A 140479-nucleotide genomic window follows, 5' to 3' on the forward strand; every position below is an offset into this window, starting at 1 on the left:
GGGCCAGGGCCGAGATTCCCGCCGGTGCTGCCTCAGCTGGCGCGATCTCTCGTTCTGAAACCAAATCTGGACCCTGGGCTCCGGAATGCCGATGGCCTGGGCCAGCTCTTCCCTGGTGGCGATGCCCGGGTACGGGTTCCGCTCAAAGCAGGCTCGCAGGGCCTCCCTCTGGCTCGGGGTCCAAACGAGTCTCCTTCGCCGTCCTCGTCCTCGGGCTCCCGCCGGGAGGGCGCCGTCGCCGGGTGTCGGGAGAGCCATCGCGGGGAGACCTGGCCGGAATTTCGCGGACAGACACGGGCAGAGAGAGGCCGGCGGGCTCCAGTGCCCCTCAGTCGGCCTGTGCACGGCGAGCAGGTCCGGCCAGGAGGCCGGCCCAGCCGGCCAGCGGCCCTTATAAAGGCCCACAGGCTCCACCCCTTCAGGAAGGCCGGAGGAGCCCAGGGCAAGCCCGCCCTCGGAAGCCGGGACCCACAGGGCCCAGGTCACTGTGGCCTGGGTATGGGCGGGGCCGGAGAAGCCCCGGAAGTGGGGAGTGGGGTGGGGGGAGTGGTTGATGATGTTTAGGATTGGGTTGGATTTGCGTAGTGGAATCATGGGTGCTTTTGTGGTTGAGGTACAACGATGGTTTTTCGTATCATTGGTTATGGTTGGAGTCCATATGGAAGCAATGACATACGTTTTATTGACATTAAGTGTATTATTGGTTATGGGGTTTGTAGGTTTTTCTCCTAAGCCCTCTCCTATTTATGGGGGTTTAGCGTTAATTGTTAGTGGTGTGATTGGTTGTGTGATTATTTTCAATTGGGGAGGGGTGCTTATATGGGTTTAATGATATTTTTAGTTTATCTGGGGGGTATAATAGTTGTCTTTGGTTATACTACAGCAATGGCCATTGAAGAGTATCCTGAGACATGGGGCTCAGGGCTTGAGGTTCTAGGGGGTCCTTTGGTAGGATTAATGATGGAGGTAGGGCTGGTTTTATGGGTTTTAAGTTTGGATGAAGAAGTGGTGGTGGTTAATTTCAATAATATGGGTAACTGGGTGATTTTTGAGGGGGAGGGGTCGGGGTTAATTCGAGGTGACTGTATTGGTGCGGGTGCCTTGTATGATTACGGGCGTTGGTTAGCGGTGGTTGCTGGTTGAACATTGTTTGTTGGTGTATACATTGTGATTGAGATTACTCGGGGTAATAGGTTATATTATTAGAAGTAGGGTCAGGATAGGGGGGATGAGGAAAGAGAGGAAGTAGAGTTTGATTATGCCTCTCTGGGTGGTTACAGTTGTGGAAGCGGTAATATGTGTTTGTGAGATTATTTCGGGTATAGATTTTTCTAGCCATGTTGAGTCTAATAAGAGGAGGGCTAAGTTTTGACTTATAAGTAGGTTTTGCTAGGGGATCATACGGTGAACCGTGGTGGGGAAGTATCCTAGTATGTTGGAGAATTTGAGTATTTGTGATGGGTTTTTCACTTTTAGTTTGTTGGTTATAAGGGCGAGGTCTAGGGCTGTTAGGAAACCGAGAGCAGTTGCGTCTAGGGCTGAGAGTTTGAGATAGAAGGGTGTTGTTGGCTGGGGGAGTGAGGTAGGGGGGATATTACTGGTGATAAGGAATCCCGTGGTTATACTGCCTATTTAATTGGGTTTAGTAGGGCGGGGTTGTTTTCGTTGATGTTTATTAGGGCTGGGAAGCGGGGTTGTCCTGTTAGGGTAAGGAGAATGGTTCGAGTACTGTAGGCGCTTGTTAGGGAGGTGGCGATGAGAGTGATAAATAGGGCTCAGGCGTTGGTATACGACGTATTTGTGGCTTCGATAATGAGATCTTTGGAGTAGAAGCCTGTGAGGAAAGGCATTCCTGTGAGTGCTAGGTTGCCAATAACTAGGGAAGTTGGGGTGAGGGGCAGTGTTTTAAACAGACCTCCTATTTTTCGAATGTCCTGTTCGTTGTTCAGGTTATGAATAATGGATCCGGAGCACATAAAAAGTATAGCTTTGAAGAAGGCATGGGTGCAGATGTGTAGGAATGCTAGGTATGGTTGGTTAATACCAATGGTGACTATTATTAGGCCTAGTTGACTTGAGGTAGAGAAGGCCACGATTTTTTAAATATCGTTTTGTGCGAGGGCACAGATGGCTGTGAATAGAGTAGTAATGGCTCCCAGGCATAATGTGAGGTTTCGGATTAGTGTATAGTTTTCTATTAAAGGGTGGAAACGGGTGAGTAGGAATACTCCGGCAACAACTATGGTGCTGGAGTGAAGTAGAGCTGAGACTGGAGTTGGGCCTTCTATGGCAGAGGGCAGTCAGGGGTGAAGGCCAGATTGGGCTGATTTTCCTGTTGCTGCTAGGAGAAGGCCTATTAGTGGAAGGAGGTTTGAGTTGGAGTTTAGGGCTAATATCTGTTGGAAGCCTCATGAGTTGTAATGCAGGAGGAATCGTGTCATAGCTAGGATAAGACCAATGTCGCCAATACGGTTGTATAGGACTGCTTGGATGGCTGCTGTGTTGGCGTCCGCTCGAGCGTGTCATCAGCTAATTAGGAGGAAGGACATAATTCCTACGCCTTCCCAACCGATGAAGAGTTGGAAAAGGTTGTTAGCAGTAACTGGAATTAGTATGGCAGCGAGGAAGATAAGGAGATATTTGAAGAGTTGGTTAATGTTTGGATCTGAGCTTATGTACCACAGCGAGGATTCTATAATGGATCAGGTGATGAACAGTGCGATTGGAATAAATATTATGGAAAAGTAATCTAGTTTAAAGCTTAGTGTTAGATCTAATGTCTGGGCTGCTATTCAATGTCAACTTCACATGGTTGTTTCTTGGTTGAAGAAAATGTAGAAAGGTGTTGGAAGAAGGCTAGTAATAAAAGCATATGTTACAGTTGTTTTTACATAATTTGGATATGAGCGTGTTTTGTCAGGGTTGATGAGGGTGGCAAAAATTGGAAGAGTTAGGGAGGCGAGGGTTGTTGTTATAACAGGGGTACACATGATTGTTACTTTTATTTGGAGTTGCACCAATGTTTTTGGCTCCTAAGGCCAATGGATAGCTGTTAGTTATCCTTTAAAAGTTGAGAAAGCCGTAATTTTAAGTACGGAGGCATGGATTAGCAGTCCTTGCAGGTTTTCTCGGTAAATAAGAAGTGATAAGCTTCCATAGTTAGGTTCACAATCTAATGTTTTGATTAAACTATATTTACAGGGAGCAAACCCTAGAATGATATTGGGGTTGAGGGATAGAAGAATGATTGGAGCGAGGTGTATAAATACGAACGTATTTTCTCGTGTGAAGGGGGGTTTTATGTTGATTATATGATGTGTAAGTGTTCCTCGCTGCATTGTGATGAACATGTGGAGAGAGTAGAGGGCTGTAATTAGTATGTTGAGTCCTGTTAGTACAATAGTCATATGGGATCAGGAAAATGAGGCTGCGATTACAAAGAGCTCACCTAGTAGGTTGATAGTGGGGGGTAGGGCAAGATTAGTAAGGTTTGCTGTGAACCATCAAAAGGTTATTAATGGGAGTAGGGTTTGAAGTCCTCGGGACAGTAGTAGGATACGGCTGTGGGTACGTTCATAGTTTGAGTTAGCTAGGCAGAAATAGATGGAGGAGGTGAGTCCATGGGCAATGATAAGGATAAAATTATGATGAATGCATGGGCCGTTACAATAACGTTGTAAATATGGTCGTTACCTAGTAGATTGCCGGGTTGACCTAGTTCAGCTCGAAGAAGAAGGCTTAGAGCTGTACCTATGATTCCAGCTCATGCACCAAATAGTAGGTATAGAGTCCCAATGTCCTTATGGTTTGTTGAAAAGAGTCAACGGTTGATGAGCATAGGTAGAGATAGAGAGAAGGGAAGGGTAAAGTGGCTGAGTAAGCATTAGGCTGTAAACCTAAAGACAGGGGTCTAGTCCTCCTTTGACCAGCCCGGAGGTGATTTTCACATTGAATTGCAAGTTCAAAGGAGCAGCTTTAAAAGTTTCTGCCGGGGCTTCTCCCGCCTTTTTTCCCTGCGGCGGGAGAAGTGGATCAAAGCCAGTTGATTAGGGTATTTAGCTGTTCACTAAATTTTTGTGGGTTCGAGTCCCGTTGATCTAGTGAGGGCTTAGCTTAATTAAAGGAATTGATTTGCGTTCAATTGATGCAGAGTAGGTGTTTGCAGTCCTTATGTACTTCAGAAATTAAGTATTTTTACTTACTAAGGGCTTTGAAGGCTCTTGGTCTTGTTTAACCTAAATTTCTAGTGGATAGCCAAAATTAGGGCGGAGGTTGGTAGTAAAAGGGTAGAGGCAATGACGAGTGGGGGAATAAGGAGTGTAGGTTTTGTGTTTTCGAATTGCCATATTATTTTTGTGTTGTTGGATGTAGGAAATAGTGTTAGGGAGATGGTATAGATTAGGCGTATAGAGAAATACAGGTTAAGCAGAGTTCTGATAATTATGATAGAGGGGATGAGAAAGTGATTGTTTATTGTGAGTTCTTGAACGGTAATTCATGTAGGTAGGAAGCCGGTTAGAGGGGGTAAGCCCCCTAGGGATAGGAGGGTGGATGCTCTTAGTGGTGCTAGACAGGTTGATTTGTTTCAGGTGTGGGATAGTATGAGGGTGGTGGTGTTTGAGTTTAGGTTGAGGGTCAGGAATATGGTAGTTGTTAGGATGATGTCTATGGTGAAGTAAAGAATTGTGATAGTTGGGTTATATACTAGTGTTCTTATTATTCAGCCTATGTGAGTGATTGAAGAATATCCTAGGATTTTGCGTAATTGTGTTTGGTTGAGACCTCCTCAGCTGCCTACTGTGATAGATAGGGTAGAGAGAGTTAGGAGGATATGGGTGTTGATTGATGGGTGAATTTGGTATATGATTGAGATGGGGGCTAGTATTTGCCATGTAAGGAGGAGTAGGCCAGAAGTTAGGGATGTTCCTTGGGTAACTTCCGGGACTCAAAAGTGGAAGGGGGCTATTCCTAGTTTTATGGCAAGGGCAGCCCAGTGCAGAACACGGTGGTGGTGCTTTCGGTGGTGGTGGGGGTGGGGGTGGGGGTGGGGGTGGGGGTGGGGGTGGGGGTGGTGTGTTTGGGTGTGTGGGTGTGTGGTTGTGTGGGTGTCTTGGGGTGTGTGTGCGTGTGCGCGGGCGCGCGCGCGCGCGCGCTGTGTTGGGCAGTGGGGTGGGGGATCAAGCGGGGGTCGGGTGGTGGAAAAGCGTGAGAGCTCTGCCGGGGCTGCTCCCAGAGCCTTGGCCGCTGCCCGCACGGCCGCGCATGCGCAGTAGACGGTCCCCCTCCGGGAACCTGGGCCGGCTCTGGAATCCCCGGGATGGATGCTCAGTTCTCCTCGGTGTGGAGTCTCCGGCCGCCGCCGCCGCGCCCAGACCGGGAAGGCAGGAACGCCAGGCTGGTCAGCCCGGAGGGAAAACAGGCCTCTCCACACCGAGCCAGGTGCTCACCGCGAAAGGGAGGCCACCGCCCCGCCCCCGATCCCGTCCCCAACCCCGCGTCCTAAAGCTCCTCCAGCAGAGCCCGGTACTCCTCGTCGCTGAGGAGTAGCGGTTCCAGCAAAGCGGGCTCTCCCACGTCCTGCAGCTCCGTCGGGGCCTCCGTTTCTAGCAAAGGTTGCCCCTGCTGCAGAAACTCGGGGGTCTCCAGGAGCTCATCCAGCAGGCTGCAGGGGAGTGCAGACGAGCGCCCAGGCTCCTGGAGCGGCGGGGAGGGCGCCCGGATGGCTTGCATCTGCTCCTGCCCCGCGGAGGCCTCCGGGGGCGCGGGCCCCGGAGGTGGAGCTGCCCCGACTTGGGGCTCCCACGCCGCCCCGGCGACCTGGGGCCCCTGGCCCCAGCCCCACCACGGACTCCCCTGGGACGTGGGCGGCGCCAGCACACCCTGGCCCTGCGGCTCAGCTCCAGCGGGCCCAGGCTGTCCCACCGAGCAAGGGCCCGGCAGGCTGTGGTGCTGCGGGTCCCGATCCCCCCGCCATTGGCTCGGGCGCGGAGGCCACCCCCGGGGAGTCTGAGGGTGGGAGAGCGCCCCTTCCGGAGTCGCCAGGGCAGCGTAGGAAAAATCCCAATCCCCGCCTGCCGGGGCGGGATGGGAGATCCCTGCTGCCTGCGCAGCCTGGCTGGGCTGCAGCGGGGCGACGGCCCCTGCTCCCTGGCCCACGAAAGCCCCCGGTGGGAGAGTCCAGGGCGCGCAGGGCACGTGGGGGGCGGGAAGCCCCGTTGCCCACGCCCCGGTGTGGGTGAAGGCGACCGGCGAGGGAGCGGGGGGACACCCGCCGGGGGCCGCGTCGCCCGGGCCGCCTGCGTGCGCCGGTGCCCCGCCACCCTGGCCTGGGTGCCTGGCCCTCCGGTTCTGAAACCAAATCTGAATCCGGGACTCCGGGAGGCCCGTCTCTCTGGCCAGTTCTTCCCGGGTGGCGATGCCTGGAAAGCGATCCTGCTGGAAGGCTCGCAGGAGCAGGGCGGTCTGGGACCGGGTGACGGCGGTCCGCTTTCGCCTGCCTTCTTGCGGGCCGCGTTTCCCGGGCCAGGGCCGAGATTCCCGCCGGTGCTGCCTCAGCTGGCGCGATCTCTCGTTCTGAAACCAAATCTGGACCCTGGGCTCCGGAATGCCGATGGCCTGGGCCAGCTCTTCCCTGGTGGCGATGCCCGGGTACGGGTTCCGCTCAAAGCAGGCTCGCAGGGCCTCCCTCTGGCTCGGGGTCCAAACGAGTCTCCTTCGCCGTCCTCGTCCTCGGGCTCCCGCCGGGAGGGCGCCGTCGCCGGGTGTCGGGAGAGCCATCGCGGGGAGACCTGGCCGGAATTTCGCGGACAGACACGGGCAGAGAGAGGCCGGCGGGCTCCAGTGCCCCTCAGTCGGCCTGTGCACGGCGAGCAGGTCCGGCCAGGAGGCCGGCCCAGCCGGCCAGCGGCCCTTATAAAGGCCCACAGGCTCCACCCCTTCAGGAAGGCCGGAGGAGCCCAGGGCAAGCCCGCCCTCGGAAGCCGGGACCCACAGGGCCCAGGTCACTGTGGCCTGGGTATGGGCGGGGCCGGAGAAGCCCCGGAAGTGGGGAGTGGGGTGGGGGGAGTGGTTGATGATGTTTAGGATTGGGTTGGATTTGCGTAGTGGAATCATGGGTGCTTTTGTGGTTGAGGTACAACGATGGTTTTTCGTATCATTGGTTATGGTTGGAGTCCATATGGAAGCAATGACATACGTTTTATTGACATTAAGTGTATTATTGGTTATGGGGTTTGTAGGTTTTTCTCCTAAGCCCTCTCCTATTTATGGGGGTTTAGCGTTAATTGTTAGTGGTGTGATTGGTTGTGTGATTATTTTCAATTGGGGAGGGGTGCTTATATGGGTTTAATGATATTTTTAGTTTATCTGGGGGGTATAATAGTTGTCTTTGGTTATACTACAGCAATGGCCATTGAAGAGTATCCTGAGACATGGGGCTCAGGGCTTGAGGTTCTAGGGGGTCCTTTGGTAGGATTAATGATGGAGGTAGGGCTGGTTTTATGGGTTTTAAGTTTGGATGAAGAAGTGGTGGTGGTTAATTTCAATAATATGGGTAACTGGGTGATTTTTGAGGGGGAGGGGTCGGGGTTAATTCGAGGTGACTGTATTGGTGCGGGTGCCTTGTATGATTACGGGCGTTGGTTAGCGGTGGTTGCTGGTTGAACATTGTTTGTTGGTGTATACATTGTGATTGAGATTACTCGGGGTAATAGGTTATATTATTAGAAGTAGGGTCAGGATAGGGGGGATGAGGAAAGAGAGGAAGTAGAGTTTGATTATGCCTCTCTGGGTGGTTACAGTTGTGGAAGCGGTAATATGTGTTTGTGAGATTATTTCGGGTATAGATTTTTCTAGCCATGTTGAGTCTAATAAGAGGAGGGCTAAGTTTTGACTTATAAGTAGGTTTTGCTAGGGGATCATACGGTGAACCGTGGTGGGGAAGTATCCTAGTATGTTGGAGAATTTGAGTATTTGTGATGGGTTTTTCACTTTTAGTTTGTTGGTTATAAGGGCGAGGTCTAGGGCTGTTAGGAAACCGAGAGCAGTTGCGTCTAGGGCTGAGAGTTTGAGATAGAAGGGTGTTGTTGGCTGGGGGAGTGAGGTAGGGGGGATATTACTGGTGATAAGGAATCCCGTGGTTATACTGCCTATTTAATTGGGTTTAGTAGGGCGGGGTTGTTTTCGTTGATGTTTATTAGGGCTGGGAAGCGGGGTTGTCCTGTTAGGGTAAGGAGAATGGTTCGAGTACTGTAGGCGCTTGTTAGGGAGGTGGCGATGAGAGTGATAAATAGGGCTCAGGCGTTGGTATACGACGTATTTGTGGCTTCGATAATGAGATCTTTGGAGTAGAAGCCTGTGAGGAAAGGCATTCCTGTGAGTGCTAGGTTGCCAATAACTAGGGAAGTTGGGGTGAGGGGCAGTGTTTTAAACAGACCTCCTATTTTTCGAATGTCCTGTTCGTTGTTCAGGTTATGAATAATGGATCCGGAGCACATAAAAAGTATAGCTTTGAAGAAGGCATGGGTGCAGATGTGTAGGAATGCTAGGTATGGTTGGTTAATACCAATGGTGACTATTATTAGGCCTAGTTGACTTGAGGTAGAGAAGGCCACGATTTTTTAAATATCGTTTTGTGCGAGGGCACAGATGGCTGTGAATAGAGTAGTAATGGCTCCCAGGCATAATGTGAGGTTTCGGATTAGTGTATAGTTTTCTATTAAAGGGTGGAAACGGGTGAGTAGGAATACTCCGGCAACAACTATGGTGCTGGAGTGAAGTAGAGCTGAGACTGGAGTTGGGCCTTCTATGGCAGAGGGCAGTCAGGGGTGAAGGCCAGATTGGGCTGATTTTCCTGTTGCTGCTAGGAGAAGGCCTATTAGTGGAAGGAGGTTTGAGTTGGAGTTTAGGGCTAATATCTGTTGGAAGCCTCATGAGTTGTAATGCAGGAGGAATCGTGTCATAGCTAGGATAAGACCAATGTCGCCAATACGGTTGTATAGGACTGCTTGGATGGCTGCTGTGTTGGCGTCCGCTCGAGCGTGTCATCAGCTAATTAGGAGGAAGGACATAATTCCTACGCCTTCCCAACCGATGAAGAGTTGGAAAAGGTTGTTAGCAGTAACTGGAATTAGTATGGCAGCGAGGAAGATAAGGAGATATTTGAAGAGTTGGTTAATGTTTGGATCTGAGCTTATGTACCACAGCGAGGATTCTATAATGGATCAGGTGATGAACAGTGCGATTGGAATAAATATTATGGAAAAGTAATCTAGTTTAAAGCTTAGTGTTAGATCTAATGTCTGGGCTGCTATTCAATGTCAACTTCACATGGTTGTTTCTTGGTTGAAGAAAATGTAGAAAGGTGTTGGAAGAAGGCTAGTAATAAAAGCATATGTTACAGTTGTTTTTACATAATTTGGATATGAGCGTGTTTTGTCAGGGTTGATGAGGGTGGCAAAAATTGGAAGAGTTAGGGAGGCGAGGGTTGTTGTTATAACAGGGGTACACATGATTGTTACTTTTATTTGGAGTTGCACCAATGTTTTTGGCTCCTAAGGCCAATGGATAGCTGTTAGTTATCCTTTAAAAGTTGAGAAAGCCGTAATTTTAAGTACGGAGGCATGGATTAGCAGTCCTTGCAGGTTTTCTCGGTAAATAAGAAGTGATAAGCTTCCATAGTTAGGTTCACAATCTAATGTTTTGATTAAACTATATTTACAGGGAGCAAACCCTAGAATGATATTGGGGTTGAGGGATAGAAGAATGATTGGAGCGAGGTGTATAAATACGAACGTATTTTCTCGTGTGAAGGGGGGTTTTATGTTGATTATATGATGTGTAAGTGTTCCTCGCTGCATTGTGATGAACATGTGGAGAGAGTAGAGGGCTGTAATTAGTATGTTGAGTCCTGTTAGTACAATAGTCATATGGGATCAGGAAAATGAGGCTGCGATTACAAAGAGCTCACCTAGTAGGTTGATAGTGGGGGGTAGGGCAAGATTAGTAAGGTTTGCTGTGAACCATCAAAAGGTTATTAATGGGAGTAGGGTTTGAAGTCCTCGGGACAGTAGTAGGATACGGCTGTGGGTACGTTCATAGTTTGAGTTAGCTAGGCAGAAATAGATGGAGGAGGTGAGTCCATGGGCAATGATAAGGATAAAATTATGATGAATGCATGGGCCGTTACAATAACGTTGTAAATATGGTCGTTACCTAGTAGATTGCCGGGTTGACCTAGTTCAGCTCGAAGAAGAAGGCTTAGAGCTGTACCTATGATTCCAGCTCATGCACCAAATAGTAGGTATAGAGTCCCAATGTCCTTATGGTTTGTTGAAAAGAGTCAACGGTTGATGAGCATAGGTAGAGATAGAGAGAAGGGAAGGGTAAAGTGGCTGAGTAAGCATTAGGCTGTAAACCTAAAGACAGGGGTCTAGTCCTCCTTTGACCAGCCCGGAGGTGATTTTCACATTGAATTGCAAGTTCAAAGGAGCAGCTTTAAAAGTTTCTGCCGGGGCTTCTCCCGCCTTTTTTCCCTGCGGCGGGAGAAGTGGATCAAAGCCAGTTGATTAGGGTATTTAGCTGTTCACTAAATTTTTGTGGGTTCGAGTCCCGTTGATCTAGTGAGGGCTTAGCTTAATTAAAGGAATTGATTTGCGTTCAATTGATGCAGAGTAGGTGTTTGCAGTCCTTATGTACTTCAGAAATTAAGTATTTTTACTTACTAAGGGCTTTGAAGGCTCTTGGTCTTGTTTAACCTAAATTTCTAGTGGATAGCCAAAATTAGGGCGGAGGTTGGTAGTAAAAGGGTAGAGGCAATGACGAGTGGGGGAATAAGGAGTGTAGGTTTTGTGTTTTCGAATTGCCATATTATTTTTGTGTTGTTGGATGTAGGAAATAGTGTTAGGGAGATGGTATAGATTAGGCGTATAGAGAAATACAGGTTAAGCAGAGTTCTGATAATTATGATAGAGGGGATGAGAAAGTGATTGTTTATTGTGAGTTCTTGAACGGTAATTCATGTAGGTAGGAAGCCGGTTAGAGGGGGTAAGCCCCCTAGGGATAGGAGGGTGGATGCTCTTAGTGGTGCTAGACAGGTTGATTTGTTTCAGGTGTGGGATAGTATGAGGGTGGTGGTGTTTGAGTTTAGGTTGAGGGTCAGGAATATGGTAGTTGTTAGGATGATGTCTATGGTGAAGTAAAGAATTGTGATAGTTGGGTTATATACTAGTGTTCTTATTATTCAGCCTATGTGAGTGATTGAAGAATATCCTAGGATTTTGCGTAATTGTGTTTGGTTGAGACCTCCTCAGCTGCCTACTGTGATAGATAGGGTAGAGAGAGTTAGGAGGATATGGGTGTTGATTGATGGGTGAATTTGGTATATGATTGAGATGGGGGCTAGTATTTGCCATGTAAGGAGGAGTAGGCCAGAAGTTAGGGATGTTCCTTGGGTAACTTCCGGGACTCAAAAGTGGAAGGGGGCTATTCCTAGTTTTATGGCAAGGGCAGCCCAGTGCAGAACACGGTGGTGGTGCTTTCGGTGGTGGTGGGGGTGGGGGTGGGGGTGGGGGTGGGGGTGGGGGTGGGGGTGGTGTGTTTGGGTGTGTGGGTGTGTGGTTGTGTGGGTGTCTTGGGGTGTGTGTGCGTGTGCGCGGGCGCGCGCGCGCGCGCGCTGTGTTGGGCAGTGGGGTGGGGGATCAAGCGGGGGTCGGGTGGTGGAAAAGCGTGAGAGCTCTGCCGGGGCTGCTCCCAGAGCCTTGGCCGCTGCCCGCACGGCCGCGCATGCGCAGTAGACGGTCCCCCTCCGGGAACCTGGGCCGGCTCTGGAATCCCCGGGATGGATGCTCAGTTCTCCTCGGTGTGGAGTCTCCGGCCGCCGCCGCCGCGCCCAGACCGGGAAGGCAGGAACGCCAGGCTGGTCAGCCCGGAGGGAAAACAGGCCTCTCCACACCGAGCCAGGTGCTCACCGCGAAAGGGAGGCCACCGCCCCGCCCCCGATCCCGTCCCCAACCCCGCGTCCTAAAGCTCCTCCAGCAGAGCCCGGTACTCCTCGTCGCTGAGGAGTAGCGGTTCCAGCAAAGCGGGCTCTCCCACGTCCTGCAGCTCCGTCGGGGCCTCCGTTTCTAGCAAAGGTTGCCCCTGCTGCAGAAACTCGGGGGTCTCCAGGAGCTCATCCAGCAGGCTGCAGGGGAGTGCAGACGAGCGCCCAGGCTCCTGGAGCGGCGGGGAGGGCGCCCGGATGGCTTGCATCTGCTCCTGCCCCGCGGAGGCCTCCGGGGGCGCGGGCCCCGGAGGTGGAGCTGCCCCGACTTGGGGCTCCCACGCCGCCCCGGCGACCTGGGGCCCCTGGCCCCAGCCCCACCACGGACTCCCCTGGGACGTGGGCGGCGCCAGCACACCCTGGCCCTGCGGCTCAGCTCCAGCGGGCCCAGGCTGTCCCACCGAGCAAGGGCCCGGCAGGCTGTGGTGCTGCGGGTCCCGATCCCCCCGCCATTGGCTCGGGCGCGGAGGCCACCCCCGGGGAGTCTGAGGGTGGGAGAGCGCCCCTTCCGGAGTCGCCAGGGCAGCGTAGGAAAAATCCCAATCCCCGCCTGCCGGGGCGGGATGGGAGATCCCTGCTGCCTGCGCAGCCTGGCTGGGCTGCAGCGGGGCGACGGCCCCTGCTCCCTGGCCCACGAAAGCCCCCGGTGGGAGAGTCCAGGGCGCGCAGGGCACGTGGGGGGCGGGAAGCCCCGTTGCCCACGCCCCGGTGTGGGTGAAGGCGACCGGCGAGGGAGCGGGGGGACACCCGCCGGGGGCCGCGTCGCCCGGGCCGCCTGCGTGCGCCGGTGCCCCGCCACCCTGGCCTGGGTGCCTGGCCCTCCGGTTCTGAAACCAAATCTGAATCCGGGACTCCGGGAGGCCCGTCTCTCTGGCCAGTTCTTCCCGGGTGGCGATGCCTGGAAAGCGATCCTGCTGGAAGGCTCGCAGGAGCAGGGCGGTCTGGGACCGGGTGACGGCGGTCCGCTTTCGCCTGCCTTCTTGCGGGCCGCGTTTCCCGGGCCAGGGCCGAGATTCCCGCCGGTGCTGCCTCAGCTGGCGCGATCTCTCGTTCTGAAACCAAATCTGGACCCTGGGCTCCGGAATGCCGATGGCCTGGGCCAGCTCTTCCCTGGTGGCGATGCCCGGGTACGGGTTCCGCTCAAAGCAGGCTCGCAGGGCCTCCCTCTGGCTCGGGGTCCAAACGAGTCTCCTTCGCCGTCCTCGTCCTCGGGCTCCCGCCGGGAGGGCGCCGTCGCCGGGTGTCGGGAGAGCCATCGCGGGGAGACCTGGCCGGAATTTCGCGGACAGACACGGGCAGAGAGAGGCCGGCGGGCTCCAGTGCCCCTCAGTCGGCCCGTGCACGGCGAGCAGGTCCGGCCAGGAGGCCGGCCCAGCCGGCCAGCGGCCCTTATAAAGGCCCACAGGCTCCACCCCTTCAGGAAGGCCGGAGGAGCCCAGGGCAAGCCCGCCCTCGGAAGCCGGGACCCACAGGGCCCAGGTCACTGTGGCCTGGGTATGGGCGGGGCCGGAGAAGCCCCGGAAGTGGGGAGTGGGGTGGGGGGAGTGGTTGATGATGTTTAGGATTGGGTTGGATTTGCGTAGTGGAATCATGGGTGCTTTTGTGGTTGAGGTACAACGATGGTTTTTCGTATCATTGGTTATGGTTGGAGTCCATATGGAAGCAATGACATACGTTTTATTGACATTAAGTGTATTATTGGTTATGGGGTTTGTAGGTTTTTCTCCTAAGCCCTCTCCTATTTATGGGGGTTTAGCGTTAATTGTTAGTGGTGTGATTGGTTGTGTGATTATTTTCAATTGGGGAGGGGTGCTTATATGGGTTTAATGATATTTTTAGTTTATCTGGGGGGTATAATAGTTGTCTTTGGTTATACTACAGCAATGGCCATTGAAGAGTATCCTGAGACATGGGGCTCAGGGCTTGAGGTTCTAGGGGGTCCTTTGGTAGGATTAATGATGGAGGTAGGGCTGGTTTTATGGGTTTTAAGTTTGGATGAAGAAGTGGTGGTGGTTAATTTCAATAATATGGGTAACTGGGTGATTTTTGAGGGGGAGGGGTCGGGGTTAATTCGAGGTGACTGTATTGGTGCGGGTGCCTTGTATGATTACGGGCGTTGGTTAGCGGTGGTTGCTGGTTGAACATTGTTTGTTGGTGTATACATTGTGATTGAGATTACTCGGGGTAATAGGTTATATTATTAGAAGTAGGGTCAGGATAGGGGGGATGAGGAAAGAGAGGAAGTAGAGTTTGATTATGCCTCTCTGGGTGGTTACAGTTGTGGAAGCGGTAATATGTGTTTGTGAGATTATTTCGGGTATAGATTTTTCTAGCCATGTTGAGTCTAATAAGAGGAGGGCTAAGTTTTGACTTATAAGTAGGTTTTGCTAGGGGATCATACGGTGAACCGTGGTGGGGAAGTATCCTAGTATGTTGGAGAATTTGAGTATTTGTGATGGGTTTTTCACTTTTAGTTTGTTGGTTATAAGGGCGAGGTCTAGGGCTGTTAGGAAACCGAGAGCAGTTGCGTCTAGGGCTGAGAGTTTGAGATAGAAGGGTGTTGTTGGCTGGGGGAGTGAGGTAGGGGGGATATTACTGGTGATAAGGAATCCCGTGGTTATACTGCCTATTTAATTGGGTTTAGTAGGGCGGGGTTGTTTTCGTTGATGTTTATTAGGGCTGGGAAGCGGGGTTGTCCTGTTAGGGTAAGGAGAATGGTTCGAGTACTGTAGGCGCTTGTTAGGGAGGTGGCGATGAGAGTGATAAATAGGGCTCAGGCGTTGGTATACGACGTATTTGTGGCTTCGATAATGAGATCTTTGGAGTAGAAGCCTGTGAGGAAAGGCATTCCTGTGAGTGCTAGGTTGCCAATAACTAGGGAAGTTGGGGTGAGGGGCAGTGTTTTAAACAGACCTCCTATTTTTCGAATGTCCTGTTCGTTGTTCAGGTTATGAATAATGGATCCGGAGCACATAAAAAGTATAGCTTTGAAGAAGGCATGGGTGCAGATGTGTAGGAATGCTAGGTATGGTTGGTTAATACCAATGGTGACTATTATTAGGCCTAGTTGACTTGAGGTAGAGAAGGCCACGATTTTTTAAATATCGTTTTGTGCGAGGGCACAGATGGCTGTGAATAGAGTAGTAATGGCTCCCAGGCATAATGTGAGGTTTCGGATTAGTGTATAGTTTTCTATTAAAGGGTGGAAACGGGTGAGTAGGAATACTCCGGCAACAACTATGGTGCTGGAGTGAAGTAGAGCTGAGACTGGAGTTGGGCCTTCTATGGCAGAGGGCAGTCAGGGGTGAAGGCCAGATTGGGCTGATTTTCCTGTTGCTGCTAGGAGAAGGCCTATTAGTGGAAGGAGGTTTGAGTTGGAGTTTAGGGCTAATATCTGTTGGAAGCCTCATGAGTTGTAATGCAGGAGGAATCGTGTCATAGCTAGGATAAGACCAATGTCGCCAATACGGTTGTATAGGACTGCTTGGATGGCTGCTGTGTTGGCGTCCGCTCGAGCGTGTCATCAGCTAATTAGGAGGAAGGACATAATTCCTACGCCTTCCCAACCGATGAAGAGTTGGAAAAGGTTGTTAGCAGTAACTGGAATTAGTATGGCAGCGAGGAAGATAAGGAGATATTTGAAGAGTTGGTTAATGTTTGGATCTGAGCTTATGTACCACAGCGAGGATTCTATAATGGATCAGGTGATGAACAGTGCGATTGGAATAAATATTATGGAAAAGTAATCTAGTTTAAAGCTTAGTGTTAGATCTAATGTCTGGGCTGCTATTCAATGTCAACTTCACATGGTTGTTTCTTGGTTGAAGAAAATGTAGAAAGGTGTTGGAAGAAGGCTAGTAATAAAAGCATATGTTACAGTTGTTTTTACATAATTTGGATATGAGCGTGTTTTGTCAGGGTTGATGAGGGTGGCAAAAATTGGAAGAGTTAGGGAGGCGAGGGTTGTTGTTATAACAGGGGTACACATGATTGTTACTTTTATTTGGAGTTGCACCAATGTTTTTGGCTCCTAAGGCCAATGGATAGCTGTTAGTTATCCTTTAAAAGTTGAGAAAGCCGTAATTTTAAGTACGGAGGCATGGATTAGCAGTCCTTGCAGGTTTTCTCGGTAAATAAGAAGTGATAAGCTTCCATAGTTAGGTTCACAATCTAATGTTTTGATTAAACTATATTTACAGGGAGCAAACCCTAGAATGATATTGGGGTTGAGGGATAGAAGAATGATTGGAGCGAGGTGTATAAATACGAACGTATTTTCTCGTGTGAAGGGGGGTTTTATGTTGATTATATGATGTGTAAGTGTTCCTCGCTGCATTGTGATGAACATGTGGAGAGAGTAGAGGGCTGTAATTAGTATGTTGAGTCCTGTTAGTACAATAGTCATATGGGATCAGGAAAATGAGGCTGCGATTACAAAGAGCTCACCTAGTAGGTTGATAGTGGGGGGTAGGGCAAGATTAGTAAGGTTTGCTGTGAACCATCAAAAGGTTATTAATGGGAGTAGGGTTTGAAGTCCTCGGGACAGTAGTAGGATACGGCTGTGGGTACGTTCATAGTTTGAGTTAGCTAGGCAGAAATAGATGGAGGAGGTGAGTCCATGGGCAATGATAAGGATAAAATTATGATGAATGCATGGGCCGTTACAATAACGTTGTAAATATGGTCGTTACCTAGTAGATTGCCGGGTTGACCTAGTTCAGCTCGAAGAAGAAGGCTTAGAGCTGTACCTATGATTCCAGCTCATGCACCAAATAGTAGGTATAGAGTCCCAATGTCCTTATGGTTTGTTGAAAAGAGTCAACGGTTGATGAGCATAGGTAGAGATAGAGAGAAGGGAAGGGTAAAGTGGCTGAGTAAGCATTAGGCTGTAAACCTAAAGACAGGGGTCTAGTCCTCCTTTGACCAGCCCGGAGGTGATTTTCACATTGAATTGCAAGTTCAAAGGAGCAGCTTTAAAAGTTTCTGCCGGGGCTTCTCCCGCCTTTTTTCCCTGCGGCGGGAGAAGTGGATCAAAGCCAGTTGATTAGGGTATTTAGCTGTTCACTAAATTTTTGTGGGTTCGAGTCCCGTTGATCTAGTGAGGGCTTAGCTTAATTAAAGGAATTGATTTGCGTTCAATTGATGCAGAGTAGGTGTTTGCAGTCCTTATGTACTTCAGAAATTAAGTATTTTTACTTACTAAGGGCTTTGAAGGCTCTTGGTCTTGTTTAACCTAAATTTCTAGTGGATAGCCAAAATTAGGGCGGAGGTTGGTAGTAAAAGGGTAGAGGCAATGACGAGTGGGGGAATAAGGAGTGTAGGTTTTGTGTTTTCGAATTGCCATATTATTTTTGTGTTGTTGGATGTAGGAAATAGTGTTAGGGAGATGGTATAGATTAGGCGTATAGAGAAATACAGGTTAAGCAGAGTTCTGATAATTATGATAGAGGGGATGAGAAAGTGATTGTTTATTGTGAGTTCTTGAACGGTAATTCATGTAGGTAGGAAGCCGGTTAGAGGGGGTAAGCCCCCTAGGGATAGGAGGGTGGATGCTCTTAGTGGTGCTAGACAGGTTGATTTGTTTCAGGTGTGGGATAGTATGAGGGTGGTGGTGTTTGAGTTTAGGTTGAGGGTCAGGAATATGGTAGTTGTTAGGATGATGTCTATGGTGAAGTAAAGAATTGTGATAGTTGGGTTATATACTAGTGTTCTTATTATTCAGCCTATGTGAGTGATTGAAGAATATCCTAGGATTTTGCGTAATTGTGTTTGGTTGAGACCTCCTCAGCTGCCTACTGTGATAGATAGGGTAGAGAGAGTTAGGAGGATATGGGTGTTGATTGATGGGTGAATTTGGTATATGATTGAGATGGGGGCTAGTATTTGCCATGTAAGGAGGAGTAGGCCAGAAGTTAGGGATGTTCCTTGGGTAACTTCCGGGACTCAAAAGTGGAAGGGGGCTATTCCTAGTTTTATGGCAAGGGCAGCCCAGTGCAGAACACGGTGGTGGTGCTTTCGGTGGTGGGGGGGGTGGGGGTGGGGGTGGGGGTGGGGGTGGGGGTGGGGGTGGTGTGTTTGGGTGTGTGGGTGTGTGGTTGTGTGGGTGTCTTGGGGTGTGTGTGCGTGTGCGCGGGCGCGCGCGCGCGCGCTGTGTTGGGCAGTGGGGTGGGGGATCAAGCGGGGGTCGGGTGGTGGAAAAGCGTGAGAGCTCTGCCGGGGCTGCTCCCAGAGCCTTGGCCGCTGCCCGCACGGCCGCGCATGCGCAGTAGACGGTCCCCCTCCGGGAACCTGGGCCGGCTCTGGAATCCCCGGGATGGATGCTCAGTTCTCCTCGGTGTGGAGTCTCCGGCCGCCGCCGCCGCGCCCAGACCGGGAAGGCAGGAACGCCAGGCTGGTCAGCCCGGAGGGAAAACAGGCCTCTCCACACCGAGCCAGGTGCTCACCGCGAAAGGGAGGCCACCGCCCCGCCCCCGATCCCGTCCCCAACCCCGCGTCCTAAAGCTCCTCCAGCAGAGCCCGGTACTCCTCGTCGCTGAGGAGTAGCGGTTCCAGCAAAGCGGGCTCTCCCACGTCCTGCAGCTCCGTCGGGGCCTCCGTTTCTAGCAAAGGTTGCCCCTGCTGCAGAAACTCGGGGGTCTCCAGGAGCTCATCCAGCAGGCTGCAGGGGAGTGCAGACGAGCGCCCAGGCTCCTGGAGCGGCGGGGAGGGCGCCCGGATGGCTTGCATCTGCTCCTGCCCCGCGGAGGCCTCCGGGGGCGCGGGCCCCGGAGGTGGAGCTGCCCCGACTTGGGGCTCCCACGCCGCCCCGGCGACCTGGGGCCCCTGGCCCCAGCCCCACCACGGACTCCCCTGGGACGTGGGCGGCGCCAGCACACCCTGGCCCTGCGGCTCAGCTCCAGCGGGCCCAGGCTGTCCCACCGAGCAAGGGCCCGGCAGGCTGTGGTGCTGCGGGTCCCGATCCCCCCGCCATTGGCTCGGGCGCGGAGGCCACCCCCGGGGAGTCTGAGGGTGGGAGAGCGCCCCTTCCGGAGTCGCCAGGGCAGCGTAGGAAAAATCCCAATCCCCGCCTGCCGGGGCGGGATGGGAGATCCCTGCTGCCTGCGCAGCCTGGCTGGGCTGCAGCGGGGCGACGGCCCCTGCTCCCTGGCCCACGAAAGCCCCCGGTGGGAGAGTCCAGGGCGCGCAGGGCACGTGGGGGGCGGGAAGCCCCGTTGCCCACGCCCCGGTGTGGGTGAAGGCGACCGGCGAGGGAGCGGGGGGACACCCGCCGGGGGCCGCGTCGCCCGGGCCGCCTGCGTGCGCCGGTGCCCCGCCACCCTGGCCTGGGTGCCTGGCCCTCCGGTTCTGAAACCAAATCTGAATCCGGGACTCCGGGAGGCCCGTCTCTCTGGCCAGTTCTTCCCGGGTGGCGATGCCTGGAAAGCGATCCTGCTGGAAGGCTCGCAGGAGCAGGGCGGTCTGGGACCGGGTGACGGCGGTCCGCTTTCGCCTGCCTTCTTGCGGGCCGCGTTTCCCGGGCCAGGGCCGAGATTCCCGCCGGTGCTGCCTCAGCTGGCGCGATCTCTCGTTCTGAAACCAAATCTGGACCCTGGGCTCCGGAATGCCGATGGCCTGGGCCAGCTCTTCCCTGGTGGCGATGCCCGGGTACGGGTTCCGCTCAAAGCAGGCTCGCAGGGCCTCCCTCTGGCTCGGGGTCCAAACGAGTCTCCTTCGCCGTCCTCGTCCTCGGGCTCCCGCCGGGAGGGCGCCGTCGCCGGGTGTCGGGAGAGCCATCGCGGGGAGACCTGGCCGGAATTTCGCGGACAGACACGGGCAGAGAGAGGCCGGCGGGCTCCAGTGCCCCTCAGTCGGCCCGTGCACGGCGAGCAGGTCCGGCCAGGAGGCCGGCCCAGCCGGCCAGCGGCCCTTATAAAGGCCCACAGGCTCCACCCCTTCAGGAAGGCCGGAGGAGCCCAGGGCAAGCCCGCCCTCGGAAGCCGGGACCCACAGGGCCCAGGTCACTGTGGCCTGGGTATGGGCGGGGCCGGAGAAGCCCCGGAAGTGGGGAGTGGGGTGGGGGGAGTGGTTGATGATGTTTAGGATTGGGTTGGATTTGCGTAGTGGAATCATGGGTGCTTTTGTGGTTGAGGTACAACGATGGTTTTTCGTATCATTGGTTATGGTTGGAGTCCATATGGAAGCAATGACATACGTTTTATTGACATTAAGTGTATTATTGGTTATGGGGTTTGTAGGTTTTTCTCCTAAGCCCTCTCCTATTTATGGGGGTTTAGCGTTAATTGTTAGTGGTGTGATTGGTTGTGTGATTATTTTCAATTGGGGAGGGGTGCTTATATGGGTTTAATGATATTTTTAGTTTATCTGGGGGGTATAATAGTTGTCTTTGGTTATACTACAGCAATGGCCATTGAAGAGTATCCTGAGACATGGGGCTCAGGGCTTGAGGTTCTAGGGGGTCCTTTGGTAGGATTAATGATGGAGGTAGGGCTGGTTTTATGGGTTTTAAGTTTGGATGAAGAAGTGGTGGTGGTTAATTTCAATAATATGGGTAACTGGGTGATTTTTGAGGGGGAGGGGTCGGGGTTAATTCGAGGTGACTGTATTGGTGCGGGTGCCTTGTATGATTACGGGCGTTGGTTAGCGGTGGTTGCTGGTTGAACATTGTTTGTTGGTGTATACATTGTGATTGAGATTACTCGGGGTAATAGGTTATATTATTAGAAGTAGGGTCAGGATAGGGGGGATGAGGAAAGAGAGGAAGTAGAGTTTGATTATGCCTCTCTGGGTGGTTACAGTTGTGGAAGCGGTAATATGTGTTTGTGAGATTATTTCGGGTATAGATTTTTCTAGCCATGTTGAGTCTAATAAGAGGAGGGCTAAGTTTTGACTTATAAGTAGGTTTTGCTAGGGGATCATACGGTGAACCGTGGTGGGGAAGTATCCTAGTATGTTGGAGAATTTGAGTATTTGTGATGGGTTTTTCACTTTTAGTTTGTTGGTTATAAGGGCGAGGTCTAGGGCTGTTAGGAAACCGAGAGCAGTTGCGTCTAGGGCTGAGAGTTTGAGATAGAAGGGTGTTGTTGGCTGGGGGAGTGAGGTAGGGGGGATATTACTGGTGATAAGGAATCCCGTGGTTATACTGCCTATTTAATTGGGTTTAGTAGGGCGGGGTTGTTTTCGTTGATGTTTATTAGGGCTGGGAAGCGGGGTTGTCCTGTTAGGGTAAGGAGAATGGTTCGAGTACTGTAGGCGCTTGTTAGGGAGGTGGCGATGAGAGTGATAAATAGGGCTCAGGCGTTGGTATACGACGTATTTGTGGCTTCGATAATGAGATCTTTGGAGTAGAAGCCTGTGAGGAAAGGCATTCCTGTGAGTGCTAGGTTGCCAATAACTAGGGAAGTTGGGGTGAGGGGCAGTGTTTTAAACAGACCTCCTATTTTTCGAATGTCCTGTTCGTTGTTCAGGTTATGAATAATGGATCCGGAGCACATAAAAAGTATAGCTTTGAAGAAGGCATGGGTGCAGATGTGTAGGAATGCTAGGTATGGTTGGTTAATACCAATGGTGACTATTATTAGGCCTAGTTGACTTGAGGTAGAGAAGGCCACGATTTTTTAAATATCGTTTTGTGCGAGGGCACAGATGGCTGTGAATAGAGTAGTAATGGCTCCCAGGCATAATGTGAGGTTTCGGATTAGTGTATAGTTTTCTATTAAAGGGTGGAAACGGGTGAGTAGGAATACTCCGGCAACAACTATGGTGCTGGAGTGAAGTAGAGCTGAGACTGGAGTTGGGCCTTCTATGGCAGAGGGCAGTCAGGGGTGAAGGCCAGATTGGGCTGATTTTCCTGTTGCTGCTAGGAGAAGGCCTATTAGTGGAAGGAGGTTTGAGTTGGAGTTTAGGGCTAATATCTGTTGGAAGCCTCATGAGTTGTAATGCAGGAGGAATCGTGTCATAGCTAGGATAAGACCAATGTCGCCAATACGGTTGTATAGGACTGCTTGGATGGCTGCTGTGTTGGCGTCCGCTCGAGCGTGTCATCAGCTAATTAGGAGGAAGGACATAATTCCTACGCCTTCCCAACCGATGAAGAGTTGGAAAAGGTTGTTAGCAGTAACTGGAATTAGTATGGCAGCGAGGAAGATAAGGAGATATTTGAAGAGTTGGTTAATGTTTGGATCTGAGCTTATGTACCACAGCGAGGATTCTATAATGGATCAGGTGATGAACAGTGCGATTGGAATAAATATTATGGAAAAGTAATCTAGTTTAAAGCTTAGTGTTAGATCTAATGTCTGGGCTGCTATTCAATGTCAACTTCACATGGTTGTTTCTTGGTTGAAGAAAATGTAGAAAGGTGTTGGAAGAAGGCTAGTAATAAAAGCATATGTTACAGTTGTTTTTACATAATTTGGATATGAGCGTGTTTTGTCAGGGTTGATGAGGGTGGCAAAAATTGGAAGAGTTAGGGAGGCGAGGGTTGTTGTTATAACAGGGGTACACATGATTGTTACTTTTATTTGGAGTTGCACCAATGTTTTTGGCTCCTAAGGCCAATGGATAGCTGTTAGTTATCCTTTAAAAGTTGAGAAAGCCGTAATTTTAAGTACGGAGGCATGGATTAGCAGTCCTTGCAGGTTTTCTCGGTAAATAAGAAGTGATAAGCTTCCATAGTTAGGTTCACAATCTAATGTTTTGATTAAACTATATTTACAGGGAGCAAACCCTAGAATGATATTGGGGTTGAGGGATAGAAGAATGATTGGAGCGAGGTGTATAAATACGAACGTATTTTCTCGTGTGAAGGGGGGTTTTATGTTGATTATATGATGTGTAAGTGTTCCTCGCTGCATTGTGATGAACATGTGGAGAGAGTAGAGGGCTGTAATTAGTATGTTGAGTCCTGTTAGTACAATAGTCATATGGGATCAGGAAAATGAGGCTGCGATTACAAAGAGCTCACCTAGTAGGTTGATAGTGGGGGGTAGGGCAAGATTAGTAAGGTTTGCTGTGAACCATCAAAAGGTTATTAATGGGAGTAGGGTTTGAAGTCCTCGGGACAGTAGTAGGATACGGCTGTGGGTACGTTCATAGTTTGAGTTAGCTAGGCAGAAATAGATGGAGGAGGTGAGTCCATGGGCAATGATAAGGATAAAATTATGATGAATGCATGGGCCGTTACAATAACGTTGTAAATATGGTCGTTACCTAGTAGATTGCCGGGTTGACCTAGTTCAGCTCGAAGAAGAAGGCTTAGAGCTGTACCTATGATTCCAGCTCATGCACCAAATAGTAGGTATAGAGTCCCAATGTCCTTATGGTTTGTTGAAAAGAGTCAACGGTTGATGAGCATAGGTAGAGATAGAGAGAAGGGAAGGGTAAAGTGGCTGAGTAAGCATTAGGCTGTAAACCTAAAGACAGGGGTCTAGTCCTCCTTTGACCAGCCCGGAGGTGATTTTCACATTGAATTGCAAGTTCAAAGGAGCAGCTTTAAAAGTTTCTGCCGGGGCTTCTCCCGCCTTTTTTCCCTGCGGCGGGAGAAGTGGATCAAAGCCAGTTGATTAGGGTATTTAGCTGTTCACTAAATTTTTGTGGGTTCGAGTCCCGTTGATCTAGTGAGGGCTTAGCTTAATTAAAGGAATTGATTTGCGTTCAATTGATGCAGAGTAGGTGTTTGCAGTCCTTATGTACTTCAGAAATTAAGTATTTTTACTTACTAAGGGCTTTGAAGGCTCTTGGTCTTGTTTAACCTAAATTTCTAGTGGATAGCCAAAATTAGGGCGGAGGTTGGTAGTAAAAGGGTAGAGGCAATGACGAGTGGGGGAATAAGGAGTGTAGGTTTTGTGTTTTCGAATTGCCATATTATTTTTGTGTTGTTGGATGTAGGAAATAGTGTTAGGGAGATGGTATAGATTAGGCGTATAGAGAAATACAGGTTAAGCAGAGTTCTGATAATTATGATAGAGGGGATGAGAAAGTGATTGTTTATTGTGAGTTCTTGAACGGTAATTCATGTAGGTAGGAAGCCGGTTAGAGGGGGTAAGCCCCCTAGGGATAGGAGGGTGGATGCTCTTAGTGGTGCTAGACAGGTTGATTTGTTTCAGGTGTGGGATAGTATGAGGGTGGTGGTGTTTGAGTTTAGGTTGAGGGTCAGGAATATGGTAGTTGTTAGGATGATGTCTATGGTGAAGTAAAGAATTGTGATAGTTGGGTTATATACTAGTGTTCTTATTATTCAGCCTATGTGAGTGATTGAAGAATATCCTAGGATTTTGCGTAATTGTGTTTGGTTGAGACCTCCTCAGCTGCCTACTGTGATAGATAGGGTAGAGAGAGTTAGGAGGATATGGGTGTTGATTGATGGGTGAATTTGGTATATGATTGAGATGGGGGCTAGTATTTGCCATGTAAGGAGGAGTAGGCCAGAAGTTAGGGATGTTCCTTGGGTAACTTCCGGGACTCAAAAGTGGAAGGGGGCTATTCCTAGTTTTATGGCAAGGGCAGCCCAGTGCAGAACACGGTGGTGGTGCTTTCGGTGGTGGTGGGGGTGGGGGTGGGGGTGGGGGTGGGGGTGGGGGTGGGGGTGGTGTGTTTGGGTGTGTGGGTGTGTGGTTGTGTGGGTGTCTTGGGGTGTGTGTGCGTGTGCGCGGGCGCGCGCGCGCGCGCTGTGTTGGGCAGTGGGGTGGGGGATCAAGCGGGGGTCGGGTGGTGGAAAAGCGTGAGAGCTCTGCCGGGGCTGCTCCCAGAGCCTTGGCCGCTGCCCGCACGGCCGCGCATGCGCAGTAGACGGTCCCCCTCCGGGAACCTGGGCCGGCTCTGGAATCCCCGGGATGGATGCTCAGTTCTCCTCGGTGTGGAGTCTCCGGCCGCCGCCGCCGCGCCCAGACCGGGAAGGCAGGAACGCCAGGCTGGTCAGCCCGGAGGGAAAACAGGCCTCTCCACACCGAGCCAGGTGCTCACCGCGAAAGGGAGGCCACCGCCCCGCCCCCGATCCCGTCCCCAACCCCGCGTCCTAAAGCTCCTCCAGCAGAGCCCGGTACTCCTCGTCGCTGAGGAGTAGCGGTTCCAGCAAAGCGGGCTCTCCCACGTCCTGCAGCTCCGTCGGGGCCTCCGTTTCTAGCAAAGGTTGCCCCTGCTGCAGAAACTCGGGGGTCTCCAGGAGCTCATCCAGCAGGCTGCAGGGGAGTGCAGACGAGCGCCCAGGCTCCTGGAGCGGCGGGGAGGGCGCCCGGATGGCTTGCATCTGCTCCTGCCCCGCGGAGGCCTCCGGGGGCGCGGGCCCCGGAGGTGGAGCTGCCCCGACTTGGGGCTCCCACGCCGCCCCGGCGACCTGGGGCCCCTGGCCCCAGCCCCACCACGGACTCCCCTGGGACGTGGGCGGCGCCAGCACACCCTGGCCCTGCGGCTCAGCTCCAGCGGGCCCAGGCTGTCCCACCGAGCAAGGGCCCGGCAGGCTGTGGTGCTGCGGGTCCCGATCCCCCCGCCATTGGCTCGGGCGCGGAGGCCACCCCCGGGGAGTCTGAGGGTGGGAGAGCGCCCCTTCCGGAGTCGCCAGGGCAGCGTAGGAAAAATCCCAATCCCCGCCTGCCGGGGCGGGATGGGAGATCCCTGCTGCCTGCGCAGCCTGGCTGGGCTGCAGCGGGGCGACGGCCCCTGCTCCCTGGCCCACGAAAGCCCCCGGTGGGAGAGTCCAGGGCGCGCAGGGCACGTGGGGGGCGGGAAGCCCCGTTGCCCACGCCCCGGTGTGGGTGAAGGCGACCGGCGAGGGAGCGGGGGGACACCCGCCGGGGGCCGCGTCGCCCGGGCCGCCTGCGTGCGCCGGTGCCCCGCCACCCTGGCCTGGGTGCCTGGCCCTCCGGTTCTGAAACCAAATCTGAATCCGGGACTCCGGGAGGCCCGTCTCTCTGGCCAGTTCTTCCCGGGTGGCGATGCCTGGAAAGCGATCCTGCTGGAAGGCTCGCAGGAGCAGGGCGGTCTGGGACCGGGTGACGGCGGTCCGCTTTCGCCTGCCTTCTTGCGGGCCGCGTTTCCCGGGCCAGGGCCGAGATTCCCGCCGGTGCTGCCTCAGCTGGCGCGATCTCTCGTTCTGAAACCAAATCTGGACCCTGGGCTCCGGAATGCCGATGGCCTGGGCCAGCTCTTCCCTGGTGGCGATGCCCGGGTACGGGTTCCGCTCAAAGCAGGCTCGCAGGGCCTCCCTCTGGCTCGGGGTCCAAACGAGTCTCCTTCGCCGTCCTCGTCCTCGGGCTCCCGCCGGGAGGGCGCCGTCGCCGGGTGTCGGGAGAGCCATCGCGGGGAGACCTGGCCGGAATTTCGCGGACAGACACGGGCAGAGAGAGGCCGGCGGGCTCCAGTGCCCCTCAGTCGGCCTGTGCACGGCGAGCAGGTCCGGCCAGGAGGCCGGCCCAGCCGGCCAGCGGCCCTTATAAAGGCCCACAGGCTCCACCCCTTCAGGAAGGCCGGAGGAGCCCAGGGCAAGCCCGCCCTCGGAAGCCGGGACCCACAGGGCCCAGGTCACTGTGGCCTGGGTATGGGCGGGGCCGGAGAAGCCCCGGAAGTGGGGAGTGGGGTGGGGGGAGTGGTTGATGATGTTTAGGATTGGGTTGGATTTGCGTAGTGGAATCATGGGTGCTTTTGTGGTTGAGGTACAACGATGGTTTTTCGTATCATTGGTTATGGTTGGAGTCCATATGGAAGCAATGACATACGTTTTATTGACATTAAGTGTATTATTGGTTATGGGGTTTGTAGGTTTTTCTCCTAAGCCCTCTCCTATTTATGGGGGTTTAGCGTTAATTGTTAGTGGTGTGATTGGTTGTGTGATTATTTTCAATTGGGGAGGGGTGCTTATATGGGTTTAATGATATTTTTAGTTTATCTGGGGGGTATAATAGTTGTCTTTGGTTATACTACAGCAATGGCCATTGAAGAGTATCCTGAGACATGGGGCTCAGGGCTTGAGGTTCTAGGGGGTCCTTTGGTAGGATTAATGATGGAGGTAGGGCTGGTTTTATGGGTTTTAAGTTTGGATGAAGAAGTGGTGGTGGTTAATTTCAATAATATGGGTAACTGGGTGATTTTTGAGGGGGAGGGGTCGGGGTTAATTCGAGGTGACTGTATTGGTGCGGGTGCCTTGTATGATTACGGGCGTTGGTTAGCGGTGGTTGCTGGTTGAACATTGTTTGTTGGTGTATACATTGTGATTGAGATTACTCGGGGTAATAGGTTATATTATTAGAAGTAGGGTCAGGATAGGGGGGATGAGGAAAGAGAGGAAGTAGAGTTTGATTATGCCTCTCTGGGTGGTTACAGTTGTGGAAGCGGTAATATGTGTTTGTGAGATTATTTCGGGTATAGATTTTTCTAGCCATGTTGAGTCTAATAAGAGGAGGGCTAAGTTTTGACTTATAAGTAGGTTTTGCTAGGGGATCATACGGTGAACCGTGGTGGGGAAGTATCCTAGTATGTTGGAGAATTTGAGTATTTGTGATGGGTTTTTCACTTTTAGTTTGTTGGTTATAAGGGCGAGGTCTAGGGCTGTTAGGAAACCGAGAGCAGTTGCGTCTAGGGCTGAGAGTTTGAGATAGAAGGGTGTTGTTGGCTGGGGGAGTGAGGTAGGGGGGATATTACTGGTGATAAGGAATCCCGTGGTTATACTGCCTATTTAATTGGGTTTAGTAGGGCGGGGTTGTTTTCGTTGATGTTTATTAGGGCTGGGAAGCGGGGTTGTCCTGTTAGGGTAAGGAGAATGGTTCGAGTACTGTAGGCGCTTGTTAGGGAGGTGGCGATGAGAGTGATAAATAGGGCTCAGGCGTTGGTATACGACGTATTTGTGGCTTCGATAATGAGATCTTTGGAGTAGAAGCCTGTGAGGAAAGGCATTCCTGTGAGTGCTAGGTTGCCAATAACTAGGGAAGTTGGGGTGAGGGGCAGTGTTTTAAACAGACCTCCTATTTTTCGAATGTCCTGTTCGTTGTTCAGGTTATGAATAATGGATCCGGAGCACATAAAAAGTATAGCTTTGAAGAAGGCATGGGTGCAGATGTGTAGGAATGCTAGGTATGGTTGGTTAATACCAATGGTGACTATTATTAGGCCTAGTTGACTTGAGGTAGAGAAGGCCACGATTTTTTAAATATCGTTTTGTGCGAGGGCACAGATGGCTGTGAATAGAGTAGTAATGGCTCCCAGGCATAATGTGAGGTTTCGGATTAGTGTATAGTTTTCTATTAAAGGGTGGAAACGGGTGAGTAGGAATACTCCGGCAACAACTATGGTGCTGGAGTGAAGTAGAGCTGAGACTGGAGTTGGGCCTTCTATGGCAGAGGGCAGTCAGGGGTGAAGGCCAGATTGGGCTGATTTTCCTGTTGCTGCTAGGAGAAGGCCTATTAGTGGAAGGAGGTTTGAGTTGGAGTTTAGGGCTAATATCTGTTGGAAGCCTCATGAGTTGTAATGCAGGAGGAATCGTGTCATAGCTAGGATAAGACCAATGTCGCCAATACGGTTGTATAGGACTGCTTGGATGGCTGCTGTGTTGGCGTCCGCTCGAGCGTGTCATCAGCTAATTAGGAGGAAGGACATAATTCCTACGCCTTCCCAACCGATGAAGAGTTGGAAAAGGTTGTTAGCAGTAACTGGAATTAGTATGGCAGCGAGGAAGATAAGGAGATATTTGAAGAGTTGGTTAATGTTTGGATCTGAGCTTATGTACCACAGCGAGGATTCTATAATGGATCAGGTGATGAACAGTGCGATTGGAATAAATATTATGGAAAAGTAATCTAGTTTAAAGCTTAGTGTTAGATCTAATGTCTGGGCTGCTATTCAATGTCAACTTCACATGGTTGTTTCTTGGTTGAAGAAAATGTAGAAAGGTGTTGGAAGAAGGCTAGTAATAAAAGCATATGTTACAGTTGTTTTTACATAATTTGGATATGAGCGTGTTTTGTCAGGGTTGATGAGGGTGGCAAAAATTGGAAGAGTTAGGGAGGCGAGGGTTGTTGTTATAACAGGGGTACACATGATTGTTACTTTTATTTGGAGTTGCACCAATGTTTTTGGCTCCTAAGGCCAATGGATAGCTGTTAGTTATCCTTTAAAAGTTGAGAAAGCCGTAATTTTAAGTACGGAGGCATGGATTAGCAGTCCTTGCAGGTTTTCTCGGTAAATAAGAAGTGATAAGCTTCCATAGTTAGGTTCACAATCTAATGTTTTGATTAAACTATATTTACAGGGAGCAAACCCTAGAATGATATTGGGGTTGAGGGATAGAAGAATGATTGGAGCGAGGTGTATAAATACGAACGTATTTTCTCGTGTGAAGGGGGGTTTTATGTTGATTATATGATGTGTAAGTGTTCCTCGCTGCATTGTGATGAACATGTGGAGAGAGTAGAGGGCTGTAATTAGTATGTTGAGTCCTGTTAGTACAATAGTCATATGGGATCAGGAAAATGAGGCTGCGATTACAAAGAGCTCACCTAGTAGGTTGATAGTGGGGGGTAGGGCAAGATTAGTAAGGTTTGCTGTGAACCATCAAAAGGTTATTAATGGGAGTAGGGTTTGAAGTCCTCGGGACAGTAGTAGGATACGGCTGTGGGTACGTTCATAGTTTGAGTTAGCTAGGCAGAAATAGATGGAGGAGGTGAGTCCATGGGCAATGATAAGGATAAAATTATGATGAATGCATGGGCCGTTACAATAACGTTGTAAATATGGTCGTTACCTAGTAGATTGCCGGGTTGACCTAGTTCAGCTCGAAGAAGAAGGCTTAGAGCTGTACCTATGATTCCAGCTCATGCACCAAATAGTAGGTATAGAGTCCCAATGTCCTTATGGTTTGTTGAAAAGAGTCAACGGTTGATGAGCATAGGTAGAGATAGAGAGAAGGGAAGGGTAAAGTGGCTGAGTAAGCATTAGGCTGTAAACCTAAAGACAGGGGTCTAGTCCTCCTTTGACCAGCCCGGAGGTGATTTTCACATTGAATTGCAAGTTCAAAGGAGCAGCTTTAAAAGTTTCTGCCGGGGCTTCTCCCGCCTTTTTTCCCTGCGGCGGGAGAAGTGGATCAAAGCCAGTTGATTAGGGTATTTAGCTGTTCACTAAATTTTTGTGGGTTCGAGTCCCGTTGATCTAGTGAGGGCTTAGCTTAATTAAAGGAATTGATTTGCGTTCAATTGATGCAGAGTAGGTGTTTGCAGTCCTTATGTACTTCAGAAATTAAGTATTTTTACTTACTAAGGGCTTTGAAGGCTCTTGGTCTTGTTTAACCTAAATTTCTAGTGGATAGCCAAAATTAGGGCGGAGGTTGGTAGTAAAAGGGTAGAGGCAATGACGAGTGGGGGAATAAGGAGTGTAGGTTTTGTGTTTTCGAATTGCCATATTATTTTTGTGTTGTTGGATGTAGGAAATAGTGTTAGGGAGATGGTATAGATTAGGCGTATAGAGAAATACAGGTTAAGCAGAGTTCTGATAATTATGATAGAGGGGATGAGAAAGTGATTGTTTATTGTGAGTTCTTGAACGGTAATTCATGTAGGTAGGAAGCCGGTTAGAGGGGGTAAGCCCCCTAGGGATAGGAGGGTGGATGCTCTTAGTGGTGCTAGACAGGTTGATTTGTTTCAGGTGTGGGATAGTATGAGGGTGGTGGTGTTTGAGTTTAGGTTGAGGGTCAGGAATATGGTAGTTGTTAGGATGATGTCTATGGTGAAGTAAAGAATTGTGATAGTTGGGTTATATACTAGTGTTCTTATTATTCAGCCTATGTGAGTGATTGAAGAATATCCTAGGATTTTGCGTAATTGTGTTTGGTTGAGACCTCCTCAGCTGCCTACTGTGATAGATAGGGTAGAGAGAGTTAGGAGGATATGGGTGTTGATTGATGGGTGAATTTGGTATATGATTGAGATGGGGGCTAGTATTTGCCATGTAAGGAGGAGTAGGCCAGAAGTTAGGGATGTTCCTTGGGTAACTTCCGGGACTCAAAAGTGGAAGGGGGCTATTCCTAGTTTTATGGCAAGGGCAGCCCAGTGCAGAACACGGTGGTGGTGCTTTCGGTGGTGGTGGGGGTGGGGGTGGGGGTGGGGGTGGGGGTGGGGGTGGGGGTGGTGTGTTTGGGTGTGTGGGTGTGTGGTTGTGTGGGTGTCTTGGGGTGTGTGTGCGTGTGCGCGGGCGCGCGCGCGCGCGCGCTGTGTTGGGCAGTGGGGTGGGGGATCAAGCGGGGGTCGGGTGGTGGAAAAGCGTGAGAGCTCTGCCGGGGCTGCTCCCAGAGCCTTGGCCGCTGCCCGCACGGCCGCGCATGCGCAGTAGACGGTCCCCCTCCGGGAACCTGGGCCGGCTCTGGAATCCCCGGGATGGATGCTCAGTTCTCCTCGGTGTGGAGTCTCCGGCCGCCGCCGCCGCGCCCAGACCGGGAAGGCAGGAACGCCAGGCTGGTCAGCCCGGAGGGAAAACAGGCCTCTCCACACCGAGCCAGGTGCTCACCGCGAAAGGGAGGCCACCGCCCCGCCCCCGATCCCGTCCCCAACCCCGCGTCCTAAAGCTCCTCCAGCAGAGCCCGGTACTCCTCGTCGCTGAGGAGTAGCGGTTCCAGCAAAGCGGGCTCTCCCACGTCCTGCAGCTCCGTCGGGGCCTCCGTTTCTAGCAAAGGTTGCCCCTGCTGCAGAAACTCGGGGGTCTCCAGGAGCTCATCCAGCAGGCTGCAGGGGAGTGCAGACGAGCGCCCAGGCTCCTGGAGCGGCGGGGAGGGCGCCCGGATGGCTTGCATCTGCTCCTGCCCCGCGGAGGCCTCCGGGGGCGCGGGCCCCGGAGGTGGAGCTGCCCCGACTTGGGGCTCCCACGCCGCCCCGGCGACCTGGGGCCCCTGGCCCCAGCCCCACCACGGACTCCCCTGGGACGTGGGCGGCGCCAGCACACCCTGGCCCTGCGGCTCAGCTCCAGCGGGCCCAGGCTGTCCCACCGAGCAAGGGCCCGGCAGGCTGTGGTGCTGCGGGTCCCGATCCCCCCGCCATTGGCTCGGGCGCGGAGGCCACCCCCGGGGAGTCTGAGGGTGGGAGAGCGCCCCTTCCGGAGTCGCCAGGGCAGCGTAGGAAAAATCCCAATCCCCGCCTGCCGGGGCGGGATGGGAGATCCCTGCTGCCTGCGCAGCCTGGCTGGGCTGCAGCGGGGCGACGGCCCCTGCTCCCTGGCCCACGAAAGCCCCCGGTGGGAGAGTCCAGGGCGCGCAGGGCACGTGGGGGGCGGGAAGCCCCGTTGCCCACGCCCCGGTGTGGGTGAAGGCGACCGGCGAGGGAGCGGGGGGACACCCGCCGGGGGCCGCGTCGCCCGGGCCGCCTGCGTGCGCCGGTGCCCCGCCACCCTGGCCTGGGTGCCTGGCCCTCCGGTTCTGAAACCAAATCTGAATCCGGGACTCCGGGAGGCCCGTCTCTCTGGCCAGTTCTTCCCGGGTGGCGATGCCTGGAAAGCGATCCTGCTGGAAGGCTCGCAGGAGCAGGGCGGTCTGGGACCGGGTGACGGCGGTCCGCTTTCGCCTGCCTTCTTGCGGGCCGCGTTTCCCGGGCCAGGGCCGAGATTCCCGCCGGTGCTGCCTCAGCTGGCGCGATCTCTCGTTCTGAAACCAAATCTGGACCCTGGGCTCCGGAATGCCGATGGCCTGGGCCAGCTCTTCCCTGGTGGCGATGCCCGGGTACGGGTTCCGCTCAAAGCAGGCTCGCAGGGCCTCCCTCTGGCTCGGGGTCCAAACGAGTCTCCTTCGCCGTCCTCGTCCTCGGGCTCCCGCCGGGAGGGCGCCGTCGCCGGGTGTCGGGAGAGCCATCGCGGGGAGACCTGGCCGGAATTTCGCGGACAGACACGGGCAGAGAGAGGCCGGCGGGCTCCAGTGCCCCTCAGTCGGCCTGTGCACGGCGAGCAGGTCCGGCCAGGAGGCCGGCCCAGCCGGCCAGCGGCCCTTATAAAGGCCCACAGGCTCCACCCCTTCAGGAAGGCCGGAGGAGCCCAGGGCAAGCCCGCCCTCGGAAGCCGGGACCCACAGGGCCCAGGTCACTGTGGCCTGGGTATGGGCGGGGCCGGAGAAGCCCCGGAAGTGGGGAGTGGGGTGGGGGGAGTGGTTGATGATGTTTAGGATTGGGTTGGATTTGCGTAGTGGAATCATGGGTGCTTTTGTGGTTGAGGTACAACGATGGTTTTTCGTATCATTGGTTATGGTTGGAGTCCATATGGAAGCAATGACATACGTTTTATTGACATTAAGTGTATTATTGGTTATGGGGTTTGTAGGTTTTTCTCCTAAGCCCTCTCCTATTTATGGGGGTTTAGCGTTAATTGTTAGTGGTGTGATTGGTTGTGTGATTATTTTCAATTGGGGAGGGGTGCTTATATGGGTTTAATGATATTTTTAGTTTATCTGGGGGGTATAATAGTTGTCTTTGGTTATACTACAGCAATGGCCATTGAAGAGTATCCTGAGACATGGGGCTCAGGGCTTGAGGTTCTAGGGGGTCCTTTGGTAGGATTAATGATGGAGGTAGGGCTGGTTTTATGGGTTTTAAGTTTGGATGAAGAAGTGGTGGTGGTTAATTTCAATAATATGGGTAACTGGGTGATTTTTGAGGGGGAGGGGTCGGGGTTAATTCGAGGTGACTGTATTGGTGCGGGTGCCTTGTATGATTACGGGCGTTGGTTAGCGGTGGTTGCTGGTTGAACATTGTTTGTTGGTGTATACATTGTGATTGAGATTACTCGGGGTAATAGGTTATATTATTAGAAGTAGGGTCAGGATAGGGGGGATGAGGAAAGAGAGGAAGTAGAGTTTGATTATGCCTCTCTGGGTGGTTACAGTTGTGGAAGCGGTAATATGTGTTTGTGAGATTATTTCGGGTATAGATTTTTCTAGCCATGTTGAGTCTAATAAGAGGAGGGCTAAGTTTTGACTTATAAGTAGGTTTTGCTAGGGGATCATACGGTGAACCGTGGTGGGGAAGTATCCTAGTATGTTGGAGAATTTGAGTATTTGTGATGGGTTTTTCACTTTTAGTTTGTTGGTTATAAGGGCGAGGTCTAGGGCTGTTAGGAAACCGAGAGCAGTTGCGTCTAGGGCTGAGAGTTTGAGATAGAAGGGTGTTGTTGGCTGGGGGAGTGAGGTAGGGGGGATATTACTGGTGATAAGGAATCCCGTGGTTATACTGCCTATTTAATTGGGTTTAGTAGGGCGGGGTTGTTTTCGTTGATGTTTATTAGGGCTGGGAAGCGGGGTTGTCCTGTTAGGGTAAGGAGAATGGTTCGAGTACTGTAGGCGCTTGTTAGGGAGGTGGCGATGAGAGTGATAAATAGGGCTCAGGCGTTGGTATACGACGTATTTGTGGCTTCGATAATGAGATCTTTGGAGTAGAAGCCTGTGAGGAAAGGCATTCCTGTGAGTGCTAGGTTGCCAATAACTAGGGAAGTTGGGGTGAGGGGCAGTGTTTTAAACAGACCTCCTATTTTTCGAATGTCCTGTTCGTTGTTCAGGTTATGAATAATGGATCCGGAGCACATAAAAAGTATAGCTTTGAAGAAGGCATGGGTGCAGATGTGTAGGAATGCTAGGTATGGTTGGTTAATACCAATGGTGACTATTATTAGGCCTAGTTGACTTGAGGTAGAGAAGGCCACGATTTTTTAAATATCGTTTTGTGCGAGGGCACAGATGGCTGTGAATAGAGTAGTAATGGCTCCCAGGCATAATGTGAGGTTTCGGATTAGTGTATAGTTTTCTATTAAAGGGTGGAAACGGGTGAGTAGGAATACTCCGGCAACAACTATGGTGCTGGAGTGAAGTAGAGCTGAGACTGGAGTTGGGCCTTCTATGGCAGAGGGCAGTCAGGGGTGAAGGCCAGATTGGGCTGATTTTCCTGTTGCTGCTAGGAGAAGGCCTATTAGTGGAAGGAGGTTTGAGTTGGAGTTTAGGGCTAATATCTGTTGGAAGCCTCATGAGTTGTAATGCAGGAGGAATCGTGTCATAGCTAGGATAAGACCAATGTCGCCAATACGGTTGTATAGGACTGCTTGGATGGCTGCTGTGTTGGCGTCCGCTCGAGCGTGTCATCAGCTAATTAGGAGGAAGGACATAATTCCTACGCCTTCCCAACCGATGAAGAGTTGGAAAAGGTTGTTAGCAGTAACTGGAATTAGTATGGCAGCGAGGAAGATAAGGAGATATTTGAAGAGTTGGTTAATGTTTGGATCTGAGCTTATGTACCACAGCGAGGATTCTATAATGGATCAGGTGATGAACAGTGCGATTGGAATAAATATTATGGAAAAGTAATCTAGTTTAAAGCTTAGTGTTAGATCTAATGTCTGGGCTGCTATTCAATGTCAACTTCACATGGTTGTTTCTTGGTTGAAGAAAATGTAGAAAGGTGTTGGAAGAAGGCTAGTAATAAAAGCATATGTTACAGTTGTTTTTACATAATTTGGATATGAGCGTGTTTTGTCAGGGTTGATGAGGGTGGCAAAAATTGGAAGAGTTAGGGAGGCGAGGGTTGTTGTTATAACAGGGGTACACATGATTGTTACTTTTATTTGGAGTTGCACCAATGTTTTTGGCTCCTAAGGCCAATGGATAGCTGTTAGTTATCCTTTAAAAGTTGAGAAAGCCGTAATTTTAAGTACGGAGGCATGGATTAGCAGTCCTTGCAGGTTTTCTCGGTAAATAAGAAGTGATAAGCTTCCATAGTTAGGTTCACAATCTAATGTTTTGATTAAACTATATTTACAGGGAGCAAACCCTAGAATGATATTGGGGTTGAGGGATAGAAGAATGATTGGAGCGAGGTGTATAAATACGAACGTATTTTCTCGTGTGAAGGGGGGTTTTATGTTGATTATATGATGTGTAAGTGTTCCTCGCTGCATTGTGATGAACATGTGGAGAGAGTAGAGGGCTGTAATTAGTATGTTGAGTCCTGTTAGTACAATAGTCATATGGGATCAGGAAAATGAGGCTGCGATTACAAAGAGCTCACCTAGTAGGTTGATAGTGGGGGGTAGGGCAAGATTAGTAAGGTTTGCTGTGAACCATCAAAAGGTTATTAATGGGAGTAGGGTTTGAAGTCCTCGGGACAGTAGTAGGATACGGCTGTGGGTACGTTCATAGTTTGAGTTAGCTAGGCAGAAATAGATGGAGGAGGTGAGTCCATGGGCAATGATAAGGATAAAATTATGATGAATGCATGGGCCGTTACAATAACGTTGTAAATATGGTCGTTACCTAGTAGATTGCCGGGTTGACCTAGTTCAGCTCGAAGAAGAAGGCTTAGAGCTGTACCTATGATTCCAGCTCATGCACCAAATAGTAGGTATAGAGTCCCAATGTCCTTATGGTTTGTTGAAAAGAGTCAACGGTTGATGAGCATAGGTAGAGATAGAGAGAAGGGAAGGGTAAAGTGGCTGAGTAAGCATTAGGCTGTAAACCTAAAGACAGGGGTCTAGTCCTCCTTTGACCAGCCCGGAGGTGATTTTCACATTGAATTGCAAGTTCAAAGGAGCAGCTTTAAAAGTTTCTGCCGGGGCTTCTCCCGCCTTTTTTCCCTGCGGCGGGAGAAGTGGATCAAAGCCAGTTGATTAGGGTATTTAGCTGTTCACTAAATTTTTGTGGGTTCGAGTCCCGTTGATCTAGTGAGGGCTTAGCTTAATTAAAGGAATTGATTTGCGTTCAATTGATGCAGAGTAGGTGTTTGCAGTCCTTATGTACTTCAGAAATTAAGTATTTTTACTTACTAAGGGCTTTGAAGGCTCTTGGTCTTGTTTAACCTAAATTTCTAGTGGATAGCCAAAATTAGGGCGGAGGTTGGTAGTAAAAGGGTAGAGGCAATGACGAGTGGGGGAATAAGGAGTGTAGGTTTTGTGTTTTCGAATTGCCATATTATTTTTGTGTTGTTGGATGTAGGAAATAGTGTTAGGGAGATGGTATAGATTAGGCGTATAGAGAAATACAGGTTAAGCAGAGTTCTGATAATTATGATAGAGGGGATGAGAAAGTGATTGTTTATTGTGAGTTCTTGAACGGTAATTCATGTAGGTAGGAAGCCGGTTAGAGGGGGTAAGCCCCCTAGGGATAGGAGGGTGGATGCTCTTAGTGGTGCTAGACAGGTTGATTTGTTTCAGGTGTGGGATAGTATGAGGGTGGTGGTGTTTGAGTTTAGGTTGAGGGTCAGGAATATGGTAGTTGTTAGGATGATGTCTATGGTGAAGTAAAGAATTGTGATAGTTGGGTTATATACTAGTGTTCTTATTATTCAGCCTATGTGAGTGATTGAAGAATATCCTAGGATTTTGCGTAATTGTGTTTGGTTGAGACCTCCTCAGCTGCCTACTGTGATAGATAGGGTAGAGAGAGTTAGGAGGATATGGGTGTTGATTGATGGGTGAATTTGGTATATGATTGAGATGGGGGCTAGTATTTGCCATGTAAGGAGGAGTAGGCCAGAAGTTAGGGATGTTCCTTGGGTAACTTCCGGGACTCAAAAGTGGAAGGGGGCTATTCCTAGTTTTATGGCAAGGGCAGCCCAGTGCAGAACACGGTGGTGGTGCTTTCGGTGGTGGTGGGGGTGGGGGTGGGGGTGGGGGTGGGGGTGGTGTGTTTGGGTGTGTGGGTGTGTGGTTGTGTGGGTGTCTTGGGGTGTGTGTGCGTGTGCGCGGGCGCGCGCGCGCGCGCTGTGTTGGGCAGTGGGGTGGGGGATCAAGCGGGGGTCGGGTGGTGGAAAAGCGTGAGAGCTCTGCCGGGGCTGCTCCCAGAGCCTTGGCCGCTGCCCGCACGGCCGCGCATGCGCAGTAGACGGTCCCCCTCCGGGAACCTGGGCCGGCTCTGGAATCCCCGGGATGGATGCTCAGTTCTCCTCGGTGTGGAGTCTCCGGCCGCCGCCGCCGCGCCCAGACCGGGAAGGCAGGAACGCCAGGCTGGTCAGCCCGGAGGGAAAACAGGCCTCTCCACACCGAGCCAGGTGCTCACCGCGAAAGGGAGGCCACCGCCCCGCCCCCGATCCCGTCCCCAACCCCGCGTCCTAAAGCTCCTCCAGCAGAGCCCGGTACTCCTCGTCGCTGAGGAGTAGCGGTTCCAGCAAAGCGGGCTCTCCCACGTCCTGCAGCTCCGTCGGGGCCTCCGTTTCTAGCAAAGGTTGCCCCTGCTGCAGAAACTCGGGGGTCTCCAGGAGCTCATCCAGCAGGCTGCAGGGGAGTGCAGACGAGCGCCCAGGCTCCTGGAGCGGCGGGGAGGGCGCCCGGATGGCTTGCATCTGCTCCTGCCCCGCGGAGGCCTCCGGGGGCGCGGGCCCCGGAGGTGGAGCTGCCCCGACTTGGGGCTCCCACGCCGCCCCGGCGACCTGGGGCCCCTGGCCCCAGCCCCACCACGGACTCCCCTGGGACGTGGGCGGCGCCAGCACACCCTGGCCCTGCGGCTCAGCTCCAGCGGGCCCAGGCTGTCCCACCGAGCAAGGGCCCGGCAGGCTGTGGTGCTGCGGGTCCCGATCCCCCCGCCATTGGCTCGGGCGCGGAGGCCACCCCCGGGGAGTCTGAGGGTGGGAGAGCGCCCCTTCCGGAGTCGCCAGGGCAGCGTAGGAAAAATCCCAATCCCCGCCTGCCGGGGCGGGATGGGAGATCCCTGCTGCCTGCGCAGCCTGGCTGGGCTGCAGCGGGGCGACGGCCCCTGCTCCCTGGCCCACGAAAGCCCCCGGTGGGAGAGTCCAGGGCGCGCAGGGCACGTGGGGGGCGGGAAGCCCCGTTGCCCACGCCCCGGTGTGGGTGAAGGCGACCGGCGAGGGAGCGGGGGGACACCCGCCGGGGGCCGCGTCGCCCGGGCCGCCTGCGTGCGCCGGTGCCCCGCCACCCTGGCCTGGGTGCCTGGCCCTCCGGTTCTGAAACCAAATCTGAATCCGGGACTCCGGGAGGCCCGTCTCTCTGGCCAGTTCTTCCCGGGTGGCGATGCCTGGAAAGCGATCCTGCTGGAAGGCTCGCAGGAGCAGGGCGGTCTGGGACCGGGTGACGGCGGTCCGCTTTCGCCTGCCTTCTTGCGGGCCGCGTTTCCCGGGCCAGGGCCGAGATTCCCGCCGGTGCTGCCTCAGCTGGCGCGATCTCTCGTTCTGAAACCAAATCTGGACCCTGGGCTCCGGAATGCCGATGGCCTGGGCCAGCTCTTCCCTGGTGGCGATGCCCGGGTACGGGTTCCGCTCAAAGCAGGCTCGCAGGGCCTCCCTCTGGCTCGGGGTCCAAACGAGTCTCCTTCGCCGTCCTCGTCCTCGGGCTCCCGCCGGGAGGGCGCCGTCGCCGGGTGTCGGGAGAGCCATCGCGGGGAGACCTGGCCGGAATTTCGCGGACAGACACGGGCAGAGAGAGGCCGGCGGGCTCCAGTGCCCCTCAGTCGGCCCGTGCACGGCGAGCAGGTCCGGCCAGGAGGCCGGCCCAGCCGGCCAGCGGCCCTTATAAAGGCCCACAGGCTCCACCCCTTCAGGAAGGCCGGAGGAGCCCAGGGCAAGCCCGCCCTCGGAAGCCGGGACCCACAGGGCCCAGGTCACTGTGGCCTGGGTATGGGCGGGGCCGGAGAAGCCCCGGAAGTGGGGAGTGGGGTGGGGGGAGTGGTTGATGATGTTTAGGATTGGGTTGGATTTGCGTAGTGGAATCATGGGTGCTTTTGTGGTTGAGGTACAACGATGGTTTTTCGTATCATTGGTTATGGTTGGAGTCCATATGGAAGCAATGACATACGTTTTATTGACATTAAGTGTATTATTGGTTATGGGGTTTGTAGGTTTTTCTCCTAAGCCCTCTCCTATTTATGGGGGTTTAGCGTTAATTGTTAGTGGTGTGATTGGTTGTGTGATTATTTTCAATTGGGGAGGGGTGCTTATATGGGTTTAATGATATTTTTAGTTTATCTGGGGGGTATAATAGTTGTCTTTGGTTATACTACAGCAATGGCCATTGAAGAGTATCCTGAGACATGGGGCTCAGGGCTTGAGGTTCTAGGGGGTCCTTTGGTAGGATTAATGATGGAGGTAGGGCTGGTTTTATGGGTTTTAAGTTTGGATGAAGAAGTGGTGGTGGTTAATTTCAATAATATGGGTAACTGGGTGATTTTTGAGGGGGAGGGGTCGGGGTTAATTCGAGGTGACTGTATTGGTGCGGGTGCCTTGTATGATTACGGGCGTTGGTTAGCGGTGGTTGCTGGTTGAACATTGTTTGTTGGTGTATACATTGTGATTGAGATTACTCGGGGTAATAGGTTATATTATTAGAAGTAGGGTCAGGATAGGGGGGATGAGGAAAGAGAGGAAGTAGAGTTTGATTATGCCTCTCTGGGTGGTTACAGTTGTGGAAGCGGTAATATGTGTTTGTGAGATTATTTCGGGTATAGATTTTTCTAGCCATGTTGAGTCTAATAAGAGGAGGGCTAAGTTTTGACTTATAAGTAGGTTTTGCTAGGGGATCATACGGTGAACCGTGGTGGGGAAGTATCCTAGTATGTTGGAGAATTTGAGTATTTGTGATGGGTTTTTCACTTTTAGTTTGTTGGTTATAAGGGCGAGGTCTAGGGCTGTTAGGAAACCGAGAGCAGTTGCGTCTAGGGCTGAGAGTTTGAGATAGAAGGGTGTTGTTGGCTGGGGGAGTGAGGTAGGGGGGATATTACTGGTGATAAGGAATCCCGTGGTTATACTGCCTATTTAATTGGGTTTAGTAGGGCGGGGTTGTTTTCGTTGATGTTTATTAGGGCTGGGAAGCGGGGTTGTCCTGTTAGGGTAAGGAGAATGGTTCGAGTACTGTAGGCGCTTGTTAGGGAGGTGGCGATGAGAGTGATAAATAGGGCTCAGGCGTTGGTATACGACGTATTTGTGGCTTCGATAATGAGATCTTTGGAGTAGAAGCCTGTGAGGAAAGGCATTCCTGTGAGTGCTAGGTTGCCAATAACTAGGGAAGTTGGGGTGAGGGGCAGTGTTTTAAACAGACCTCCTATTTTTCGAATGTCCTGTTCGTTGTTCAGGTTATGAATAATGGATCCGGAGCACATAAAAAGTATAGCTTTGAAGAAGGCATGGGTGCAGATGTGTAGGAATGCTAGGTATGGTTGGTTAATACCAATGGTGACTATTATTAGGCCTAGTTGACTTGAGGTAGAGAAGGCCACGATTTTTTAAATATCGTTTTGTGCGAGGGCACAGATGGCTGTGAATAGAGTAGTAATGGCTCCCAGGCATAATGTGAGGTTTCGGATTAGTGTATAGTTTTCTATTAAAGGGTGGAAACGGGTGAGTAGGAATACTCCGGCAACAACTATGGTGCTGGAGTGAAGTAGAGCTGAGACTGGAGTTGGGCCTTCTATGGCAGAGGGCAGTCAGGGGTGAAGGCCAGATTGGGCTGATTTTCCTGTTGCTGCTAGGAGAAGGCCTATTAGTGGAAGGAGGTTTGAGTTGGAGTTTAGGGCTAATATCTGTTGGAAGCCTCATGAGTTGTAATGCAGGAGGAATCGTGTCATAGCTAGGATAAGACCAATGTCGCCAATACGGTTGTATAGGACTGCTTGGATGGCTGCTGTGTTGGCGTCCGCTCGAGCGTGTCATCAGCTAATTAGGAGGAAGGACATAATTCCTACGCCTTCCCAACCGATGAAGAGTTGGAAAAGGTTGTTAGCAGTAACTGGAATTAGTATGGCAGCGAGGAAGATAAGGAGATATTTGAAGAGTTGGTTAATGTTTGGATCTGAGCTTATGTACCACAGCGAGGATTCTATAATGGATCAGGTGATGAACAGTGCGATTGGAATAAATATTATGGAAAAGTAATCTAGTTTAAAGCTTAGTGTTAGATCTAATGTCTGGGCTGCTATTCAATGTCAACTTCACATGGTTGTTTCTTGGTTGAAGAAAATGTAGAAAGGTGTTGGAAGAAGGCTAGTAATAAAAGCATATGTTACAGTTGTTTTTACATAATTTGGATATGAGCGTGTTTTGTCAGGGTTGATGAGGGTGGCAAAAATTGGAAGAGTTAGGGAGGCGAGGGTTGTTGTTATAACAGGGGTACACATGATTGTTACTTTTATTTGGAGTTGCACCAATGTTTTTGGCTCCTAAGGCCAATGGATAGCTGTTAGTTATCCTTTAAAAGTTGAGAAAGCCGTAATTTTAAGTACGGAGGCATGGATTAGCAGTCCTTGCAGGTTTTCTCGGTAAATAAGAAGTGATAAGCTTCCATAGTTAGGTTCACAATCTAATGTTTTGATTAAACTATATTTACAGGGAGCAAACCCTAGAATGATATTGGGGTTGAGGGATAGAAGAATGATTGGAGCGAGGTGTATAAATACGAACGTATTTTCTCGTGTGAAGGGGGGTTTTATGTTGATTATATGATGTGTAAGTGTTCCTCGCTGCATTGTGATGAACATGTGGAGAGAGTAGAGGGCTGTAATTAGTATGTTGAGTCCTGTTAGTACAATAGTCATATGGGATCAGGAAAATGAGGCTGCGATTACAAAGAGCTCACCTAGTAGGTTGATAGTGGGGGGTAGGGCAAGATTAGTAAGGTTTGCTGTGAACCATCAAAAGGTTATTAATGGGAGTAGGGTTTGAAGTCCTCGGGACAGTAGTAGGATACGGCTGTGGGTACGTTCATAGTTTGAGTTAGCTAGGCAGAAATAGATGGAGGAGGTGAGTCCATGGGCAATGATAAGGATAAAATTATGATGAATGCATGGGCCGTTACAATAACGTTGTAAATATGGTCGTTACCTAGTAGATTGCCGGGTTGACCTAGTTCAGCTCGAAGAAGAAGGCTTAGAGCTGTACCTATGATTCCAGCTCATGCACCAAATAGTAGGTATAGAGTCCCAATGTCCTTATGGTTTGTTGAAAAGAGTCAACGGTTGATGAGCATAGGTAGAGATAGAGAGAAGGGAAGGGTAAAGTGGCTGAGTAAGCATTAGGCTGTAAACCTAAAGACAGGGGTCTAGTCCTCCTTTGACCAGCCCGGAGGTGATTTTCACATTGAATTGCAAGTTCAAAGGAGCAGCTTTAAAAGTTTCTGCCGGGGCTTCTCCCGCCTTTTTTCCCTGCGGCGGGAGAAGTGGATCAAAGCCAGTTGATTAGGGTATTTAGCTGTTCACTAAATTTTTGTGGGTTCGAGTCCCGTTGATCTAGTGAGGGCTTAGCTTAATTAAAGGAATTGATTTGCGTTCAATTGATGCAGAGTAGGTGTTTGCAGTCCTTATGTACTTCAGAAATTAAGTATTTTTACTTACTAAGGGCTTTGAAGGCTCTTGGTCTTGTTTAACCTAAATTTCTAGTGGATAGCCAAAATTAGGGCGGAGGTTGGTAGTAAAAGGGTAGAGGCAATGACGAGTGGGGGAATAAGGAGTGTAGGTTTTGTGTTTTCGAATTGCCATATTATTTTTGTGTTGTTGGATGTAGGAAATAGTGTTAGGGAGATGGTATAGATTAGGCGTATAGAGAAATACAGGTTAAGCAGAGTTCTGATAATTATGATAGAGGGGATGAGAAAGTGATTGTTTATTGTGAGTTCTTGAACGGTAATTCATGTAGGTAGGAAGCCGGTTAGAGGGGGTAAGCCCCCTAGGGATAGGAGGGTGGATGCTCTTAGTGGTGCTAGACAGGTTGATTTGTTTCAGGTGTGGGATAGTATGAGGGTGGTGGTGTTTGAGTTTAGGTTGAGGGTCAGGAATATGGTAGTTGTTAGGATGATGTCTATGGTGAAGTAAAGAATTGTGATAGTTGGGTTATATACTAGTGTTCTTATTATTCAGCCTATGTGAGTGATTGAAGAATATCCTAGGATTTTGCGTAATTGTGTTTGGTTGAGACCTCCTCAGCTGCCTACTGTGATAGATAGGGTAGAGAGAGTTAGGAGGATATGGGTGTTGATTGATGGGTGAATTTGGTATATGATTGAGATGGGGGCTAGTATTTGCCATGTAAGGAGGAGTAGGCCAGAAGTTAGGGATGTTCCTTGGGTAACTTCCGGGACTCAAAAGTGGAAGGGGGCTATTCCTAGTTTTATGGCAAGGGCAGCCCAGTGCAGAACACGGTGGTGGTGCTTTCGGTGGTGGTGGGGGTGGGGGTGGGGGTGGGGGTGGGGGTGGTGTGTTTGGGTGTGTGGGTGTGTGGTTGTGTGGGTGTCTTGGGGTGTGTGTGCGTGTGCGCGGGCGCGCGCGCGCGCGCTGTGTTGGGCAGTGGGGTGGGGGATCAAGCGGGGGTCGGGTGGTGGAAAAGCGTGAGAGCTCTGCCGGGGCTGCTCCCAGAGCCTTGGCCGCTGCCCGCACGGCCGCGCATGCGCAGTAGACGGTCCCCCTCCGGGAACCTGGGCCGGCTCTGGAATCCCCGGGATGGATGCTCAGTTCTCCTCGGTGTGGAGTCTCCGGCCGCCGCCGCCGCGCCCAGACCGGGAAGGCAGGAACGCCAGGCTGGTCAGCCCGGAGGGAAAACAGGCCTCTCCACACCGAGCCAGGTGCTCACCGCGAAAGGGAGGCCACCGCCCCGCCCCCGATCCCGTCCCCAACCCCGCGTCCTAAAGCTCCTCCAGCAGAGCCCGGTACTCCTCGTCGCTGAGGAGTAGCGGTTCCAGCAAAGCGGGCTCTCCCACGTCCTGCAGCTCCGTCGGGGCCTCCGTTTCTAGCAAAGGTTGCCCCTGCTGCAGAAACTCGGGGGTCTCCAGGAGCTCATCCAGCAGGCTGCAGGGGAGTGCAGACGAGCGCCCAGGCTCCTGGAGCGGCGGGGAGGGCGCCCGGATGGCTTGCATCTGCTCCTGCCCCGCGGAGGCCTCCGGGGGCGCGGGCCCCGGAGGTGGAGCTGCCCCGACTTGGGGCTCCCACGCCGCCCCGGCGACCTGGGGCCCCTGGCCCCAGCCCCACCACGGACTCCCCTGGGACGTGGGCGGCGCCAGCACACCCTGGCCCTGCGGCTCAGCTCCAGCGGGCCCAGGCTGTCCCACCGAGCAAGGGCCCGGCAGGCTGTGGTGCTGCGGGTCCCGATCCCCCCGCCATTGGCTCGGGCGCGGAGGCCACCCCCGGGGAGTCTGAGGGTGGGAGAGCGCCCCTTCCGGAGTCGCCAGGGCAGCGTAGGAAAAATCCCAATCCCCGCCTGCCGGGGCGGGATGGGAGATCCCTGCTGCCTGCGCAGCCTGGCTGGGCTGCAGCGGGGCGACGGCCCCTGCTCCCTGGCCCACGAAAGCCCCCGGTGGGAGAGTCCAGGGCGCGCAGGGCACGTGGGGGGCGGGAAGCCCCGTTGCCCACGCCCCGGTGTGGGTGAAGGCGACCGGCGAGGGAGCGGGGGGACACCCGCCGGGGGCCGCGTCGCCCGGGCCGCCTGCGTGCGCCGGTGCCCCGCCACCCTGGCCTGGGTGCCTGGCCCTCCGGTTCTGAAACCAAATCTGAATCCGGGACTCCGGGAGGCCCGTCTCTCTGGCCAGTTCTTCCCGGGTGGCGATGCCTGGAAAGCGATCCTGCTGGAAGGCTCGCAGGAGCAGGGCGGTCTGGGACCGGGTGACGGCGGTCCGCTTTCGCCTGCCTTCTTGCGGGCCGCGTTTCCCGGGCCAGGGCCGAGATTCCCGCCGGTGCTGCCTCAGCTGGCGCGATCTCTCGTTCTGAAACCAAATCTGGACCCTGGGCTCCGGAATGCCGATGGCCTGGGCCAGCTCTTCCCTGGTGGCGATGCCCGGGTACGGGTTCCGCTCAAAGCAGGCTCGCAGGGCCTCCCTCTGGCTCGGGGTCCAAACGAGTCTCCTTCGCCGTCCTCGTCCTCGGGCTCCCGCCGGGAGGGCGCCGTCGCCGGGTGTCGGGAGAGCCATCGCGGGGAGACCTGGCCGGAATTTCGCGGACAGACACGGGCAGAGAGAGGCCGGCGGGCTCCAGTGCCCCTCAGTCGGCCCGTGCACGGCGAGCAGGTCCGGCCAGGAGGCCGGCCCAGCCGGCCAGCGGCCCTTATAAAGGCCCACAGGCTCCACCCCTTCAGGAAGGCCGGAGGAGCCCAGGGCAAGCCCGCCCTCGGAAGCCGGGACCCACAGGGCCCAGGTCACTGTGGCCTGGGTATGGGCGGGGCCGGAGAAGCCCCGGAAGTGGGGAGTGGGGTGGGGGGAGTGGTTGATGATGTTTAGGATTGGGTTGGATTTGCGTAGTGGAATCATGGGTGCTTTTGTGGTTGAGGTACAACGATGGTTTTTCGTATCATTGGTTATGGTTGGAGTCCATATGGAAGCAATGACATACGTTTTATTGACATTAAGTGTATTATTGGTTATGGGGTTTGTAGGTTTTTCTCCTAAGCCCTCTCCTATTTATGGGGGTTTAGCGTTAATTGTTAGTGGTGTGATTGGTTGTGTGATTATTTTCAATTGGGGAGGGGTGCTTATATGGGTTTAATGATATTTTTAGTTTATCTGGGGGGTATAATAGTTGTCTTTGGTTATACTACAGCAATGGCCATTGAAGAGTATCCTGAGACATGGGGCTCAGGGCTTGAGGTTCTAGGGGGTCCTTTGGTAGGATTAATGATGGAGGTAGGGCTGGTTTTATGGGTTTTAAGTTTGGATGAAGAAGTGGTGGTGGTTAATTTCAATAATATGGGTAACTGGGTGATTTTTGAGGGGGAGGGGTCGGGGTTAATTCGAGGTGACTGTATTGGTGCGGGTGCCTTGTATGATTACGGGCGTTGGTTAGCGGTGGTTGCTGGTTGAACATTGTTTGTTGGTGTATACATTGTGATTGAGATTACTCGGGGTAATAGGTTATATTATTAGAAGTAGGGTCAGGATAGGGGGGATGAGGAAAGAGAGGAAGTAGAGTTTGATTATGCCTCTCTGGGTGGTTACAGTTGTGGAAGCGGTAATATGTGTTTGTGAGATTATTTCGGGTATAGATTTTTCTAGCCATGTTGAGTCTAATAAGAGGAGGGCTAAGTTTTGACTTATAAGTAGGTTTTGCTAGGGGATCATACGGTGAACCGTGGTGGGGAAGTATCCTAGTATGTTGGAGAATTTGAGTATTTGTGATGGGTTTTTCACTTTTAGTTTGTTGGTTATAAGGGCGAGGTCTAGGGCTGTTAGGAAACCGAGAGCAGTTGCGTCTAGGGCTGAGAGTTTGAGATAGAAGGGTGTTGTTGGCTGGGGGAGTGAGGTAGGGGGGATATTACTGGTGATAAGGAATCCCGTGGTTATACTGCCTATTTAATTGGGTTTAGTAGGGCGGGGTTGTTTTCGTTGATGTTTATTAGGGCTGGGAAGCGGGGTTGTCCTGTTAGGGTAAGGAGAATGGTTCGAGTACTGTAGGCGCTTGTTAGGGAGGTGGCGATGAGAGTGATAAATAGGGCTCAGGCGTTGGTATACGACGTATTTGTGGCTTCGATAATGAGATCTTTGGAGTAGAAGCCTGTGAGGAAAGGCATTCCTGTGAGTGCTAGGTTGCCAATAACTAGGGAAGTTGGGGTGAGGGGCAGTGTTTTAAACAGACCTCCTATTTTTCGAATGTCCTGTTCGTTGTTCAGGTTATGAATAATGGATCCGGAGCACATAAAAAGTATAGCTTTGAAGAAGGCATGGGTGCAGATGTGTAGGAATGCTAGGTATGGTTGGTTAATACCAATGGTGACTATTATTAGGCCTAGTTGACTTGAGGTAGAGAAGGCCACGATTTTTTAAATATCGTTTTGTGCGAGGGCACAGATGGCTGTGAATAGAGTAGTAATGGCTCCCAGGCATAATGTGAGGTTTCGGATTAGTGTATAGTTTTCTATTAAAGGGTGGAAACGGGTGAGTAGGAATACTCCGGCAACAACTATGGTGCTGGAGTGAAGTAGAGCTGAGACTGGAGTTGGGCCTTCTATGGCAGAGGGCAGTCAGGGGTGAAGGCCAGATTGGGCTGATTTTCCTGTTGCTGCTAGGAGAAGGCCTATTAGTGGAAGGAGGTTTGAGTTGGAGTTTAGGGCTAATATCTGTTGGAAGCCTCATGAGTTGTAATGCAGGAGGAATCGTGTCATAGCTAGGATAAGACCAATGTCGCCAATACGGTTGTATAGGACTGCTTGGATGGCTGCTGTGTTGGCGTCCGCTCGAGCGTGTCATCAGCTAATTAGGAGGAAGGACATAATTCCTACGCCTTCCCAACCGATGAAGAGTTGGAAAAGGTTGTTAGCAGTAACTGGAATTAGTATGGCAGCGAGGAAGATAAGGAGATATTTGAAGAGTTGGTTAATGTTTGGATCTGAGCTTATGTACCACAGCGAGGATTCTATAATGGATCAGGTGATGAACAGTGCGATTGGAATAAATATTATGGAAAAGTAATCTAGTTTAAAGCTTAGTGTTAGATCTAATGTCTGGGCTGCTATTCAATGTCAACTTCACATGGTTGTTTCTTGGTTGAAGAAAATGTAGAAAGGTGTTGGAAGAAGGCTAGTAATAAAAGCATATGTTACAGTTGTTTTTACATAATTTGGATATGAGCGTGTTTTGTCAGGGTTGATGAGGGTGGCAAAAATTGGAAGAGTTAGGGAGGCGAGGGTTGTTGTTATAACAGGGGTACACATGATTGTTACTTTTATTTGGAGTTGCACCAATGTTTTTGGCTCCTAAGGCCAATGGATAGCTGTTAGTTATCCTTTAAAAGTTGAGAAAGCCGTAATTTTAAGTACGGAGGCATGGATTAGCAGTCCTTGCAGGTTTTCTCGGTAAATAAGAAGTGATAAGCTTCCATAGTTAGGTTCACAATCTAATGTTTTGATTAAACTATATTTACAGGGAGCAAACCCTAGAATGATATTGGGGTTGAGGGATAGAAGAATGATTGGAGCGAGGTGTATAAATACGAACGTATTTTCTCGTGTGAAGGGGGGTTTTATGTTGATTATATGATGTGTAAGTGTTCCTCGCTGCATTGTGATGAACATGTGGAGAGAGTAGAGGGCTGTAATTAGTATGTTGAGTCCTGTTAGTACAATAGTCATATGGGATCAGGAAAATGAGGCTGCGATTACAAAGAGCTCACCTAGTAGGTTGATAGTGGGGGGTAGGGCAAGATTAGTAAGGTTTGCTGTGAACCATCAAAAGGTTATTAATGGGAGTAGGGTTTGAAGTCCTCGGGACAGTAGTAGGATACGGCTGTGGGTACGTTCATAGTTTGAGTTAGCTAGGCAGAAATAGATGGAGGAGGTGAGTCCATGGGCAATGATAAGGATAAAATTATGATGAATGCATGGGCCGTTACAATAACGTTGTAAATATGGTCGTTACCTAGTAGATTGCCGGGTTGACCTAGTTCAGCTCGAAGAAGAAGGCTTAGAGCTGTACCTATGATTCCAGCTCATGCACCAAATAGTAGGTATAGAGTCCCAATGTCCTTATGGTTTGTTGAAAAGAGTCAACGGTTGATGAGCATAGGTAGAGATAGAGAGAAGGGAAGGGTAAAGTGGCTGAGTAAGCATTAGGCTGTAAACCTAAAGACAGGGGTCTAGTCCTCCTTTGACCAGCCCGGAGGTGATTTTCACATTGAATTGCAAGTTCAAAGGAGCAGCTTTAAAAGTTTCTGCCGGGGCTTCTCCCGCCTTTTTTCCCTGCGGCGGGAGAAGTGGATCAAAGCCAGTTGATTAGGGTATTTAGCTGTTCACTAAATTTTTGTGGGTTCGAGTCCCGTTGATCTAGTGAGGGCTTAGCTTAATTAAAGGAATTGATTTGCGTTCAATTGATGCAGAGTAGGTGTTTGCAGTCCTTATGTACTTCAGAAATTAAGTATTTTTACTTACTAAGGGCTTTGAAGGCTCTTGGTCTTGTTTAACCTAAATTTCTAGTGGATAGCCAAAATTAGGGCGGAGGTTGGTAGTAAAAGGGTAGAGGCAATGACGAGTGGGGGAATAAGGAGTGTAGGTTTTGTGTTTTCGAATTGCCATATTATTTTTGTGTTGTTGGATGTAGGAAATAGTGTTAGGGAGATGGTATAGATTAGGCGTATAGAGAAATACAGGTTAAGCAGAGTTCTGATAATTATGATAGAGGGGATGAGAAAGTGATTGTTTATTGTGAGTTCTTGAACGGTAATTCATGTAGGTAGGAAGCCGGTTAGAGGGGGTAAGCCCCCTAGGGATAGGAGGGTGGATGCTCTTAGTGGTGCTAGACAGGTTGATTTGTTTCAGGTGTGGGATAGTATGAGGGTGGTGGTGTTTGAGTTTAGGTTGAGGGTCAGGAATATGGTAGTTGTTAGGATGATGTCTATGGTGAAGTAAAGAATTGTGATAGTTGGGTTATATACTAGTGTTCTTATTATTCAGCCTATGTGAGTGATTGAAGAATATCCTAGGATTTTGCGTAATTGTGTTTGGTTGAGACCTCCTCAGCTGCCTACTGTGATAGATAGGGTAGAGAGAGTTAGGAGGATATGGGTGTTGATTGATGGGTGAATTTGGTATATGATTGAGATGGGGGCTAGTATTTGCCATGTAAGGAGGAGTAGGCCAGAAGTTAGGGATGTTCCTTGGGTAACTTCCGGGACTCAAAAGTGGAAGGGGGCTATTCCTAGTTTTATGGCAAGGGCAGCCCAGTGCAGAACACGGTGGTGGTGCTTTCGGTGGTGGTGGGGGTGGGGGTGGGGGTGGGGGTGGGGGTGGGGGTGGGGGTGGTGTGTTTGGGTGTGTGGGTGTGTGGTTGTGTGGGTGTCTTGGGGTGTGTGTGCGTGTGCGCGGGCGCGCGCGCGCGCGCGCTGTGTTGGGCAGTGGGGTGGGGGATCAAGCGGGGGTCGGGTGGTGGAAAAGCGTGAGAGCTCTGCCGGGGCTGCTCCCAGAGCCTTGGCCGCTGCCCGCACGGCCGCGCATGCGCAGTAGACGGTCCCCCTCCGGGAACCTGGGCCGGCTCTGGAATCCCCGGGATGGATGCTCAGTTCTCCTCGGTGTGGAGTCTCCGGCCGCCGCCGCCGCGCCCAGACCGGGAAGGCAGGAACGCCAGGCTGGTCAGCCCGGAGGGAAAACAGGCCTCTCCACACCGAGCCAGGTGCTCACCGCGAAAGGGAGGCCACCGCCCCGCCCCCGATCCCGTCCCCAACCCCGCGTCCTAAAGCTCCTCCAGCAGAGCCCGGTACTCCTCGTCGCTGAGGAGTAGCGGTTCCAGCAAAGCGGGCTCTCCCACGTCCTGCAGCTCCGTCGGGGCCTCCGTTTCTAGCAAAGGTTGCCCCTGCTGCAGAAACTCGGGGGTCTCCAGGAGCTCATCCAGCAGGCTGCAGGGGAGTGCAGACGAGCGCCCAGGCTCCTGGAGCGGCGGGGAGGGCGCCCGGATGGCTTGCATCTGCTCCTGCCCCGCGGAGGCCTCCGGGGGCGCGGGCCCCGGAGGTGGAGCTGCCCCGACTTGGGGCTCCCACGCCGCCCCGGCGACCTGGGGCCCCTGGCCCCAGCCCCACCACGGACTCCCCTGGGACGTGGGCGGCGCCAGCACACCCTGGCCCTGCGGCTCAGCTCCAGCGGGCCCAGGCTGTCCCACCGAGCAAGGGCCCGGCAGGCTGTGGTGCTGCGGGTCCCGATCCCCCCGCCATTGGCTCGGGCGCGGAGGCCACCCCCGGGGAGTCTGAGGGTGGGAGAGCGCCCCTTCCGGAGTCGCCAGGGCAGCGTAGGAAAAATCCCAATCCCCGCCTGCCGGGGCGGGATGGGAGATCCCTGCTGCCTGCGCAGCCTGGCTGGGCTGCAGCGGGGCGACGGCCCCTGCTCCCTGGCCCACGAAAGCCCCCGGTGGGAGAGTCCAGGGCGCGCAGGGCACGTGGGGGGCGGGAAGCCCCGTTGCCCACGCCCCGGTGTGGGTGAAGGCGACCGGCGAGGGAGCGGGGGGACACCCGCCGGGGGCCGCGTCGCCCGGGCCGCCTGCGTGCGCCGGTGCCCCGCCACCCTGGCCTGGGTGCCTGGCCCTCCGGTTCTGAAACCAAATCTGAATCCGGGACTCCGGGAGGCCCGTCTCTCTGGCCAGTTCTTCCCGGGTGGCGATGCCTGGAAAGCGATCCTGCTGGAAGGCTCGCAGGAGCAGGGCGGTCTGGGACCGGGTGACGGCGGTCCGCTTTCGCCTGCCTTCTTGCGGGCCGCGTTTCCCGGGCCAGGGCCGAGATTCCCGCCGGTGCTGCCTCAGCTGGCGCGATCTCTCGTTCTGAAACCAAATCTGGACCCTGGGCTCCGGAATGCCGATGGCCTGGGCCAGCTCTTCCCTGGTGGCGATGCCCGGGTACGGGTTCCGCTCAAAGCAGGCTCGCAGGGCCTCCCTCTGGCTCGGGGTCCAAACGAGTCTCCTTCGCCGTCCTCGTCCTCGGGCTCCCGCCGGGAGGGCGCCGTCGCCGGGTGTCGGGAGAGCCATCGCGGGGAGACCTGGCCGGAATTTCGCGGACAGACACGGGCAGAGAGAGGCCGGCGGGCTCCAGTGCCCCTCAGTCGGCCCGTGCACGGCGAGCAGGTCCGGCCAGGAGGCCGGCCCAGCCGGCCAGCGGCCCTTATAAAGGCCCACAGGCTCCACCCCTTCAGGAAGGCCGGAGGAGCCCAGGGCAAGCCCGCCCTCGGAAGCCGGGACCCACAGGGCCCAGGTCACTGTGGCCTGGGTATGGGCGGGGCCGGAGAAGCCCCGGAAGTGGGGAGTGGGGTGGGGGGAGTGGTTGATGATGTTTAGGATTGGGTTGGATTTGCGTAGTGGAATCATGGGTGCTTTTGTGGTTGAGGTACAACGATGGTTTTTCGTATCATTGGTTATGGTTGGAGTCCATATGGAAGCAATGACATACGTTTTATTGACATTAAGTGTATTATTGGTTATGGGGTTTGTAGGTTTTTCTCCTAAGCCCTCTCCTATTTATGGGGGTTTAGCGTTAATTGTTAGTGGTGTGATTGGTTGTGTGATTATTTTCAATTGGGGAGGGGTGCTTATATGGGTTTAATGATATTTTTAGTTTATCTGGGGGGTATAATAGTTGTCTTTGGTTATACTACAGCAATGGCCATTGAAGAGTATCCTGAGACATGGGGCTCAGGGCTTGAGGTTCTAGGGGGTCCTTTGGTAGGATTAATGATGGAGGTAGGGCTGGTTTTATGGGTTTTAAGTTTGGATGAAGAAGTGGTGGTGGTTAATTTCAATAATATGGGTAACTGGGTGATTTTTGAGGGGGAGGGGTCGGGGTTAATTCGAGGTGACTGTATTGGTGCGGGTGCCTTGTATGATTACGGGCGTTGGTTAGCGGTGGTTGCTGGTTGAACATTGTTTGTTGGTGTATACATTGTGATTGAGATTACTCGGGGTAATAGGTTATATTATTAGAAGTAGGGTCAGGATAGGGGGGATGAGGAAAGAGAGGAAGTAGAGTTTGATTATGCCTCTCTGGGTGGTTACAGTTGTGGAAGCGGTAATATGTGTTTGTGAGATTATTTCGGGTATAGATTTTTCTAGCCATGTTGAGTCTAATAAGAGGAGGGCTAAGTTTTGACTTATAAGTAGGTTTTGCTAGGGGATCATACGGTGAACCGTGGTGGGGAAGTATCCTAGTATGTTGGAGAATTTGAGTATTTGTGATGGGTTTTTCACTTTTAGTTTGTTGGTTATAAGGGCGAGGTCTAGGGCTGTTAGGAAACCGAGAGCAGTTGCGTCTAGGGCTGAGAGTTTGAGATAGAAGGGTGTTGTTGGCTGGGGGAGTGAGGTAGGGGGGATATTACTGGTGATAAGGAATCCCGTGGTTATACTGCCTATTTAATTGGGTTTAGTAGGGCGGGGTTGTTTTCGTTGATGTTTATTAGGGCTGGGAAGCGGGGTTGTCCTGTTAGGGTAAGGAGAATGGTTCGAGTACTGTAGGCGCTTGTTAGGGAGGTGGCGATGAGAGTGATAAATAGGGCTCAGGCGTTGGTATACGACGTATTTGTGGCTTCGATAATGAGATCTTTGGAGTAGAAGCCTGTGAGGAAAGGCATTCCTGTGAGTGCTAGGTTGCCAATAACTAGGGAAGTTGGGGTGAGGGGCAGTGTTTTAAACAGACCTCCTATTTTTCGAATGTCCTGTTCGTTGTTCAGGTTATGAATAATGGATCCGGAGCACATAAAAAGTATAGCTTTGAAGAAGGCATGGGTGCAGATGTGTAGGAATGCTAGGTATGGTTGGTTAATACCAATGGTGACTATTATTAGGCCTAGTTGACTTGAGGTAGAGAAGGCCACGATTTTTTAAATATCGTTTTGTGCGAGGGCACAGATGGCTGTGAATAGAGTAGTAATGGCTCCCAGGCATAATGTGAGGTTTCGGATTAGTGTATAGTTTTCTATTAAAGGGTGGAAACGGGTGAGTAGGAATACTCCGGCAACAACTATGGTGCTGGAGTGAAGTAGAGCTGAGACTGGAGTTGGGCCTTCTATGGCAGAGGGCAGTCAGGGGTGAAGGCCAGATTGGGCTGATTTTCCTGTTGCTGCTAGGAGAAGGCCTATTAGTGGAAGGAGGTTTGAGTTGGAGTTTAGGGCTAATATCTGTTGGAAGCCTCATGAGTTGTAATGCAGGAGGAATCGTGTCATAGCTAGGATAAGACCAATGTCGCCAATACGGTTGTATAGGACTGCTTGGATGGCTGCTGTGTTGGCGTCCGCTCGAGCGTGTCATCAGCTAATTAGGAGGAAGGACATAATTCCTACGCCTTCCCAACCGATGAAGAGTTGGAAAAGGTTGTTAGCAGTAACTGGAATTAGTATGGCAGCGAGGAAGATAAGGAGATATTTGAAGAGTTGGTTAATGTTTGGATCTGAGCTTATGTACCACAGCGAGGATTCTATAATGGATCAGGTGATGAACAGTGCGATTGGAATAAATATTATGGAAAAGTAATCTAGTTTAAAGCTTAGTGTTAGATCTAATGTCTGGGCTGCTATTCAATGTCAACTTCACATGGTTGTTTCTTGGTTGAAGAAAATGTAGAAAGGTGTTGGAAGAAGGCTAGTAATAAAAGCATATGTTACAGTTGTTTTTACATAATTTGGATATGAGCGTGTTTTGTCAGGGTTGATGAGGGTGGCAAAAATTGGAAGAGTTAGGGAGGCGAGGGTTGTTGTTATAACAGGGGTACACATGATTGTTACTTTTATTTGGAGTTGCACCAATGTTTTTGGCTCCTAAGGCCAATGGATAGCTGTTAGTTATCCTTTAAAAGTTGAGAAAGCCGTAATTTTAAGTACGGAGGCATGGATTAGCAGTCCTTGCAGGTTTTCTCGGTAAATAAGAAGTGATAAGCTTCCATAGTTAGGTTCACAATCTAATGTTTTGATTAAACTATATTTACAGGGAGCAAACCCTAGAATGATATTGGGGTTGAGGGATAGAAGAATGATTGGAGCGAGGTGTATAAATACGAACGTATTTTCTCGTGTGAAGGGGGGTTTTATGTTGATTATATGATGTGTAAGTGTTCCTCGCTGCATTGTGATGAACATGTGGAGAGAGTAGAGGGCTGTAATTAGTATGTTGAGTCCTGTTAGTACAATAGTCATATGGGATCAGGAAAATGAGGCTGCGATTACAAAGAGCTCACCTAGTAGGTTGATAGTGGGGGGTAGGGCAAGATTAGTAAGGTTTGCTGTGAACCATCAAAAGGTTATTAATGGGAGTAGGGTTTGAAGTCCTCGGGACAGTAGTAGGATACGGCTGTGGGTACGTTCATAGTTTGAGTTAGCTAGGCAGAAATAGATGGAGGAGGTGAGTCCATGGGCAATGATAAGGATAAAATTATGATGAATGCATGGGCCGTTACAATAACGTTGTAAATATGGTCGTTACCTAGTAGATTGCCGGGTTGACCTAGTTCAGCTCGAAGAAGAAGGCTTAGAGCTGTACCTATGATTCCAGCTCATGCACCAAATAGTAGGTATAGAGTCCCAATGTCCTTATGGTTTGTTGAAAAGAGTCAACGGTTGATGAGCATAGGTAGAGATAGAGAGAAGGGAAGGGTAAAGTGGCTGAGTAAGCATTAGGCTGTAAACCTAAAGACAGGGGTCTAGTCCTCCTTTGACCAGCCCGGAGGTGATTTTCACATTGAATTGCAAGTTCAAAGGAGCAGCTTTAAAAGTTTCTGCCGGGGCTTCTCCCGCCTTTTTTCCCTGCGGCGGGAGAAGTGGATCAAAGCCAGTTGATTAGGGTATTTAGCTGTTCACTAAATTTTTGTGGGTTCGAGTCCCGTTGATCTAGTGAGGGCTTAGCTTAATTAAAGGAATTGATTTGCGTTCAATTGATGCAGAGTAGGTGTTTGCAGTCCTTATGTACTTCAGAAATTAAGTATTTTTACTTACTAAGGGCTTTGAAGGCTCTTGGTCTTGTTTAACCTAAATTTCTAGTGGATAGCCAAAATTAGGGCGGAGGTTGGTAGTAAAAGGGTAGAGGCAATGACGAGTGGGGGAATAAGGAGTGTAGGTTTTGTGTTTTCGAATTGCCATATTATTTTTGTGTTGTTGGATGTAGGAAATAGTGTTAGGGAGATGGTATAGATTAGGCGTATAGAGAAATACAGGTTAAGCAGAGTTCTGATAATTATGATAGAGGGGATGAGAAAGTGATTGTTTATTGTGAGTTCTTGAACGGTAATTCATGTAGGTAGGAAGCCGGTTAGAGGGGGTAAGCCCCCTAGGGATAGGAGGGTGGATGCTCTTAGTGGTGCTAGACAGGTTGATTTGTTTCAGGTGTGGGATAGTATGAGGGTGGTGGTGTTTGAGTTTAGGTTGAGGGTCAGGAATATGGTAGTTGTTAGGATGATGTCTATGGTGAAGTAAAGAATTGTGATAGTTGGGTTATATACTAGTGTTCTTATTATTCAGCCTATGTGAGTGATTGAAGAATATCCTAGGATTTTGCGTAATTGTGTTTGGTTGAGACCTCCTCAGCTGCCTACTGTGATAGATAGGGTAGAGAGAGTTAGGAGGATATGGGTGTTGATTGATGGGTGAATTTGGTATATGATTGAGATGGGGGCTAGTATTTGCCATGTAAGGAGGAGTAGGCCAGAAGTTAGGGATGTTCCTTGGGTAACTTCCGGGACTCAAAAGTGGAAGGGGGCTATTCCTAGTTTTATGGCAAGGGCAGCCCAGTGCAGAACACGGTGGTGGTGCTTTCGGTGGTGGTGGGGGTGGGGGTGGGGGTGGGGGTGGGGGTGGGGGTGGGGGTGGTGTGTTTGGGTGTGTGGGTGTGTGGTTGTGTGGGTGTCTTGGGGTGTGTGTGCGTGTGCGCGGGCGCGCGCGCGCGCGCTGTGTTGGGCAGTGGGGTGGGGGATCAAGCGGGGGTCGGGTGGTGGAAAAGCGTGAGAGCTCTGCCGGGGCTGCTCCCAGAGCCTTGGCCGCTGCCCGCACGGCCGCGCATGCGCAGTAGACGGTCCCCCTCCGGGAACCTGGGCCGGCTCTGGAATCCCCGGGATGGATGCTCAGTTCTCCTCGGTGTGGAGTCTCCGGCCGCCGCCGCCGCGCCCAGACCGGGAAGGCAGGAACGCCAGGCTGGTCAGCCCGGAGGGAAAACAGGCCTCTCCACACCGAGCCAGGTGCTCACCGCGAAAGGGAGGCCACCGCCCCGCCCCCGATCCCGTCCCCAACCCCGCGTCCTAAAGCTCCTCCAGCAGAGCCCGGTACTCCTCGTCGCTGAGGAGTAGCGGTTCCAGCAAAGCGGGCTCTCCCACGTCCTGCAGCTCCGTCGGGGCCTCCGTTTCTAGCAAAGGTTGCCCCTGCTGCAGAAACTCGGGGGTCTCCAGGAGCTCATCCAGCAGGCTGCAGGGGAGTGCAGACGAGCGCCCAGGCTCCTGGAGCGGCGGGGAGGGCGCCCGGATGGCTTGCATCTGCTCCTGCCCCGCGGAGGCCTCCGGGGGCGCGGGCCCCGGAGGTGGAGCTGCCCCGACTTGGGGCTCCCACGCCGCCCCGGCGACCTGGGGCCCCTGGCCCCAGCCCCACCACGGACTCCCCTGGGACGTGGGCGGCGCCAGCACACCCTGGCCCTGCGGCTCAGCTCCAGCGGGCCCAGGCTGTCCCACCGAGCAAGGGCCCGGCAGGCTGTGGTGCTGCGGGTCCCGATCCCCCCGCCATTGGCTCGGGCGCGGAGGCCACCCCCGGGGAGTCTGAGGGTGGGAGAGCGCCCCTTCCGGAGTCGCCAGGGCAGCGTAGGAAAAATCCCAATCCCCGCCTGCCGGGGCGGGATGGGAGATCCCTGCTGCCTGCGCAGCCTGGCTGGGCTGCAGCGGGGCGACGGCCCCTGCTCCCTGGCCCACGAAAGCCCCCGGTGGGAGAGTCCAGGGCGCGCAGGGCACGTGGGGGGCGGGAAGCCCCGTTGCCCACGCCCCGGTGTGGGTGAAGGCGACCGGCGAGGGAGCGGGGGGACACCCGCCGGGGGCCGCGTCGCCCGGGCCGCCTGCGTGCGCCGGTGCCCCGCCACCCTGGCCTGGGTGCCTGGCCCTCCGGTTCTGAAACCAAATCTGAATCCGGGACTCCGGGAGGCCCGTCTCTCTGGCCAGTTCTTCCCGGGTGGCGATGCCTGGAAAGCGATCCTGCTGGAAGGCTCGCAGGAGCAGGGCGGTCTGGGACCGGGTGACGGCGGTCCGCTTTCGCCTGCCTTCTTGCGGGCCGCGTTTCCCGGGCCAGGGCCGAGATTCCCGCCGGTGCTGCCTCAGCTGGCGCGATCTCTCGTTCTGAAACCAAATCTGGACCCTGGGCTCCGGAATGCCGATGGCCTGGGCCAGCTCTTCCCTGGTGGCGATGCCCGGGTACGGGTTCCGCTCAAAGCAGGCTCGCAGGGCCTCCCTCTGGCTCGGGGTCCAAACGAGTCTCCTTCGCCGTCCTCGTCCTCGGGCTCCCGCCGGGAGGGCGCCGTCGCCGGGTGTCGGGAGAGCCATCGCGGGGAGACCTGGCCGGAATTTCGCGGACAGACACGGGCAGAGAGAGGCCGGCGGGCTCCAGTGCCCCTCAGTCGGCCCGTGCACGGCGAGCAGGTCCGGCCAGGAGGCCGGCCCAGCCGGCCAGCGGCCCTTATAAAGGCCCACAGGCTCCACCCCTTCAGGAAGGCCGGAGGAGCCCAGGGCAAGCCCGCCCTCGGAAGCCGGGACCCACAGGGCCCAGGTCACTGTGGCCTGGGTATGGGCGGGGCCGGAGAAGCCCCGGAAGTGGGGAGTGGGGTGGGGGGAGTGGTTGATGATGTTTAGGATTGGGTTGGATTTGCGTAGTGGAATCATGGGTGCTTTTGTGGTTGAGGTACAACGATGGTTTTTCGTATCATTGGTTATGGTTGGAGTCCATATGGAAGCAATGACATACGTTTTATTGACATTAAGTGTATTATTGGTTATGGGGTTTGTAGGTTTTTCTCCTAAGCCCTCTCCTATTTATGGGGGTTTAGCGTTAATTGTTAGTGGTGTGATTGGTTGTGTGATTATTTTCAATTGGGGAGGGGTGCTTATATGGGTTTAATGATATTTTTAGTTTATCTGGGGGGTATAATAGTTGTCTTTGGTTATACTACAGCAATGGCCATTGAAGAGTATCCTGAGACATGGGGCTCAGGGCTTGAGGTTCTAGGGGGTCCTTTGGTAGGATTAATGATGGAGGTAGGGCTGGTTTTATGGGTTTTAAGTTTGGATGAAGAAGTGGTGGTGGTTAATTTCAATAATATGGGTAACTGGGTGATTTTTGAGGGGGAGGGGTCGGGGTTAATTCGAGGTGACTGTATTGGTGCGGGTGCCTTGTATGATTACGGGCGTTGGTTAGCGGTGGTTGCTGGTTGAACATTGTTTGTTGGTGTATACATTGTGATTGAGATTACTCGGGGTAATAGGTTATATTATTAGAAGTAGGGTCAGGATAGGGGGGATGAGGAAAGAGAGGAAGTAGAGTTTGATTATGCCTCTCTGGGTGGTTACAGTTGTGGAAGCGGTAATATGTGTTTGTGAGATTATTTCGGGTATAGATTTTTCTAGCCATGTTGAGTCTAATAAGAGGAGGGCTAAGTTTTGACTTATAAGTAGGTTTTGCTAGGGGATCATACGGTGAACCGTGGTGGGGAAGTATCCTAGTATGTTGGAGAATTTGAGTATTTGTGATGGGTTTTTCACTTTTAGTTTGTTGGTTATAAGGGCGAGGTCTAGGGCTGTTAGGAAACCGAGAGCAGTTGCGTCTAGGGCTGAGAGTTTGAGATAGAAGGGTGTTGTTGGCTGGGGGAGTGAGGTAGGGGGGATATTACTGGTGATAAGGAATCCCGTGGTTATACTGCCTATTTAATTGGGTTTAGTAGGGCGGGGTTGTTTTCGTTGATGTTTATTAGGGCTGGGAAGCGGGGTTGTCCTGTTAGGGTAAGGAGAATGGTTCGAGTACTGTAGGCGCTTGTTAGGGAGGTGGCGATGAGAGTGATAAATAGGGCTCAGGCGTTGGTATACGACGTATTTGTGGCTTCGATAATGAGATCTTTGGAGTAGAAGCCTGTGAGGAAAGGCATTCCTGTGAGTGCTAGGTTGCCAATAACTAGGGAAGTTGGGGTGAGGGGCAGTGTTTTAAACAGACCTCCTATTTTTCGAATGTCCTGTTCGTTGTTCAGGTTATGAATAATGGATCCGGAGCACATAAAAAGTATAGCTTTGAAGAAGGCATGGGTGCAGATGTGTAGGAATGCTAGGTATGGTTGGTTAATACCAATGGTGACTATTATTAGGCCTAGTTGACTTGAGGTAGAGAAGGCCACGATTTTTTAAATATCGTTTTGTGCGAGGGCACAGATGGCTGTGAATAGAGTAGTAATGGCTCCCAGGCATAATGTGAGGTTTCGGATTAGTGTATAGTTTTCTATTAAAGGGTGGAAACGGGTGAGTAGGAATACTCCGGCAACAACTATGGTGCTGGAGTGAAGTAGAGCTGAGACTGGAGTTGGGCCTTCTATGGCAGAGGGCAGTCAGGGGTGAAGGCCAGATTGGGCTGATTTTCCTGTTGCTGCTAGGAGAAGGCCTATTAGTGGAAGGAGGTTTGAGTTGGAGTTTAGGGCTAATATCTGTTGGAAGCCTCATGAGTTGTAATGCAGGAGGAATCGTGTCATAGCTAGGATAAGACCAATGTCGCCAATACGGTTGTATAGGACTGCTTGGATGGCTGCTGTGTTGGCGTCCGCTCGAGCGTGTCATCAGCTAATTAGGAGGAAGGACATAATTCCTACGCCTTCCCAACCGATGAAGAGTTGGAAAAGGTTGTTAGCAGTAACTGGAATTAGTATGGCAGCGAGGAAGATAAGGAGATATTTGAAGAGTTGGTTAATGTTTGGATCTGAGCTTATGTACCACAGCGAGGATTCTATAATGGATCAGGTGATGAACAGTGCGATTGGAATAAATATTATGGAAAAGTAATCTAGTTTAAAGCTTAGTGTTAGATCTAATGTCTGGGCTGCTATTCAATGTCAACTTCACATGGTTGTTTCTTGGTTGAAGAAAATGTAGAAAGGTGTTGGAAGAAGGCTAGTAATAAAAGCATATGTTACAGTTGTTTTTACATAATTTGGATATGAGCGTGTTTTGTCAGGGTTGATGAGGGTGGCAAAAATTGGAAGAGTTAGGGAGGCGAGGGTTGTTGTTATAACAGGGGTACACATGATTGTTACTTTTATTTGGAGTTGCACCAATGTTTTTGGCTCCTAAGGCCAATGGATAGCTGTTAGTTATCCTTTAAAAGTTGAGAAAGCCGTAATTTTAAGTACGGAGGCATGGATTAGCAGTCCTTGCAGGTTTTCTCGGTAAATAAGAAGTGATAAGCTTCCATAGTTAGGTTCACAATCTAATGTTTTGATTAAACTATATTTACAGGGAGCAAACCCTAGAATGATATTGGGGTTGAGGGATAGAAGAATGATTGGAGCGAGGTGTATAAATACGAACGTATTTTCTCGTGTGAAGGGGGGTTTTATGTTGATTATATGATGTGTAAGTGTTCCTCGCTGCATTGTGATGAACATGTGGAGAGAGTAGAGGGCTGTAATTAGTATGTTGAGTCCTGTTAGTACAATAGTCATATGGGATCAGGAAAATGAGGCTGCGATTACAAAGAGCTCACCTAGTAGGTTGATAGTGGGGGGTAGGGCAAGATTAGTAAGGTTTGCTGTGAACCATCAAAAGGTTATTAATGGGAGTAGGGTTTGAAGTCCTCGGGACAGTAGTAGGATACGGCTGTGGGTACGTTCATAGTTTGAGTTAGCTAGGCAGAAATAGATGGAGGAGGTGAGTCCATGGGCAATGATAAGGATAAAATTATGATGAATGCATGGGCCGTTACAATAACGTTGTAAATATGGTCGTTACCTAGTAGATTGCCGGGTTGACCTAGTTCAGCTCGAAGAAGAAGGCTTAGAGCTGTACCTATGATTCCAGCTCATGCACCAAATAGTAGGTATAGAGTCCCAATGTCCTTATGGTTTGTTGAAAAGAGTCAACGGTTGATGAGCATAGGTAGAGATAGAGAGAAGGGAAGGGTAAAGTGGCTGAGTAAGCATTAGGCTGTAAACCTAAAGACAGGGGTCTAGTCCTCCTTTGACCAGCCCGGAGGTGATTTTCACATTGAATTGCAAGTTCAAAGGAGCAGCTTTAAAAGTTTCTGCCGGGGCTTCTCCCGCCTTTTTTCCCTGCGGCGGGAGAAGTGGATCAAAGCCAGTTGATTAGGGTATTTAGCTGTTCACTAAATTTTTGTGGGTTCGAGTCCCGTTGATCTAGTGAGGGCTTAGCTTAATTAAAGGAATTGATTTGCGTTCAATTGATGCAGAGTAGGTGTTTGCAGTCCTTATGTACTTCAGAAATTAAGTATTTTTACTTACTAAGGGCTTTGAAGGCTCTTGGTCTTGTTTAACCTAAATTTCTAGTGGATAGCCAAAATTAGGGCGGAGGTTGGTAGTAAAAGGGTAGAGGCAATGACGAGTGGGGGAATAAGGAGTGTAGGTTTTGTGTTTTCGAATTGCCATATTATTTTTGTGTTGTTGGATGTAGGAAATAGTGTTAGGGAGATGGTATAGATTAGGCGTATAGAGAAATACAGGTTAAGCAGAGTTCTGATAATTATGATAGAGGGGATGAGAAAGTGATTGTTTATTGTGAGTTCTTGAACGGTAATTCATGTAGGTAGGAAGCCGGTTAGAGGGGGTAAGCCCCCTAGGGATAGGAGGGTGGATGCTCTTAGTGGTGCTAGACAGGTTGATTTGTTTCAGGTGTGGGATAGTATGAGGGTGGTGGTGTTTGAGTTTAGGTTGAGGGTCAGGAATATGGTAGTTGTTAGGATGATGTCTATGGTGAAGTAAAGAATTGTGATAGTTGGGTTATATACTAGTGTTCTTATTATTCAGCCTATGTGAGTGATTGAAGAATATCCTAGGATTTTGCGTAATTGTGTTTGGTTGAGACCTCCTCAGCTGCCTACTGTGATAGATAGGGTAGAGAGAGTTAGGAGGATATGGGTGTTGATTGATGGGTGAATTTGGTATATGATTGAGATGGGGGCTAGTATTTGCCATGTAAGGAGGAGTAGGCCAGAAGTTAGGGATGTTCCTTGGGTAACTTCCGGGACTCAAAAGTGGAAGGGGGCTATTCCTAGTTTTATGGCAAGGGCAGCCCAGTGCAGAACACGGTGGTGGTGCTTTCGGTGGTGGTGGGGGTGGGGGTGGGGGTGGGGGTGGGGGTGGGGGTGGGGGTGGTGTGTTTGGGTGTGTGGGTGTGTGGTTGTGTGGGTGTCTTGGGGTGTGTGTGCGTGTGCGCGGGCGCGCGCGCGCGCGCGCTGTGTTGGGCAGTGGGGTGGGGGATCAAGCGGGGGTCGGGTGGTGGAAAAGCGTGAGAGCTCTGCCGGGGCTGCTCCCAGAGCCTTGGCCGCTGCCCGCACGGCCGCGCATGCGCAGTAGACGGTCCCCCTCCGGGAACCTGGGCCGGCTCTGGAATCCCCGGGATGGATGCTCAGTTCTCCTCGGTGTGGAGTCTCCGGCCGCCGCCGCCGCGCCCAGACCGGGAAGGCAGGAACGCCAGGCTGGTCAGCCCGGAGGGAAAACAGGCCTCTCCACACCGAGCCAGGTGCTCACCGCGAAAGGGAGGCCACCGCCCCGCCCCCGATCCCGTCCCCAACCCCGCGTCCTAAAGCTCCTCCAGCAGAGCCCGGTACTCCTCGTCGCTGAGGAGTAGCGGTTCCAGCAAAGCGGGCTCTCCCACGTCCTGCAGCTCCGTCGGGGCCTCCGTTTCTAGCAAAGGTTGCCCCTGCTGCAGAAACTCGGGGGTCTCCAGGAGCTCATCCAGCAGGCTGCAGGGGAGTGCAGACGAGCGCCCAGGCTCCTGGAGCGGCGGGGAGGGCGCCCGGATGGCTTGCATCTGCTCCTGCCCCGCGGAGGCCTCCGGGGGCGCGGGCCCCGGAGGTGGAGCTGCCCCGACTTGGGGCTCCCACGCCGCCCCGGCGACCTGGGGCCCCTGGCCCCAGCCCCACCACGGACTCCCCTGGGACGTGGGCGGCGCCAGCACACCCTGGCCCTGCGGCTCAGCTCCAGCGGGCCCAGGCTGTCCCACCGAGCAAGGGCCCGGCAGGCTGTGGTGCTGCGGGTCCCGATCCCCCCGCCATTGGCTCGGGCGCGGAGGCCACCCCCGGGGAGTCTGAGGGTGGGAGAGCGCCCCTTCCGGAGTCGCCAGGGCAGCGTAGGAAAAATCCCAATCCCCGCCTGCCGGGGCGGGATGGGAGATCCCTGCTGCCTGCGCAGCCTGGCTGGGCTGCAGCGGGGCGACGGCCCCTGCTCCCTGGCCCACGAAAGCCCCCGGTGGGAGAGTCCAGGGCGCGCAGGGCACGTGGGGGGCGGGAAGCCCCGTTGCCCACGCCCCGGTGTGGGTGAAGGCGACCGGCGAGGGAGCGGGGGGACACCCGCCGGGGGCCGCGTCGCCCGGGCCGCCTGCGTGCGCCGGTGCCCCGCCACCCTGGCCTGGGTGCCTGGCCCTCCGGTTCTGAAACCAAATCTGAATCCGGGACTCCGGGAGGCCCGTCTCTCTGGCCAGTTCTTCCCGGGTGGCGATGCCTGGAAAGCGATCCTGCTGGAAGGCTCGCAGGAGCAGGGCGGTCTGGGACCGGGTGACGGCGGTCCGCTTTCGCCTGCCTTCTTGCGGGCCGCGTTTCCCGGGCCAGGGCCGAGATTCCCGCCGGTGCTGCCTCAGCTGGCGCGATCTCTCGTTCTGAAACCAAATCTGGACCCTGGGCTCCGGAATGCCGATGGCCTGGGCCAGCTCTTCCCTGGTGGCGATGCCCGGGTACGGGTTCCGCTCAAAGCAGGCTCGCAGGGCCTCCCTCTGGCTCGGGGTCCAAACGAGTCTCCTTCGCCGTCCTCGTCCTCGGGCTCCCGCCGGGAGGGCGCCGTCGCCGGGTGTCGGGAGAGCCATCGCGGGGAGACCTGGCCGGAATTTCGCGGACAGACACGGGCAGAGAGAGGCCGGCGGGCTCCAGTGCCCCTCAGTCGGCCTGTGCACGGCGAGCAGGTCCGGCCAGGAGGCCGGCCCAGCCGGCCAGCGGCCCTTATAAAGGCCCACAGGCTCCACCCCTTCAGGAAGGCCGGAGGAGCCCAGGGCAAGCCCGCCCTCGGAAGCCGGGACCCACAGGGCCCAGGTCACTGTGGCCTGGGTATGGGCGGGGCCGGAGAAGCCCCGGAAGTGGGGAGTGGGGTGGGGGGAGTGGTTGATGATGTTTAGGATTGGGTTGGATTTGCGTAGTGGAATCATGGGTGCTTTTGTGGTTGAGGTACAACGATGGTTTTTCGTATCATTGGTTATGGTTGGAGTCCATATGGAAGCAATGACATACGTTTTATTGACATTAAGTGTATTATTGGTTATGGGGTTTGTAGGTTTTTCTCCTAAGCCCTCTCCTATTTATGGGGGTTTAGCGTTAATTGTTAGTGGTGTGATTGGTTGTGTGATTATTTTCAATTGGGGAGGGGTGCTTATATGGGTTTAATGATATTTTTAGTTTATCTGGGGGGTATAATAGTTGTCTTTGGTTATACTACAGCAATGGCCATTGAAGAGTATCCTGAGACATGGGGCTCAGGGCTTGAGGTTCTAGGGGGTCCTTTGGTAGGATTAATGATGGAGGTAGGGCTGGTTTTATGGGTTTTAAGTTTGGATGAAGAAGTGGTGGTGGTTAATTTCAATAATATGGGTAACTGGGTGATTTTTGAGGGGGAGGGGTCGGGGTTAATTCGAGGTGACTGTATTGGTGCGGGTGCCTTGTATGATTACGGGCGTTGGTTAGCGGTGGTTGCTGGTTGAACATTGTTTGTTGGTGTATACATTGTGATTGAGATTACTCGGGGTAATAGGTTATATTATTAGAAGTAGGGTCAGGATAGGGGGGATGAGGAAAGAGAGGAAGTAGAGTTTGATTATGCCTCTCTGGGTGGTTACAGTTGTGGAAGCGGTAATATGTGTTTGTGAGATTATTTCGGGTATAGATTTTTCTAGCCATGTTGAGTCTAATAAGAGGAGGGCTAAGTTTTGACTTATAAGTAGGTTTTGCTAGGGGATCATACGGTGAACCGTGGTGGGGAAGTATCCTAGTATGTTGGAGAATTTGAGTATTTGTGATGGGTTTTTCACTTTTAGTTTGTTGGTTATAAGGGCGAGGTCTAGGGCTGTTAGGAAACCGAGAGCAGTTGCGTCTAGGGCTGAGAGTTTGAGATAGAAGGGTGTTGTTGGCTGGGGGAGTGAGGTAGGGGGGATATTACTGGTGATAAGGAATCCCGTGGTTATACTGCCTATTTAATTGGGTTTAGTAGGGCGGGGTTGTTTTCGTTGATGTTTATTAGGGCTGGGAAGCGGGGTTGTCCTGTTAGGGTAAGGAGAATGGTTCGAGTACTGTAGGCGCTTGTTAGGGAGGTGGCGATGAGAGTGATAAATAGGGCTCAGGCGTTGGTATACGACGTATTTGTGGCTTCGATAATGAGATCTTTGGAGTAGAAGCCTGTGAGGAAAGGCATTCCTGTGAGTGCTAGGTTGCCAATAACTAGGGAAGTTGGGGTGAGGGGCAGTGTTTTAAACAGACCTCCTATTTTTCGAATGTCCTGTTCGTTGTTCAGGTTATGAATAATGGATCCGGAGCACATAAAAAGTATAGCTTTGAAGAAGGCATGGGTGCAGATGTGTAGGAATGCTAGGTATGGTTGGTTAATACCAATGGTGACTATTATTAGGCCTAGTTGACTTGAGGTAGAGAAGGCCACGATTTTTTAAATATCGTTTTGTGCGAGGGCACAGATGGCTGTGAATAGAGTAGTAATGGCTCCCAGGCATAATGTGAGGTTTCGGATTAGTGTATAGTTTTCTATTAAAGGGTGGAAACGGGTGAGTAGGAATACTCCGGCAACAACTATGGTGCTGGAGTGAAGTAGAGCTGAGACTGGAGTTGGGCCTTCTATGGCAGAGGGCAGTCAGGGGTGAAGGCCAGATTGGGCTGATTTTCCTGTTGCTGCTAGGAGAAGGCCTATTAGTGGAAGGAGGTTTGAGTTGGAGTTTAGGGCTAATATCTGTTGGAAGCCTCATGAGTTGTAATGCAGGAGGAATCGTGTCATAGCTAGGATAAGACCAATGTCGCCAATACGGTTGTATAGGACTGCTTGGATGGCTGCTGTGTTGGCGTCCGCTCGAGCGTGTCATCAGCTAATTAGGAGGAAGGACATAATTCCTACGCCTTCCCAACCGATGAAGAGTTGGAAAAGGTTGTTAGCAGTAACTGGAATTAGTATGGCAGCGAGGAAGATAAGGAGATATTTGAAGAGTTGGTTAATGTTTGGATCTGAGCTTATGTACCACAGCGAGGATTCTATAATGGATCAGGTGATGAACAGTGCGATTGGAATAAATATTATGGAAAAGTAATCTAGTTTAAAGCTTAGTGTTAGATCTAATGTCTGGGCTGCTATTCAATGTCAACTTCACATGGTTGTTTCTTGGTTGAAGAAAATGTAGAAAGGTGTTGGAAGAAGGCTAGTAATAAAAGCATATGTTACAGTTGTTTTTACATAATTTGGATATGAGCGTGTTTTGTCAGGGTTGATGAGGGTGGCAAAAATTGGAAGAGTTAGGGAGGCGAGGGTTGTTGTTATAACAGGGGTACACATGATTGTTACTTTTATTTGGAGTTGCACCAATGTTTTTGGCTCCTAAGGCCAATGGATAGCTGTTAGTTATCCTTTAAAAGTTGAGAAAGCCGTAATTTTAAGTACGGAGGCATGGATTAGCAGTCCTTGCAGGTTTTCTCGGTAAATAAGAAGTGATAAGCTTCCATAGTTAGGTTCACAATCTAATGTTTTGATTAAACTATATTTACAGGGAGCAAACCCTAGAATGATATTGGGGTTGAGGGATAGAAGAATGATTGGAGCGAGGTGTATAAATACGAACGTATTTTCTCGTGTGAAGGGGGGTTTTATGTTGATTATATGATGTGTAAGTGTTCCTCGCTGCATTGTGATGAACATGTGGAGAGAGTAGAGGGCTGTAATTAGTATGTTGAGTCCTGTTAGTACAATAGTCATATGGGATCAGGAAAATGAGGCTGCGATTACAAAGAGCTCACCTAGTAGGTTGATAGTGGGGGGTAGGGCAAGATTAGTAAGGTTTGCTGTGAACCATCAAAAGGTTATTAATGGGAGTAGGGTTTGAAGTCCTCGGGACAGTAGTAGGATACGGCTGTGGGTACGTTCATAGTTTGAGTTAGCTAGGCAGAAATAGATGGAGGAGGTGAGTCCATGGGCAATGATAAGGATAAAATTATGATGAATGCATGGGCCGTTACAATAACGTTGTAAATATGGTCGTTACCTAGTAGATTGCCGGGTTGACCTAGTTCAGCTCGAAGAAGAAGGCTTAGAGCTGTACCTATGATTCCAGCTCATGCACCAAATAGTAGGTATAGAGTCCCAATGTCCTTATGGTTTGTTGAAAAGAGTCAACGGTTGATGAGCATAGGTAGAGATAGAGAGAAGGGAAGGGTAAAGTGGCTGAGTAAGCATTAGGCTGTAAACCTAAAGACAGGGGTCTAGTCCTCCTTTGACCAGCCCGGAGGTGATTTTCACATTGAATTGCAAGTTCAAAGGAGCAGCTTTAAAAGTTTCTGCCGGGGCTTCTCCCGCCTTTTTTCCCTGCGGCGGGAGAAGTGGATCAAAGCCAGTTGATTAGGGTATTTAGCTGTTCACTAAATTTTTGTGGGTTCGAGTCCCGTTGATCTAGTGAGGGCTTAGCTTAATTAAAGGAATTGATTTGCGTTCAATTGATGCAGAGTAGGTGTTTGCAGTCCTTATGTACTTCAGAAATTAAGTATTTTTACTTACTAAGGGCTTTGAAGGCTCTTGGTCTTGTTTAACCTAAATTTCTAGTGGATAGCCAAAATTAGGGCGGAGGTTGGTAGTAAAAGGGTAGAGGCAATGACGAGTGGGGGAATAAGGAGTGTAGGTTTTGTGTTTTCGAATTGCCATATTATTTTTGTGTTGTTGGATGTAGGAAATAGTGTTAGGGAGATGGTATAGATTAGGCGTATAGAGAAATACAGGTTAAGCAGAGTTCTGATAATTATGATAGAGGGGATGAGAAAGTGATTGTTTATTGTGAGTTCTTGAACGGTAATTCATGTAGGTAGGAAGCCGGTTAGAGGGGGTAAGCCCCCTAGGGATAGGAGGGTGGATGCTCTTAGTGGTGCTAGACAGGTTGATTTGTTTCAGGTGTGGGATAGTATGAGGGTGGTGGTGTTTGAGTTTAGGTTGAGGGTCAGGAATATGGTAGTTGTTAGGATGATGTCTATGGTGAAGTAAAGAATTGTGATAGTTGGGTTATATACTAGTGTTCTTATTATTCAGCCTATGTGAGTGATTGAAGAATATCCTAGGATTTTGCGTAATTGTGTTTGGTTGAGACCTCCTCAGCTGCCTACTGTGATAGATAGGGTAGAGAGAGTTAGGAGGATATGGGTGTTGATTGATGGGTGAATTTGGTATATGATTGAGATGGGGGCTAGTATTTGCCATGTAAGGAGGAGTAGGCCAGAAGTTAGGGATGTTCCTTGGGTAACTTCCGGGACTCAAAAGTGGAAGGGGGCTATTCCTAGTTTTATGGCAAGGGCAGCCCAGTGCAGAACACGGTGGTGGTGCTTTCGGTGGTGGTGGGGGTGGGGGTGGGGGTGGGGGTGGGGGTGGGGGTGGGGGTGGTGTGTTTGGGTGTGTGGGTGTGTGGTTGTGTGGGTGTCTTGGGGTGTGTGTGCGTGTGCGCGGGCGCGCGCGCGCGCGCGCTGTGTTGGGCAGTGGGGTGGGGGATCAAGCGGGGGTCGGGTGGTGGAAAAGCGTGAGAGCTCTGCCGGGGCTGCTCCCAGAGCCTTGGCCGCTGCCCGCACGGCCGCGCATGCGCAGTAGACGGTCCCCCTCCGGGAACCTGGGCCGGCTCTGGAATCCCCGGGATGGATGCTCAGTTCTCCTCGGTGTGGAGTCTCCGGCCGCCGCCGCCGCGCCCAGACCGGGAAGGCAGGAACGCCAGGCTGGTCAGCCCGGAGGGAAAACAGGCCTCTCCACACCGAGCCAGGTGCTCACCGCGAAAGGGAGGCCACCGCCCCGCCCCCGATCCCGTCCCCAACCCCGCGTCCTAAAGCTCCTCCAGCAGAGCCCGGTACTCCTCGTCGCTGAGGAGTAGCGGTTCCAGCAAAGCGGGCTCTCCCACGTCCTGCAGCTCCGTCGGGGCCTCCGTTTCTAGCAAAGGTTGCCCCTGCTGCAGAAACTCGGGGGTCTCCAGGAGCTCATCCAGCAGGCTGCAGGGGAGTGCAGACGAGCGCCCAGGCTCCTGGAGCGGCGGGGAGGGCGCCCGGATGGCTTGCATCTGCTCCTGCCCCGCGGAGGCCTCCGGGGGCGCGGGCCCCGGAGGTGGAGCTGCCCCGACTTGGGGCTCCCACGCCGCCCCGGCGACCTGGGGCCCCTGGCCCCAGCCCCACCACGGACTCCCCTGGGACGTGGGCGGCGCCAGCACACCCTGGCCCTGCGGCTCAGCTCCAGCGGGCCCAGGCTGTCCCACCGAGCAAGGGCCCGGCAGGCTGTGGTGCTGCGGGTCCCGATCCCCCCGCCATTGGCTCGGGCGCGGAGGCCACCCCCGGGGAGTCTGAGGGTGGGAGAGCGCCCCTTCCGGAGTCGCCAGGGCAGCGTAGGAAAAATCCCAATCCCCGCCTGCCGGGGCGGGATGGGAGATCCCTGCTGCCTGCGCAGCCTGGCTGGGCTGCAGCGGGGCGACGGCCCCTGCTCCCTGGCCCACGAAAGCCCCCGGTGGGAGAGTCCAGGGAGCGCAGGGCACGTGGGGGGCGGGAAGCCCCGTTGCCCACGCCCCGGTGTGGGTGAAGGCGACCGGCGAGGGAGCGGGGGGACACCCGCCGGGGGCCGCGTCGCCCGGGCCGCCTGCGTGCGCCGGTGCCCCGCCACCCTGGCCTGGGTGCCTGGCCCTCCGGTTCTGAAACCAAATCTGAATCCGGGACTCCGGGAGGCCCGTCTCTCTGGCCAGTTCTTCCCGGGTGGCGATGCCTGGAAAGCGATCCTGCTGGAAGGCTCGCAGGAGCAGGGCGGTCTGGGACCGGGTGACGGCGGTCCGCTTTCGCCTGCCTTCTTGCGGGCCGCGTTTCCCGGGCCAGGGCCGAGATTCCCGCCGGTGCTGCCTCAGCTGGCGCGATCTCTCGTTCTGAAACCAAATCTGGACCCTGGGCTCCGGAATGCCGATGGCCTGGGCCAGCTCTTCCCTGGTGGCGATGCCCGGGTACGGGTTCCGCTCAAAGCAGGCTCGCAGGGCCTCCCTCTGGCTCGGGGTCCAAACGAGTCTCCTTCGCCGTCCTCGTCCTCGGGCTCCCGCCGGGAGGGCGCCGTCGCCGGGTGTCGGGAGAGCCATCGCGGGGAGACCTGGCCGGAATTTCGCGGACAGACACGGGCAGAGAGAGGCCGGCGGGCTCCAGTGCCCCTCAGTCGGCCTGTGCACGGCGAGCAGGTCCGGCCAGGAGGCCGGCCCAGCCGGCCAGCGGCCCTTATAAAGGCCCACAGGCTCCACCCCTTCAGGAAGGCCGGAGGAGCCCAGGGCAAGCCCGCCCTCGGAAGCCGGGACCCACAGGGCCCAGGTCACTGTGGCCTGGGTATGGGCGGGGCCGGAGAAGCCCCGGAAGTGGGGAGTGGGGTGGGGGGAGTGGTTGATGATGTTTAGGATTGGGTTGGATTTGCGTAGTGGAATCATGGGTGCTTTTGTGGTTGAGGTACAACGATGGTTTTTCGTATCATTGGTTATGGTTGGAGTCCATATGGAAGCAATGACATACGTTTTATTGACATTAAGTGTATTATTGGTTATGGGGTTTGTAGGTTTTTCTCCTAAGCCCTCTCCTATTTATGGGGGTTTAGCGTTAATTGTTAGTGGTGTGATTGGTTGTGTGATTATTTTCAATTGGGGAGGGGTGCTTATATGGGTTTAATGATATTTTTAGTTTATCTGGGGGGTATAATAGTTGTCTTTGGTTATACTACAGCAATGGCCATTGAAGAGTATCCTGAGACATGGGGCTCAGGGCTTGAGGTTCTAGGGGGTCCTTTGGTAGGATTAATGATGGAGGTAGGGCTGGTTTTATGGGTTTTAAGTTTGGATGAAGAAGTGGTGGTGGTTAATTTCAATAATATGGGTAACTGGGTGATTTTTGAGGGGGAGGGGTCGGGGTTAATTCGAGGTGACTGTATTGGTGCGGGTGCCTTGTATGATTACGGGCGTTGGTTAGCGGTGGTTGCTGGTTGAACATTGTTTGTTGGTGTATACATTGTGATTGAGATTACTCGGGGTAATAGGTTATATTATTAGAAGTAGGGTCAGGATAGGGGGGATGAGGAAAGAGAGGAAGTAGAGTTTGATTATGCCTCTCTGGGTGGTTACAGTTGTGGAAGCGGTAATATGTGTTTGTGAGATTATTTCGGGTATAGATTTTTCTAGCCATGTTGAGTCTAATAAGAGGAGGGCTAAGTTTTGACTTATAAGTAGGTTTTGCTAGGGGATCATACGGTGAACCGTGGTGGGGAAGTATCCTAGTATGTTGGAGAATTTGAGTATTTGTGATGGGTTTTTCACTTTTAGTTTGTTGGTTATAAGGGCGAGGTCTAGGGCTGTTAGGAAACCGAGAGCAGTTGCGTCTAGGGCTGAGAGTTTGAGATAGAAGGGTGTTGTTGGCTGGGGGAGTGAGGTAGGGGGGATATTACTGGTGATAAGGAATCCCGTGGTTATACTGCCTATTTAATTGGGTTTAGTAGGGCGGGGTTGTTTTCGTTGATGTTTATTAGGGCTGGGAAGCGGGGTTGTCCTGTTAGGGTAAGGAGAATGGTTCGAGTACTGTAGGCGCTTGTTAGGGAGGTGGCGATGAGAGTGATAAATAGGGCTCAGGCGTTGGTATACGACGTATTTGTGGCTTCGATAATGAGATCTTTGGAGTAGAAGCCTGTGAGGAAAGGCATTCCTGTGAGTGCTAGGTTGCCAATAACTAGGGAAGTTGGGGTGAGGGGCAGTGTTTTAAACAGACCTCCTATTTTTCGAATGTCCTGTTCGTTGTTCAGGTTATGAATAATGGATCCGGAGCACATAAAAAGTATAGCTTTGAAGAAGGCATGGGTGCAGATGTGTAGGAATGCTAGGTATGGTTGGTTAATACCAATGGTGACTATTATTAGGCCTAGTTGACTTGAGGTAGAGAAGGCCACGATTTTTTAAATATCGTTTTGTGCGAGGGCACAGATGGCTGTGAATAGAGTAGTAATGGCTCCCAGGCATAATGTGAGGTTTCGGATTAGTGTATAGTTTTCTATTAAAGGGTGGAAACGGGTGAGTAGGAATACTCCGGCAACAACTATGGTGCTGGAGTGAAGTAGAGCTGAGACTGGAGTTGGGCCTTCTATGGCAGAGGGCAGTCAGGGGTGAAGGCCAGATTGGGCTGATTTTCCTGTTGCTGCTAGGAGAAGGCCTATTAGTGGAAGGAGGTTTGAGTTGGAGTTTAGGGCTAATATCTGTTGGAAGCCTCATGAGTTGTAATGCAGGAGGAATCGTGTCATAGCTAGGATAAGACCAATGTCGCCAATACGGTTGTATAGGACTGCTTGGATGGCTGCTGTGTTGGCGTCCGCTCGAGCGTGTCATCAGCTAATTAGGAGGAAGGACATAATTCCTACGCCTTCCCAACCGATGAAGAGTTGGAAAAGGTTGTTAGCAGTAACTGGAATTAGTATGGCAGCGAGGAAGATAAGGAGATATTTGAAGAGTTGGTTAATGTTTGGATCTGAGCTTATGTACCACAGCGAGGATTCTATAATGGATCAGGTGATGAACAGTGCGATTGGAATAAATATTATGGAAAAGTAATCTAGTTTAAAGCTTAGTGTTAGATCTAATGTCTGGGCTGCTATTCAATGTCAACTTCACATGGTTGTTTCTTGGTTGAAGAAAATGTAGAAAGGTGTTGGAAGAAGGCTAGTAATAAAAGCATATGTTACAGTTGTTTTTACATAATTTGGATATGAGCGTGTTTTGTCAGGGTTGATGAGGGTGGCAAAAATTGGAAGAGTTAGGGAGGCGAGGGTTGTTGTTATAACAGGGGTACACATGATTGTTACTTTTATTTGGAGTTGCACCAATGTTTTTGGCTCCTAAGGCCAATGGATAGCTGTTAGTTATCCTTTAAAAGTTGAGAAAGCCGTAATTTTAAGTACGGAGGCATGGATTAGCAGTCCTTGCAGGTTTTCTCGGTAAATAAGAAGTGATAAGCTTCCATAGTTAGGTTCACAATCTAATGTTTTGATTAAACTATATTTACAGGGAGCAAACCCTAGAATGATATTGGGGTTGAGGGATAGAAGAATGATTGGAGCGAGGTGTATAAATACGAACGTATTTTCTCGTGTGAAGGGGGGTTTTATGTTGATTATATGATGTGTAAGTGTTCCTCGCTGCATTGTGATGAACATGTGGAGAGAGTAGAGGGCTGTAATTAGTATGTTGAGTCCTGTTAGTACAATAGTCATATGGGATCAGGAAAATGAGGCTGCGATTACAAAGAGCTCACCTAGTAGGTTGATAGTGGGGGGTAGGGCAAGATTAGTAAGGTTTGCTGTGAACCATCAAAAGGTTATTAATGGGAGTAGGGTTTGAAGTCCTCGGGACAGTAGTAGGATACGGCTGTGGGTACGTTCATAGTTTGAGTTAGCTAGGCAGAAATAGATGGAGGAGGTGAGTCCATGGGCAATGATAAGGATAAAATTATGATGAATGCATGGGCCGTTACAATAACGTTGTAAATATGGTCGTTACCTAGTAGATTGCCGGGTTGACCTAGTTCAGCTCGAAGAAGAAGGCTTAGAGCTGTACCTATGATTCCAGCTCATGCACCAAATAGTAGGAATAGAGTCCCAATGTCCTTATGGTTTGTTGAAAAGAGTCAACGGTTGATGAGCATAGGTAGAGATAGAGAGAAGGGAAGGGTAAAGTGGCTGAGTAAGCATTAGGCTGTAAACCTAAAGACAGGGGTCTAGTCCTCCTTTGACCAGCCCGGAGGTGATTTTCACATTGAATTGCAAGTTCAAAGGAGCAGCTTTAAAAGTTTCTGCCGGGGCTTCTCCCGCCTTTTTTCCCTGCGGCGGGAGAAGTGGATCAAAGCCAGTTGATTAGGGTATTTAGCTGTTCACTAAATTTTTGTGGGTTCGAGTCCCGTTGATCTAGTGAGGGCTTAGCTTAATTAAAGGAATTGATTTGCGTTCAATTGATGCAGAGTAGGTGTTTGCAGTCCTTATGTACTTCAGAAATTAAGTATTTTTACTTACTAAGGGCTTTGAAGGCTCTTGGTCTTGTTTAACCTAAATTTCTAGTGGATAGCCAAAATTAGGGCGGAGGTTGGTAGTAAAAGGGTAGAGGCAATGACGAGTGGGGGAATAAGGAGTGTAGGTTTTGTGTTTTCGAATTGCCATATTATTTTTGTGTTGTTGGATGTAGGAAATAGTGTTAGGGAGATGGTATAGATTAGGCGTATAGAGAAATACAGGTTAAGCAGAGTTCTGATAATTATGATAGAGGGGATGAGAAAGTGATTGTTTATTGTGAGTTCTTGAACGGTAATTCATGTAGGTAGGAAGCCGGTTAGAGGGGGTAAGCCCCCTAGGGATAGGAGGGTGGATGCTCTTAGTGGTGCTAGACAGGTTGATTTGTTTCAGGTGTGGGATAGTATGAGGGTGGTGGTGTTTGAGTTTAGGTTGAGGGTCAGGAATATGGTAGTTGTTAGGATGATGTCTATGGTGAAGTAAAGAATTGTGATAGTTGGGTTATATACTAGTGTTCTTATTATTCAGCCTATGTGAGTGATTGAAGAATATCCTAGGATTTTGCGTAATTGTGTTTGGTTGAGACCTCCTCAGCTGCCTACTGTGATAGATAGGGTAGAGAGAGTTAGGAGGATATGGGTGTTGATTGATGGGTGAATTTGGTATATGATTGAGATGGGGGCTAGTATTTGCCATGTAAGGAGGAGTAGGCCAGAAGTTAGGGATGTTCCTTGGGTAACTTCCGGGACTCAAAAGTGGAAGGGGGCTATTCCTAGTTTTATGGCAAGGGCAGCCCAGTGCAGAACACGGTGGTGGTGCTTTCGGTGGTGGTGGGGGTGGGGGTGGGGGTGGGGGTGGGGGTGGGGGTGGGGGTGGTGTGTTTGGGTGTGTGGGTGTGTGGTTGTGTGGGTGTCTTGGGGTGTGTGTGCGTGTGCGCGGGCGCGCGCGCGCGCGCTGTGTTGGGCAGTGGGGTGGGGGATCAAGCGGGGGTCGGGTGGTGGAAAAGCGTGAGAGCTCTGCCGGGGCTGCTCCCAGAGCCTTGGCCGCTGCCCGCACGGCCGCGCATGCGCAGTAGACGGTCCCCCTCCGGGAACCTGGGCCGGCTCTGGAATCCCCGGGATGGATGCTCAGTTCTCCTCGGTGTGGAGTCTCCGGCCGCCGCCGCCGCGCCCAGACCGGGAAGGCAGGAACGCCAGGCTGGTCAGCCCGGAGGGAAAACAGGCCTCTCCACACCGAGCCAGGTGCTCACCGCGAAAGGGAGGCCACCGCCCCGCCCCCGATCCCGTCCCCAACCCCGCGTCCTAAAGCTCCTCCAGCAGAGCCCGGTACTCCTCGTCGCTGAGGAGTAGCGGTTCCAGCAAAGCGGGCTCTCCCACGTCCTGCAGCTCCGTCGGGGCCTCCGTTTCTAGCAAAGGTTGCCCCTGCTGCAGAAACTCGGGGGTCTCCAGGAGCTCATCCAGCAGGCTGCAGGGGAGTGCAGACGAGCGCCCAGGCTCCTGGAGCGGCGGGGAGGGCGCCCGGATGGCTTGCATCTGCTCCTGCCCCGCGGAGGCCTCCGGGGGCGCGGGCCCCGGAGGTGGAGCTGCCCCGACTTGGGGCTCCCACGCCGCCCCGGCGACCTGGGGCCCCTGGCCCCAGCCCCACCACGGACTCCCCTGGGACGTGGGCGGCGCCAGCACACCCTGGCCCTGCGGCTCAGCTCCAGCGGGCCCAGGCTGTCCCACCGAGCAAGGGCCCGGCAGGCTGTGGTGCTGCGGGTCCCGATCCCCCCGCCATTGGCTCGGGCGCGGAGGCCACCCCCGGGGAGTCTGAGGGTGGGAGAGCGCCCCTTCCGGAGTCGCCAGGGCAGCGTAGGAAAAATCCCAATCCCCGCCTGCCGGGGCGGGATGGGAGATCCCTGCTGCCTGCGCAGCCTGGCTGGGCTGCAGCGGGGCGACGGCCCCTGCTCCCTGGCCCACGAAAGCCCCCGGTGGGAGAGTCCAGGGCGCGCAGGGCACGTGGGGGGCGGGAAGCCCCGTTGCCCACGCCCCGGTGTGGGTGAAGGCGACCGGCGAGGGAGCGGGGGGACACCCGCCGGGGGCCGCGTCGCCCGGGCCGCCTGCGTGCGCCGGTGCCCCGCCACCCTGGCCTGGGTGCCTGGCCCTCCGGTTCTGAAACCAAATCTGAATCCGGGACTCCGGGAGGCCCGTCTCTCTGGCCAGTTCTTCCCGGGTGGCGATGCCTGGAAAGCGATCCTGCTGGAAGGCTCGCAGGAGCAGGGCGGTCTGGGACCGGGTGACGGCGGTCCGCTTTCGCCTGCCTTCTTGCGGGCCGCGTTTCCCGGGCCAGGGCCGAGATTCCCGCCGGTGCTGCCTCAGCTGGCGCGATCTCTCGTTCTGAAACCAAATCTGGACCCTGGGCTCCGGAATGCCGATGGCCTGGGCCAGCTCTTCCCTGGTGGCGATGCCCGGGTACGGGTTCCGCTCAAAGCAGGCTCGCAGGGCCTCCCTCTGGCTCGGGGTCCAAACGAGTCTCCTTCGCCGTCCTCGTCCTCGGGCTCCCGCCGGGAGGGCGCCGTCGCCGGGTGTCGGGAGAGCCATCGCGGGGAGACCTGGCCGGAATTTCGCGGACAGACACGGGCAGAGAGAGGCCGGCGGGCTCCAGTGCCCCTCAGTCGGCCTGTGCACGGCGAGCAGGTCCGGCCAGGAGGCCGGCCCAGCCGGCCAGCGGCCCTTATAAAGGCCCACAGGCTCCACCCCTTCAGGAAGGCCGGAGGAGCCCAGGGCAAGCCCGCCCTCGGAAGCCGGGACCCACAGGGCCCAGGTCACTGTGGCCTGGGTATGGGCGGGGCCGGAGAAGCCCCGGAAGTGGGGAGTGGGGTGGGGGGAGTGGTTGATGATGTTTAGGATTGGGTTGGATTTGCGTAGTGGAATCATGGGTGCTTTTGTGGTTGAGGTACAACGATGGTTTTTCGTATCATTGGTTATGGTTGGAGTCCATATGGAAGCAATGACATACGTTTTATTGACATTAAGTGTATTATTGGTTATGGGGTTTGTAGGTTTTTCTCCTAAGCCCTCTCCTATTTATGGGGGTTTAGCGTTAATTGTTAGTGGTGTGATTGGTTGTGTGATTATTTTCAATTGGGGAGGGGTGCTTATATGGGTTTAATGATATTTTTAGTTTATCTGGGGGGTATAATAGTTGTCTTTGGTTATACTACAGCAATGGCCATTGAAGAGTATCCTGAGACATGGGGCTCAGGGCTTGAGGTTCTAGGGGGTCCTTTGGTAGGATTAATGATGGAGGTAGGGCTGGTTTTATGGGTTTTAAGTTTGGATGAAGAAGTGGTGGTGGTTAATTTCAATAATATGGGTAACTGGGTGATTTTTGAGGGGGAGGGGTCGGGGTTAATTCGAGGTGACTGTATTGGTGCGGGTGCCTTGTATGATTACGGGCGTTGGTTAGCGGTGGTTGCTGGTTGAACATTGTTTGTTGGTGTATACATTGTGATTGAGATTACTCGGGGTAATAGGTTATATTATTAGAAGTAGGGTCAGGATAGGGGGGATGAGGAAAGAGAGGAAGTAGAGTTTGATTATGCCTCTCTGGGTGGTTACAGTTGTGGAAGCGGTAATATGTGTTTGTGAGATTATTTCGGGTATAGATTTTTCTAGCCATGTTGAGTCTAATAAGAGGAGGGCTAAGTTTTGACTTATAAGTAGGTTTTGCTAGGGGATCATACGGTGAACCGTGGTGGGGAAGTATCCTAGTATGTTGGAGAATTTGAGTATTTGTGATGGGTTTTTCACTTTTAGTTTGTTGGTTATAAGGGCGAGGTCTAGGGCTGTTAGGAAACCGAGAGCAGTTGCGTCTAGGGCTGAGAGTTTGAGATAGAAGGGTGTTGTTGGCTGGGGGAGTGAGGTAGGGGGGATATTACTGGTGATAAGGAATCCCGTGGTTATACTGCCTATTTAATTGGGTTTAGTAGGGCGGGGTTGTTTTCGTTGATGTTTATTAGGGCTGGGAAGCGGGGTTGTCCTGTTAGGGTAAGGAGAATGGTTCGAGTACTGTAGGCGCTTGTTAGGGAGGTGGCGATGAGAGTGATAAATAGGGCTCAGGCGTTGGTATACGACGTATTTGTGGCTTCGATAATGAGATCTTTGGAGTAGAAGCCTGTGAGGAAAGGCATTCCTGTGAGTGCTAGGTTGCCAATAACTAGGGAAGTTGGGGTGAGGGGCAGTGTTTTAAACAGACCTCCTATTTTTCGAATGTCCTGTTCGTTGTTCAGGTTATGAATAATGGATCCGGAGCACATAAAAAGTATAGCTTTGAAGAAGGCATGGGTGCAGATGTGTAGGAATGCTAGGTATGGTTGGTTAATACCAATGGTGACTATTATTAGGCCTAGTTGACTTGAGGTAGAGAAGGCCACGATTTTTTAAATATCGTTTTGTGCGAGGGCACAGATGGCTGTGAATAGAGTAGTAATGGCTCCCAGGCATAATGTGAGGTTTCGGATTAGTGTATAGTTTTCTATTAAAGGGTGGAAACGGGTGAGTAGGAATACTCCGGCAACAACTATGGTGCTGGAGTGAAGTAGAGCTGAGACTGGAGTTGGGCCTTCTATGGCAGAGGGCAGTCAGGGGTGAAGGCCAGATTGGGCTGATTTTCCTGTTGCTGCTAGGAGAAGGCCTATTAGTGGAAGGAGGTTTGAGTTGGAGTTTAGGGCTAATATCTGTTGGAAGCCTCATGAGTTGTAATGCAGGAGGAATCGTGTCATAGCTAGGATAAGACCAATGTCGCCAATACGGTTGTATAGGACTGCTTGGATGGCTGCTGTGTTGGCGTCCGCTCGAGCGTGTCATCAGCTAATTAGGAGGAAGGACATAATTCCTACGCCTTCCCAACCGATGAAGAGTTGGAAAAGGTTGTTAGCAGTAACTGGAATTAGTATGGCAGCGAGGAAGATAAGGAGATATTTGAAGAGTTGGTTAATGTTTGGATCTGAGCTTATGTACCACAGCGAGGATTCTATAATGGATCAGGTGATGAACAGTGCGATTGGAATAAATATTATGGAAAAGTAATCTAGTTTAAAGCTTAGTGTTAGATCTAATGTCTGGGCTGCTATTCAATGTCAACTTCACATGGTTGTTTCTTGGTTGAAGAAAATGTAGAAAGGTGTTGGAAGAAGGCTAGTAATAAAAGCATATGTTACAGTTGTTTTTACATAATTTGGATATGAGCGTGTTTTGTCAGGGTTGATGAGGGTGGCAAAAATTGGAAGAGTTAGGGAGGCGAGGGTTGTTGTTATAACAGGGGTACACATGATTGTTACTTTTATTTGGAGTTGCACCAATGTTTTTGGCTCCTAAGGCCAATGGATAGCTGTTAGTTATCCTTTAAAAGTTGAGAAAGCCGTAATTTTAAGTACGGAGGCATGGATTAGCAGTCCTTGCAGGTTTTCTCGGTAAATAAGAAGTGATAAGCTTCCATAGTTAGGTTCACAATCTAATGTTTTGATTAAACTATATTTACAGGGAGCAAACCCTAGAATGATATTGGGGTTGAGGGATAGAAGAATGATTGGAGCGAGGTGTATAAATACGAACGTATTTTCTCGTGTGAAGGGGGGTTTTATGTTGATTATATGATGTGTAAGTGTTCCTCGCTGCATTGTGATGAACATGTGGAGAGAGTAGAGGGCTGTAATTAGTATGTTGAGTCCTGTTAGTACAATAGTCATATGGGATCAGGAAAATGAGGCTGCGATTACAAAGAGCTCACCTAGTAGGTTGATAGTGGGGGGTAGGGCAAGATTAGTAAGGTTTGCTGTGAACCATCAAAAGGTTATTAATGGGAGTAGGGTTTGAAGTCCTCGGGACAGTAGTAGGATACGGCTGTGGGTACGTTCATAGTTTGAGTTAGCTAGGCAGAAATAGATGGAGGAGGTGAGTCCATGGGCAATGATAAGGATAAAATTATGATGAATGCATGGGCCGTTACAATAACGTTGTAAATATGGTCGTTACCTAGTAGATTGCCGGGTTGACCTAGTTCAGCTCGAAGAAGAAGGCTTAGAGCTGTACCTATGATTCCAGCTCATGCACCAAATAGTAGGTATAGAGTCCCAATGTCCTTATGGTTTGTTGAAAAGAGTCAACGGTTGATGAGCATAGGTAGAGATAGAGAGAAGGGAAGGGTAAAGTGGCTGAGTAAGCATTAGGCTGTAAACCTAAAGACAGGGGTCTAGTCCTCCTTTGACCAGCCCGGAGGTGATTTTCACATTGAATTGCAAGTTCAAAGGAGCAGCTTTAAAAGTTTCTGCCGGGGCTTCTCCCGCCTTTTTTCCCTGCGGCGGGAGAAGTGGATCAAAGCCAGTTGATTAGGGTATTTAGCTGTTCACTAAATTTTTGTGGGTTCGAGTCCCGTTGATCTAGTGAGGGCTTAGCTTAATTAAAGGAATTGATTTGCGTTCAATTGATGCAGAGTAGGTGTTTGCAGTCCTTATGTACTTCAGAAATTAAGTATTTTTACTTACTAAGGGCTTTGAAGGCTCTTGGTCTTGTTTAACCTAAATTTCTAGTGGATAGCCAAAATTAGGGCGGAGGTTGGTAGTAAAAGGGTAGAGGCAATGACGAGTGGGGGAATAAGGAGTGTAGGTTTTGTGTTTTCGAATTGCCATATTATTTTTGTGTTGTTGGATGTAGGAAATAGTGTTAGGGAGATGGTATAGATTAGGCGTATAGAGAAATACAGGTTAAGCAGAGTTCTGATAATTATGATAGAGGGGATGAGAAAGTGATTGTTTATTGTGAGTTCTTGAACGGTAATTCATGTAGGTAGGAAGCCGGTTAGAGGGGGTAAGCCCCCTAGGGATAGGAGGGTGGATGCTCTTAGTGGTGCTAGACAGGTTGATTTGTTTCAGGTGTGGGATAGTATGAGGGTGGTGGTGTTTGAGTTTAGGTTGAGGGTCAGGAATATGGTAGTTGTTAGGATGATGTCTATGGTGAAGTAAAGAATTGTGATAGTTGGGTTATATACTAGTGTTCTTATTATTCAGCCTATGTGAGTGATTGAAGAATATCCTAGGATTTTGCGTAATTGTGTTTGGTTGAGACCTCCTCAGCTGCCTACTGTGATAGATAGGGTAGAGAGAGTTAGGAGGATATGGGTGTTGATTGATGGGTGAATTTGGTATATGATTGAGATGGGGGCTAGTATTTGCCATGTAAGGAGGAGTAGGCCAGAAGTTAGGGATGTTCCTTGGGTAACTTCCGGGACTCAAAAGTGGAAGGGGGCTATTCCTAGTTTTATGGCAAGGGCAGCCCAGTGCAGAACACGGTGGTGGTGCTTTCGGTGGTGGTGGGGGTGGGGGTGGGGGTGGGGGTGGGGGTGGGGGTGGGGGTGGTGTGTTTGGGTGTGTGGGTGTGTGGTTGTGTGGGTGTCTTGGGGTGTGTGTGCGTGTGCGCGGGCGCGCGCGCGCGCGCGCTGTGTTGGGCAGTGGGGTGGGGGATCAAGCGGGGGTCGGGTGGTGGAAAAGCGTGAGAGCTCTGCCGGGGCTGCTCCCAGAGCCTTGGCCGCTGCCCGCACGGCCGCGCATGCGCAGTAGACGGTCCCCCTCCGGGAACCTGGGCCGGCTCTGGAATCCCCGGGATGGATGCTCAGTTCTCCTCGGTGTGGAGTCTCCGGCCGCCGCCGCCGCGCCCAGACCGGGAAGGCAGGAACGCCAGGCTGGTCAGCCCGGAGGGAAAACAGGCCTCTCCACACCGAGCCAGGTGCTCACCGCGAAAGGGAGGCCACCGCCCCGCCCCCGATCCCGTCCCCAACCCCGCGTCCTAAAGCTCCTCCAGCAGAGCCCGGTACTCCTCGTCGCTGAGGAGTAGCGGTTCCAGCAAAGCGGGCTCTCCCACGTCCTGCAGCTCCGTCGGGGCCTCCGTTTCTAGCAAAGGTTGCCCCTGCTGCAGAAACTCGGGGGTCTCCAGGAGCTCATCCAGCAGGCTGCAGGGGAGTGCAGACGAGCGCCCAGGCTCCTGGAGCGGCGGGGAGGGCGCCCGGATGGCTTGCATCTGCTCCTGCCCCGCGGAGGCCTCCGGGGGCGCGGGCCCCGGAGGTGGAGCTGCCCCGACTTGGGGCTCCCACGCCGCCCCGGCGACCTGGGGCCCCTGGCCCCAGCCCCACCACGGACTCCCCTGGGACGTGGGCGGCGCCAGCACACCCTGGCCCTGCGGCTCAGCTCCAGCGGGCCCAGGCTGTCCCACCGAGCAAGGGCCCGGCAGGCTGTGGTGCTGCGGGTCCCGATCCCCCCGCCATTGGCTCGGGCGCGGAGGCCACCCCCGGGGAGTCTGAGGGTGGGAGAGCGCCCCTTCCGGAGTCGCCAGGGCAGCGTAGGAAAAATCCCAATCCCCGCCTGCCGGGGCGGGATGGGAGATCCCTGCTGCCTGCGCAGCCTGGCTGGGCTGCAGCGGGGCGACGGCCCCTGCTCCCTGGCCCACGAAAGCCCCCGGTGGGAGAGTCCAGGGAGCGCAGGGCACGTGGGGGGCGGGAAGCCCCGTTGCCCACGCCCCGGTGTGGGTGAAGGCGACCGGCGAGGGAGCGGGGGGACACCCGCCGGGGGCCGCGTCGCCCGGGCCGCCTGCGTGCGCCGGTGCCCCGCCACCCTGGCCTGGGTGCCTGGCCCTCCGGTTCTGAAACCAAATCTGAATCCGGGACTCCGGGAGGCCCGTCTCTCTGGCCAGTTCTTCCCGGGTGGCGATGCCTGGAAAGCGATCCTGCTGGAAGGCTCGCAGGAGCAGGGCGGTCTGGGACCGGGTGACGGCGGTCCGCTTTCGCCTGCCTTCTTGCGGGCCGCGTTTCCCGGGCCAGGGCCGAGATTCCCGCCGGTGCTGCCTCAGCTGGCGCGATCTCTCGTTCTGAAACCAAATCTGGACCCTGGGCTCCGGAATGCCGATGGCCTGGGCCAGCTCTTCCCTGGTGGCGATGCCCGGGTACGGGTTCCGCTCAAAGCAGGCTCGCAGGGCCTCCCTCTGGCTCGGGGTCCAAACGAGTCTCCTTCGCCGTCCTCGTCCTCGGGCTCCCGCCGGGAGGGCGCCGTCGCCGGGTGTCGGGAGAGCCATCGCGGGGAGACCTGGCCGGAATTTCGCGGACAGACACGGGCAGAGAGAGGCCGGCGGGCTCCAGTGCCCCTCAGTCGGCCTGTGCACGGCGAGCAGGTCCGGCCAGGAGGCCGGCCCAGCCGGCCAGCGGCCCTTATAAAGGCCCACAGGCTCCACCCCTTCAGGAAGGCCGGAGGAGCCCAGGGCAAGCCCGCCCTCGGAAGCCGGGACCCACAGGGCCCAGGTCACTGTGGCCTGGGTATGGGCGGGGCCGGAGAAGCCCCGGAAGTGGGGAGTGGGGTGGGGGGAGTGGTTGATGATGTTTAGGATTGGGTTGGATTTGCGTAGTGGAATCATGGGTGCTTTTGTGGTTGAGGTACAACGATGGTTTTTCGTATCATTGGTTATGGTTGGAGTCCATATGGAAGCAATGACATACGTTTTATTGACATTAAGTGTATTATTGGTTATGGGGTTTGTAGGTTTTTCTCCTAAGCCCTCTCCTATTTATGGGGGTTTAGCGTTAATTGTTAGTGGTGTGATTGGTTGTGTGATTATTTTCAATTGGGGAGGGGTGCTTATATGGGTTTAATGATATTTTTAGTTTATCTGGGGGGTATAATAGTTGTCTTTGGTTATACTACAGCAATGGCCATTGAAGAGTATCCTGAGACATGGGGCTCAGGGCTTGAGGTTCTAGGGGGTCCTTTGGTAGGATTAATGATGGAGGTAGGGCTGGTTTTATGGGTTTTAAGTTTGGATGAAGAAGTGGTGGTGGTTAATTTCAATAATATGGGTAACTGGGTGATTTTTGAGGGGGAGGGGTCGGGGTTAATTCGAGGTGACTGTATTGGTGCGGGTGCCTTGTATGATTACGGGCGTTGGTTAGCGGTGGTTGCTGGTTGAACATTGTTTGTTGGTGTATACATTGTGATTGAGATTACTCGGGGTAATAGGTTATATTATTAGAAGTAGGGTCAGGATAGGGGGGATGAGGAAAGAGAGGAAGTAGAGTTTGATTATGCCTCTCTGGGTGGTTACAGTTGTGGAAGCGGTAATATGTGTTTGTGAGATTATTTCGGGTATAGATTTTTCTAGCCATGTTGAGTCTAATAAGAGGAGGGCTAAGTTTTGACTTATAAGTAGGTTTTGCTAGGGGATCATACGGTGAACCGTGGTGGGGAAGTATCCTAGTATGTTGGAGAATTTGAGTATTTGTGATGGGTTTTTCACTTTTAGTTTGTTGGTTATAAGGGCGAGGTCTAGGGCTGTTAGGAAACCGAGAGCAGTTGCGTCTAGGGCTGAGAGTTTGAGATAGAAGGGTGTTGTTGGCTGGGGGAGTGAGGTAGGGGGGATATTACTGGTGATAAGGAATCCCGTGGTTATACTGCCTATTTAATTGGGTTTAGTAGGGCGGGGTTGTTTTCGTTGATGTTTATTAGGGCTGGGAAGCGGGGTTGTCCTGTTAGGGTAAGGAGAATGGTTCGAGTACTGTAGGCGCTTGTTAGGGAGGTGGCGATGAGAGTGATAAATAGGGCTCAGGCGTTGGTATACGACGTATTTGTGGCTTCGATAATGAGATCTTTGGAGTAGAAGCCTGTGAGGAAAGGCATTCCTGTGAGTGCTAGGTTGCCAATAACTAGGGAAGTTGGGGTGAGGGGCAGTGTTTTAAACAGACCTCCTATTTTTCGAATGTCCTGTTCGTTGTTCAGGTTATGAATAATGGATCCGGAGCACATAAAAAGTATAGCTTTGAAGAAGGCATGGGTGCAGATGTGTAGGAATGCTAGGTATGGTTGGTTAATACCAATGGTGACTATTATTAGGCCTAGTTGACTTGAGGTAGAGAAGGCCACGATTTTTTAAATATCGTTTTGTGCGAGGGCACAGATGGCTGTGAATAGAGTAGTAATGGCTCCCAGGCATAATGTGAGGTTTCGGATTAGTGTATAGTTTTCTATTAAAGGGTGGAAACGGGTGAGTAGGAATACTCCGGCAACAACTATGGTGCTGGAGTGAAGTAGAGCTGAGACTGGAGTTGGGCCTTCTATGGCAGAGGGCAGTCAGGGGTGAAGGCCAGATTGGGCTGATTTTCCTGTTGCTGCTAGGAGAAGGCCTATTAGTGGAAGGAGGTTTGAGTTGGAGTTTAGGGCTAATATCTGTTGGAAGCCTCATGAGTTGTAATGCAGGAGGAATCGTGTCATAGCTAGGATAAGACCAATGTCGCCAATACGGTTGTATAGGACTGCTTGGATGGCTGCTGTGTTGGCGTCCGCTCGAGCGTGTCATCAGCTAATTAGGAGGAAGGACATAATTCCTACGCCTTCCCAACCGATGAAGAGTTGGAAAAGGTTGTTAGCAGTAACTGGAATTAGTATGGCAGCGAGGAAGATAAGGAGATATTTGAAGAGTTGGTTAATGTTTGGATCTGAGCTTATGTACCACAGCGAGGATTCTATAATGGATCAGGTGATGAACAGTGCGATTGGAATAAATATTATGGAAAAGTAATCTAGTTTAAAGCTTAGTGTTAGATCTAATGTCTGGGCTGCTATTCAATGTCAACTTCACATGGTTGTTTCTTGGTTGAAGAAAATGTAGAAAGGTGTTGGAAGAAGGCTAGTAATAAAAGCATATGTTACAGTTGTTTTTACATAATTTGGATATGAGCGTGTTTTGTCAGGGTTGATGAGGGTGGCAAAAATTGGAAGAGTTAGGGAGGCGAGGGTTGTTGTTATAACAGGGGTACACATGATTGTTACTTTTATTTGGAGTTGCACCAATGTTTTTGGCTCCTAAGGCCAATGGATAGCTGTTAGTTATCCTTTAAAAGTTGAGAAAGCCGTAATTTTAAGTACGGAGGCATGGATTAGCAGTCCTTGCAGGTTTTCTCGGTAAATAAGAAGTGATAAGCTTCCATAGTTAGGTTCACAATCTAATGTTTTGATTAAACTATATTTACAGGGAGCAAACCCTAGAATGATATTGGGGTTGAGGGATAGAAGAATGATTGGAGCGAGGTGTATAAATACGAACGTATTTTCTCGTGTGAAGGGGGGTTTTATGTTGATTATATGATGTGTAAGTGTTCCTCGCTGCATTGTGATGAACATGTGGAGAGAGTAGAGGGCTGTAATTAGTATGTTGAGTCCTGTTAGTACAATAGTCATATGGGATCAGGAAAATGAGGCTGCGATTACAAAGAGCTCACCTAGTAGGTTGATAGTGGGGGGTAGGGCAAGATTAGTAAGGTTTGCTGTGAACCATCAAAAGGTTATTAATGGGAGTAGGGTTTGAAGTCCTCGGGACAGTAGTAGGATACGGCTGTGGGTACGTTCATAGTTTGAGTTAGCTAGGCAGAAATAGATGGAGGAGGTGAGTCCATGGGCAATGATAAGGATAAAATTATGATGAATGCATGGGCCGTTACAATAACGTTGTAAATATGGTCGTTACCTAGTAGATTGCCGGGTTGACCTAGTTCAGCTCGAAGAAGAAGGCTTAGAGCTGTACCTATGATTCCAGCTCATGCACCAAATAGTAGGTATAGAGTCCCAATGTCCTTATGGTTTGTTGAAAAGAGTCAACGGTTGATGAGCATAGGTAGAGATAGAGAGAAGGGAAGGGTAAAGTGGCTGAGTAAGCATTAGGCTGTAAACCTAAAGACAGGGGTCTAGTCCTCCTTTGACCAGCCCGGAGGTGATTTTCACATTGAATTGCAAGTTCAAAGGAGCAGCTTTAAAAGTTTCTGCCGGGGCTTCTCCCGCCTTTTTTCCCTGCGGCGGGAGAAGTGGATCAAAGCCAGTTGATTAGGGTATTTAGCTGTTCACTAAATTTTTGTGGGTTCGAGTCCCGTTGATCTAGTGAGGGCTTAGCTTAATTAAAGGAATTGATTTGCGTTCAATTGATGCAGAGTAGGTGTTTGCAGTCCTTATGTACTTCAGAAATTAAGTATTTTTACTTACTAAGGGCTTTGAAGGCTCTTGGTCTTGTTTAACCTAAATTTCTAGTGGATAGCCAAAATTAGGGCGGAGGTTGGTAGTAAAAGGGTAGAGGCAATGACGAGTGGGGGAATAAGGAGTGTAGGTTTTGTGTTTTCGAATTGCCATATTATTTTTGTGTTGTTGGATGTAGGAAATAGTGTTAGGGAGATGGTATAGATTAGGCGTATAGAGAAATACAGGTTAAGCAGAGTTCTGATAATTATGATAGAGGGGATGAGAAAGTGATTGTTTATTGTGAGTTCTTGAACGGTAATTCATGTAGGTAGGAAGCCGGTTAGAGGGGGTAAGCCCCCTAGGGATAGGAGGGTGGATGCTCTTAGTGGTGCTAGACAGGTTGATTTGTTTCAGGTGTGGGATAGTATGAGGGTGGTGGTGTTTGAGTTTAGGTTGAGGGTCAGGAATATGGTAGTTGTTAGGATGATGTCTATGGTGAAGTAAAGAATTGTGATAGTTGGGTTATATACTAGTGTTCTTATTATTCAGCCTATGTGAGTGATTGAAGAATATCCTAGGATTTTGCGTAATTGTGTTTGGTTGAGACCTCCTCAGCTGCCTACTGTGATAGATAGGGTAGAGAGAGTTAGGAGGATATGGGTGTTGATTGATGGGTGAATTTGGTATATGATTGAGATGGGGGCTAGTATTTGCCATGTAAGGAGGAGTAGGCCAGAAGTTAGGGATGTTCCTTGGGTAACTTCCGGGACTCAAAAGTGGAAGGGGGCTATTCCTAGTTTTATGGCAAGGGCAGCCCAGTGCAGAACACGGTGGTGGTGCTTTCGGTGGTGGTGGGGGTGGGGGTGGGGGTGGGGGTGGGGGTGGGGGTGGGGGTGGTGTGTTTGGGTGTGTGGGTGTGTGGTTGTGTGGGTGTCTTGGGGTGTGTGTGCGTGTGCGCGGGCGCGCGCGCGCGCGCTGTGTTGGGCAGTGGGGTGGGGGATCAAGCGGGGGTCGGGTGGTGGAAAAGCGTGAGAGCTCTGCCGGGGCTGCTCCCAGAGCCTTGGCCGCTGCCCGCACGGCCGCGCATGCGCAGTAGACGGTCCCCCTCCGGGAACCTGGGCCGGCTCTGGAATCCCCGGGATGGATGCTCAGTTCTCCTCGGTGTGGAGTCTCCGGCCGCCGCCGCCGCGCCCAGACCGGGAAGGCAGGAACGCCAGGCTGGTCAGCCCGGAGGGAAAACAGGCCTCTCCACACCGAGCCAGGTGCTCACCGCGAAAGGGAGGCCACCGCCCCGCCCCCGATCCCGTCCCCAACCCCGCGTCCTAAAGCTCCTCCAGCAGAGCCCGGTACTCCTCGTCGCTGAGGAGTAGCGGTTCCAGCAAAGCGGGCTCTCCCACGTCCTGCAGCTCCGTCGGGGCCTCCGTTTCTAGCAAAGGTTGCCCCTGCTGCAGAAACTCGGGGGTCTCCAGGAGCTCATCCAGCAGGCTGCAGGGGAGTGCAGACGAGCGCCCAGGCTCCTGGAGCGGCGGGGAGGGCGCCCGGATGGCTTGCATCTGCTCCTGCCCCGCGGAGGCCTCCGGGGGCGCGGGCCCCGGAGGTGGAGCTGCCCCGACTTGGGGCTCCCACGCCGCCCCGGCGACCTGGGGCCCCTGGCCCCAGCCCCACCACGGACTCCCCTGGGACGTGGGCGGCGCCAGCACACCCTGGCCCTGCGGCTCAGCTCCAGCGGGCCCAGGCTGTCCCACCGAGCAAGGGCCCGGCAGGCTGTGGTGCTGCGGGTCCCGATCCCCCCGCCATTGGCTCGGGCGCGGAGGCCACCCCCGGGGAGTCTGAGGGTGGGAGAGCGCCCCTTCCGGAGTCGCCAGGGCAGCGTAGGAAAAATCCCAATCCCCGCCTGCCGGGGCGGGATGGGAGATCCCTGCTGCCTGCGCAGCCTGGCTGGGCTGCAGCGGGGCGACGGCCCCTGCTCCCTGGCCCACGAAAGCCCCCGGTGGGAGAGTCCAGGGCGCGCAGGGCACGTGGGGGGCGGGAAGCCCCGTTGCCCACGCCCCGGTGTGGGTGAAGGCGACCGGCGAGGGAGCGGGGGGACACCCGCCGGGGGCCGCGTCGCCCGGGCCGCCTGCGTGCGCCGGTGCCCCGCCACCCTGGCCTGGGTGCCTGGCCCTCCGGTTCTGAAACCAAATCTGAATCCGGGACTCCGGGAGGCCCGTCTCTCTGGCCAGTTCTTCCCGGGTGGCGATGCCTGGAAAGCGATCCTGCTGGAAGGCTCGCAGGAGCAGGGCGGTCTGGGACCGGGTGACGGCGGTCCGCTTTCGCCTGCCTTCTTGCGGGCCGCGTTTCCCGGGCCAGGGCCGAGATTCCCGCCGGTGCTGCCTCAGCTGGCGCGATCTCTCGTTCTGAAACCAAATCTGGACCCTGGGCTCCGGAATGCCGATGGCCTGGGCCAGCTCTTCCCTGGTGGCGATGCCCGGGTACGGGTTCCGCTCAAAGCAGGCTCGCAGGGCCTCCCTCTGGCTCGGGGTCCAAACGAGTCTCCTTCGCCGTCCTCGTCCTCGGGCTCCCGCCGGGAGGGCGCCGTCGCCGGGTGTCGGGAGAGCCATCGCGGGGAGACCTGGCCGGAATTTCGCGGACAGACACGGGCAGAGAGAGGCCGGCGGGCTCCAGTGCCCCTCAGTCGGCCTGTGCACGGCGAGCAGGTCCGGCCAGGAGGCCGGCCCAGCCGGCCAGCGGCCCTTATAAAGGCCCACAGGCTCCACCCCTTCAGGAAGGCCGGAGGAGCCCAGGGCAAGCCCGCCCTCGGAAGCCGGGACCCACAGGGCCCAGGTCACTGTGGCCTGGGTATGGGCGGGGCCGGAGAAGCCCCGGAAGTGGGGAGTGGGGTGGGGGGAGTGGTTGATGATGTTTAGGATTGGGTTGGATTTGCGTAGTGGAATCATGGGTGCTTTTGTGGTTGAGGTACAACGATGGTTTTTCGTATCATTGGTTATGGTTGGAGTCCATATGGAAGCAATGACATACGTTTTATTGACATTAAGTGTATTATTGGTTATGGGGTTTGTAGGTTTTTCTCCTAAGCCCTCTCCTATTTATGGGGGTTTAGCGTTAATTGTTAGTGGTGTGATTGGTTGTGTGATTATTTTCAATTGGGGAGGGGTGCTTATATGGGTTTAATGATATTTTTAGTTTATCTGGGGGGTATAATAGTTGTCTTTGGTTATACTACAGCAATGGCCATTGAAGAGTATCCTGAGACATGGGGCTCAGGGCTTGAGGTTCTAGGGGGTCCTTTGGTAGGATTAATGATGGAGGTAGGGCTGGTTTTATGGGTTTTAAGTTTGGATGAAGAAGTGGTGGTGGTTAATTTCAATAATATGGGTAACTGGGTGATTTTTGAGGGGGAGGGGTCGGGGTTAATTCGAGGTGACTGTATTGGTGCGGGTGCCTTGTATGATTACGGGCGTTGGTTAGCGGTGGTTGCTGGTTGAACATTGTTTGTTGGTGTATACATTGTGATTGAGATTACTCGGGGTAATAGGTTATATTATTAGAAGTAGGGTCAGGATAGGGGGGATGAGGAAAGAGAGGAAGTAGAGTTTGATTATGCCTCTCTGGGTGGTTACAGTTGTGGAAGCGGTAATATGTGTTTGTGAGATTATTTCGGGTATAGATTTTTCTAGCCATGTTGAGTCTAATAAGAGGAGGGCTAAGTTTTGACTTATAAGTAGGTTTTGCTAGGGGATCATACGGTGAACCGTGGTGGGGAAGTATCCTAGTATGTTGGAGAATTTGAGTATTTGTGATGGGTTTTTCACTTTTAGTTTGTTGGTTATAAGGGCGAGGTCTAGGGCTGTTAGGAAACCGAGAGCAGTTGCGTCTAGGGCTGAGAGTTTGAGATAGAAGGGTGTTGTTGGCTGGGGGAGTGAGGTAGGGGGGATATTACTGGTGATAAGGAATCCCGTGGTTATACTGCCTATTTAATTGGGTTTAGTAGGGCGGGGTTGTTTTCGTTGATGTTTATTAGGGCTGGGAAGCGGGGTTGTCCTGTTAGGGTAAGGAGAATGGTTCGAGTACTGTAGGCGCTTGTTAGGGAGGTGGCGATGAGAGTGATAAATAGGGCTCAGGCGTTGGTATACGACGTATTTGTGGCTTCGATAATGAGATCTTTGGAGTAGAAGCCTGTGAGGAAAGGCATTCCTGTGAGTGCTAGGTTGCCAATAACTAGGGAAGTTGGGGTGAGGGGCAGTGTTTTAAACAGACCTCCTATTTTTCGAATGTCCTGTTCGTTGTTCAGGTTATGAATAATGGATCCGGAGCACATAAAAAGTATAGCTTTGAAGAAGGCATGGGTGCAGATGTGTAGGAATGCTAGGTATGGTTGGTTAATACCAATGGTGACTATTATTAGGCCTAGTTGACTTGAGGTAGAGAAGGCCACGATTTTTTAAATATCGTTTTGTGCGAGGGCACAGATGGCTGTGAATAGAGTAGTAATGGCTCCCAGGCATAATGTGAGGTTTCGGATTAGTGTATAGTTTTCTATTAAAGGGTGGAAACGGGTGAGTAGGAATACTCCGGCAACAACTATGGTGCTGGAGTGAAGTAGAGCTGAGACTGGAGTTGGGCCTTCTATGGCAGAGGGCAGTCAGGGGTGAAGGCCAGATTGGGCTGATTTTCCTGTTGCTGCTAGGAGAAGGCCTATTAGTGGAAGGAGGTTTGAGTTGGAGTTTAGGGCTAATATCTGTTGGAAGCCTCATGAGTTGTAATGCAGGAGGAATCGTGTCATAGCTAGGATAAGACCAATGTCGCCAATACGGTTGTATAGGACTGCTTGGATGGCTGCTGTGTTGGCGTCCGCTCGAGCGTGTCATCAGCTAATTAGGAGGAAGGACATAATTCCTACGCCTTCCCAACCGATGAAGAGTTGGAAAAGGTTGTTAGCAGTAACTGGAATTAGTATGGCAGCGAGGAAGATAAGGAGATATTTGAAGAGTTGGTTAATGTTTGGATCTGAGCTTATGTACCACAGCGAGGATTCTATAATGGATCAGGTGATGAACAGTGCGATTGGAATAAATATTATGGAAAAGTAATCTAGTTTAAAGCTTAGTGTTAGATCTAATGTCTGGGCTGCTATTCAATGTCAACTTCACATGGTTGTTTCTTGGTTGAAGAAAATGTAGAAAGGTGTTGGAAGAAGGCTAGTAATAAAAGCATATGTTACAGTTGTTTTTACATAATTTGGATATGAGCGTGTTTTGTCAGGGTTGATGAGGGTGGCAAAAATTGGAAGAGTTAGGGAGGCGAGGGTTGTTGTTATAACAGGGGTACACATGATTGTTACTTTTATTTGGAGTTGCACCAATGTTTTTGGCTCCTAAGGCCAATGGATAGCTGTTAGTTATCCTTTAAAAGTTGAGAAAGCCGTAATTTTAAGTACGGAGGCATGGATTAGCAGTCCTTGCAGGTTTTCTCGGTAAATAAGAAGTGATAAGCTTCCATAGTTAGGTTCACAATCTAATGTTTTGATTAAACTATATTTACAGGGAGCAAACCCTAGAATGATATTGGGGTTGAGGGATAGAAGAATGATTGGAGCGAGGTGTATAAATACGAACGTATTTTCTCGTGTGAAGGGGGGTTTTATGTTGATTATATGATGTGTAAGTGTTCCTCGCTGCATTGTGATGAACATGTGGAGAGAGTAGAGGGCTGTAATTAGTATGTTGAGTCCTGTTAGTACAATAGTCATATGGGATCAGGAAAATGAGGCTGCGATTACAAAGAGCTCACCTAGTAGGTTGATAGTGGGGGGTAGGGCAAGATTAGTAAGGTTTGCTGTGAACCATCAAAAGGTTATTAATGGGAGTAGGGTTTGAAGTCCTCGGGACAGTAGTAGGATACGGCTGTGGGTACGTTCATAGTTTGAGTTAGCTAGGCAGAAATAGATGGAGGAGGTGAGTCCATGGGCAATGATAAGGATAAAATTATGATGAATGCATGGGCCGTTACAATAACGTTGTAAATATGGTCGTTACCTAGTAGATTGCCGGGTTGACCTAGTTCAGCTCGAAGAAGAAGGCTTAGAGCTGTACCTATGATTCCAGCTCATGCACCAAATAGTAGGTATAGAGTCCCAATGTCCTTATGGTTTGTTGAAAAGAGTCAACGGTTGATGAGCATAGGTAGAGATAGAGAGAAGGGAAGGGTAAAGTGGCTGAGTAAGCATTAGGCTGTAAACCTAAAGACAGGGGTCTAGTCCTCCTTTGACCAGCCCGGAGGTGATTTTCACATTGAATTGCAAGTTCAAAGGAGCAGCTTTAAAAGTTTCTGCCGGGGCTTCTCCCGCCTTTTTTCCCTGCGGCGGGAGAAGTGGATCAAAGCCAGTTGATTAGGGTATTTAGCTGTTCACTAAATTTTTGTGGGTTCGAGTCCCGTTGATCTAGTGAGGGCTTAGCTTAATTAAAGGAATTGATTTGCGTTCAATTGATGCAGAGTAGGTGTTTGCAGTCCTTATGTACTTCAGAAATTAAGTATTTTTACTTACTAAGGGCTTTGAAGGCTCTTGGTCTTGTTTAACCTAAATTTCTAGTGGATAGCCAAAATTAGGGCGGAGGTTGGTAGTAAAAGGGTAGAGGCAATGACGAGTGGGGGAATAAGGAGTGTAGGTTTTGTGTTTTCGAATTGCCATATTATTTTTGTGTTGTTGGATGTAGGAAATAGTGTTAGGGAGATGGTATAGATTAGGCGTATAGAGAAATACAGGTTAAGCAGAGTTCTGATAATTATGATAGAGGGGATGAGAAAGTGATTGTTTATTGTGAGTTCTTGAACGGTAATTCATGTAGGTAGGAAGCCGGTTAGAGGGGGTAAGCCCCCTAGGGATAGGAGGGTGGATGCTCTTAGTGGTGCTAGACAGGTTGATTTGTTTCAGGTGTGGGATAGTATGAGGGTGGTGGTGTTTGAGTTTAGGTTGAGGGTCAGGAATATGGTAGTTGTTAGGATGATGTCTATGGTGAAGTAAAGAATTGTGATAGTTGGGTTATATACTAGTGTTCTTATTATTCAGCCTATGTGAGTGATTGAAGAATATCCTAGGATTTTGCGTAATTGTGTTTGGTTGAGACCTCCTCAGCTGCCTACTGTGATAGATAGGGTAGAGAGAGTTAGGAGGATATGGGTGTTGATTGATGGGTGAATTTGGTATATGATTGAGATGGGGGCTAGTATTTGCCATGTAAGGAGGAGTAGGCCAGAAGTTAGGGATGTTCCTTGGGTAACTTCCGGGACTCAAAAGTGGAAGGGGGCTATTCCTAGTTTTATGGCAAGGGCAGCCCAGTGCAGAACACGGTGGTGGTGCTTTCGGTGGTGGTGGGGGTGGGGGTGGGGGTGGGGGTGGGGGTGGGGGTGGGGGTGGTGTGTTTGGGTGTGTGGGTGTGTGGTTGTGTGGGTGTCTTGGGGTGTGTGTGCGTGTGCGCGGGCGCGCGCGCGCGCGCTGTGTTGGGCAGTGGGGTGGGGGATCAAGCGGGGGTCGGGTGGTGGAAAAGCGTGAGAGCTCTGCCGGGGCTGCTCCCAGAGCCTTGGCCGCTGCCCGCACGGCCGCGCATGCGCAGTAGACGGTCCCCCTCCGGGAACCTGGGCCGGCTCTGGAATCCCCGGGATGGATGCTCAGTTCTCCTCGGTGTGGAGTCTCCGGCCGCCGCCGCCGCGCCCAGACCGGGAAGGCAGGAACGCCAGGCTGGTCAGCCCGGAGGGAAAACAGGCCTCTCCACACCGAGCCAGGTGCTCACCGCGAAAGGGAGGCCACCGCCCCGCCCCCGATCCCGTCCCCAACCCCGCGTCCTAAAGCTCCTCCAGCAGAGCCCGGTACTCCTCGTCGCTGAGGAGTAGCGGTTCCAGCAAAGCGGGCTCTCCCACGTCCTGCAGCTCCGTCGGGGCCTCCGTTTCTAGCAAAGGTTGCCCCTGCTGCAGAAACTCGGGGGTCTCCAGGAGCTCATCCAGCAGGCTGCAGGGGAGTGCAGACGAGCGCCCAGGCTCCTGGAGCGGCGGGGAGGGCGCCCGGATGGCTTGCATCTGCTCCTGCCCCGCGGAGGCCTCCGGGGGCGCGGGCCCCGGAGGTGGAGCTGCCCCGACTTGGGGCTCCCACGCCGCCCCGGCGACCTGGGGCCCCTGGCCCCAGCCCCACCACGGACTCCCCTGGGACGTGGGCGGCGCCAGCACACCCTGGCCCTGCGGCTCAGCTCCAGCGGGCCCAGGCTGTCCCACCGAGCAAGGGCCCGGCAGGCTGTGGTGCTGCGGGTCCCGATCCCCCCGCCATTGGCTCGGGCGCGGAGGCCACCCCCGGGGAGTCTGAGGGTGGGAGAGCGCCCCTTCCGGAGTCGCCAGGGCAGCGTAGGAAAAATCCCAATCCCCGCCTGCCGGGGCGGGATGGGAGATCCCTGCTGCCTGCGCAGCCTGGCTGGGCTGCAGCGGGGCGACGGCCCCTGCTCCCTGGCCCACGAAAGCCCCCGGTGGGAGAGTCCAGGGCGCGCAGGGCACGTGGGGGGCGGGAAGCCCCGTTGCCCACGCCCCGGTGTGGGTGAAGGCGACCGGCGAGGGAGCGGGGGGACACCCGCCGGGGGCCGCGTCGCCCGGGCCGCCTGCGTGCGCCGGTGCCCCGCCACCCTGGCCTGGGTGCCTGGCCCTCCGGTTCTGAAACCAAATCTGAATCCGGGACTCCGGGAGGCCCGTCTCTCTGGCCAGTTCTTCCCGGGTGGCGATGCCTGGAAAGCGATCCTGCTGGAAGGCTCGCAGGAGCAGGGCGGTCTGGGACCGGGTGACGGCGGTCCGCTTTCGCCTGCCTTCTTGCGGGCCGCGTTTCCCGGGCCAGGGCCGAGATTCCCGCCGGTGCTGCCTCAGCTGGCGCGATCTCTCGTTCTGAAACCAAATCTGGACCCTGGGCTCCGGAATGCCGATGGCCTGGGCCAGCTCTTCCCTGGTGGCGATGCCCGGGTACGGGTTCCGCTCAAAGCAGGCTCGCAGGGCCTCCCTCTGGCTCGGGGTCCAAACGAGTCTCCTTCGCCGTCCTCGTCCTCGGGCTCCCGCCGGGAGGGCGCCGTCGCCGGGTGTCGGGAGAGCCATCGCGGGGAGACCTGGCCGGAATTTCGCGGACAGACACGGGCAGAGAGAGGCCGGCGGGCTCCAGTGCCCCTCAGTCGGCCCGTGCACGGCGAGCAGGTCCGGCCAGGAGGCCGGCCCAGCCGGCCAGCGGCCCTTATAAAGGCCCACAGGCTCCACCCCTTCAGGAAGGCCGGAGGAGCCCAGGGCAAGCCCGCCCTCGGAAGCCGGGACCCACAGGGCCCAGGTCACTGTGGCCTGGGTATGGGCGGGGCCGGAGAAGCCCCGGAAGTGGGGAGTGGGGTGGGGGGAGTGGTTGATGATGTTTAGGATTGGGTTGGATTTGCGTAGTGGAATCATGGGTGCTTTTGTGGTTGAGGTACAACGATGGTTTTTCGTATCATTGGTTATGGTTGGAGTCCATATGGAAGCAATGACATACGTTTTATTGACATTAAGTGTATTATTGGTTATGGGGTTTGTAGGTTTTTCTCCTAAGCCCTCTCCTATTTATGGGGGTTTAGCGTTAATTGTTAGTGGTGTGATTGGTTGTGTGATTATTTTCAATTGGGGAGGGGTGCTTATATGGGTTTAATGATATTTTTAGTTTATCTGGGGGGTATAATAGTTGTCTTTGGTTATACTACAGCAATGGCCATTGAAGAGTATCCTGAGACATGGGGCTCAGGGCTTGAGGTTCTAGGGGGTCCTTTGGTAGGATTAATGATGGAGGTAGGGCTGGTTTTATGGGTTTTAAGTTTGGATGAAGAAGTGGTGGTGGTTAATTTCAATAATATGGGTAACTGGGTGATTTTTGAGGGGGAGGGGTCGGGGTTAATTCGAGGTGACTGTATTGGTGCGGGTGCCTTGTATGATTACGGGCGTTGGTTAGCGGTGGTTGCTGGTTGAACATTGTTTGTTGGTGTATACATTGTGATTGAGATTACTCGGGGTAATAGGTTATATTATTAGAAGTAGGGTCAGGATAGGGGGGATGAGGAAAGAGAGGAAGTAGAGTTTGATTATGCCTCTCTGGGTGGTTACAGTTGTGGAAGCGGTAATATGTGTTTGTGAGATTATTTCGGGTATAGATTTTTCTAGCCATGTTGAGTCTAATAAGAGGAGGGCTAAGTTTTGACTTATAAGTAGGTTTTGCTAGGGGATCATACGGTGAACCGTGGTGGGGAAGTATCCTAGTATGTTGGAGAATTTGAGTATTTGTGATGGGTTTTTCACTTTTAGTTTGTTGGTTATAAGGGCGAGGTCTAGGGCTGTTAGGAAACCGAGAGCAGTTGCGTCTAGGGCTGAGAGTTTGAGATAGAAGGGTGTTGTTGGCTGGGGGAGTGAGGTAGGGGGGATATTACTGGTGATAAGGAATCCCGTGGTTATACTGCCTATTTAATTGGGTTTAGTAGGGCGGGGTTGTTTTCGTTGATGTTTATTAGGGCTGGGAAGCGGGGTTGTCCTGTTAGGGTAAGGAGAATGGTTCGAGTACTGTAGGCGCTTGTTAGGGAGGTGGCGATGAGAGTGATAAATAGGGCTCAGGCGTTGGTATACGACGTATTTGTGGCTTCGATAATGAGATCTTTGGAGTAGAAGCCTGTGAGGAAAGGCATTCCTGTGAGTGCTAGGTTGCCAATAACTAGGGAAGTTGGGGTGAGGGGCAGTGTTTTAAACAGACCTCCTATTTTTCGAATGTCCTGTTCGTTGTTCAGGTTATGAATAATGGATCCGGAGCACATAAAAAGTATAGCTTTGAAGAAGGCATGGGTGCAGATGTGTAGGAATGCTAGGTATGGTTGGTTAATACCAATGGTGACTATTATTAGGCCTAGTTGACTTGAGGTAGAGAAGGCCACGATTTTTTAAATATCGTTTTGTGCGAGGGCACAGATGGCTGTGAATAGAGTAGTAATGGCTCCCAGGCATAATGTGAGGTTTCGGATTAGTGTATAGTTTTCTATTAAAGGGTGGAAACGGGTGAGTAGGAATACTCCGGCAACAACTATGGTGCTGGAGTGAAGTAGAGCTGAGACTGGAGTTGGGCCTTCTATGGCAGAGGGCAGTCAGGGGTGAAGGCCAGATTGGGCTGATTTTCCTGTTGCTGCTAGGAGAAGGCCTATTAGTGGAAGGAGGTTTGAGTTGGAGTTTAGGGCTAATATCTGTTGGAAGCCTCATGAGTTGTAATGCAGGAGGAATCGTGTCATAGCTAGGATAAGACCAATGTCGCCAATACGGTTGTATAGGACTGCTTGGATGGCTGCTGTGTTGGCGTCCGCTCGAGCGTGTCATCAGCTAATTAGGAGGAAGGACATAATTCCTACGCCTTCCCAACCGATGAAGAGTTGGAAAAGGTTGTTAGCAGTAACTGGAATTAGTATGGCAGCGAGGAAGATAAGGAGATATTTGAAGAGTTGGTTAATGTTTGGATCTGAGCTTATGTACCACAGCGAGGATTCTATAATGGATCAGGTGATGAACAGTGCGATTGGAATAAATATTATGGAAAAGTAATCTAGTTTAAAGCTTAGTGTTAGATCTAATGTCTGGGCTGCTATTCAATGTCAACTTCACATGGTTGTTTCTTGGTTGAAGAAAATGTAGAAAGGTGTTGGAAGAAGGCTAGTAATAAAAGCATATGTTACAGTTGTTTTTACATAATTTGGATATGAGCGTGTTTTGTCAGGGTTGATGAGGGTGGCAAAAATTGGAAGAGTTAGGGAGGCGAGGGTTGTTGTTATAACAGGGGTACACATGATTGTTACTTTTATTTGGAGTTGCACCAATGTTTTTGGCTCCTAAGGCCAATGGATAGCTGTTAGTTATCCTTTAAAAGTTGAGAAAGCCGTAATTTTAAGTACGGAGGCATGGATTAGCAGTCCTTGCAGGTTTTCTCGGTAAATAAGAAGTGATAAGCTTCCATAGTTAGGTTCACAATCTAATGTTTTGATTAAACTATATTTACAGGGAGCAAACCCTAGAATGATATTGGGGTTGAGGGATAGAAGAATGATTGGAGCGAGGTGTATAAATACGAACGTATTTTCTCGTGTGAAGGGGGGTTTTATGTTGATTATATGATGTGTAAGTGTTCCTCGCTGCATTGTGATGAACATGTGGAGAGAGTAGAGGGCTGTAATTAGTATGTTGAGTCCTGTTAGTACAATAGTCATATGGGATCAGGAAAATGAGGCTGCGATTACAAAGAGCTCACCTAGTAGGTTGATAGTGGGGGGTAGGGCAAGATTAGTAAGGTTTGCTGTGAACCATCAAAAGGTTATTAATGGGAGTAGGGTTTGAAGTCCTCGGGACAGTAGTAGGATACGGCTGTGGGTACGTTCATAGTTTGAGTTAGCTAGGCAGAAATAGATGGAGGAGGTGAGTCCATGGGCAATGATAAGGATAAAATTATGATGAATGCATGGGCCGTTACAATAACGTTGTAAATATGGTCGTTACCTAGTAGATTGCCGGGTTGACCTAGTTCAGCTCGAAGAAGAAGGCTTAGAGCTGTACCTATGATTCCAGCTCATGCACCAAATAGTAGGTATAGAGTCCCAATGTCCTTATGGTTTGTTGAAAAGAGTCAACGGTTGATGAGCATAGGTAGAGATAGAGAGAAGGGAAGGGTAAAGTGGCTGAGTAAGCATTAGGCTGTAAACCTAAAGACAGGGGTCTAGTCCTCCTTTGACCAGCCCGGAGGTGATTTTCACATTGAATTGCAAGTTCAAAGGAGCAGCTTTAAAAGTTTCTGCCGGGGCTTCTCCCGCCTTTTTTCCCTGCGGCGGGAGAAGTGGATCAAAGCCAGTTGATTAGGGTATTTAGCTGTTCACTAAATTTTTGTGGGTTCGAGTCCCGTTGATCTAGTGAGGGCTTAGCTTAATTAAAGGAATTGATTTGCGTTCAATTGATGCAGAGTAGGTGTTTGCAGTCCTTATGTACTTCAGAAATTAAGTATTTTTACTTACTAAGGGCTTTGAAGGCTCTTGGTCTTGTTTAACCTAAATTTCTAGTGGATAGCCAAAATTAGGGCGGAGGTTGGTAGTAAAAGGGTAGAGGCAATGACGAGTGGGGGAATAAGGAGTGTAGGTTTTGTGTTTTCGAATTGCCATATTATTTTTGTGTTGTTGGATGTAGGAAATAGTGTTAGGGAGATGGTATAGATTAGGCGTATAGAGAAATACAGGTTAAGCAGAGTTCTGATAATTATGATAGAGGGGATGAGAAAGTGATTGTTTATTGTGAGTTCTTGAACGGTAATTCATGTAGGTAGGAAGCCGGTTAGAGGGGGTAAGCCCCCTAGGGATAGGAGGGTGGATGCTCTTAGTGGTGCTAGACAGGTTGATTTGTTTCAGGTGTGGGATAGTATGAGGGTGGTGGTGTTTGAGTTTAGGTTGAGGGTCAGGAATATGGTAGTTGTTAGGATGATGTCTATGGTGAAGTAAAGAATTGTGATAGTTGGGTTATATACTAGTGTTCTTATTATTCAGCCTATGTGAGTGATTGAAGAATATCCTAGGATTTTGCGTAATTGTGTTTGGTTGAGACCTCCTCAGCTGCCTACTGTGATAGATAGGGTAGAGAGAGTTAGGAGGATATGGGTGTTGATTGATGGGTGAATTTGGTATATGATTGAGATGGGGGCTAGTATTTGCCATGTAAGGAGGAGTAGGCCAGAAGTTAGGGATGTTCCTTGGGTAACTTCCGGGACTCAAAAGTGGAAGGGGGCTATTCCTAGTTTTATGGCAAGGGCAGCCCAGTGCAGAACACGGTGGTGGTGCTTTCGGTGGTGGTGGGGGTGGGGGTGGGGGTGGGGGTGGGGGTGGGGGTGGGGGTGGTGTGTTTGGGTGTGTGGGTGTGTGGTTGTGTGGGTGTCTTGGGGTGTGTGTGCGTGTGCGCGGGCGCGCGCGCGCGCGCTGTGTTGGGCAGTGGGGTGGGGGATCAAGCGGGGGTCGGGTGGTGGAAAAGCGTGAGAGCTCTGCCGGGGCTGCTCCCAGAGCCTTGGCCGCTGCCCGCACGGCCGCGCATGCGCAGTAGACGGTCCCCCTCCGGGAACCTGGGCCGGCTCTGGAATCCCCGGGATGGATGCTCAGTTCTCCTCGGTGTGGAGTCTCCGGCCGCCGCCGCCGCGCCCAGACCGGGAAGGCAGGAACGCCAGGCTGGTCAGCCCGGAGGGAAAACAGGCCTCTCCACACCGAGCCAGGTGCTCACCGCGAAAGGGAGGCCACCGCCCCGCCCCCGATCCCGTCCCCAACCCCGCGTCCTAAAGCTCCTCCAGCAGAGCCCGGTACTCCTCGTCGCTGAGGAGTAGCGGTTCCAGCAAAGCGGGCTCTCCCACGTCCTGCAGCTCCGTCGGGGCCTCCGTTTCTAGCAAAGGTTGCCCCTGCTGCAGAAACTCGGGGGTCTCCAGGAGCTCATCCAGCAGGCTGCAGGGGAGTGCAGACGAGCGCCCAGGCTCCTGGAGCGGCGGGGAGGGCGCCCGGATGGCTTGCATCTGCTCCTGCCCCGCGGAGGCCTCCGGGGGCGCGGGCCCCGGAGGTGGAGCTGCCCCGACTTGGGGCTCCCACGCCGCCCCGGCGACCTGGGGCCCCTGGCCCCAGCCCCACCACGGACTCCCCTGGGACGTGGGCGGCGCCAGCACACCCTGGCCCTGCGGCTCAGCTCCAGCGGGCCCAGGCTGTCCCACCGAGCAAGGGCCCGGCAGGCTGTGGTGCTGCGGGTCCCGATCCCCCCGCCATTGGCTCGGGCGCGGAGGCCACCCCCGGGGAGTCTGAGGGTGGGAGAGCGCCCCTTCCGGAGTCGCCAGGGCAGCGTAGGAAAAATCCCAATCCCCGCCTGCCGGGGCGGGATGGGAGATCCCTGCTGCCTGCGCAGCCTGGCTGGGCTGCAGCGGGGCGACGGCCCCTGCTCCCTGGCCCACGAAAGCCCCCGGTGGGAGAGTCCAGGGCGCGCAGGGCACGTGGGGGGCGGGAAGCCCCGTTGCCCACGCCCCGGTGTGGGTGAAGGCGACCGGCGAGGGAGCGGGGGGACACCCGCCGGGGGCCGCGTCGCCCGGGCCGCCTGCGTGCGCCGGTGCCCCGCCACCCTGGCCTGGGTGCCTGGCCCTCCGGTTCTGAAACCAAATCTGAATCCGGGACTCCGGGAGGCCCGTCTCTCTGGCCAGTTCTTCCCGGGTGGCGATGCCTGGAAAGCGATCCTGCTGGAAGGCTCGCAGGAGCAGGGCGGTCTGGGACCGGGTGACGGCGGTCCGCTTTCGCCTGCCTTCTTGCGGGCCGCGTTTCCCGGGCCAGGGCCGAGATTCCCGCCGGTGCTGCCTCAGCTGGCGCGATCTCTCGTTCTGAAACCAAATCTGGACCCTGGGCTCCGGAATGCCGATGGCCTGGGCCAGCTCTTCCCTGGTGGCGATGCCCGGGTACGGGTTCCGCTCAAAGCAGGCTCGCAGGGCCTCCCTCTGGCTCGGGGTCCAAACGAGTCTCCTTCGCCGTCCTCGTCCTCGGGCTCCCGCCGGGAGGGCGCCGTCGCCGGGTGTCGGGAGAGCCATCGCGGGGAGACCTGGCCGGAATTTCGCGGACAGACACGGGCAGAGAGAGGCCGGCGGGCTCCAGTGCCCCTCAGTCGGCCTGTGCACGGCGAGCAGGTCCGGCCAGGAGGCCGGCCCAGCCGGCCAGCGGCCCTTATAAAGGCCCACAGGCTCCACCCCTTCAGGAAGGCCGGAGGAGCCCAGGGCAAGCCCGCCCTCGGAAGCCGGGACCCACAGGGCCCAGGTCACTGTGGCCTGGGTATGGGCGGGGCCGGAGAAGCCCCGGAAGTGGGGAGTGGGGTGGGGGGAGTGGTTGATGATGTTTAGGATTGGGTTGGATTTGCGTAGTGGAATCATGGGTGCTTTTGTGGTTGAGGTACAACGATGGTTTTTCGTATCATTGGTTATGGTTGGAGTCCATATGGAAGCAATGACATACGTTTTATTGACATTAAGTGTATTATTGGTTATGGGGTTTGTAGGTTTTTCTCCTAAGCCCTCTCCTATTTATGGGGGTTTAGCGTTAATTGTTAGTGGTGTGATTGGTTGTGTGATTATTTTCAATTGGGGAGGGGTGCTTATATGGGTTTAATGATATTTTTAGTTTATCTGGGGGGTATAATAGTTGTCTTTGGTTATACTACAGCAATGGCCATTGAAGAGTATCCTGAGACATGGGGCTCAGGGCTTGAGGTTCTAGGGGGTCCTTTGGTAGGATTAATGATGGAGGTAGGGCTGGTTTTATGGGTTTTAAGTTTGGATGAAGAAGTGGTGGTGGTTAATTTCAATAATATGGGTAACTGGGTGATTTTTGAGGGGGAGGGGTCGGGGTTAATTCGAGGTGACTGTATTGGTGCGGGTGCCTTGTATGATTACGGGCGTTGGTTAGCGGTGGTTGCTGGTTGAACATTGTTTGTTGGTGTATACATTGTGATTGAGATTACTCGGGGTAATAGGTTATATTATTAGAAGTAGGGTCAGGATAGGGGGGATGAGGAAAGAGAGGAAGTAGAGTTTGATTATGCCTCTCTGGGTGGTTACAGTTGTGGAAGCGGTAATATGTGTTTGTGAGATTATTTCGGGTATAGATTTTTCTAGCCATGTTGAGTCTAATAAGAGGAGGGCTAAGTTTTGACTTATAAGTAGGTTTTGCTAGGGGATCATACGGTGAACCGTGGTGGGGAAGTATCCTAGTATGTTGGAGAATTTGAGTATTTGTGATGGGTTTTTCACTTTTAGTTTGTTGGTTATAAGGGCGAGGTCTAGGGCTGTTAGGAAACCGAGAGCAGTTGCGTCTAGGGCTGAGAGTTTGAGATAGAAGGGTGTTGTTGGCTGGGGGAGTGAGGTAGGGGGGATATTACTGGTGATAAGGAATCCCGTGGTTATACTGCCTATTTAATTGGGTTTAGTAGGGCGGGGTTGTTTTCGTTGATGTTTATTAGGGCTGGGAAGCGGGGTTGTCCTGTTAGGGTAAGGAGAATGGTTCGAGTACTGTAGGCGCTTGTTAGGGAGGTGGCGATGAGAGTGATAAATAGGGCTCAGGCGTTGGTATACGACGTATTTGTGGCTTCGATAATGAGATCTTTGGAGTAGAAGCCTGTGAGGAAAGGCATTCCTGTGAGTGCTAGGTTGCCAATAACTAGGGAAGTTGGGGTGAGGGGCAGTGTTTTAAACAGACCTCCTATTTTTCGAATGTCCTGTTCGTTGTTCAGGTTATGAATAATGGATCCGGAGCACATAAAAAGTATAGCTTTGAAGAAGGCATGGGTGCAGATGTGTAGGAATGCTAGGTATGGTTGGTTAATACCAATGGTGACTATTATTAGGCCTAGTTGACTTGAGGTAGAGAAGGCCACGATTTTTTAAATATCGTTTTGTGCGAGGGCACAGATGGCTGTGAATAGAGTAGTAATGGCTCCCAGGCATAATGTGAGGTTTCGGATTAGTGTATAGTTTTCTATTAAAGGGTGGAAACGGGTGAGTAGGAATACTCCGGCAACAACTATGGTGCTGGAGTGAAGTAGAGCTGAGACTGGAGTTGGGCCTTCTATGGCAGAGGGCAGTCAGGGGTGAAGGCCAGATTGGGCTGATTTTCCTGTTGCTGCTAGGAGAAGGCCTATTAGTGGAAGGAGGTTTGAGTTGGAGTTTAGGGCTAATATCTGTTGGAAGCCTCATGAGTTGTAATGCAGGAGGAATCGTGTCATAGCTAGGATAAGACCAATGTCGCCAATACGGTTGTATAGGACTGCTTGGATGGCTGCTGTGTTGGCGTCCGCTCGAGCGTGTCATCAGCTAATTAGGAGGAAGGACATAATTCCTACGCCTTCCCAACCGATGAAGAGTTGGAAAAGGTTGTTAGCAGTAACTGGAATTAGTATGGCAGCGAGGAAGATAAGGAGATATTTGAAGAGTTGGTTAATGTTTGGATCTGAGCTTATGTACCACAGCGAGGATTCTATAATGGATCAGGTGATGAACAGTGCGATTGGAATAAATATTATGGAAAAGTAATCTAGTTTAAAGCTTAGTGTTAGATCTAATGTCTGGGCTGCTATTCAATGTCAACTTCACATGGTTGTTTCTTGGTTGAAGAAAATGTAGAAAGGTGTTGGAAGAAGGCTAGTAATAAAAGCATATGTTACAGTTGTTTTTACATAATTTGGATATGAGCGTGTTTTGTCAGGGTTGATGAGGGTGGCAAAAATTGGAAGAGTTAGGGAGGCGAGGGTTGTTGTTATAACAGGGGTACACATGATTGTTACTTTTATTTGGAGTTGCACCAATGTTTTTGGCTCCTAAGGCCAATGGATAGCTGTTAGTTATCCTTTAAAAGTTGAGAAAGCCGTAATTTTAAGTACGGAGGCATGGATTAGCAGTCCTTGCAGGTTTTCTCGGTAAATAAGAAGTGATAAGCTTCCATAGTTAGGTTCACAATCTAATGTTTTGATTAAACTATATTTACAGGGAGCAAACCCTAGAATGATATTGGGGTTGAGGGATAGAAGAATGATTGGAGCGAGGTGTATAAATACGAACGTATTTTCTCGTGTGAAGGGGGGTTTTATGTTGATTATATGATGTGTAAGTGTTCCTCGCTGCATTGTGATGAACATGTGGAGAGAGTAGAGGGCTGTAATTAGTATGTTGAGTCCTGTTAGTACAATAGTCATATGGGATCAGGAAAATGAGGCTGCGATTACAAAGAGCTCACCTAGTAGGTTGATAGTGGGGGGTAGGGCAAGATTAGTAAGGTTTGCTGTGAACCATCAAAAGGTTATTAATGGGAGTAGGGTTTGAAGTCCTCGGGACAGTAGTAGGATACGGCTGTGGGTACGTTCATAGTTTGAGTTAGCTAGGCAGAAATAGATGGAGGAGGTGAGTCCATGGGCAATGATAAGGATAAAATTATGATGAATGCATGGGCCGTTACAATAACGTTGTAAATATGGTCGTTACCTAGTAGATTGCCGGGTTGACCTAGTTCAGCTCGAAGAAGAAGGCTTAGAGCTGTACCTATGATTCCAGCTCATGCACCAAATAGTAGGTATAGAGTCCCAATGTCCTTATGGTTTGTTGAAAAGAGTCAACGGTTGATGAGCATAGGTAGAGATAGAGAGAAGGGAAGGGTAAAGTGGCTGAGTAAGCATTAGGCTGTAAACCTAAAGACAGGGGTCTAGTCCTCCTTTGACCAGCCCGGAGGTGATTTTCACATTGAATTGCAAGTTCAAAGGAGCAGCTTTAAAAGTTTCTGCCGGGGCTTCTCCCGCCTTTTTTCCCTGCGGCGGGAGAAGTGGATCAAAGCCAGTTGATTAGGGTATTTAGCTGTTCACTAAATTTTTGTGGGTTCGAGTCCCGTTGATCTAGTGAGGGCTTAGCTTAATTAAAGGAATTGATTTGCGTTCAATTGATGCAGAGTAGGTGTTTGCAGTCCTTATGTACTTCAGAAATTAAGTATTTTTACTTACTAAGGGCTTTGAAGGCTCTTGGTCTTGTTTAACCTAAATTTCTAGTGGATAGCCAAAATTAGGGCGGAGGTTGGTAGTAAAAGGGTAGAGGCAATGACGAGTGGGGGAATAAGGAGTGTAGGTTTTGTGTTTTCGAATTGCCATATTATTTTTGTGTTGTTGGATGTAGGAAATAGTGTTAGGGAGATGGTATAGATTAGGCGTATAGAGAAATACAGGTTAAGCAGAGTTCTGATAATTATGATAGAGGGGATGAGAAAGTGATTGTTTATTGTGAGTTCTTGAACGGTAATTCATGTAGGTAGGAAGCCGGTTAGAGGGGGTAAGCCCCCTAGGGATAGGAGGGTGGATGCTCTTAGTGGTGCTAGACAGGTTGATTTGTTTCAGGTGTGGGATAGTATGAGGGTGGTGGTGTTTGAGTTTAGGTTGAGGGTCAGGAATATGGTAGTTGTTAGGATGATGTCTATGGTGAAGTAAAGAATTGTGATAGTTGGGTTATATACTAGTGTTCTTATTATTCAGCCTATGTGAGTGATTGAAGAATATCCTAGGATTTTGCGTAATTGTGTTTGGTTGAGACCTCCTCAGCTGCCTACTGTGATAGATAGGGTAGAGAGAGTTAGGAGGATATGGGTGTTGATTGATGGGTGAATTTGGTATATGATTGAGATGGGGGCTAGTATTTGCCATGTAAGGAGGAGTAGGCCAGAAGTTAGGGATGTTCCTTGGGTAACTTCCGGGACTCAAAAGTGGAAGGGGGCTATTCCTAGTTTTATGGCAAGGGCAGCCCAGTGCAGAACACGGTGGTGGTGCTTTCGGTGGTGGTGGGGGTGGGGGTGGGGGTGGGGGTGGGGGTGGGGGTGGGGGTGGTGTGTTTGGGTGTGTGGGTGTGTGGTTGTGTGGGTGTCTTGGGGTGTGTGTGCGTGTGCGCGGGCGCGCGCGCGCGCGCTGTGTTGGGCAGTGGGGTGGGGGATCAAGCGGGGGTCGGGTGGTGGAAAAGCGTGAGAGCTCTGCCGGGGCTGCTCCCAGAGCCTTGGCCGCTGCCCGCACGGCCGCGCATGCGCAGTAGACGGTCCCCCTCCGGGAACCTGGGCCGGCTCTGGAATCCCCGGGATGGATGCTCAGTTCTCCTCGGTGTGGAGTCTCCGGCCGCCGCCGCCGCGCCCAGACCGGGAAGGCAGGAACGCCAGGCTGGTCAGCCCGGAGGGAAAACAGGCCTCTCCACACCGAGCCAGGTGCTCACCGCGAAAGGGAGGCCACCGCCCCGCCCCCGATCCCGTCCCCAACCCCGCGTCCTAAAGCTCCTCCAGCAGAGCCCGGTACTCCTCGTCGCTGAGGAGTAGCGGTTCCAGCAAAGCGGGCTCTCCCACGTCCTGCAGCTCCGTCGGGGCCTCCGTTTCTAGCAAAGGTTGCCCCTGCTGCAGAAACTCGGGGGTCTCCAGGAGCTCATCCAGCAGGCTGCAGGGGAGTGCAGACGAGCGCCCAGGCTCCTGGAGCGGCGGGGAGGGCGCCCGGATGGCTTGCATCTGCTCCTGCCCCGCGGAGGCCTCCGGGGGCGCGGGCCCCGGAGGTGGAGCTGCCCCGACTTGGGGCTCCCACGCCGCCCCGGCGACCTGGGGCCCCTGGCCCCAGCCCCACCACGGACTCCCCTGGGACGTGGGCGGCGCCAGCACACCCTGGCCCTGCGGCTCAGCTCCAGCGGGCCCAGGCTGTCCCACCGAGCAAGGGCCCGGCAGGCTGTGGTGCTGCGGGTCCCGATCCCCCCGCCATTGGCTCGGGCGCGGAGGCCACCCCCGGGGAGTCTGAGGGTGGGAGAGCGCCCCTTCCGGAGTCGCCAGGGCAGCGTAGGAAAAATCCCAATCCCCGCCTGCCGGGGCGGGATGGGAGATCCCTGCTGCCTGCGCAGCCTGGCTGGGCTGCAGCGGGGCGACGGCCCCTGCTCCCTGGCCCACGAAAGCCCCCGGTGGGAGAGTCCAGGGCGCGCAGGGCACGTGGGGGGCGGGAAGCCCCGTTGCCCACGCCCCGGTGTGGGTGAAGGCGACCGGCGAGGGAGCGGGGGGACACCCGCCGGGGGCCGCGTCGCCCGGGCCGCCTGCGTGCGCCGGTGCCCCGCCACCCTGGCCTGGGTGCCTGGCCCTCCGGTTCTGAAACCAAATCTGAATCCGGGACTCCGGGAGGCCCGTCTCTCTGGCCAGTTCTTCCCGGGTGGCGATGCCTGGAAAGCGATCCTGCTGGAAGGCTCGCAGGAGCAGGGCGGTCTGGGACCGGGTGACGGCGGTCCGCTTTCGCCTGCCTTCTTGCGGGCCGCGTTTCCCGGGCCAGGGCCGAGATTCCCGCCGGTGCTGCCTCAGCTGGCGCGATCTCTCGTTCTGAAACCAAATCTGGACCCTGGGCTCCGGAATGCCGATGGCCTGGGCCAGCTCTTCCCTGGTGGCGATGCCCGGGTACGGGTTCCGCTCAAAGCAGGCTCGCAGGGCCTCCCTCTGGCTCGGGGTCCAAACGAGTCTCCTTCGCCGTCCTCGTCCTCGGGCTCCCGCCGGGAGGGCGCCGTCGCCGGGTGTCGGGAGAGCCATCGCGGGGAGACCTGGCCGGAATTTCGCGGACAGACACGGGCAGAGAGAGGCCGGCGGGCTCCAGTGCCCCTCAGTCGGCCCGTGCACGGCGAGCAGGTCCGGCCAGGAGGCCGGCCCAGCCGGCCAGCGGCCCTTATAAAGGCCCACAGGCTCCACCCCTTCAGGAAGGCCGGAGGAGCCCAGGGCAAGCCCGCCCTCGGAAGCCGGGACCCACAGGGCCCAGGTCACTGTGGCCTGGGTATGGGCGGGGCCGGAGAAGCCCCGGAAGTGGGGAGTGGGGTGGGGGGAGTGGTTGATGATGTTTAGGATTGGGTTGGATTTGCGTAGTGGAATCATGGGTGCTTTTGTGGTTGAGGTACAACGATGGTTTTTCGTATCATTGGTTATGGTTGGAGTCCATATGGAAGCAATGACATACGTTTTATTGACATTAAGTGTATTATTGGTTATGGGGTTTGTAGGTTTTTCTCCTAAGCCCTCTCCTATTTATGGGGGTTTAGCGTTAATTGTTAGTGGTGTGATTGGTTGTGTGATTATTTTCAATTGGGGAGGGGTGCTTATATGGGTTTAATGATATTTTTAGTTTATCTGGGGGGTATAATAGTTGTCTTTGGTTATACTACAGCAATGGCCATTGAAGAGTATCCTGAGACATGGGGCTCAGGGCTTGAGGTTCTAGGGGGTCCTTTGGTAGGATTAATGATGGAGGTAGGGCTGGTTTTATGGGTTTTAAGTTTGGATGAAGAAGTGGTGGTGGTTAATTTCAATAATATGGGTAACTGGGTGATTTTTGAGGGGGAGGGGTCGGGGTTAATTCGAGGTGACTGTATTGGTGCGGGTGCCTTGTATGATTACGGGCGTTGGTTAGCGGTGGTTGCTGGTTGAACATTGTTTGTTGGTGTATACATTGTGATTGAGATTACTCGGGGTAATAGGTTATATTATTAGAAGTAGGGTCAGGATAGGGGGGATGAGGAAAGAGAGGAAGTAGAGTTTGATTATGCCTCTCTGGGTGGTTACAGTTGTGGAAGCGGTAATATGTGTTTGTGAGATTATTTCGGGTATAGATTTTTCTAGCCATGTTGAGTCTAATAAGAGGAGGGCTAAGTTTTGACTTATAAGTAGGTTTTGCTAGGGGATCATACGGTGAACCGTGGTGGGGAAGTATCCTAGTATGTTGGAGAATTTGAGTATTTGTGATGGGTTTTTCACTTTTAGTTTGTTGGTTATAAGGGCGAGGTCTAGGGCTGTTAGGAAACCGAGAGCAGTTGCGTCTAGGGCTGAGAGTTTGAGATAGAAGGGTGTTGTTGGCTGGGGGAGTGAGGTAGGGGGGATATTACTGGTGATAAGGAATCCCGTGGTTATACTGCCTATTTAATTGGGTTTAGTAGGGCGGGGTTGTTTTCGTTGATGTTTATTAGGGCTGGGAAGCGGGGTTGTCCTGTTAGGGTAAGGAGAATGGTTCGAGTACTGTAGGCGCTTGTTAGGGAGGTGGCGATGAGAGTGATAAATAGGGCTCAGGCGTTGGTATACGACGTATTTGTGGCTTCGATAATGAGATCTTTGGAGTAGAAGCCTGTGAGGAAAGGCATTCCTGTGAGTGCTAGGTTGCCAATAACTAGGGAAGTTGGGGTGAGGGGCAGTGTTTTAAACAGACCTCCTATTTTTCGAATGTCCTGTTCGTTGTTCAGGTTATGAATAATGGATCCGGAGCACATAAAAAGTATAGCTTTGAAGAAGGCATGGGTGCAGATGTGTAGGAATGCTAGGTATGGTTGGTTAATACCAATGGTGACTATTATTAGGCCTAGTTGACTTGAGGTAGAGAAGGCCACGATTTTTTAAATATCGTTTTGTGCGAGGGCACAGATGGCTGTGAATAGAGTAGTAATGGCTCCCAGGCATAATGTGAGGTTTCGGATTAGTGTATAGTTTTCTATTAAAGGGTGGAAACGGGTGAGTAGGAATACTCCGGCAACAACTATGGTGCTGGAGTGAAGTAGAGCTGAGACTGGAGTTGGGCCTTCTATGGCAGAGGGCAGTCAGGGGTGAAGGCCAGATTGGGCTGATTTTCCTGTTGCTGCTAGGAGAAGGCCTATTAGTGGAAGGAGGTTTGAGTTGGAGTTTAGGGCTAATATCTGTTGGAAGCCTCATGAGTTGTAATGCAGGAGGAATCGTGTCATAGCTAGGATAAGACCAATGTCGCCAATACGGTTGTATAGGACTGCTTGGATGGCTGCTGTGTTGGCGTCCGCTCGAGCGTGTCATCAGCTAATTAGGAGGAAGGACATAATTCCTACGCCTTCCCAACCGATGAAGAGTTGGAAAAGGTTGTTAGCAGTAACTGGAATTAGTATGGCAGCGAGGAAGATAAGGAGATATTTGAAGAGTTGGTTAATGTTTGGATCTGAGCTTATGTACCACAGCGAGGATTCTATAATGGATCAGGTGATGAACAGTGCGATTGGAATAAATATTATGGAAAAGTAATCTAGTTTAAAGCTTAGTGTTAGATCTAATGTCTGGGCTGCTATTCAATGTCAACTTCACATGGTTGTTTCTTGGTTGAAGAAAATGTAGAAAGGTGTTGGAAGAAGGCTAGTAATAAAAGCATATGTTACAGTTGTTTTTACATAATTTGGATATGAGCGTGTTTTGTCAGGGTTGATGAGGGTGGCAAAAATTGGAAGAGTTAGGGAGGCGAGGGTTGTTGTTATAACAGGGGTACACATGATTGTTACTTTTATTTGGAGTTGCACCAATGTTTTTGGCTCCTAAGGCCAATGGATAGCTGTTAGTTATCCTTTAAAAGTTGAGAAAGCCGTAATTTTAAGTACGGAGGCATGGATTAGCAGTCCTTGCAGGTTTTCTCGGTAAATAAGAAGTGATAAGCTTCCATAGTTAGGTTCACAATCTAATGTTTTGATTAAACTATATTTACAGGGAGCAAACCCTAGAATGATATTGGGGTTGAGGGATAGAAGAATGATTGGAGCGAGGTGTATAAATACGAACGTATTTTCTCGTGTGAAGGGGGGTTTTATGTTGATTATATGATGTGTAAGTGTTCCTCGCTGCATTGTGATGAACATGTGGAGAGAGTAGAGGGCTGTAATTAGTATGTTGAGTCCTGTTAGTACAATAGTCATATGGGATCAGGAAAATGAGGCTGCGATTACAAAGAGCTCACCTAGTAGGTTGATAGTGGGGGGTAGGGCAAGATTAGTAAGGTTTGCTGTGAACCATCAAAAGGTTATTAATGGGAGTAGGGTTTGAAGTCCTCGGGACAGTAGTAGGATACGGCTGTGGGTACGTTCATAGTTTGAGTTAGCTAGGCAGAAATAGATGGAGGAGGTGAGTCCATGGGCAATGATAAGGATAAAATTATGATGAATGCATGGGCCGTTACAATAACGTTGTAAATATGGTCGTTACCTAGTAGATTGCCGGGTTGACCTAGTTCAGCTCGAAGAAGAAGGCTTAGAGCTGTACCTATGATTCCAGCTCATGCACCAAATAGTAGGTATAGAGTCCCAATGTCCTTATGGTTTGTTGAAAAGAGTCAACGGTTGATGAGCATAGGTAGAGATAGAGAGAAGGGAAGGGTAAAGTGGCTGAGTAAGCATTAGGCTGTAAACCTAAAGACAGGGGTCTAGTCCTCCTTTGACCAGCCCGGAGGTGATTTTCACATTGAATTGCAAGTTCAAAGGAGCAGCTTTAAAAGTTTCTGCCGGGGCTTCTCCCGCCTTTTTTCCCTGCGGCGGGAGAAGTGGATCAAAGCCAGTTGATTAGGGTATTTAGCTGTTCACTAAATTTTTGTGGGTTCGAGTCCCGTTGATCTAGTGAGGGCTTAGCTTAATTAAAGGAATTGATTTGCGTTCAATTGATGCAGAGTAGGTGTTTGCAGTCCTTATGTACTTCAGAAATTAAGTATTTTTACTTACTAAGGGCTTTGAAGGCTCTTGGTCTTGTTTAACCTAAATTTCTAGTGGATAGCCAAAATTAGGGCGGAGGTTGGTAGTAAAAGGGTAGAGGCAATGACGAGTGGGGGAATAAGGAGTGTAGGTTTTGTGTTTTCGAATTGCCATATTATTTTTGTGTTGTTGGATGTAGGAAATAGTGTTAGGGAGATGGTATAGATTAGGCGTATAGAGAAATACAGGTTAAGCAGAGTTCTGATAATTATGATAGAGGGGATGAGAAAGTGATTGTTTATTGTGAGTTCTTGAACGGTAATTCATGTAGGTAGGAAGCCGGTTAGAGGGGGTAAGCCCCCTAGGGATAGGAGGGTGGATGCTCTTAGTGGTGCTAGACAGGTTGATTTGTTTCAGGTGTGGGATAGTATGAGGGTGGTGGTGTTTGAGTTTAGGTTGAGGGTCAGGAATATGGTAGTTGTTAGGATGATGTCTATGGTGAAGTAAAGAATTGTGATAGTTGGGTTATATACTAGTGTTCTTATTATTCAGCCTATGTGAGTGATTGAAGAATATCCTAGGATTTTGCGTAATTGTGTTTGGTTGAGACCTCCTCAGCTGCCTACTGTGATAGATAGGGTAGAGAGAGTTAGGAGGATATGGGTGTTGATTGATGGGTGAATTTGGTATATGATTGAGATGGGGGCTAGTATTTGCCATGTAAGGAGGAGTAGGCCAGAAGTTAGGGATGTTCCTTGGGTAACTTCCGGGACTCAAAAGTGGAAGGGGGCTATTCCTAGTTTTATGGCAAGGGCAGCCCAGTGCAGAACACGGTGGTGGTGCTTTCGGTGGTGGTGGGGGTGGGGGTGGGGGTGGGGGTGGGGGTGGGGGTGGGGGTGGTGTGTTTGGGTGTGTGGGTGTGTGGTTGTGTGGGTGTCTTGGGGTGTGTGTGCGTGTGCGCGGGCGCGCGCGCGCGCGCGCTGTGTTGGGCAGTGGGGTGGGGGATCAAGCGGGGGTCGGGTGGTGGAAAAGCGTGAGAGCTCTGCCGGGGCTGCTCCCAGAGCCTTGGCCGCTGCCCGCACGGCCGCGCATGCGCAGTAGACGGTCCCCCTCCGGGAACCTGGGCCGGCTCTGGAATCCCCGGGATGGATGCTCAGTTCTCCTCGGTGTGGAGTCTCCGGCCGCCGCCGCCGCGCCCAGACCGGGAAGGCAGGAACGCCAGGCTGGTCAGCCCGGAGGGAAAACAGGCCTCTCCACACCGAGCCAGGTGCTCACCGCGAAAGGGAGGCCACCGCCCCGCCCCCGATCCCGTCCCCAACCCCGCGTCCTAAAGCTCCTCCAGCAGAGCCCGGTACTCCTCGTCGCTGAGGAGTAGCGGTTCCAGCAAAGCGGGCTCTCCCACGTCCTGCAGCTCCGTCGGGGCCTCCGTTTCTAGCAAAGGTTGCCCCTGCTGCAGAAACTCGGGGGTCTCCAGGAGCTCATCCAGCAGGCTGCAGGGGAGTGCAGACGAGCGCCCAGGCTCCTGGAGCGGCGGGGAGGGCGCCCGGATGGCTTGCATCTGCTCCTGCCCCGCGGAGGCCTCCGGGGGCGCGGGCCCCGGAGGTGGAGCTGCCCCGACTTGGGGCTCCCACGCCGCCCCGGCGACCTGGGGCCCCTGGCCCCAGCCCCACCACGGACTCCCCTGGGACGTGGGCGGCGCCAGCACACCCTGGCCCTGCGGCTCAGCTCCAGCGGGCCCAGGCTGTCCCACCGAGCAAGGGCCCGGCAGGCTGTGGTGCTGCGGGTCCCGATCCCCCCGCCATTGGCTCGGGCGCGGAGGCCACCCCCGGGGAGTCTGAGGGTGGGAGAGCGCCCCTTCCGGAGTCGCCAGGGCAGCGTAGGAAAAATCCCAATCCCCGCCTGCCGGGGCGGGATGGGAGATCCCTGCTGCCTGCGCAGCCTGGCTGGGCTGCAGCGGGGCGACGGCCCCTGCTCCCTGGCCCACGAAAGCCCCCGGTGGGAGAGTCCAGGGAGCGCAGGGCACGTGGGGGGCGGGAAGCCCCGTTGCCCACGCCCCGGTGTGGGTGAAGGCGACCGGCGAGGGAGCGGGGGGACACCCGCCGGGGGCCGCGTCGCCCGGGCCGCCTGCGTGCGCCGGTGCCCCGCCACCCTGGCCTGGGTGCCTGGCCCTCCGGTTCTGAAACCAAATCTGAATCCGGGACTCCGGGAGGCCCGTCTCTCTGGCCAGTTCTTCCCGGGTGGCGATGCCTGGAAAGCGATCCTGCTGGAAGGCTCGCAGGAGCAGGGCGGTCTGGGACCGGGTGACGGCGGTCCGCTTTCGCCTGCCTTCTTGCGGGCCGCGTTTCCCGGGCCAGGGCCGAGATTCCCGCCGGTGCTGCCTCAGCTGGCGCGATCTCTCGTTCTGAAACCAAATCTGGACCCTGGGCTCCGGAATGCCGATGGCCTGGGCCAGCTCTTCCCTGGTGGCGATGCCCGGGTACGGGTTCCGCTCAAAGCAGGCTCGCAGGGCCTCCCTCTGGCTCGGGGTCCAAACGAGTCTCCTTCGCCGTCCTCGTCCTCGGGCTCCCGCCGGGAGGGCGCCGTCGCCGGGTGTCGGGAGAGCCATCGCGGGGAGACCTGGCCGGAATTTCGCGGACAGACACGGGCAGAGAGAGGCCGGCGGGCTCCAGTGCCCCTCAGTCGGCCTGTGCACGGCGAGCAGGTCCGGCCAGGAGGCCGGCCCAGCCGGCCAGCGGCCCTTATAAAGGCCCACAGGCTCCACCCCTTCAGGAAGGCCGGAGGAGCCCAGGGCAAGCCCGCCCTCGGAAGCCGGGACCCACAGGGCCCAGGTCACTGTGGCCTGGGTATGGGCGGGGCCGGAGAAGCCCCGGAAGTGGGGAGTGGGGTGGGGGGAGTGGTTGATGATGTTTAGGATTGGGTTGGATTTGCGTAGTGGAATCATGGGTGCTTTTGTGGTTGAGGTACAACGATGGTTTTTCGTATCATTGGTTATGGTTGGAGTCCATATGGAAGCAATGACATACGTTTTATTGACATTAAGTGTATTATTGGTTATGGGGTTTGTAGGTTTTTCTCCTAAGCCCTCTCCTATTTATGGGGGTTTAGCGTTAATTGTTAGTGGTGTGATTGGTTGTGTGATTATTTTCAATTGGGGAGGGGTGCTTATATGGGTTTAATGATATTTTTAGTTTATCTGGGGGGTATAATAGTTGTCTTTGGTTATACTACAGCAATGGCCATTGAAGAGTATCCTGAGACATGGGGCTCAGGGCTTGAGGTTCTAGGGGGTCCTTTGGTAGGATTAATGATGGAGGTAGGGCTGGTTTTATGGGTTTTAAGTTTGGATGAAGAAGTGGTGGTGGTTAATTTCAATAATATGGGTAACTGGGTGATTTTTGAGGGGGAGGGGTCGGGGTTAATTCGAGGTGACTGTATTGGTGCGGGTGCCTTGTATGATTACGGGCGTTGGTTAGCGGTGGTTGCTGGTTGAACATTGTTTGTTGGTGTATACATTGTGATTGAGATTACTCGGGGTAATAGGTTATATTATTAGAAGTAGGGTCAGGATAGGGGGGATGAGGAAAGAGAGGAAGTAGAGTTTGATTATGCCTCTCTGGGTGGTTACAGTTGTGGAAGCGGTAATATGTGTTTGTGAGATTATTTCGGGTATAGATTTTTCTAGCCATGTTGAGTCTAATAAGAGGAGGGCTAAGTTTTGACTTATAAGTAGGTTTTGCTAGGGGATCATACGGTGAACCGTGGTGGGGAAGTATCCTAGTATGTTGGAGAATTTGAGTATTTGTGATGGGTTTTTCACTTTTAGTTTGTTGGTTATAAGGGCGAGGTCTAGGGCTGTTAGGAAACCGAGAGCAGTTGCGTCTAGGGCTGAGAGTTTGAGATAGAAGGGTGTTGTTGGCTGGGGGAGTGAGGTAGGGGGGATATTACTGGTGATAAGGAATCCCGTGGTTATACTGCCTATTTAATTGGGTTTAGTAGGGCGGGGTTGTTTTCGTTGATGTTTATTAGGGCTGGGAAGCGGGGTTGTCCTGTTAGGGTAAGGAGAATGGTTCGAGTACTGTAGGCGCTTGTTAGGGAGGTGGCGATGAGAGTGATAAATAGGGCTCAGGCGTTGGTATACGACGTATTTGTGGCTTCGATAATGAGATCTTTGGAGTAGAAGCCTGTGAGGAAAGGCATTCCTGTGAGTGCTAGGTTGCCAATAACTAGGGAAGTTGGGGTGAGGGGCAGTGTTTTAAACAGACCTCCTATTTTTCGAATGTCCTGTTCGTTGTTCAGGTTATGAATAATGGATCCGGAGCACATAAAAAGTATAGCTTTGAAGAAGGCATGGGTGCAGATGTGTAGGAATGCTAGGTATGGTTGGTTAATACCAATGGTGACTATTATTAGGCCTAGTTGACTTGAGGTAGAGAAGGCCACGATTTTTTAAATATCGTTTTGTGCGAGGGCACAGATGGCTGTGAATAGAGTAGTAATGGCTCCCAGGCATAATGTGAGGTTTCGGATTAGTGTATAGTTTTCTATTAAAGGGTGGAAACGGGTGAGTAGGAATACTCCGGCAACAACTATGGTGCTGGAGTGAAGTAGAGCTGAGACTGGAGTTGGGCCTTCTATGGCAGAGGGCAGTCAGGGGTGAAGGCCAGATTGGGCTGATTTTCCTGTTGCTGCTAGGAGAAGGCCTATTAGTGGAAGGAGGTTTGAGTTGGAGTTTAGGGCTAATATCTGTTGGAAGCCTCATGAGTTGTAATGCAGGAGGAATCGTGTCATAGCTAGGATAAGACCAATGTCGCCAATACGGTTGTATAGGACTGCTTGGATGGCTGCTGTGTTGGCGTCCGCTCGAGCGTGTCATCAGCTAATTAGGAGGAAGGACATAATTCCTACGCCTTCCCAACCGATGAAGAGTTGGAAAAGGTTGTTAGCAGTAACTGGAATTAGTATGGCAGCGAGGAAGATAAGGAGATATTTGAAGAGTTGGTTAATGTTTGGATCTGAGCTTATGTACCACAGCGAGGATTCTATAATGGATCAGGTGATGAACAGTGCGATTGGAATAAATATTATGGAAAAGTAATCTAGTTTAAAGCTTAGTGTTAGATCTAATGTCTGGGCTGCTATTCAATGTCAACTTCACATGGTTGTTTCTTGGTTGAAGAAAATGTAGAAAGGTGTTGGAAGAAGGCTAGTAATAAAAGCATATGTTACAGTTGTTTTTACATAATTTGGATATGAGCGTGTTTTGTCAGGGTTGATGAGGGTGGCAAAAATTGGAAGAGTTAGGGAGGCGAGGGTTGTTGTTATAACAGGGGTACACATGATTGTTACTTTTATTTGGAGTTGCACCAATGTTTTTGGCTCCTAAGGCCAATGGATAGCTGTTAGTTATCCTTTAAAAGTTGAGAAAGCCGTAATTTTAAGTACGGAGGCATGGATTAGCAGTCCTTGCAGGTTTTCTCGGTAAATAAGAAGTGATAAGCTTCCATAGTTAGGTTCACAATCTAATGTTTTGATTAAACTATATTTACAGGGAGCAAACCCTAGAATGATATTGGGGTTGAGGGATAGAAGAATGATTGGAGCGAGGTGTATAAATACGAACGTATTTTCTCGTGTGAAGGGGGGTTTTATGTTGATTATATGATGTGTAAGTGTTCCTCGCTGCATTGTGATGAACATGTGGAGAGAGTAGAGGGCTGTAATTAGTATGTTGAGTCCTGTTAGTACAATAGTCATATGGGATCAGGAAAATGAGGCTGCGATTACAAAGAGCTCACCTAGTAGGTTGATAGTGGGGGGTAGGGCAAGATTAGTAAGGTTTGCTGTGAACCATCAAAAGGTTATTAATGGGAGTAGGGTTTGAAGTCCTCGGGACAGTAGTAGGATACGGCTGTGGGTACGTTCATAGTTTGAGTTAGCTAGGCAGAAATAGATGGAGGAGGTGAGTCCATGGGCAATGATAAGGATAAAATTATGATGAATGCATGGGCCGTTACAATAACGTTGTAAATATGGTCGTTACCTAGTAGATTGCCGGGTTGACCTAGTTCAGCTCGAAGAAGAAGGCTTAGAGCTGTACCTATGATTCCAGCTCATGCACCAAATAGTAGGTATAGAGTCCCAATGTCCTTATGGTTTGTTGAAAAGAGTCAACGGTTGATGAGCATAGGTAGAGATAGAGAGAAGGGAAGGGTAAAGTGGCTGAGTAAGCATTAGGCTGTAAACCTAAAGACAGGGGTCTAGTCCTCCTTTGACCAGCCCGGAGGTGATTTTCACATTGAATTGCAAGTTCAAAGGAGCAGCTTTAAAAGTTTCTGCCGGGGCTTCTCCCGCCTTTTTTCCCTGCGGCGGGAGAAGTGGATCAAAGCCAGTTGATTAGGGTATTTAGCTGTTCACTAAATTTTTGTGGGTTCGAGTCCCGTTGATCTAGTGAGGGCTTAGCTTAATTAAAGGAATTGATTTGCGTTCAATTGATGCAGAGTAGGTGTTTGCAGTCCTTATGTACTTCAGAAATTAAGTATTTTTACTTACTAAGGGCTTTGAAGGCTCTTGGTCTTGTTTAACCTAAATTTCTAGTGGATAGCCAAAATTAGGGCGGAGGTTGGTAGTAAAAGGGTAGAGGCAATGACGAGTGGGGGAATAAGGAGTGTAGGTTTTGTGTTTTCGAATTGCCATATTATTTTTGTGTTGTTGGATGTAGGAAATAGTGTTAGGGAGATGGTATAGATTAGGCGTATAGAGAAATACAGGTTAAGCAGAGTTCTGATAATTATGATAGAGGGGATGAGAAAGTGATTGTTTATTGTGAGTTCTTGAACGGTAATTCATGTAGGTAGGAAGCCGGTTAGAGGGGGTAAGCCCCCTAGGGATAGGAGGGTGGATGCTCTTAGTGGTGCTAGACAGGTTGATTTGTTTCAGGTGTGGGATAGTATGAGGGTGGTGGTGTTTGAGTTTAGGTTGAGGGTCAGGAATATGGTAGTTGTTAGGATGATGTCTATGGTGAAGTAAAGAATTGTGATAGTTGGGTTATATACTAGTGTTCTTATTATTCAGCCTATGTGAGTGATTGAAGAATATCCTAGGATTTTGCGTAATTGTGTTTGGTTGAGACCTCCTCAGCTGCCTACTGTGATAGATAGGGTAGAGAGAGTTAGGAGGATATGGGTGTTGATTGATGGGTGAATTTGGTATATGATTGAGATGGGGGCTAGTATTTGCCATGTAAGGAGGAGTAGGCCAGAAGTTAGGGATGTTCCTTGGGTAACTTCCGGGACTCAAAAGTGGAAGGGGGCTATTCCTAGTTTTATGGCAAGGGCAGCCCAGTGCAGAACACGGTGGTGGTGCTTTCGGTGGTGGTGGGGGTGGGGGTGGGGGTGGGGGTGGGGGTGGGGGTGGGGGTGGTGTGTTTGGGTGTGTGGGTGTGTGGTTGTGTGGGTGTCTTGGGGTGTGTGTGCGTGTGCGCGGGCGCGCGCGCGCGCGCTGTGTTGGGCAGTGGGGTGGGGGATCAAGCGGGGGTCGGGTGGTGGAAAAGCGTGAGAGCTCTGCCGGGGCTGCTCCCAGAGCCTTGGCCGCTGCCCGCACGGCCGCGCATGCGCAGTAGACGGTCCCCCTCCGGGAACCTGGGCCGGCTCTGGAATCCCCGGGATGGATGCTCAGTTCTCCTCGGTGTGGAGTCTCCGGCCGCCGCCGCCGCGCCCAGACCGGGAAGGCAGGAACGCCAGGCTGGTCAGCCCGGAGGGAAAACAGGCCTCTCCACACCGAGCCAGGTGCTCACCGCGAAAGGGAGGCCACCGCCCCGCCCCCGATCCCGTCCCCAACCCCGCGTCCTAAAGCTCCTCCAGCAGAGCCCGGTACTCCTCGTCGCTGAGGAGTAGCGGTTCCAGCAAAGCGGGCTCTCCCACGTCCTGCAGCTCCGTCGGGGCCTCCGTTTCTAGCAAAGGTTGCCCCTGCTGCAGAAACTCGGGGGTCTCCAGGAGCTCATCCAGCAGGCTGCAGGGGAGTGCAGACGAGCGCCCAGGCTCCTGGAGCGGCGGGGAGGGCGCCCGGATGGCTTGCATCTGCTCCTGCCCCGCGGAGGCCTCCGGGGGCGCGGGCCCCGGAGGTGGAGCTGCCCCGACTTGGGGCTCCCACGCCGCCCCGGCGACCTGGGGCCCCTGGCCCCAGCCCCACCACGGACTCCCCTGGGACGTGGGCGGCGCCAGCACACCCTGGCCCTGCGGCTCAGCTCCAGCGGGCCCAGGCTGTCCCACCGAGCAAGGGCCCGGCAGGCTGTGGTGCTGCGGGTCCCGATCCCCCCGCCATTGGCTCGGGCGCGGAGGCCACCCCCGGGGAGTCTGAGGGTGGGAGAGCGCCCCTTCCGGAGTCGCCAGGGCAGCGTAGGAAAAATCCCAATCCCCGCCTGCCGGGGCGGGATGGGAGATCCCTGCTGCCTGCGCAGCCTGGCTGGGCTGCAGCGGGGCGACGGCCCCTGCTCCCTGGCCCACGAAAGCCCCCGGTGGGAGAGTCCAGGGCGCGCAGGGCACGTGGGGGGCGGGAAGCCCCGTTGCCCACGCCCCGGTGTGGGTGAAGGCGACCGGCGAGGGAGCGGGGGGACACCCGCCGGGGGCCGCGTCGCCCGGGCCGCCTGCGTGCGCCGGTGCCCCGCCACCCTGGCCTGGGTGCCTGGCCCTCCGGTTCTGAAACCAAATCTGAATCCGGGACTCCGGGAGGCCCGTCTCTCTGGCCAGTTCTTCCCGGGTGGCGATGCCTGGAAAGCGATCCTGCTGGAAGGCTCGCAGGAGCAGGGCGGTCTGGGACCGGGTGACGGCGGTCCGCTTTCGCCTGCCTTCTTGCGGGCCGCGTTTCCCGGGCCAGGGCCGAGATTCCCGCCGGTGCTGCCTCAGCTGGCGCGATCTCTCGTTCTGAAACCAAATCTGGACCCTGGGCTCCGGAATGCCGATGGCCTGGGCCAGCTCTTCCCTGGTGGCGATGCCCGGGTACGGGTTCCGCTCAAAGCAGGCTCGCAGGGCCTCCCTCTGGCTCGGGGTCCAAACGAGTCTCCTTCGCCGTCCTCGTCCTCGGGCTCCCGCCGGGAGGGCGCCGTCGCCGGGTGTCGGGAGAGCCATCGCGGGGAGACCTGGCCGGAATTTCGCGGACAGACACGGGCAGAGAGAGGCCGGCGGGCTCCAGTGCCCCTCAGTCGGCCTGTGCACGGCGAGCAGGTCCGGCCAGGAGGCCGGCCCAGCCGGCCAGCGGCCCTTATAAAGGCCCACAGGCTCCACCCCTTCAGGAAGGCCGGAGGAGCCCAGGGCAAGCCCGCCCTCGGAAGCCGGGACCCACAGGGCCCAGGTCACTGTGGCCTGGGTATGGGCGGGGCCGGAGAAGCCCCGGAAGTGGGGAGTGGGGTGGGGGGAGTGGTTGATGATGTTTAGGATTGGGTTGGATTTGCGTAGTGGAATCATGGGTGCTTTTGTGGTTGAGGTACAACGATGGTTTTTCGTATCATTGGTTATGGTTGGAGTCCATATGGAAGCAATGACATACGTTTTATTGACATTAAGTGTATTATTGGTTATGGGGTTTGTAGGTTTTTCTCCTAAGCCCTCTCCTATTTATGGGGGTTTAGCGTTAATTGTTAGTGGTGTGATTGGTTGTGTGATTATTTTCAATTGGGGAGGGGTGCTTATATGGGTTTAATGATATTTTTAGTTTATCTGGGGGGTATAATAGTTGTCTTTGGTTATACTACAGCAATGGCCATTGAAGAGTATCCTGAGACATGGGGCTCAGGGCTTGAGGTTCTAGGGGGTCCTTTGGTAGGATTAATGATGGAGGTAGGGCTGGTTTTATGGGTTTTAAGTTTGGATGAAGAAGTGGTGGTGGTTAATTTCAATAATATGGGTAACTGGGTGATTTTTGAGGGGGAGGGGTCGGGGTTAATTCGAGGTGACTGTATTGGTGCGGGTGCCTTGTATGATTACGGGCGTTGGTTAGCGGTGGTTGCTGGTTGAACATTGTTTGTTGGTGTATACATTGTGATTGAGATTACTCGGGGTAATAGGTTATATTATTAGAAGTAGGGTCAGGATAGGGGGGATGAGGAAAGAGAGGAAGTAGAGTTTGATTATGCCTCTCTGGGTGGTTACAGTTGTGGAAGCGGTAATATGTGTTTGTGAGATTATTTCGGGTATAGATTTTTCTAGCCATGTTGAGTCTAATAAGAGGAGGGCTAAGTTTTGACTTATAAGTAGGTTTTGCTAGGGGATCATACGGTGAACCGTGGTGGGGAAGTATCCTAGTATGTTGGAGAATTTGAGTATTTGTGATGGGTTTTTCACTTTTAGTTTGTTGGTTATAAGGGCGAGGTCTAGGGCTGTTAGGAAACCGAGAGCAGTTGCGTCTAGGGCTGAGAGTTTGAGATAGAAGGGTGTTGTTGGCTGGGGGAGTGAGGTAGGGGGGATATTACTGGTGATAAGGAATCCCGTGGTTATACTGCCTATTTAATTGGGTTTAGTAGGGCGGGGTTGTTTTCGTTGATGTTTATTAGGGCTGGGAAGCGGGGTTGTCCTGTTAGGGTAAGGAGAATGGTTCGAGTACTGTAGGCGCTTGTTAGGGAGGTGGCGATGAGAGTGATAAATAGGGCTCAGGCGTTGGTATACGACGTATTTGTGGCTTCGATAATGAGATCTTTGGAGTAGAAGCCTGTGAGGAAAGGCATTCCTGTGAGTGCTAGGTTGCCAATAACTAGGGAAGTTGGGGTGAGGGGCAGTGTTTTAAACAGACCTCCTATTTTTCGAATGTCCTGTTCGTTGTTCAGGTTATGAATAATGGATCCGGAGCACATAAAAAGTATAGCTTTGAAGAAGGCATGGGTGCAGATGTGTAGGAATGCTAGGTATGGTTGGTTAATACCAATGGTGACTATTATTAGGCCTAGTTGACTTGAGGTAGAGAAGGCCACGATTTTTTAAATATCGTTTTGTGCGAGGGCACAGATGGCTGTGAATAGAGTAGTAATGGCTCCCAGGCATAATGTGAGGTTTCGGATTAGTGTATAGTTTTCTATTAAAGGGTGGAAACGGGTGAGTAGGAATACTCCGGCAACAACTATGGTGCTGGAGTGAAGTAGAGCTGAGACTGGAGTTGGGCCTTCTATGGCAGAGGGCAGTCAGGGGTGAAGGCCAGATTGGGCTGATTTTCCTGTTGCTGCTAGGAGAAGGCCTATTAGTGGAAGGAGGTTTGAGTTGGAGTTTAGGGCTAATATCTGTTGGAAGCCTCATGAGTTGTAATGCAGGAGGAATCGTGTCATAGCTAGGATAAGACCAATGTCGCCAATACGGTTGTATAGGACTGCTTGGATGGCTGCTGTGTTGGCGTCCGCTCGAGCGTGTCATCAGCTAATTAGGAGGAAGGACATAATTCCTACGCCTTCCCAACCGATGAAGAGTTGGAAAAGGTTGTTAGCAGTAACTGGAATTAGTATGGCAGCGAGGAAGATAAGGAGATATTTGAAGAGTTGGTTAATGTTTGGATCTGAGCTTATGTACCACAGCGAGGATTCTATAATGGATCAGGTGATGAACAGTGCGATTGGAATAAATATTATGGAAAAGTAATCTAGTTTAAAGCTTAGTGTTAGATCTAATGTCTGGGCTGCTATTCAATGTCAACTTCACATGGTTGTTTCTTGGTTGAAGAAAATGTAGAAAGGTGTTGGAAGAAGGCTAGTAATAAAAGCATATGTTACAGTTGTTTTTACATAATTTGGATATGAGCGTGTTTTGTCAGGGTTGATGAGGGTGGCAAAAATTGGAAGAGTTAGGGAGGCGAGGGTTGTTGTTATAACAGGGGTACACATGATTGTTACTTTTATTTGGAGTTGCACCAATGTTTTTGGCTCCTAAGGCCAATGGATAGCTGTTAGTTATCCTTTAAAAGTTGAGAAAGCCGTAATTTTAAGTACGGAGGCATGGATTAGCAGTCCTTGCAGGTTTTCTCGGTAAATAAGAAGTGATAAGCTTCCATAGTTAGGTTCACAATCTAATGTTTTGATTAAACTATATTTACAGGGAGCAAACCCTAGAATGATATTGGGGTTGAGGGATAGAAGAATGATTGGAGCGAGGTGTATAAATACGAACGTATTTTCTCGTGTGAAGGGGGGTTTTATGTTGATTATATGATGTGTAAGTGTTCCTCGCTGCATTGTGATGAACATGTGGAGAGAGTAGAGGGCTGTAATTAGTATGTTGAGTCCTGTTAGTACAATAGTCATATGGGATCAGGAAAATGAGGCTGCGATTACAAAGAGCTCACCTAGTAGGTTGATAGTGGGGGGTAGGGCAAGATTAGTAAGGTTTGCTGTGAACCATCAAAAGGTTATTAATGGGAGTAGGGTTTGAAGTCCTCGGGACAGTAGTAGGATACGGCTGTGGGTACGTTCATAGTTTGAGTTAGCTAGGCAGAAATAGATGGAGGAGGTGAGTCCATGGGCAATGATAAGGATAAAATTATGATGAATGCATGGGCCGTTACAATAACGTTGTAAATATGGTCGTTACCTAGTAGATTGCCGGGTTGACCTAGTTCAGCTCGAAGAAGAAGGCTTAGAGCTGTACCTATGATTCCAGCTCATGCACCAAATAGTAGGTATAGAGTCCCAATGTCCTTATGGTTTGTTGAAAAGAGTCAACGGTTGATGAGCATAGGTAGAGATAGAGAGAAGGGAAGGGTAAAGTGGCTGAGTAAGCATTAGGCTGTAAACCTAAAGACAGGGGTCTAGTCCTCCTTTGACCAGCCCGGAGGTGATTTTCACATTGAATTGCAAGTTCAAAGGAGCAGCTTTAAAAGTTTCTGCCGGGGCTTCTCCCGCCTTTTTTCCCTGCGGCGGGAGAAGTGGATCAAAGCCAGTTGATTAGGGTATTTAGCTGTTCACTAAATTTTTGTGGGTTCGAGTCCCGTTGATCTAGTGAGGGCTTAGCTTAATTAAAGGAATTGATTTGCGTTCAATTGATGCAGAGTAGGTGTTTGCAGTCCTTATGTACTTCAGAAATTAAGTATTTTTACTTACTAAGGGCTTTGAAGGCTCTTGGTCTTGTTTAACCTAAATTTCTAGTGGATAGCCAAAATTAGGGCGGAGGTTGGTAGTAAAAGGGTAGAGGCAATGACGAGTGGGGGAATAAGGAGTGTAGGTTTTGTGTTTTCGAATTGCCATATTATTTTTGTGTTGTTGGATGTAGGAAATAGTGTTAGGGAGATGGTATAGATTAGGCGTATAGAGAAATACAGGTTAAGCAGAGTTCTGATAATTATGATAGAGGGGATGAGAAAGTGATTGTTTATTGTGAGTTCTTGAACGGTAATTCATGTAGGTAGGAAGCCGGTTAGAGGGGGTAAGCCCCCTAGGGATAGGAGGGTGGATGCTCTTAGTGGTGCTAGACAGGTTGATTTGTTTCAGGTGTGGGATAGTATGAGGGTGGTGGTGTTTGAGTTTAGGTTGAGGGTCAGGAATATGGTAGTTGTTAGGATGATGTCTATGGTGAAGTAAAGAATTGTGATAGTTGGGTTATATACTAGTGTTCTTATTATTCAGCCTATGTGAGTGATTGAAGAATATCCTAGGATTTTGCGTAATTGTGTTTGGTTGAGACCTCCTCAGCTGCCTACTGTGATAGATAGGGTAGAGAGAGTTAGGAGGATATGGGTGTTGATTGATGGGTGAATTTGGTATATGATTGAGATGGGGGCTAGTATTTGCCATGTAAGGAGGAGTAGGCCAGAAGTTAGGGATGTTCCTTGGGTAACTTCCGGGACTCAAAAGTGGAAGGGGGCTATTCCTAGTTTTATGGCAAGGGCAGCCCAGTGCAGAACACGGTGGTGGTGCTTTCGGTGGTGGTGGGGGTGGGGGTGGGGGTGGGGGTGGGGGTGGGGGTGGGGGTGGTGTGTTTGGGTGTGTGGGTGTGTGGTTGTGTGGGTGTCTTGGGGTGTGTGTGCGTGTGCGCGGGCGCGCGCGCGCGCGCTGTGTTGGGCAGTGGGGTGGGGGATCAAGCGGGGGTCGGGTGGTGGAAAAGCGTGAGAGCTCTGCCGGGGCTGCTCCCAGAGCCTTGGCCGCTGCCCGCACGGCCGCGCATGCGCAGTAGACGGTCCCCCTCCGGGAACCTGGGCCGGCTCTGGAATCCCCGGGATGGATGCTCAGTTCTCCTCGGTGTGGAGTCTCCGGCCGCCGCCGCCGCGCCCAGACCGGGAAGGCAGGAACGCCAGGCTGGTCAGCCCGGAGGGAAAACAGGCCTCTCCACACCGAGCCAGGTGCTCACCGCGAAAGGGAGGCCACCGCCCCGCCCCCGATCCCGTCCCCAACCCCGCGTCCTAAAGCTCCTCCAGCAGAGCCCGGTACTCCTCGTCGCTGAGGAGTAGCGGTTCCAGCAAAGCGGGCTCTCCCACGTCCTGCAGCTCCGTCGGGGCCTCCGTTTCTAGCAAAGGTTGCCCCTGCTGCAGAAACTCGGGGGTCTCCAGGAGCTCATCCAGCAGGCTGCAGGGGAGTGCAGACGAGCGCCCAGGCTCCTGGAGCGGCGGGGAGGGCGCCCGGATGGCTTGCATCTGCTCCTGCCCCGCGGAGGCCTCCGGGGGCGCGGGCCCCGGAGGTGGAGCTGCCCCGACTTGGGGCTCCCACGCCGCCCCGGCGACCTGGGGCCCCTGGCCCCAGCCCCACCACGGACTCCCCTGGGACGTGGGCGGCGCCAGCACACCCTGGCCCTGCGGCTCAGCTCCAGCGGGCCCAGGCTGTCCCACCGAGCAAGGGCCCGGCAGGCTGTGGTGCTGCGGGTCCCGATCCCCCCGCCATTGGCTCGGGCGCGGAGGCCACCCCCGGGGAGTCTGAGGGTGGGAGAGCGCCCCTTCCGGAGTCGCCAGGGCAGCGTAGGAAAAATCCCAATCCCCGCCTGCCGGGGCGGGATGGGAGATCCCTGCTGCCTGCGCAGCCTGGCTGGGCTGCAGCGGGGCGACGGCCCCTGCTCCCTGGCCCACGAAAGCCCCCGGTGGGAGAGTCCAGGGCGCGCAGGGCACGTGGGGGGCGGGAAGCCCCGTTGCCCACGCCCCGGTGTGGGTGAAGGCGACCGGCGAGGGAGCGGGGGGACACCCGCCGGGGGCCGCGTCGCCCGGGCCGCCTGCGTGCGCCGGTGCCCCGCCACCCTGGCCTGGGTGCCTGGCCCTCCGGTTCTGAAACCAAATCTGAATCCGGGACTCCGGGAGGCCCGTCTCTCTGGCCAGTTCTTCCCGGGTGGCGATGCCTGGAAAGCGATCCTGCTGGAAGGCTCGCAGGAGCAGGGCGGTCTGGGACCGGGTGACGGCGGTCCGCTTTCGCCTGCCTTCTTGCGGGCCGCGTTTCCCGGGCCAGGGCCGAGATTCCCGCCGGTGCTGCCTCAGCTGGCGCGATCTCTCGTTCTGAAACCAAATCTGGACCCTGGGCTCCGGAATGCCGATGGCCTGGGCCAGCTCTTCCCTGGTGGCGATGCCCGGGTACGGGTTCCGCTCAAAGCAGGCTCGCAGGGCCTCCCTCTGGCTCGGGGTCCAAACGAGTCTCCTTCGCCGTCCTCGTCCTCGGGCTCCCGCCGGGAGGGCGCCGTCGCCGGGTGTCGGGAGAGCCATCGCGGGGAGACCTGGCCGGAATTTCGCGGACAGACACGGGCAGAGAGAGGCCGGCGGGCTCCAGTGCCCCTCAGTCGGCCCGTGCACGGCGAGCAGGTCCGGCCAGGAGGCCGGCCCAGCCGGCCAGCGGCCCTTATAAAGGCCCACAGGCTCCACCCCTTCAGGAAGGCCGGAGGAGCCCAGGGCAAGCCCGCCCTCGGAAGCCGGGACCCACAGGGCCCAGGTCACTGTGGCCTGGGTATGGGCGGGGCCGGAGAAGCCCCGGAAGTGGGGAGTGGGGTGGGGGGAGTGGTTGATGATGTTTAGGATTGGGTTGGATTTGCGTAGTGGAATCATGGGTGCTTTTGTGGTTGAGGTACAACGATGGTTTTTCGTATCATTGGTTATGGTTGGAGTCCATATGGAAGCAATGACATACGTTTTATTGACATTAAGTGTATTATTGGTTATGGGGTTTGTAGGTTTTTCTCCTAAGCCCTCTCCTATTTATGGGGGTTTAGCGTTAATTGTTAGTGGTGTGATTGGTTGTGTGATTATTTTCAATTGGGGAGGGGTGCTTATATGGGTTTAATGATATTTTTAGTTTATCTGGGGGGTATAATAGTTGTCTTTGGTTATACTACAGCAATGGCCATTGAAGAGTATCCTGAGACATGGGGCTCAGGGCTTGAGGTTCTAGGGGGTCCTTTGGTAGGATTAATGATGGAGGTAGGGCTGGTTTTATGGGTTTTAAGTTTGGATGAAGAAGTGGTGGTGGTTAATTTCAATAATATGGGTAACTGGGTGATTTTTGAGGGGGAGGGGTCGGGGTTAATTCGAGGTGACTGTATTGGTGCGGGTGCCTTGTATGATTACGGGCGTTGGTTAGCGGTGGTTGCTGGTTGAACATTGTTTGTTGGTGTATACATTGTGATTGAGATTACTCGGGGTAATAGGTTATATTATTAGAAGTAGGGTCAGGATAGGGGGGATGAGGAAAGAGAGGAAGTAGAGTTTGATTATGCCTCTCTGGGTGGTTACAGTTGTGGAAGCGGTAATATGTGTTTGTGAGATTATTTCGGGTATAGATTTTTCTAGCCATGTTGAGTCTAATAAGAGGAGGGCTAAGTTTTGACTTATAAGTAGGTTTTGCTAGGGGATCATACGGTGAACCGTGGTGGGGAAGTATCCTAGTATGTTGGAGAATTTGAGTATTTGTGATGGGTTTTTCACTTTTAGTTTGTTGGTTATAAGGGCGAGGTCTAGGGCTGTTAGGAAACCGAGAGCAGTTGCGTCTAGGGCTGAGAGTTTGAGATAGAAGGGTGTTGTTGGCTGGGGGAGTGAGGTAGGGGGGATATTACTGGTGATAAGGAATCCCGTGGTTATACTGCCTATTTAATTGGGTTTAGTAGGGCGGGGTTGTTTTCGTTGATGTTTATTAGGGCTGGGAAGCGGGGTTGTCCTGTTAGGGTAAGGAGAATGGTTCGAGTACTGTAGGCGCTTGTTAGGGAGGTGGCGATGAGAGTGATAAATAGGGCTCAGGCGTTGGTATACGACGTATTTGTGGCTTCGATAATGAGATCTTTGGAGTAGAAGCCTGTGAGGAAAGGCATTCCTGTGAGTGCTAGGTTGCCAATAACTAGGGAAGTTGGGGTGAGGGGCAGTGTTTTAAACAGACCTCCTATTTTTCGAATGTCCTGTTCGTTGTTCAGGTTATGAATAATGGATCCGGAGCACATAAAAAGTATAGCTTTGAAGAAGGCATGGGTGCAGATGTGTAGGAATGCTAGGTATGGTTGGTTAATACCAATGGTGACTATTATTAGGCCTAGTTGACTTGAGGTAGAGAAGGCCACGATTTTTTAAATATCGTTTTGTGCGAGGGCACAGATGGCTGTGAATAGAGTAGTAATGGCTCCCAGGCATAATGTGAGGTTTCGGATTAGTGTATAGTTTTCTATTAAAGGGTGGAAACGGGTGAGTAGGAATACTCCGGCAACAACTATGGTGCTGGAGTGAAGTAGAGCTGAGACTGGAGTTGGGCCTTCTATGGCAGAGGGCAGTCAGGGGTGAAGGCCAGATTGGGCTGATTTTCCTGTTGCTGCTAGGAGAAGGCCTATTAGTGGAAGGAGGTTTGAGTTGGAGTTTAGGGCTAATATCTGTTGGAAGCCTCATGAGTTGTAATGCAGGAGGAATCGTGTCATAGCTAGGATAAGACCAATGTCGCCAATACGGTTGTATAGGACTGCTTGGATGGCTGCTGTGTTGGCGTCCGCTCGAGCGTGTCATCAGCTAATTAGGAGGAAGGACATAATTCCTACGCCTTCCCAACCGATGAAGAGTTGGAAAAGGTTGTTAGCAGTAACTGGAATTAGTATGGCAGCGAGGAAGATAAGGAGATATTTGAAGAGTTGGTTAATGTTTGGATCTGAGCTTATGTACCACAGCGAGGATTCTATAATGGATCAGGTGATGAACAGTGCGATTGGAATAAATATTATGGAAAAGTAATCTAGTTTAAAGCTTAGTGTTAGATCTAATGTCTGGGCTGCTATTCAATGTCAACTTCACATGGTTGTTTCTTGGTTGAAGAAAATGTAGAAAGGTGTTGGAAGAAGGCTAGTAATAAAAGCATATGTTACAGTTGTTTTTACATAATTTGGATATGAGCGTGTTTTGTCAGGGTTGATGAGGGTGGCAAAAATTGGAAGAGTTAGGGAGGCGAGGGTTGTTGTTATAACAGGGGTACACATGATTGTTACTTTTATTTGGAGTTGCACCAATGTTTTTGGCTCCTAAGGCCAATGGATAGCTGTTAGTTATCCTTTAAAAGTTGAGAAAGCCGTAATTTTAAGTACGGAGGCATGGATTAGCAGTCCTTGCAGGTTTTCTCGGTAAATAAGAAGTGATAAGCTTCCATAGTTAGGTTCACAATCTAATGTTTTGATTAAACTATATTTACAGGGAGCAAACCCTAGAATGATATTGGGGTTGAGGGATAGAAGAATGATTGGAGCGAGGTGTATAAATACGAACGTATTTTCTCGTGTGAAGGGGGGTTTTATGTTGATTATATGATGTGTAAGTGTTCCTCGCTGCATTGTGATGAACATGTGGAGAGAGTAGAGGGCTGTAATTAGTATGTTGAGTCCTGTTAGTACAATAGTCATATGGGATCAGGAAAATGAGGCTGCGATTACAAAGAGCTCACCTAGTAGGTTGATAGTGGGGGGTAGGGCAAGATTAGTAAGGTTTGCTGTGAACCATCAAAAGGTTATTAATGGGAGTAGGGTTTGAAGTCCTCGGGACAGTAGTAGGATACGGCTGTGGGTACGTTCATAGTTTGAGTTAGCTAGGCAGAAATAGATGGAGGAGGTGAGTCCATGGGCAATGATAAGGATAAAATTATGATGAATGCATGGGCCGTTACAATAACGTTGTAAATATGGTCGTTACCTAGTAGATTGCCGGGTTGACCTAGTTCAGCTCGAAGAAGAAGGCTTAGAGCTGTACCTATGATTCCAGCTCATGCACCAAATAGTAGGTATAGAGTCCCAATGTCCTTATGGTTTGTTGAAAAGAGTCAACGGTTGATGAGCATAGGTAGAGATAGAGAGAAGGGAAGGGTAAAGTGGCTGAGTAAGCATTAGGCTGTAAACCTAAAGACAGGGGTCTAGTCCTCCTTTGACCAGCCCGGAGGTGATTTTCACATTGAATTGCAAGTTCAAAGGAGCAGCTTTAAAAGTTTCTGCCGGGGCTTCTCCCGCCTTTTTTCCCTGCGGCGGGAGAAGTGGATCAAAGCCAGTTGATTAGGGTATTTAGCTGTTCACTAAATTTTTGTGGGTTCGAGTCCCGTTGATCTAGTGAGGGCTTAGCTTAATTAAAGGAATTGATTTGCGTTCAATTGATGCAGAGTAGGTGTTTGCAGTCCTTATGTACTTCAGAAATTAAGTATTTTTACTTACTAAGGGCTTTGAAGGCTCTTGGTCTTGTTTAACCTAAATTTCTAGTGGATAGCCAAAATTAGGGCGGAGGTTGGTAGTAAAAGGGTAGAGGCAATGACGAGTGGGGGAATAAGGAGTGTAGGTTTTGTGTTTTCGAATTGCCATATTATTTTTGTGTTGTTGGATGTAGGAAATAGTGTTAGGGAGATGGTATAGATTAGGCGTATAGAGAAATACAGGTTAAGCAGAGTTCTGATAATTATGATAGAGGGGATGAGAAAGTGATTGTTTATTGTGAGTTCTTGAACGGTAATTCATGTAGGTAGGAAGCCGGTTAGAGGGGGTAAGCCCCCTAGGGATAGGAGGGTGGATGCTCTTAGTGGTGCTAGACAGGTTGATTTGTTTCAGGTGTGGGATAGTATGAGGGTGGTGGTGTTTGAGTTTAGGTTGAGGGTCAGGAATATGGTAGTTGTTAGGATGATGTCTATGGTGAAGTAAAGAATTGTGATAGTTGGGTTATATACTAGTGTTCTTATTATTCAGCCTATGTGAGTGATTGAAGAATATCCTAGGATTTTGCGTAATTGTGTTTGGTTGAGACCTCCTCAGCTGCCTACTGTGATAGATAGGGTAGAGAGAGTTAGGAGGATATGGGTGTTGATTGATGGGTGAATTTGGTATATGATTGAGATGGGGGCTAGTATTTGCCATGTAAGGAGGAGTAGGCCAGAAGTTAGGGATGTTCCTTGGGTAACTTCCGGGACTCAAAAGTGGAAGGGGGCTATTCCTAGTTTTATGGCAAGGGCAGCCCAGTGCAGAACACGGTGGTGGTGCTTTCGGTGGTGGTGGGGGTGGGGGTGGGGGTGGGGGTGGGGGTGGGGGTGGGGGTGGTGTGTTTGGGTGTGTGGGTGTGTGGTTGTGTGGGTGTCTTGGGGTGTGTGTGCGTGTGCGCGGGCGCGCGCGCGCGCGCTGTGTTGGGCAGTGGGGTGGGGGATCAAGCGGGGGTCGGGTGGTGGAAAAGCGTGAGAGCTCTGCCGGGGCTGCTCCCAGAGCCTTGGCCGCTGCCCGCACGGCCGCGCATGCGCAGTAGACGGTCCCCCTCCGGGAACCTGGGCCGGCTCTGGAATCCCCGGGATGGATGCTCAGTTCTCCTCGGTGTGGAGTCTCCGGCCGCCGCCGCCGCGCCCAGACCGGGAAGGCAGGAACGCCAGGCTGGTCAGCCCGGAGGGAAAACAGGCCTCTCCACACCGAGCCAGGTGCTCACCGCGAAAGGGAGGCCACCGCCCCGCCCCCGATCCCGTCCCCAACCCCGCGTCCTAAAGCTCCTCCAGCAGAGCCCGGTACTCCTCGTCGCTGAGGAGTAGCGGTTCCAGCAAAGCGGGCTCTCCCACGTCCTGCAGCTCCGTCGGGGCCTCCGTTTCTAGCAAAGGTTGCCCCTGCTGCAGAAACTCGGGGGTCTCCAGGAGCTCATCCAGCAGGCTGCAGGGGAGTGCAGACGAGCGCCCAGGCTCCTGGAGCGGCGGGGAGGGCGCCCGGATGGCTTGCATCTGCTCCTGCCCCGCGGAGGCCTCCGGGGGCGCGGGCCCCGGAGGTGGAGCTGCCCCGACTTGGGGCTCCCACGCCGCCCCGGCGACCTGGGGCCCCTGGCCCCAGCCCCACCACGGACTCCCCTGGGACGTGGGCGGCGCCAGCACACCCTGGCCCTGCGGCTCAGCTCCAGCGGGCCCAGGCTGTCCCACCGAGCAAGGGCCCGGCAGGCTGTGGTGCTGCGGGTCCCGATCCCCCCGCCATTGGCTCGGGCGCGGAGGCCACCCCCGGGGAGTCTGAGGGTGGGAGAGCGCCCCTTCCGGAGTCGCCAGGGCAGCGTAGGAAAAATCCCAATCCCCGCCTGCCGGGGCGGGATGGGAGATCCCTGCTGCCTGCGCAGCCTGGCTGGGCTGCAGCGGGGCGACGGCCCCTGCTCCCTGGCCCACGAAAGCCCCCGGTGGGAGAGTCCAGGGCGCGCAGGGCACGTGGGGGGCGGGAAGCCCCGTTGCCCACGCCCCGGTGTGGGTGAAGGCGACCGGCGAGGGAGCGGGGGGACACCCGCCGGGGGCCGCGTCGCCCGGGCCGCCTGCGTGCGCCGGTGCCCCGCCACCCTGGCCTGGGTGCCTGGCCCTCCGGTTCTGAAACCAAATCTGAATCCGGGACTCCGGGAGGCCCGTCTCTCTGGCCAGTTCTTCCCGGGTGGCGATGCCTGGAAAGCGATCCTGCTGGAAGGCTCGCAGGAGCAGGGCGGTCTGGGACCGGGTGACGGCGGTCCGCTTTCGCCTGCCTTCTTGCGGGCCGCGTTTCCCGGGCCAGGGCCGAGATTCCCGCCGGTGCTGCCTCAGCTGGCGCGATCTCTCGTTCTGAAACCAAATCTGGACCCTGGGCTCCGGAATGCCGATGGCCTGGGCCAGCTCTTCCCTGGTGGCGATGCCCGGGTACGGGTTCCGCTCAAAGCAGGCTCGCAGGGCCTCCCTCTGGCTCGGGGTCCAAACGAGTCTCCTTCGCCGTCCTCGTCCTCGGGCTCCCGCCGGGAGGGCGCCGTCGCCGGGTGTCGGGAGAGCCATCGCGGGGAGACCTGGCCGGAATTTCGCGGACAGACACGGGCAGAGAGAGGCCGGCGGGCTCCAGTGCCCCTCAGTCGGCCTGTGCACGGCGAGCAGGTCCGGCCAGGAGGCCGGCCCAGCCGGCCAGCGGCCCTTATAAAGGCCCACAGGCTCCACCCCTTCAGGAAGGCCGGAGGAGCCCAGGGCAAGCCCGCCCTCGGAAGCCGGGACCCACAGGGCCCAGGTCACTGTGGCCTGGGTATGGGCGGGGCCGGAGAAGCCCCGGAAGTGGGGAGTGGGGTGGGGGGAGTGGTTGATGATGTTTAGGATTGGGTTGGATTTGCGTAGTGGAATCATGGGTGCTTTTGTGGTTGAGGTACAACGATGGTTTTTCGTATCATTGGTTATGGTTGGAGTCCATATGGAAGCAATGACATACGTTTTATTGACATTAAGTGTATTATTGGTTATGGGGTTTGTAGGTTTTTCTCCTAAGCCCTCTCCTATTTATGGGGGTTTAGCGTTAATTGTTAGTGGTGTGATTGGTTGTGTGATTATTTTCAATTGGGGAGGGGTGCTTATATGGGTTTAATGATATTTTTAGTTTATCTGGGGGGTATAATAGTTGTCTTTGGTTATACTACAGCAATGGCCATTGAAGAGTATCCTGAGACATGGGGCTCAGGGCTTGAGGTTCTAGGGGGTCCTTTGGTAGGATTAATGATGGAGGTAGGGCTGGTTTTATGGGTTTTAAGTTTGGATGAAGAAGTGGTGGTGGTTAATTTCAATAATATGGGTAACTGGGTGATTTTTGAGGGGGAGGGGTCGGGGTTAATTCGAGGTGACTGTATTGGTGCGGGTGCCTTGTATGATTACGGGCGTTGGTTAGCGGTGGTTGCTGGTTGAACATTGTTTGTTGGTGTATACATTGTGATTGAGATTACTCGGGGTAATAGGTTATATTATTAGAAGTAGGGTCAGGATAGGGGGGATGAGGAAAGAGAGGAAGTAGAGTTTGATTATGCCTCTCTGGGTGGTTACAGTTGTGGAAGCGGTAATATGTGTTTGTGAGATTATTTCGGGTATAGATTTTTCTAGCCATGTTGAGTCTAATAAGAGGAGGGCTAAGTTTTGACTTATAAGTAGGTTTTGCTAGGGGATCATACGGTGAACCGTGGTGGGGAAGTATCCTAGTATGTTGGAGAATTTGAGTATTTGTGATGGGTTTTTCACTTTTAGTTTGTTGGTTATAAGGGCGAGGTCTAGGGCTGTTAGGAAACCGAGAGCAGTTGCGTCTAGGGCTGAGAGTTTGAGATAGAAGGGTGTTGTTGGCTGGGGGAGTGAGGTAGGGGGGATATTACTGGTGATAAGGAATCCCGTGGTTATACTGCCTATTTAATTGGGTTTAGTAGGGCGGGGTTGTTTTCGTTGATGTTTATTAGGGCTGGGAAGCGGGGTTGTCCTGTTAGGGTAAGGAGAATGGTTCGAGTACTGTAGGCGCTTGTTAGGGAGGTGGCGATGAGAGTGATAAATAGGGCTCAGGCGTTGGTATACGACGTATTTGTGGCTTCGATAATGAGATCTTTGGAGTAGAAGCCTGTGAGGAAAGGCATTCCTGTGAGTGCTAGGTTGCCAATAACTAGGGAAGTTGGGGTGAGGGGCAGTGTTTTAAACAGACCTCCTATTTTTCGAATGTCCTGTTCGTTGTTCAGGTTATGAATAATGGATCCGGAGCACATAAAAAGTATAGCTTTGAAGAAGGCATGGGTGCAGATGTGTAGGAATGCTAGGTATGGTTGGTTAATACCAATGGTGACTATTATTAGGCCTAGTTGACTTGAGGTAGAGAAGGCCACGATTTTTTAAATATCGTTTTGTGCGAGGGCACAGATGGCTGTGAATAGAGTAGTAATGGCTCCCAGGCATAATGTGAGGTTTCGGATTAGTGTATAGTTTTCTATTAAAGGGTGGAAACGGGTGAGTAGGAATACTCCGGCAACAACTATGGTGCTGGAGTGAAGTAGAGCTGAGACTGGAGTTGGGCCTTCTATGGCAGAGGGCAGTCAGGGGTGAAGGCCAGATTGGGCTGATTTTCCTGTTGCTGCTAGGAGAAGGCCTATTAGTGGAAGGAGGTTTGAGTTGGAGTTTAGGGCTAATATCTGTTGGAAGCCTCATGAGTTGTAATGCAGGAGGAATCGTGTCATAGCTAGGATAAGACCAATGTCGCCAATACGGTTGTATAGGACTGCTTGGATGGCTGCTGTGTTGGCGTCCGCTCGAGCGTGTCATCAGCTAATTAGGAGGAAGGACATAATTCCTACGCCTTCCCAACCGATGAAGAGTTGGAAAAGGTTGTTAGCAGTAACTGGAATTAGTATGGCAGCGAGGAAGATAAGGAGATATTTGAAGAGTTGGTTAATGTTTGGATCTGAGCTTATGTACCACAGCGAGGATTCTATAATGGATCAGGTGATGAACAGTGCGATTGGAATAAATATTATGGAAAAGTAATCTAGTTTAAAGCTTAGTGTTAGATCTAATGTCTGGGCTGCTATTCAATGTCAACTTCACATGGTTGTTTCTTGGTTGAAGAAAATGTAGAAAGGTGTTGGAAGAAGGCTAGTAATAAAAGCATATGTTACAGTTGTTTTTACATAATTTGGATATGAGCGTGTTTTGTCAGGGTTGATGAGGGTGGCAAAAATTGGAAGAGTTAGGGAGGCGAGGGTTGTTGTTATAACAGGGGTACACATGATTGTTACTTTTATTTGGAGTTGCACCAATGTTTTTGGCTCCTAAGGCCAATGGATAGCTGTTAGTTATCCTTTAAAAGTTGAGAAAGCCGTAATTTTAAGTACGGAGGCATGGATTAGCAGTCCTTGCAGGTTTTCTCGGTAAATAAGAAGTGATAAGCTTCCATAGTTAGGTTCACAATCTAATGTTTTGATTAAACTATATTTACAGGGAGCAAACCCTAGAATGATATTGGGGTTGAGGGATAGAAGAATGATTGGAGCGAGGTGTATAAATACGAACGTATTTTCTCGTGTGAAGGGGGGTTTTATGTTGATTATATGATGTGTAAGTGTTCCTCGCTGCATTGTGATGAACATGTGGAGAGAGTAGAGGGCTGTAATTAGTATGTTGAGTCCTGTTAGTACAATAGTCATATGGGATCAGGAAAATGAGGCTGCGATTACAAAGAGCTCACCTAGTAGGTTGATAGTGGGGGGTAGGGCAAGATTAGTAAGGTTTGCTGTGAACCATCAAAAGGTTATTAATGGGAGTAGGGTTTGAAGTCCTCGGGACAGTAGTAGGATACGGCTGTGGGTACGTTCATAGTTTGAGTTAGCTAGGCAGAAATAGATGGAGGAGGTGAGTCCATGGGCAATG

Source organism: Macaca mulatta, chromosome 6 (assembly GCF_049350105.2).
Source record: "Macaca mulatta isolate MMU2019108-1 chromosome 6, T2T-MMU8v2.0, whole genome shotgun sequence".
In the NCBI taxonomy this organism is placed as follows: Eukaryota; Metazoa; Chordata; class Mammalia; order Primates; family Cercopithecidae; genus Macaca; species Macaca mulatta.